The sequence below is a fragment of the Cervus elaphus genome, chromosome 20 (assembly GCF_910594005.1).
Source record: "Cervus elaphus chromosome 20, mCerEla1.1, whole genome shotgun sequence".
NCBI lineage: Eukaryota > Metazoa > Chordata > Mammalia > Artiodactyla > Cervidae > Cervus > Cervus elaphus.
The window spans coordinates 81,327,565-81,471,743 of record NC_057834.1 but is presented as its reverse complement, the minus strand read 5'-3'; the positions used below and the strand labels follow the sequence as shown (position 1 = coordinate 81,471,743).

Below are 144,179 nucleotides of genomic sequence, written 5' to 3'. Positions count from 1 at the left end.
GGAGTTCGTAGAGCTACGGTTTTGGCAGGCTCTAATCCCAGCAATGGAGACCTCTGGCCAACGCCCCCAGAATTTCACCTCAGCTGGATATCCTAGATTGTATCCACCTCTCCAGGTGAGTACTGATGGAAAGGGGGAAGAAAACATAGGAATTAGACAGAGGTTGCGCTCCGCCAAGGAACAGGGGGAAAGAACCCCACTACAGATGCCCCTCAGAGAGCTACAACAACATCTGGTTCAGGAGGCATGTGGGCACTACCATCAGCCCCCTGTAGCCTATTGTTACCAGCCATTTTCCTCTACGGATATATTAAGCTGGCAGAGACACACTCCACCATACTCGGGGGAGCCACAAGCCATTATTAGGCTAATGGAGACTATTTTTCGAACCCACCGCCCTACATGTGACATAATCCAACTACTAGTCTCTCTCTTCAGCACTGAGGAAAGACCAGGATCCTAACTGAGGCCAGAAAATGGCTCAGAGAAATGGCACCCGAGGGCACTGCAGACCCGCAGCAGTGGGCAGAATGAGCCACCCCCAATGAGAGCCCCGATTGGGACTGTAACATAGAGGAAGGGCGGGGCCATCTGGAGAGATATCCAGCGGCTATTTTACAAGGCCTCAAGAGGAGGCCCTAAAACCTATGAGTATGACAAAACCCTCTGAAGTGATTCAAATGGTAAGCAAATCACCCTCTGAATTCTATGAAAACCTGTGCGAGGCCTGTAGACTTTATACACCAGTAGATCCAGAGGCTGCTGGGTCTCAGATGGTGATAAATGCAGACTTTGTGTCTCAAGCCTATCCTGAAAATGTCAGATGGAGGGACACAAAGTGACTCATGAATTTTTATACATCCCTGAATGCCCAGCACCTTTGTTGGGAAGAGACTTGCTGTCTAAATTGGGGGCACAAGTGACCTTTCCCCCCCACGAAAGACCCACTCTTCGAGTGGGCTCAACCACCTATTTACTCTTCCTCTCAGTAACCCCTCAAGATGAACGGAGGTTGCATGATCTCCCGGAAGGGAAATCGAACGGGCTAAACAGTCAGAGAATCGTTAACTCAACAATTCCCTGAAGTCTGGGCGGAAGACAACCCCTCTCCCCCCACCCCCCACCCCGCAGGGTTGCAAAACAAGTCCCACTGGTAATCGAAGTCAAACCCAGTACAATTACATCAGCACCCGCCTTGGGCCTGCCAGACCTTGCTAAGCCACTTACTCTTTATGTGACTGGAAAGGACAAGGTGGCTATGGGAGTGTTGTCCCAGACTCTGGGGACATGGGACAGACCCGTGGCTTATCTCCCGAAACCGCTGGACAATGTTGCCACTGGGTGGCTGGGCTGCTTATGGGCAGTTGCTGCAGCTTGCCTTACTGGTCCAGGAGGCAATCAGGCTGACTTTGGGCCAAGGTTTGATGGTAAAAGTCCCACATGAGGTCAACAGTCTCCTGCAAGGGAACCTTCATAAATGGCTGTTGACATCCCGGATTACTCAATATCAGGGACTGTTATGTGAGAACCCCCATGTTACTATTGAGCCTTGTCAAGCCCTGAATCCGGCCACTCTCCTTCCTGTGGGAGAAGGTGGGCCCTCACATCATTGCAAGGAAATATGCCAGCAGACCTGACTTGAAAGACCAGCCAATCCTGGACCCAGATTTGGTCCTGTACGCCAATGGCACCAGCCTGGTGAAACAAGGACAACGACTGTTGGGACATGCAGTAGTCATGGAAGAAACCATCGTTGAAGCTAGTTCTCTGCCATCACACTGGTCCGCTCAATGGGCCGAACTATGTGCTCTAATCCAGGACCTCCAGCTGTCAAAAGGTAAGAAGACAAACATTTACACGACTCCAGGTATGCTTTTGCCACACTACAGGGCTCTGGATAAGGAGAGAGACCTTTCACAGCTAGTGAAAAAGATACTAAAAATAAGGAAGAAATTAAGACCCTATTAGATGCTGCCTGGGAACCAGAAAGGGTTGCAGTCACACACTGCTGAGGTCTTCAAAAAGAGGATACCCCCCCCGGGCTCAGGGAACAGACTGGCAGATAAGACCACTAAACAAGCAGCCGAGGGCTTGGGGACAAGTGAGGCCCCTATTAAAGCTCTTGTATTGGCGGAGCTGCCTGAGCTAGCTCTGGACTCTCCAAATTACACTGAAGCCCAAAACCAACTAGCCAAAGTGGAAGGGGCCATCAAGACTGAAAAGGGATGGTGGGGATTGCCAAGTGGCAAATTATTGGTACCAGAGGAGCTGGCACCCACTCTGGTAAGCCAAACACACCAAGCGACCCACCTAGGCCATGATAAACTGGAAGAGTTAATTCGTAAATATTTCTTGGTTCCCCGCCTCTCTTCCCTATGCAGGACAAAATCTCAGAACTGCACTGCCTGCTCACAGGTCAACGCTGCCTCTTGGCACAGACAGAAATCTCCAGGGATTCAGCTAAAAGGCACGCTGCCCTTTGAACACCTGGAAGTGGACTTCACTGAAATGAAACCTCACTGACACTACTGTTACCTGCTGGTCATGGTATGTACATTTTCAGGATGGGTAGAAGCTTTTCCTACCCGGACTGAAAGAGCATCAGAAGTACCCAGGTGCCTGCTTAGGGAGATAGTTTCCAGATTTGGATTTCCTATCAGCATTGGATCAGACAATGGCCCAGCTTTCGTAGCTGATTTAGTACAACAAGTAAGCAAAACTTTAAACATCGAGTGGAAATTACATACAGCATATAGACCCCAGAGTTCTGGGATGGTGGAAGGAACCAACCTTCTACTCTCCAAGTGGATCCTAGAGACTGACTGCTCCTGAGTGGACTTGCCTCTGATGGTTCTGCTTAGACTCAGGATGACCCTACGGTGCCATGGCTATTCTCCATACAAGATTGTGTATGGGAGGCTCCCTCCTATAATAAACCAGGTGTCAACAAATTTGCCTCAGGTAAGGGGAGATGATATATCACAGCAGATGTAACAACTGGGTAAGGTAATAAATCAGGTAACTAAGTCTGTACAAGAAAGGGTGCCATTCCCCCTTGGGGAACAGATTCATGGATTTGTGCCTGGGGATCAGGTGTGGGTCAAGGACTGGAAACACAACTCCTTGGCCCCACATTGGAAGGGTCCATATACTGTTGTTCTAACCATCCCTACAGCAGTTGGGACTTCCCTGGTGGCTCAGAGGGTAAAGCATCTACCTACAATGTGGGAGACCTGGGTTCAATCCCTGGGTTGGGAAGATCCCCTGGAGAAGGAAATGGCAGAATACTCCATTATTCTTGGATTATTCTTGGATACTTGGAAAATCCCATGGACGGAGGAGCCTGGTAGGCTACAGTCCATGGGGTCGCAAAGAGTTGGAGACATCTGAGCCACTTCACTCACTTCACTCACAGCAATTAAAGTTGCAGGTGTCACTCCCTGGATCCGCCACATGAGAACATACCATGCAGACCCAGAAAACGCTGAGTGGACTGCGCAGAGGGACCCCACTGATCCTCAAGAGACTAAGATCATCCTTAGAAGAAGGAAAAGAAGATCCTGGATGAGCCCCTTCAGGATGAAGCCACATAATCAACTCCTGCTGCATGGCCTCATCAACGTGATTTTGAATTTTACTTCTGTTTCAACTCAGGACAATGTTTTCATCTCACAGGTACATTCCTACGTGGACTTCCACAACACCTCCAGCTGCTGGGTATGTGGGGCTATGCCTCTGTGATGGATGGACTTCCTTGGTGTTCTTTTCTGGGACGACAAAAAGAGACTTTCCTTTCTCTTGTCAATCATAATCTCTCCCTGCTCTCTTGGTATAAGCCAGACCTACAGTCAATAGACTCAGGTCATGGGGTTACATTTGCTGTAAACACCAGTTTCATAGGAGTAATAAAAGCCTATACCTCATATTTAAAGGACAAAGGAAAAAAGCTCCCTGACAGGCAAGAGAGGACAGGCCTCTAGGTATGTTGAACAATTCTACCAAGTCTGGGATGAATATTTCTGGATGACCCCAGAAAGGGGTCAATTAATTACTCCCACTGCTATATGCTGGGAACAAAAAGAACAAAGGATAGGGTTCGGTGACCTCCATTAGACCCAAAAGAACTAAAATATATGGGGTACCTATCCCCTAAACAATGTAAATGAACATTCGAGGTCACATACCACCCCAACCAGTCCATCCGTTGGCCAGGCTCTGATTGGAAATATAACCCTGGAATCCATTGGATGGTGCCCAATGGGACCCAATGGCTTTGTGGGCCTAACCTTTGGCCTTGGTTACCAATCGGCTGAGTAGGCCGCTGCACACTGGGATTCACTTTTGTCCGTGGCAGCATAAAGCCTAACCTATAACAAGCCCTGGTAAATCTACCTTATTTACATGCTAGGTGGACAAGGTCTGTGTTTCAACTGTATGAATATATTGCTGCCTTATTCGTATCTTCTATAGGGACAATAGATATTATGATTAAAGTAGAGGCCTTGACTAATTTCCTAAAACAGGCCCTCCTAGATGGTGATAAAGCCATCTAAGCCTTAAATGAGGAACAAATCCAAATGAGAAAAGCAGTAATTCAAAACAGAATGGGTTTGGACATGCTCACAGCTGCTCAGGAGGGACCTGTGTTATAATTAAGGTTAAATGTTGTGTATATATTCCTGATTTATCTGGCAATGTATCAGATGCTTTAGATGACATGAAAAGCCAGGTAAAAGCAATGTCAAATGAAAACATTCCTTTCTGGACTTTGTATTTACCATTGTTACAGTTGCCTTGATAATTCTGCTTTGTGGACCCTGCACTTTACAATGTATTATGAACTTTGTAACCCAAAGTTTGGTGTCGTTCTCCCAAATTGGTGGTCGGAGAGCCAGGGTACAATATATCCCTATGAGTGATGCTCATACTATGAGTTAAGAGCATCAAGAGGGGGGAATGAAGGAGGAAACAGACAGAACAGGCTCCATCTTGAAGGCAGGACTCCACCTTGGGCCGCACTGTGGATTTTGAGCTACATGCCCAGTATCTGTGGAAACAACAAACCAACTGGAAAACCAGACCCCCTTGGATGGAAGAGCCCCGGGGCTCACACCTAGACTCTCCATCGCCTAAAAGTATACCCTAATTATCTGTGTAACTGAATAGAATCATAAATTCTGTTATGCTTATTGGGGTATGACCACAGGCCTATTGATAATTGTCCACTGTTAACTACCTAGGTTTAAGGCATAGGAATCATGGGTTGACTTTGATTGTATCTTTCTTTTCCTTTGTTCAGACTAGTTTCAGAGAATTGGGGGGGGGGCGGTGGGTTTGAGCACGTACACTTAGGGTATATAAGGTATACACAAATACTGGTCGGGGTCCTTGGCTAAGAGGAGACTCTGCCTTGGGCCGCCAGTATAATAAACTGCACTCCACGATCTGCATTGTCCTTCTGAGTGAGTGTGTCTCCCGGAATGCGTGGCTACAACATTGGCAGGCAGACTCACCACTTGGGGAGCTCCAGTGCACCAGTAACTGATCAGAAGTCTACAAACAGCTCCAGGTGCGAGTCTGGCTCTCCAGGTGCCCTGCTCCCCGCTCCACTTCTTAGACCCTTGTCCTTCACCTTCCTGCCCCCACCCCCTACCCCCCACACACATAGGATCTCACGCTTCTTCCAGAGAATGGGTTTGGACCACGTGTATGATGATCTGGATGGGCATGTCTCCTCAGTCACAAAATCGCATCTTCTCCCCCAGCCTCTCTCCTCCCCCGCCCCTACTGCCCTGTTTCACAGTTAGCATTCAGCTCAGAGTGAAACGAGCTGGCACCCAGGAGATGGCTGCGGGCAGCACCTTTGCACAACCTGGACGCCCACTCCTCAGCAGAAGGAACCCAGCAGTGCCGTATGTCGGGGCTGCTAGCATTGCCAGCAGAAGAGGAGCTTTGTTCTTTTGTTGGGTTTGTTCTGAAAGGGAACATGAATAACCCACACCCACTACTCCTTTCCCAGCAGTCTGGGCAGAGCTTGCTGGCAGGCCTTGTGGTGGTTCCGAGTGGCCTGAATTGCTCCCCCAACATGGCTAGGGACGAGAGCTGGCCTTGTCCACCAGATGGATGAAGTCCGATGAATTGCCAACAGTAACTAGTTCTCCTCTTGCTTTTCTCATATTTAATCACCAGATGAGGTTTGTTTGTTTGTTTCAGAAACAATCCTGTTTCCCTGTAAAAATTCAGGATCTTTGTTTTCACACAGCCCAGAAAGCTTTTCACAAAGTCGACAGGAGCAATGGGTGTTCCTACCTTCTGGGCCAACTGTGTGTGTTGGGGAGGGGAGAAGGAGGGGGGAGTCCATGGGGATGGCGGAGGGCCACGGTCTGAATGTACTCAGGGTGCTTCTGGAAATAGTGTCAAATGAGGGGCCCCACGGGTCTGTAGGTTTGTTTCTCCTACAGAAATTCTGCATGCTTCTCAAAGTCACTCATTTCAAGCTGTGAAAAGCATCTGAAAGCTTGGAAAAGCAGCCCGGCCTTGCTCAATACCTCATCCAGCCTTAGTAATGCCAGCACATTGTCAATTCTCAACAATTTCTGTTGGATGAGTGAGTGAGTGAGTGATTAGATGAATGACTGCTATTTGGGTTAAATTTTGATAGCTTACAATGTGTTTTGGAAACATTTATGTGTGTGTGTGAGAGAGAGAGAGAGCAAGCTTGTGCATATGTAGCCATAAAGGATCTAAGATAATCTAGCCAGGGTATTAAAAGTGCTTAATATTTATTGCTAGTCTCTATTTTATGCTTTTTATATATTACTTTGGTTATTAGAAAAAGATTGGCTTCATTTTGAAAAGGAAACATGCATCACTAAATAAACAAAAATAATATCAATCATCATCATTATAGTAATTACAATTTACCAAGAAACTTTGCGTGTCAGACACTGTTCTGAGCATCTTCCATGCATGACCATGCTATTAAGTAGGAATTATTATTAACCTTTTTTACCGAAAGGAAACCTATGAATGCAAATGATCTGTGTTCCTAAAGAGTGTGCATAATGCAAAGATAAATGAACACAACATCCATTTTATAGCAAAGTTGTAGCTATAAAAGACCCCGTGGACTGCAGCCCGCCAACCTCCTCTGTCCATGGGATTGTCCAAACAAGAATACTGGAGTGGCTTGCCATTTCCTATTCCAGCATTTCCTGGCAGCAGTGTGTAACTGACAGCTAGGCTCTGAGACGCTGTATGCGAAGTAATGCGGTCTACGTAAATGGCGATGTCTGCTCTGCTGGGTGTGAAAGGAATCAAACAGATACGGGAGTTTCTGGCACTGGTCCTGGCCTTGGGCTGGATTTAATAAATGCTAATTCTCTCCTTCAGCCTTCAGTACAGCCCCACCCCTGCCCCCAGCTTTCTCCTGGATCCTTCATGGGTGAATGGTAACATCCAGGCTTGAGCTGTAGCATCCAGAAACATCATCATCATCAACAATAAAATAACCAATTTGAGAGGGAGTAAGGACTTGCCCTGTGATGGATGTTTTGTAACTCTTCTCTCCTTCTGTCAGTCTGACTACTAACTCTGTCCCCTAGTTGTAGCCTGTATGGACTCCATCTGCCAGTATAGGACATCAACTGGATTTATGCAAACAACACGAGACAAGACTGTCCAGTCTTCTAGAGCTCTTGACATCATCCCCTAAAAATCATGTTCCATGCCACTGTAGTGTAAAATGGATTTTGTCTGGAAAAAAAAAAAAATGTTGTTCCTTTCAAAGTCAGTAATCTATATATGGCTGTCATCTCCATTAACAACTCTTTGCAGCGAGTTCATGGATCATGCACCCAGTGAATAGGAGGGGCAGCTGTGACATTTTGTGGAAGATGGAAAGGTCAGGAGACCAAGTTAATCCTGACTCTGCCTCTCAGAAGCTGTGTGAAAGAGGACTTCGGCTGCTCACTGTAACACGACGAGGTTGGCTCTGTCCGGTTGCTTCCAGCTATAAAATTTCAGGAGTCTGAGCTAACAAAGCCCCTGGAGACAAAAGGACAGCAGACTTTTCCCTTCAAGCAGGGGCATATGGTGAGTGTACTCCCCATAGACTTGTTAAGCCCAAGTTCTGAAACCATGGACAGATCTGCATATTATTGACAATGGCCTTCTTTGAAGGGATGAGAGTGAAGTGGGTTTTGTGGGAATGGAGGAGAGAAGGCTTTCTCTTGAAGTGTAAGGAGATTAGAGAAAGGCGTCTGGAAAAAAGCTTTCCTGCTTAGAAAATATTGAAATCTGCTCACCAGGGCAGGACATGCAGCGCATGTATGCTCAGTCACTCAGCGTGACCAACTCTTTGTGACCCCGTGGACTGCAGCCCGCCAACCTTCTCTGTCCATAGCATTCTCCAAACAAGAATACTGGAGTGGCTTGCCATTTCCTATTCCAGGAGATCTTCCCAACCCAGGGATCAAACCTGTGTCTCTTTCGTCTCCTGCATTGGCAGGTGGGTTATTTACTACTAGTGCCACCTGGGAAGCCTAGAACATACAGTTCAGTTCACTTCAGTCACTCAGTCAGGTCCGACTCTGCGACCCCGTGGACTGCAGCATGCCAGACTTCCCTGTCCATCACCAATTCCCGGAGCTTGCTCAAACTCATGTCCATTGAGTCGGTGATGCCATCCAACCATCTCAACCTCTGTCATCCCCTTCTCCTGCCTTCAATCTTTCCCAGCATCAGGGTCTTTTCCAATGAGTCAGTTCTTTGAATCAGGTGGCCAAGTATTGGAGTTTCAGTTTCAGCATCAGTCCTTCCAACGGACATTCAGGACTGGAGAAGGGAATGGCAAACCACTTCAGTATTCTTGCCTTGAGAACCCCATGAATAGTAAGAAAAAGAACATGCAGTAGCCATATATTTAATAATAATAAAAAAAAGGAACAGCATGCAATGAGTTAGTTAGTTCAATGAACATTTGTGGGTAGCTGCTGTGGGTCAGGAATAAACTGGTACTGGAATATCAAGCGGGCTTCTCTTTGGTCCCTGCCCTCGGAGAGTTTCCAATCTAGTGATCAAGCCTCGAGCAGGGCAGGTCACTGGAGACCCCCAGACATTTGGAAGAATGGCAGCAGTGCAGAGACTCACATATTCAGCAAGTGTCATCTAGATCAGCAGTCCCTGACCTTTTTGGCACCAGGAACCAGTTTTGTGGAAGACAATTTTTCCATGTCCCCAAGGGATGCGAGCAGTGCAGAGCAGCTGTAAATATAGGTGAAGCTTCGCTTGCTGCTGTGTGGGCCAATTCCTAACAGGCCATGGACTGGCAGCGGTATGTGGCCCAGTGGTTAGGGACCCCAATCGATATCAATATAAGATCTTCAATCTAGCAATGAGCCAACCATAAGACTTTGACAGCCATCAGACTTTGACATGGCAGAGAAGAAGGGAGAGGAAGGGACAACATCCTTCCCTAGAAGACGATTGACTCCTTTCTCTGGGCTCACGCCTGTGCAAACCTCCTGCCTGCTGCTAAAAAGGAAATCCTCCTAAAACATGGAGAGCCTTGGGTCACTCTTCACAAGCTGTCATTACCTCTCCATTTGCTGCAGAAAACTCCTAGTGTGGCACTCAAGGCCCTTCACAGAATGACTGTCTTCCTGACCTCACCGCCCACATTCTGTTTCCTGGGGGTGTGCCAGGAGTGCACTCGTTTCCTCGTGGCTCTTCATGATCTTGCCCCTTTCTGATGACCATCTACTCCCTCTTTTCCTTAGGGAGCCAACTCAAATATTATCTTTCCTGGGAAGATTTCCCCATCTTGCAAATTCACTCCATTTAGCGCAACAAAACCTCCATTGTATCCCTTTTCTCCCAGTGCCAAACACATTGCTCTAGATACATAGGCATTCTTGTGAGCAAAATCCTCAGAAACTGAAGGGTTTTGAATGAAATTGCTAATAGGGACACTAATTTGCAGACTGGATTTTCATCTTGCATGCCAAACCCTGTCCTCTGATGATGCAGAGAAGGATTTTAATGCAGCATTCTGATCTAGCAGGAAAAGTATGGTGGTTGATTAATGAAATCTGCCACTGTCACAGGAAGGGGCGGCAGCCAGCTTGCCATTTCCCCAGCATTTCACTGGAAGCTTCCAGAAGGCACATACTTTGTGTTGTTGTTAATATAATATAGTCCTGGCTGTTGATTTTTTTTTTTGTCAGTATAATATGTTCTCAGTCATTACGAGCTAGTTTTTCAGCTGTCCATAGCCCTTCCAGTTGACTGTATCTGCATATGGCCCGTAGATTCCTGGAGGCTATCACGTGTATTATCCATTGCTCTGGTTAAATAATGAGAAAAAGATCTGTAAAACAAAATGCAGCTGGATTAAAATGCCTCCCACTGATATTTTATAGCATTGAGGCATTATGATTATGTAGACTCTTAGTTTTCAATGCTCTGAGCCTCAAATGCTGCCGCTTGTCTGCATAGCCAATCCTGCATCATACTGTCTTCTGCATTCAGTAAATAACGTGTTCTGGATGCTTAACAGTGAAGCACGATCTGGTCTTCATCCAGCAGTTTGGAGAAAAAAATGCTCTTGCAAAAGACAAAATATACTTCTTCCGGTCCTTATTTGACTTGCATGCCCACAGCGAGGTGGTTTACATCTGAAGCTCAAGACAGGCTCCCAGTCTTTGTGCAAACACTCCCTTGTGAGGTTTCTAACACAAATCAGTGGCCCACGAAGTGCCCTGTGATCACAGTCAACTCAGGTAAAACGAGGATATCTCCTGAGTTAATGCTGAAAGCAGTTTTATTCACTCATGTATTTTTTCACTTTCTCCATAGACTCTGAAAGTGATGATCTTCCCAATCAAGGACCATCTATTACCGCAAAGGAATGCAATCCGTGTAACACCCAAGGGCACACGGTTTCTCTCGCTAAACATGAAAAATATGTCGCAGCTGCAGAGAGGCTGCCTGGGTTGCCATCACTGCCAGGGGACAGGGGAGGGGACCGGAACGGAGCCAGGATGCTCTGCTGGAAGAGAGGTGGCTGCCTGTCTGAACCGATGCTTTTGAAAAGCTCCTGCTGGGAACGCCCTGGGAAGTGCTAATGGATGTAATGAACCAAGACTCCCAGGGAAGCCAGAGAGAGCAGTCCCATCAGCCAGAGCATTTAAAATTAGAGCAAGGAAAACACTTTGGAGGAGAAACACAGTGGAGCCCTTCAGTGTGGCCCTGGAAATGGGCCAGAGCCCCTGAAATCAAGGGCTTAGTCATCAGCCCTTTAGCCCTGAAAGGAGATACGTGGTGTGTTTCCAGCACAGAGATAGAGGGTAGGGAATCAGCTCCAAACAGGAGTCTCCCACCTGCTTTGGGGAGGTCTCTAGGCCGGTGAGGATAGTTTTCCAAGGTAGAACGCAGTGGAGGGGGAAGCACAGGGCGCCTGAAGCTGGGTGCTCCCACAGACCCCTCCCCCTTCTTGGCCCCTGTCCGCCTCACCTTGACCATCTCATCCTTGTCTGCACATATTCAAGTGAGTGCCTGCTTCCACTTCTGCCCCTGTACTTGTTCCAACTTCTGCTGTAACGAAATACCACAAACTGGGCGGCGTCAAACACCACGTGCTTATTCTCTGACAGTTCTGAAGTTGTGGAGTCTAAATGGGTTGGGCATGTGTGCTGCATGCTCAGTAGCTTAAGTTGTTTCCGACTCTCTGCAACCCCATGGACATAGCCCACTAGTCTCCTCTGTCCAAGGGACTCTCCAGGCAAGAATACTGGAGTGGGTTGACACGCCCTCCTCCAGGGGAATCTTCTGGACCCAGGGATTGAACCCACATCTCCTGTGGCTCCTGCATTGCAGGCAGATTCTTTACTGCTGAGCCACTGGGGAAGCCCAAAATGGGTTGTATTTGGCTAAAATGAAGGTGTTGGCAGGGCGCATCTTTCCTGGAGGCTCCAAGGGAGAACCCATTTCCCCGTTTTTTCCAGTTCCCAGGAAAGCCTAAAATTTCATAAGCTTACACTTTTCTGGCTCATGCTCTTTCCTCCATCTTCAGAGTCAGCAGTTTGGTGTTTTCAAATTTCTCCCTGAGCTTCTCCCCCTGCCCCGCACCCTTTTTTTTTTTTTGCCATGGAATGATCTCAGCAATTACATTGGGCCCACTTGAATAATCCAGGATAATCCCCTCAGCTTGAGATCCTTAACTTAATCACATCTGCAGAGTCCTCTTTGTCACGTAGGGAACATATTCACAGGTTCTTGGGGTTAGGACTGGCCCTCTTCGGAGAGCCACTATTTTGCCTACAGGGCTTCCCTGGTGACACAGAAGTGAAAAATCCACCTGCAATGCAGGAGACCTGGGTTTGATCTTTGGGTCGGGAAGATCCCCTGGAGTAGAAAATGGCCACCCGCTCCAGTACACTTGCCTGGAGAATCCCATGGACAGAGAAGCCTGGCAGGCTACAGTCCAGGGGGTCACAAAGAGTTGGACACGACTGTTGGGACCACGCACATTCTGCCTACAACATCTCCGACCTCGGCAGCCAGAGAGGCGGAAGTGCTGTCCCAGGAGCTGCAGCTCAGGAGCCAAATGGCCCTGGGAGAGGGTGCGGCTAGCGTTCTTTACCAGCTGGGTCGTGGAGCTAGGGTGCCTTTCCTCTCCTCGATGCACCCAGCACCTGGTGCACTGCCATCGTGACCCCTGGCACTTCTAGCACCCTGCGGCTAGACGGCTTGCCTGGAGCTTGAACCCCCTCTGCCCATACCCATGTGGGTGCCTGCGAAGTCGCATCAGTCATGTATGACTGTTTGCGACTCCATGGGCTGTACCTCACCAGGCTCCTCTGTCCATGGGATTCTCCAGGCAAGAATACTGCAGTGGGTTGCCGTGCCCTTCTCCATATGGTCAGGTGTAACTCTTTGGCGCTTCAGGTTTGGAGCTCACTTGTACTTGACAACCATAGTCTTAAAAAATACATATTTATGTATTTTATTTTTGCTGTGATAGGTCTTCATTGCTATGCACAGGCTTTATCCATTTCCTGCTAGTGGGAGCTACTCTCCAGTTGCATTTCACGGGCTTTTCATTGCTATGGCTTCTCTTCTTGTAGAGTACAGGCTCTAGAGTGAAAGCTTCGGTAGTTGTGACACACAGGCTTAGTTGATCTGCCGCATGTGGAATCTTCCCAGACCAGGGACTGAGTCCATCTGCATTGGCAGATGGATTCTTAACTACTGGACCACTAGGGAAGTTAGACAAATGTAGGCTTAATAAGTCATTTTCCCCACCCCCTGCTCCTTATCCACTTATTAGAAGAAGCCCTTGAATCACCACATGACACAAAGGGTCATTTGAGTTTTGGCACAGCCCAGCAGAAACTAAAGTGCATTTTCCAATGAAAGCAGTGTTAATAATCATGGAGAGAAATCACTGAAATGGTGCTATGTTCAACATACATTATGTGTTAAGACTGTTGGGTGGCTGACACCTGCCGTTCACCTTGAACTTTACTTCTGTGGTGCAAATGTTGCTGGGCCAGCAAGCGCTCATCTGCCATCCCAGTGTGAAGGATAGTTTTCCAGCTTCTGTGCTGAGCTTAGGATTTTGCCAAGTCCAGATACATGCCTCCATCACCACTCTGTTAAATGGCTCCCTTCCTGGGAGTTTTTATTGTTTCACTGGTAACTTCAGTTCCCTCACGATGCTGGGGAGACACTGCATGTGCCTCTTCACCTTAAAGAAAGAATTGGCAACCTTGGACCTCAATGTAAGGTTAATAGGAAAAGCAGAGAAATACAATGAATGCGAAAGTTGTTAAATTTGCCACAGTCTTGTACAGCTGATGAGGGAATTATCCAGTGATTGAGTCTGGGCCCAAGATCATACCTTCCTGAATTTTAATCTGAATTCTGCCATTTTAGTCTCACCTTCCTTGTGTGTTTGTGTGTGTATAATATATATATTTATATTATATATAATAACTATAGAACATGCCCAACCCTGTCTTCCTCACCTGCTTCACACTAGAAGTGGAGAATAACAGACACATGCCTTCCCATTCTCCTTTGCTGACTAGAGGTGACCTGGTCCTGGCCATGGGCTGCTGGAGAATTGGGAGAAATAGTTTCCTTTATAATAGAAGGCAGGGGAAGAGATTCTTCTTTCTTTTACATTCCTCTCTTTCTGCTGTGGATGCTGCCTTGTGAGAATGTGGTGTTTGCAACTGCCATCACCATGTCACCGTGAAAGGGAGGCCAAGAGAATGCAGAGATGCTCCCCCTGTGCCCGGACATCACCGAGCTGCTGAACGTCCCTGGAACTGCTCATCCTTCTGTCCAGTGAGACGATTAAATGACTTCAGTCTAGACCACCGTCCACTGGGTGTTTGGATTCTTACAACTTGAAGCATTCCACCCGATACAAATTCCTATCTCAGGGAATCATGGTAAAGATGAACTGAGATAGTGCGTGTCAAGTGCCGGGCACAAACTAATCATTCTATAAACGGTAATCTAGAATAATTATTAGTAATACATGGGGTTTAACTTGCTACTTTCCAATACTGCTGACTCACCAATTTATATTTATGCTGGGAAATGAGTGAAGTTTCATAGACTCAACTCCATGTGTTGAGTATATATCCCTATATGGACTCCTGGGACAGGAGCTCCTCAAGGTCAAGAGTTGTGTCTCATTTATCAGTAAGCTCCATGCCTGGCACAGAGTGTCCTGAGTAGATGTTCTTGCGTGGATGGATGCCTGGATATGGATGGCTAAATGTATGGATATGGTTGGATATGAATTGGGGTGGGGGTTGGATGGTTGGATAAGGAAGGGTAGATGGATTGATGGTTAGGTAGATAGTTGGATTGTATGGATGGATAAATGGATATGGATGGATATAGATGGATGGGTACATGGTTGGATGGATGAATATGAATGCATGGGTGAGCTGATAGCTGGACTGATAAACAGATGGGATAAATGGCTGAACAAGTGACCTAACCCCAGAGCCTATGCAGAGTCCCTTCTTACATGGCATCAGGCCTAGTGTTTCTTGTTCTGCACAATGCCAAAAAATGAAAATAAAAATTACACTGTCATAGGAATTTGGCACTTCTGATTAAGACACTAACTAATGATATTTTACAGTCTACCCAGGGATGTTTCTACCTGAGCTAAGAATAGGTCAAGGTCACCAAATGGATTTATCCTTCTCACTGTGATGATCAACATCAATCATCAAATTTTATTTTATTTCCTATATGCCTGTATCAGCTAGGAATTTCTATTGGCTGGTACTAACAGGCTGGAAATAATGCATAATAAACATGAAGTTTGGAGATAAGTAGGGCTCCCCAGGTGACTTAGTGGTAAAGAATCCACCTGCCACCAGATGCAGGAGACTTGGGTTCGATCTCTGGGTCAGGAAGATCCCCTGGAGGAGGAACTGGCAACCCACTCCAACATTCTTGCCTGGAAAATTCCATGGACAGAGGAGCCTGGTGGGCTACAGTCCATGGGGTTGCAAAGAGTAAGACATGACTGAGCAGCTAACACACTTGGAGGTAGGTGGTCCAGGCCTGGTTGGTGATTCTTTATGTCATCAAGAACTTAGGGTTTCATCTCACACTTTTAGTTGTGGTTTCCACCTCAAGGCTGCCTCTTGCTTCAAGCATGGTCACAATAACTCCAGTCATTAAACCTCACATCCAAGTAGGAAGCAAAAGGAACCGAACAAGAATACTTCTCAACCATTTTCCTCTTTAAGGAGCCTTCCTGGAAGTTCTACCAAACAGCATCCATTTATATTTCAGTGGCCAGAAATTTGTCAAGTGGACACAACTCTCTGCAAGGGAAGCTGGAAAATATAATATCAAAATTTTGGCTGGTAAGTGGCCACCACGCATACAACTCAAGTTCATTACTAAGGAAGTCTAGGAGGGTGGATATTGAATAGGAACAATCAGTTTGCCCCATCTTTACTCTGCCTTTCCTCTTTCACTCCCAAGAGTCCATCTAAGTTTTGACCTCTGATTTATTTGGGTTTTGGTTTTTCTTTAAATCAGTGTTTAACTTTTAATGTTTATTAGCTAGTCTCTGTGGAGTAGGAACTGGCAACCCACTCCAGTATTCTTGCCTAAAAAATTCCATGGACAAGGAGCCTGGTGGGCTACAGTCCACAGGGTCCCAAGGAGCTGGACACAGCTCGGGGACTGAGCATGCAGGAACACGCCCACATCCAGCCTCTGTGTGAAAGGGCCGTTTGTGGCGTTGTTAGGGATGCCTTTCCACCACAACAGACTGAACAATTTAACTCAGCCAGGCTGCCTCTCACTTTAGACAGAAGCCTAATGCCTCCAAGTAGCCTGCCATTAATTTGTCAACACCACCAAAGATACAGGTGTAGAAAGAGGAAAACAACCTAAGACTGAGTCTTTACTATGTCTCATTTAATCCTTCCAACCAACACTTAATGCTAAGCACCACTATTAATCCACATGGATGGACGAGGAAACCAGGATCAGAGAGGTTAAGCAAGTTACTCTAGGTCAAACAGCCGTAAGTGGGATTCTAAGCTCAGATGTGTTTTATCCCAGAGCTTTTCTTAGTACACTAGATGTTTTAGTCAGTTCTGAGCTGTCTCCTGAAGATAAAACCAGGCCCAAACTGGAGCCCACAAGTGTGAGGGTCTGCCCAGAACACACCAACCCCAGCCTGGTTGGGGTCACTGATTTCAGAGACTGCCCTTGGCCGTCTGCCAGTCTGCAAGATGGAAGCAGGAGGGTTAATGGAAAGATTCGCCAATGGTCTAGTCTTCAGCCTCTGTGCTGCTTCTACTTCTATCCCACCATGGCACACATAGAAAATGACAATATTTGTAAGCAGGAGGGGAACAAAAGTGGATCCTGGTGCCCTCCTGCCAGATGATGAGGGCTTCATGCCCCTTGCCTTCTCCTCTTTCAGAAGCAATGATGCCCTTGTCCTCTTCCAGGCTGCAATCCAGGACTCCACATTCCCTCTGCTTGGCATTTCTCTTCAGTCTCCTCTAATCTCTGAAAACTCCTCTGGCTTTCCTAGTCTTTCAACACCTTGATGCTTTGGGAGCACTCTTGTCAGTTATTTTTTATAGCATATCTCTCAAACTTGCTTTGTTTGATGTTTTCTTATGGTTAGATCAAATATTTTACCAAGAGTGCATATAAGTGATATGTCCATCTCAGTCTATGAAACCCAGAGGTCCGTGATGCCAGTGTGTCTTATAATTGGTGATGTTGACCATGAACATTTGGTTAAGGAGGTGTTTGCTGGGTTTTCCCACTGTCAAGTTACTATGGCCCCATTGTAATTAACAAGTGTCTTGGGGAAGATACTTTCAACCTATTCAAATAATCTGTTTCCTGTCAAACTTCTGTCGACTAATTTTAGCATCCATCTGTGAATCCTACTCATGCTGTTCTGAAGGTGATTGTTATATGTACCTCGTTCCCTCATTTATTAATTTTAATTTTCCTGTAAAGGTGAGTTGTCCCTTACCTGCGTTTATTTATTCATTTGACATTTATTTAAATCAATATTGACTCAGGAATATTTTATTCTATGAACTATAATACTGTTTTGAGTTTTTTGCTACTCAAGTTGCTTTAGCTCTGGCCATTGGGAGCTCTTTCAGATTAGCTCATGTGCTTTTTCAATGAGCTATTGTCCTTTTGGGGATAATTTCTTACCTTTCAGAAACACCAAGATATTTCAGATTTATACTGGGTTTTAAGGCAATAAGATAGGAAACTGAAAAATGAACTCCCCAGATCAGTAGGTGCCCAATATGCTACTGGAGATTGGTGGAGAAATAACTCCAGAAAGAATGAAGAAATGGACCCAAAGCAAAAACAATACCCAGTTGTGGATATGACTGGTGATGGAAGTAAAGTCTGATGCTGTAAAGAGCAATATTGCATAGGAACCTGGAATGTTAGGTCCATGAATCAAGGCAAATTGGAAGTGGTCAAACAGGAGATGGTGAGGGTGAACATCGACATTTTAGGAATCAGTGAACTAAAATGGACTGGAAGGGGTGAATTTAACTCAGATGACCATTATATCTACTACTGTGGGTAGGAATCCCTTAGAAGAAATGGAATAGCTATCATAGTCAACAAAAGAGTCCAAAATGCAGTACTTGGATGAAATCTCAAAAATGACAGAATGATCTCTGTACATTTCTAAGGCAAACCATTCATTATCAAGTCTATGCCCTGACCAGTAACACTGAAGAAGCTGAAGTTGAATGGTTCTGTGAAGACCTACAAGACCTTCTAGAACTAACACCAAAAAGAGATGTCCTCTTCATTATAGGGGACTGGAATGCAAAAGTAGGAAGTCAAGAAATACCTGGAGTAACAGGCACATTTGACCTTGGAGTACAGAATGAAGCATGGCAAAGGCTAACAGAGTTTTGCCAAGAGAACACACTGGTCATAGCAAACACCCTCTTGCAACAACACAAGGGAGGATTATGCACAGGGACATCACCAAATGGTCAATACCGAAATAGGATTGATTATATTCTTTGCAGCCAAAGATGGAGAAGCTCTATAGAGTCAGCAAAAACAAGACCGGGAGCTGACTGTGGCTCAGATCATGAACTCCTTATTGTCAAATTCAGATTGAAATTAAAGAAAGTGGGGAAAACCACTATACCATACAGGTATGACCTAAATCAAATCCCTTATGATTATACAGTGGAAGTGACAAATAGATTCAAGGGATTAGATCTGATAGAGAGTGCCTGAAGAACTATGGACGGAAGTTCATGACAGTGTACAGGAGGCAGTGATCAAGAAAAAGAAGTGCAAAAAGGCAAAATGGTTGTCTTAGGAGGTCTTACAAATAGCTGAGAAAAGAAAAGATGTGAAAGGCAAAGGAGAAAAGGAAAGATACACCCATTTGAATGCAGAGTTTCAAAGAAGAGCAAGGAGAAATAAGAAAACCTTCCTCAGTGATCCATGCAAAGAAATAGAGAAAAACAATAGGATTGGAAAGACTAGAGATCTCTTCAAGAAAATTAGAGATATCATGGGAATACTTTAGGCAAAGATGGGCTCAATAAAGGACAGAAATGGGATGGACCTAACAGAAGCAAACAGTATTAAGAACACATGGCAAGAACACACAGAACTATACAAAAAAGATCTTCATGACCCAGATAACCATGATGGCGTGATCACTCACCTAGAGCCAGATATCCTGGAATGCAAAGTGGGCCTTAGGAAGCATCACTACGAACAAAGCAAGTGGAAGTGATAGAGTCCCAGTTGAACTATTTCAAATCCTAAAAGATGACTCTGTGAAAGTGATGCACTCAATATGCTAGCAAATTTGCAAAACTCAGCAGTGGCCATAGGGCTGGAAAAGTTTTTTCATTCCAATCCCAAAGAAAGGCAATGCCAAAGAATGCTCAAACTACCACACAATTGCACTCATCTCACACACTAGTAAAGTAATGCTCAAAATTCTCCAAGCCAGGCTTCAGAAATACGTGAACCGTGAACTTCCAGATGTTCAAGCTGGATTTAGAAAAGGCAGAGGAACCAGAGATCAAATTGCCAACATCCGTTGGATCATCAAAAAGGCAAGAGTGCTCCAGAAAAACATCTACTTCTGCTTTTATTGACTACACCAAAGTCTTTGACTATGTGGATCACAATTAACTGTGGAAAATTCTTCAAGACATGGGAATACCAGACCACCTGACCTGCCTCCTGAGAAATCTGTATGCAGGTCAGGAAGCAACAGTTAGAACTGGACATGGAACAACAAACTGGTTCCAAATAGGAAAAAGAGTATGTCAAGGCTGTATATTGACACTCTGATTATTTAACTTATATGCAGAATACATCATGAGAAATGCCGGGCTGAATGAAGCACAAGCTGGAATCAAGATTGCTGGGAGAAATATCAATAAACTCAGACATGCAGATTACACCACCCTTATGGCAGAAAGCAAAGAAGAACTAAAGAGCCTCTTGATGAAAAGTTGGTTTAAAACTCAACATACAGAAAACTAAGATCATGGCATCTTGTCCCATCACTTCATGGCAAATAGATGGGGAAACAATGGAAACAGTGAGAGACTTTATTTTCTTGGGCTCCAAAATCATTGCAGATGGTGACTGCAGCCATGAAATTAAAAGATGCTTGCTCCTTGGAAGAAAAGTTATTACCAACCTAGACAGCATATTAAAAAGCAGAGACATTACTTTGCCAACAAAGGTCCATCTAGTCAAGGCTATGGTTTTTGCAGTAGTCACGTATGGGTGTGAGAGTTGGACTATAAAGAAAGCTGAGCACCGAAGAATTGATGCTTTTGAACTGTGGTGTTGGAGAAGACTCTTGAGAGTCCCTTGGACTGCAAGGAGATCCAACCAGTCCATCCTAAAGGAGATCAGTCCTGAATATTCATTTGAAGGACTGATGTTGAAGCTGAAACTCCAATACTTTGGCTACCTGATGCGAAGAACTGACTCATTTGAAACGACCCTGATGTTGGGAAAGATTGAAGGCAGGAGGAGAAGGGGACGACAGAGGATGAGATGGTTGGATGGCATCACCGACTCTATGGACATGAGTTTGAGTAAACTCCAGGAGCTGGTGATGGACAGGGAGGCCTGACGTGCTGCAGTCCACGGGTTGCAAAGAGTTGGACATGACTGAGTGACTGAACTGAACTGAACTTCCCTCTCAGTCCTATAGTCAGCCACTTTTCCAAAGGAGCCCTGGTTTCTTTTGATGGAGAACAGTATTTAGAAAACAAGATCTGGATACGAGGTGGCATTACCTATCATTGTAAGATAATTTTTGAATCAAAGCTTGACGCCAGTTTTAGAGATGAGAAGTATAAGAATTCGTGAGGTTACACGAATGCCCAATGTTACACAGGACAGAAGGCTGAAAAGTTCAAACCAGAACAGATCCTGCACACTGAAGCTCTCCAGTAGTGTAAAGGCCTTTCTTGCTATAAATATGAATCGATACTTGGCAGAAAAAGTGAAGATGTGCTAGTGTACCTATGTGTAGAAATGTGATTTCTGGTTGATGGAGTGTCAAATAAAGTAGACACATGTAAAAAAAGACTTGGCATCTAATAAATATTTTTGGATAGATTCTGTTGAATGAATCATCATCACCATCAAATATTTCTAGGTCTCTGTGAAATATTCCTACTATTCAGCTTTACTTTAGTTCCTTTCTGGAACATATGCAAAAGAATAAAGAACACAGAAAAATAAAAACATAACAGGTTCACTTTCTGGGTCCCCATGGTCTTTGGATGCAATTTTAATGGCAGAGTTTACCCTCCCTTTGCCATATTACCCTAGTAAGACAAAACTAAAGTCTTGGATAGTATCTTGGGTTTGGCAAATGGGGAGCAGAATGGACCTAGTATTGCTGTCTTCAGGCTGGGTTCCAACTGCCTTTGAGCCTCATGATATGATTAATTACAGCCCAGGGAAGAACAGCAGCTGGTAACTGAGCTTGCTTTGGCAGGACCAAAGTTGAATTCTCTGTACCTTGTGACCCAAGCACTTGGGTCAGGTCAGAGGCCAGTCCACACTGCTGGGGGAGACCTAACAACTCCAGTCCCTTCTTGTCCCTTCCTATGCTTAATCTTCAATACCAAAGCCACTTCAGCTTTAGTCGTGGCCAAAAATCCAATATACACATTAAGAAGAGAAAGCAAATATGGTGGCTTGACGGAATCAGCCTAACCCAGAGGGAGGAGACCTGCTTTCCAAGTCCAGCTTTGCACTAACTAGTTGTTTATACGAGGAGAGATCTTTAATCTCTCTGAGCTCCACAAATCTGGCCTCAGAATGATAGGGTTGAACTAGATGATCTCTGAGGTCCAATGTTGGTTTGAAATTCTAGGATGCTTCAAATTAATCTCAAGAAATTTCCCTAAAAGGGCCATAGGCCAACTGTGGTCTCACTGGTAGAGCTCTGGCTCCACCTAGTGGCCACTTTGCAGCATTTTTCCCTCGAAAACGCCTTCTGCTCATAGGTCTCCATTGAAGTAAGAGAACACAGCCAGTTCATCAATTCCTTTGCAAAAGTACAGCAAACTGCCAGACCTGGGAGAAACACATGTTTAATTAACGCCTTAGAAAGATTTTTTTTTTGTGAACACACAGCCACTTCCTATGGCAAAGGCCTTGGTGTGGAGGGCATGTGGTTCCAGAGCCAGGCTCCTGATGTCAGGAGTACCAAGGTGCCCTGGCACATGCAGTGGGGAGATGTGTCTGGGTTACTGCCTGAGCGCTGCTCTGTTACACACTGGTCCTTAATTCTTTCAGCTGCTCCACAGTTAACACTTATTAAGCATACATGCAGTGCTTCCATCCCGGGCCTTACACTGCAGTCAGGACCTCCGGCCAGACATCTGACTCAGAAAGAGGAGGGAAGGACCCCTGGGGTTGCCTGCCAACCTAGACCAATCCTTCATCGTTGGAAGATCCCTCTGGGTTTATTTTTTTCCTGACGTGTGTACTCAGTTGTGTCTGACTTTTTGTGACCCCATGGCCTGTAGCCTGCCAAGCTCCTCTGTCCATAGGATTTCCCAGGCTAGAATACTGGAGTGAGTTGCCATATCCTACTCTAGGGAATCTTCCCAACCCAGGGATTGAACCCACATCTCCTGCATTGGCAGGTGAATTTTTTACCGCTGAGTCACCTGGAAAGTCCCTTTTTTTCCCTGACATTCCCATCTAAGTAAAGACTATTTCTTTCTTTCTAAATAAAGACTATGTTATTTTATTTATATTCTGAAGCCTGTGTGGTCCTGCTTTGAAGTATCCGGGTCATCCTTGGGCTGCAGTGGGTCTATCCCACACATTTGTCCATGCTGCTGCTAATCCTGGAATGACAGACACTGCCTGCTGGCTCATCACCCCCTCATGGTGACTGCTGTTTTCCTGGAGCCAGAAGTTCCATGTCGTTTGCTTTCTGTTTCTATATTCTGGCGAGGCAAGTACGTATAGGCAGCAGTATTGATGTCCATTGTACAGGCAACAAAACCGAGGTAAAAAAAACGGGTAGGTGACTCTCCCCACATATCCAAAGAGGGAGAAGTGGAGTACCCCAGAGTGAAGGCGTTTTGACCCTCTGTTCAATTAACCCCCAATGTTTGGGGCTTTGTTTTCTATGGTATCAGTGAGGGGCCATTGATTTGTTATTTTTTTACTACAAACACTATCAAAAACTATTAATTGCCAGTACCTTAAATAGCTGTGTTCTTTTGCTGCCATTCCAGAGTTTTTTCATGCCAAGCAAGACAGTGGGTGGAGGGGGCACTGGGATGGGACCCAGAAAGCCTGGGTTCTTTCCTGACATGGCCTCTGCCAAGCTCAGGGCAGAGGAGTCACAGTCCCTGAGGCTTTTATTCCCTCACCTGTGAAGAGGCTGCATTAAAGTTCCTTCCTTTCCAGAACGCCATATATATAAGGAAGGAGCATGTCTGCTTTGGGGCGTGTTCCAGTACCTCTCTGACTCTGGATCTGTTCAAATAAAATGATTCAGTGCAGATATCTTTGCCTAATAACTAAGGATCATTCATTTGGACCATCCAGATTGTTCAGGTGAATTTATTTATTGATTTTTAAGCTTTTCCTTTCCTTTTCTTTCTCCCTCTTTCTGTTTTGTTGTTATTGTTTGATTGGTTGTTTAGTTGGTTGTTTTTTGTGTGTGTTTGTGTGTCCTGGCCTGTTCTTGGTACAAAATTCCAATTCCAGGTTTCATCCTGAATGCCCTTCACTTCAGTGGGCATTGGCCATCAGGAGCTCTGTGTTAAAGAGTCCACGTTCTAAGGCTGTGGGGAAGAGAGACTGATTAGCCATGTCTGCCATGGGTGTGGGCTGGGGAACTTTGGAGGTCAAGGGCTTTGTCTACAACAGGAATTCCCCAATGGCTCAGACGGTAAAGAAACTGCCTGCAAGGCAGGAGACCTGGGTTTGATCCCTGGGTCAGGAAGATCCCCTGGAGAAGGAAATGGCAACCCACTCCAGTATTGCCTGGAGAATTCCATGGACAGAGGAGCCTGGCAGGCCCCATTCCATGGGGTCGCAGAGTGTTGGACACGACTAAATGACTAACACAGGCCACGCTCAGAGGCACAGAGCCAGAAGAGAGATTGGAATCCAGGCCCCCTCCCTTCAGGACTCCTCCCTTCAAGTTCCGCCACCCCCCACCCAATTCTCTCTTCTACTTGGATGTCACAGGCAATCAGATGTCTTTGGATGATGATGATGATGAAGAAATTGATGGTGCTGCAGCAGCAGGCTGCCTGCCTAGTCTTCTCTGAGCAGTTTTGTGTCCACCCCACAGATGTGTTTCTTCCTTTCTGAGGGACAGAGAGCCTTAACACTTGATGGAAGTTTGACCAGATGACTTTAATAAATGCCCCCAAAGGCTCACGTCTGCGTTAAAACATGCCCTTCTCCTCCCCACCCGTCTGGAGAGAGACTTCTCAAAGGCAGCCGGGGAGAGCATCAGGGCTGCAGGTGGGGGCGGCGGGGCGGTGGGCAGGGGAGGACGGAGGGGAGGGGTGGGCGAGGGGACAAAGGCACCAGCCTCCTTGCCTCGCAGAGGGGCACCTGAGTGAACACCGATGGCTTGCGGCCTCCGCATGGCAGAGGCCCCGTCGCAGAGAGGCTGGCTGTGGAGAGGCTGCCCACCCAGAAGGACTCGCTGTCCTTCGAAGGAATGTGCTGTGCTCCTGGCTGGCAGCCAGCACCCGGCCCATCACCTCCCCTGAGGCCCCGCCGGCTTTCTCACGGGCACCCAGAGCTCCGGCCCTGAGCAGAGGCCTGGGCTTTGTCTTCCCACACAGCAAGTGGCCTGCGGCGATCCATCCATCTTCCGCGCCTTCATTGGGGAGACAGCGCAGCGGCCCCGAGCAGCCCGTGCAGGGAACCTCTGGCCAGGTGGTGAGGGAGGGTGCCATCTGGGTGGACAAGGCAGCCTGGACCCTGGGCATGGGGGATTCTGGGGCACGTCCAGGGCCCTGGAGGCTGAAGGCCATTCTGTTTGCAATGGGATGAACCCACTCTTTAAAAAAGCATCCACGTTGCCGGAGCCCCAGGAAAAGTGGGTGCAGCTGACAAGCTGCCAGGAAGGGATTCCTCAGGCTCTGTGCTCCACCAAGCCTCTTCAGGGATGCCTGGGCCTGGCTCTCCGTGTGCACGGGATTCCCTCGAAACATGCCCTCTGTTCACAGGTGGGCAGCTCCACGGGGAGGAAGGCCCAAATGTCATTTCAGAGCTGCAGAGAAGGGCCTCTGGATCTCCTTATAGATCTGCAAGAGGCCTGTGTTCTCCGAGCAGTGAGCCTTCCAGCTGGCTTCTCAGGACAAGCTTTCCCATCCTCTTCTCTCAGTTCAGACACAGGGCCCAACAAGCTCCCACCGGACTCCAATCCAACCAAGTGGGTTCATCCTTTCTTTGCCACCATCAGCTCACATGCCTCAATCAAACAACCCCCAGGATGCCAAACGTCTGCATCACAAGGACGTATTGTTGATTTTCACAACATGATGCTCACCAGAGGGTGAATATGATTTGGGTCCTCAGAGACATTCAGTCACTATCAAAGGTGACCTTGTTGTCAATCAGCTGAGACCTGGGGCTAAGTTTCTATCTCCTGGGAGTCCAGGGCAGACCCTGCAGGGGAGGCGGGAACAGTCTGAATCCACCTACTGGGGCAATCCTTGCCCTTGGTTTCAGACCAGGACATTTGAGTAAGCATTCCTGACCCAAACTATCTCGTTGGGACCTTGTTGTCAATCAGCTGAGACCTGGGGCTAAGTTTCTGTCTCCTGGGAGTCCAGGGCAGACCCTGCAAGGGAGGCGGGAACAGTCTGAATCCACCTACTGGGGCAATCCTTGCCCTTGGTTTCAGACCAGGACATTTGAGTAAGCATTCCTGACCCAAACTATCTCGTTGGGACCTTGTTGTCAATCAGCTGAGACCTGGGGCTAAGTTTCTGTCTCCTGGGAGTCCAGGGCAGACCCTGCAAGGGAGGCGGGAACAGTCTGAATCCACCTACTGGGGCAATCCTTGCCCTTGGTTTCAGACCAGGACATTTGAGTAAGCATTCCTGACCCAAACTATCTCGTTGGGTTTCTTTAACACCTGGCCCCATTTCATGCTCAGATTCGTCATGCTTTCCTCTGCATTTGAATGTAAGGAAGAGGCTGCTCCCGTGCATAGATGCACTCCCTGCCAGGCAGAAATGTCCTCAGAGAAATAAGTGAGCAAACATTTATATCTGGTATGTTCCAGGCCTTGCGCCAAGCTCAGGCTCCCTCATGGGTCCTCACTGCGCTTTCAAATATGGGGAGGGAACCAGTACAAAATGTTACAGGTGCCACATTAGAATAGAGGATTGGGTTTTGTGGGGGCATAGAGTGGATGCTGCAGGGGAGAGGAAAGGGTGGGAAAGCTCCCCACCACCTGGAGTTGTTTTGTGGATGAAATTCACAACATAGAGCTTTTTTTTATAGACTCTTAGATCTGTTTGCCAGCCTTCAGTCCTGATGGTCACAGGCTATCTGCCTGCCCTGTCTGGTGGGGACCAGCATGTAGGGTGTGGGTCGAGTCCTCCAGCCTCCCAGGAAGTGGTTAGGACCTCAGATTGTCAGCATCCTGATTTTCCACAATGGGAACGGTGATGTCCATGAGAGAGCATCCTTGCCTGGAAGGAGGCCACTCCTTCTCTGGCACAACCTTGCCTAGGGAATCCCAAATAGATGTTCTCTTCAATAAGAGCTGTGTGTATCTAAGAGACACTCCAAGCCAGGGAGAAAATAAATAAATAAAAGAAACAACCCAGGAGTTCCCTGGTGGCACAATAGAAAAGAATCCACCTGCCAATGGAAGAGACTCAGGTTCAATCCCTCGTCCGGGAAGATTCCACGTGCTACAGAGCAACTAAGTCTGAGCACCACAACTACTGAGCCTGTGCTCCAGAGCCCATGAACAACTGAGCGGTGTATTACCACTACTGACGCCTGGGCCTAGAGCCCATGCCTGTAACACGAGGAGCCACTGCAACGAGAAGCTCACACACTGCGATGAAAAGGGGCCCCCACTAGATGCAACTAGAGAAAGTCCTCAGGCAGCACCCAGTACAACCAACACTAAATAAATAAAATCTAAAAAAAAAGAAAGAAAGAAACTACCCATCCCCGGCCAGAGAACTTGAACACTGCTCAGGAAATCCAGCTAGGTTTGTCCAGAGAGCCGTACACTTGTGATTTGATGTGACATGACTAAGCAGAAACACACTCCCAGCACACTTCTAGACTATAACGTCAGGACAGTTCGGGTTCTCCCTGCTCCCAGATCCATTCAGGATATCGTAGCCTTTCATGACTGCATCAGTCCATGGGCCTCATGCAGTAGAGTTACTGTCACAGTGATGCGGCATCACAGGTGTACCACCATGGAAATGCTGCCTACAGCATGGACAATGGTTCACAGCCAAGGACCAAAGGTGGCTTCTTCCTTACCTTGCCAATCTCACTACCCAGCATGAAATGAAATTTGAACATGAATTATCTAAATTAACTAAATTCTAGCAAGAATTGCTAGGTCATGCTAAAGTTCATGGAGCATGTTCTCCTTTTTGCTATGGTTACCTTATTTAATTAATTTCCTCCTCTTGCTTGATTTCTCTGCTCTATGCAGGCTTGGGGAAGGCACACATCTGCTTATTACAACTTCTGAAAGTGCTTGGAGTTTACAAGCACTTGGTCCTATGGAAAAAACCCATGCCATTAGAGGCACCTCTAAGTCAACCTCCAGGAAATCTCCGAGGCACATTATTGTATTCAGTTCACCCTCTATCTGGTCTTTATGGGGTGTGTGAAGCCTGGAGGCTGGGTGAGGTGGGGCCAGGATGCTGAATGCTCCCTCTGGCCTCTCCCCGGAGAAACAGCAGGAGCAGGCAGCCCTTCCCACCTCCCTCCCAGAGGCCAGGGTGTGACGAACACAGGTTGCTGCAAAATCAGTAGCAGCCAGGCAGAACCAAGAGCAAAACTCACTTTTGCTTTTACTTATTGAAAATCAAGACCTGTGCTGTGTGCCGCAGTTAAAAAATCATTCCTGAGTTTAAAAGCAGTAAACCACCCATTGCCAGGGGTTACTTTTAAGATATGCTTTTGGTCCTGGAAGAAGTAAGGATACTTGGAGGGAGAGAGGAGGTGGGCTGTGGGGAGGGGGGAGGCAGGAGAGCTTCCGGGAGTCCCTTCAGTCTATAACTTTCCAGCCGGGCAGGGGCTCAGATCCCCTGTGCGTTTGGGGGCTGTAGGGCTCCCCAGAGCACAGCTCAGCGCCTTAATGGGCACTCTGTTGTCACTCTGAAACCCAAGGATTGTCCCGGGTACACAAGTGCTCCTGTGCCCGACATCTACTTTTAGGCCGTGTCACTGTATGGAATCGAAATCTACTCAGAAGAGATGCCTTGTACTCACGTGTCTTTAGGAAGCACTGATTTGGTACCTCCCCCCGCCGCACCTCCCACATGGCAGACACTGGTCTAGCCACCAAAAGTCCAAGAGTGAACCCAACACAGCTGCTGTCATCATGGTGCTAACGTTCTTGGGGAAGGCAATAGACCATCACCAAATAAAACACATGACTCTATAACTTAGCATCTGAGAGTGATCCACACCAGGAAAAGCATAAAGCAAGCTGGGAGGCCACGAGCATCCCTGGGTGGGGTGGTCTGGGAAGGTCTGGGGATGAGCTGAGCTTGGAGCAGAGTCCTGAGTGGAAAGCATTTCAGAGGGATCAGTGGGTGCTTAGACTCTCCCTTAGAAGAAGAGATTCTTCCTTAGAAGAAAGGAGAATCTGGCAAAGAGCACTGTGGACACTAAGAACAGCTACTACTATCAAGTGTTTATTGTGTATGTTACATCTTGCACGAGTGCTTATTGTGTATGTTCTCCTTACACAGTGGTGGTTTAGTCACTAAGTCGTGTCCGACTCTTTGCAACCCCATGGACTGTAGTCTGCTGGGCTGCTCTGTGCACGGAATTCTCCAGGCAAGAATACTGGAGTGGGTTGCTATTTCCTTCTCCAGGCAATCTTCCTGACCCAGGAATTGAACTTGAGTCTCCTGAGTCTCCTGCATCGGCAGGCAGATTCTTTACCCCTGAGCCACCTGGGAAGTCAGCTCCTTACATATGCCATCTTATTTAATTGTCACAACAGTCCTGGGTCACTGGTACCATCACTCTCCCATCTTAGAGATGATGAAGCAGAGGCTGAAAGACAACCTAGTTCCTCCCAGATCTCATAGTTAGGACACGGCCGCGCTGAGGCTCAGCCCGTGTGTCTAGGCTGAATTCTCGTTCCCAGCCTCTCAGCTGCAGTGTTCCGTGTTGCTACAGCACAGGCCACTCCCAGGCCCACGGGGCTTCGTGTGGAAGAAAGAGTGTTTCTGAGACTGTGTGTTTCCTGGAAGATGCTTTGCTCTCGGGCAAATCGCTTTCTTTTACGATTGCTTTCTTCCTCTTACCTGGACACACTGTTCAGCCAAAGCTACTTCTGGGGGTGCCTTGCCAAATCTTTACATCTTCACGGTTTTTATGAGGTAAATGTGGTTGCTCCCAAGATGCCCATGAATGCTACTCTGGTCCTCAGCTCTATTTCAGGGCTTCCTGGGGGTGCCAAAAAGGTGTGAGGTTCTTTTAAGAACCTGGCATTGGGGATTCACATTTGTCAGGCTGATTCATTCTTACATTAGCCCCGAGATCAGAAATAAGTATAAGGAACAGTCAGTGAATGCACCATCAGCAGAACCACGCAGACACAGCGAGGTGTGGTAAAAAGAACAGCAATTTGGAATCAGCCAGTTTGTAGTTTTGCAGAGTCAGACCAAAAACAGACAAAAAACAAACAAACAAAAACACACAAAAACAGCACAACATAAAACAACCTGCATAACCCTGAGCGGGTAAGTCAATAGTCTTCCCTGAGCCTCATCTAAAAAATGTCAACCTCTCTCTACCCTCTTCAGTGTGAGAATATGCTTCTTGTGAAGAATCTCCTTCAACCTTCTCCAAAAGAGAAGAAAAAAAAAAAAAAGAACAAAATTTCAGGTGCAGAGCCCGACTCCTATCTCCTGGATGAGAAATGCCTGGATGCTATACAATCACCTTGGTGTTTATCCGTGCAGACAGTGGCGTTGTGTGTTGACTCTCCTACTGGCTTTCAGAGGCAGAGCAAGGTCACTGAAGGATGTTCCTTTAGGCAGAAGCAGCACAGAAAGCACCCCGAATCAAGATAAATAAGAAAACATCTCAATAAATACATTTTGGAATTTAAAAACTTGACCGAAAATACAATGTGTAGGTAGCTGTAGAGGTGATTCACCGTTCAGGCATGGATTCTGAGCCAGTTTCTTAAGTTCAGACTGTGGTCCTGCCACTTTCTAGCTGTGTGACCTTAAGTGACTTAATTGACATCTCTGTTCCTTGGTTTCACTCTCTGTAAAACAATAATAATAGCACCGACCCCAGAGTTCAGGAACTTCCCTGTAGTTTATATGGTAAAGAACCTACATGCAATGCAGGAGACCTGGGTTCGATCCCTGGGTCAGGAAGATCCTCTGGAGAAGGGAATGGCAACCCACTCCAGTATTCTTGCCTGGGGAATCCCATGGACGGAGGAGCCTGGCGGGCTGCAGTCCATGGGCTCGCAAAGAGTCAGACATGACTGAGCGACTACCACACACACACACCCCAGTTTTCTTGTGAGACTGAATAAGTAAATGTATACACACGTACACAGAGACCCTGACTAGTGAAGCACTATTAAGTGTGGGTTATTTTATAAGGGTAGGACCCGGGAAGTACTGGTGCTTGATACCAGTTTTTAATAACAGACAAACAAAAAATAAATAAATAAAAAACAAGAAGGGAAAGGAGACAGACTAAAGTCTCTTCCAGTTAAAAACACCTCACCTGGGGGAAAACTCCAGCTCATGAGAAAGACACTGTCACTTAAATATCCAGGGAATAGCATTCTCTAGGAAAAGCAAAATGCATCTAGGAAAAGTGGCTCCTTGGGTGAAGGAGGTGTGTGGAGGCGGCTCTTGGCTGGGGCTGGATGTGGATAAAAGCCCCGCTCCTCGGCTCTCCATTTCATCTCCGGGAGCAGGAGGAATGTTAAGTGCATGCTGCATTGTCGTTAATTAATTTCTCAAGGGCTGCGGTAATCAGGATGCTCATTAATGTGTTTGAGCCTGGCTTTCATTTAGAGAATGAGTAGCAAATGTAAATGCAGTGCACTTAGGAGCCTTGAAAACCATTCAGTGCTGTAGTAGGAGGAGAGACACCCTGGTATGTCTCAAAGGAAAAGAAAAAACCCACGAGGGCTTCTTTAATCACATGAAAGAAGAGCAATTCTAACTCGACAGCAGCGGAGGCTCCCTGTGGCTTTTCAAATATTATCATTTGGAGCCCGCTGCCCCTCTGCTCTGTATGACGATGTTTGAAGATGCCATGCTCCATTCAAATTTATATTCCTCCCAGCAGGGAGCCTGATCCTGATAGGTAGGCTCTGGGGGTCCAGGACTGGGCGTGCATGTGTGCTAAGCGGCTTAGTCACTCAGTCGAGTCTGACTCTTTGCTAACCCATGAACTGTAGCCCGCCAGGCTCCCCTGTCCATGGGGTTCTTCAGGCAAGAATACTGGAATGGGTTGCCATGCCCTCCTTCAGGGATCTTCCAACCCAGGGATGGAACCCATGTTTCTTACGTCTCCTGCATTGGCAGGTGGGTTCTTTACCACTAGTGCCAGCTGCCACTGTAAAGGGGTGGCCCTGAGCCTGCCAGGATGTGCAAGAGGAATCAGGTCCCCAAAGGCCCCCCCACCGGAGGCTTGTCTCCTGGGCCAGGTTGGGGGCACAGGCTGGTGGTTTCTATAAATCTTCAAGGCCAACCTCGGGATTACCAGCATTCTTCCTCACTCTGATCTTGGCCTCCTTTGAGGAGGTGCTCAAAACCACACCAATTTCTTCTTCTCTGTGAAATCAGCATGTCTCGGAGGACCCTTTCATAGACCTGGACCCCTTCTTCCTTGGTTAGTCCTGATCCATGACCACAGAAAGGGTTTAGCACAGTGCCTCGCTGCTCGTAGGCCCTCCGTGTTTACTATTCTTGCTGCGTTACTGTCAGCCACTGGCAGACAGTGACCACCGGATCTGGGGTCTGTCGCTCCAGGGTTCCTCACTGGGCTTTCTGACCACAGTCACTGTACAAGTCATCACATAACCAGTCACAGCATCTTGGACTATGATCAAACTTTCATCCGTCCAACTTCCCTATCTTTATCTTTGACTCTCTTAGGTCAGTTCAACACCTAATCTCAATTTTACCCTCCCCTAATGGCTCAGAGGTTAAAGCGTCTGCCTCCAGTGCGGGAGACCCGGGTTTGATACCTGGGTCGGGAAGATGCCCTGGAGAAGGAAATGGTAACCCACTCTAGTATTCTTGCCTGGAGAATCCCATGGACGGAGGAGCCTGGTAGGCTACAGTCCACAGAGTCGCAAAGTGAAGTGAGCGACTTCACTTTCACTTTCCATCACTTTCAGTGTAGAGGGCAGAGGGCTGGGCCGAGGTCTACACTCTCCCTCTAGAGTAGGACATGCCTCCAGGGGAGATGGTGATCAGCCCACAGAGAGCAGAGGATCCCCCGGACAGAAAAGGAACACCAAGGAATCTGAGCACATTTCTCCTCCCCAGGGAAAAGAACCGTTCAGTCACCTAACATGTGCACTGCCCCGTTTCACCCTACCTCTGCCTCGCGCGATGGCCTTGATGGATGTTCTGCACATGTGTCTCCAGGCTTTCCTTGTTAAGTTCAGTTCAACAAGCATCTATTGAGCAGCAATTGTGTGGCAAGCTCGATGACAAGTGCTGGGGAATATAAAATGAATGAGCCTCTACTCTGACGGATTAAGTCACACCTGGAAACACAACTCCAATAAATGGGGGAACAGAGAAAAGTATGTCACCTAGCGTAGGCTCTCCAGGGTGATGTGACCTAGGCTTGGTTGTCAAGGATACCTAGCAGGCCCCAGCACTGGGGAGTGGGTGGGCATTCCAGAACCAGGCAGGGAACGTGATGGCATTTACTTTCAAGGAGTGCACAGTATGTACCACCCAGTAGGTGCCCAGCTCACCCACCGAGAGGCTGATGGGTGGCAAGCTGAAATGCTGCCAGAGTGTGGACTCCAGGCTGTCCTGGGAGATGGCACTAAAGAGGGGCTGAAACCCTGAACCTGAGCAGGATGTTGAATGTCAGGCCCTTATCTCTAAGACATTATCTTACAAGAGTTTGAAGCAAAAGGGGCTGACATGGTCGGTATAACATTTTACTCGCTCAGCATTCCACTACTCCAGGGAAGTCCCCTGAGAACACTGAAGAGGAAAGCCTTAAAGATCACAATTTTATACTCTGCTAATGAAAGGAGAGAGCTTCCCTGGTGGCTCGGTAAAGAATTTGCCTGCAATGCAGGAGACACCGGAGACATGGGTTCGATCCCTAAGTGGGGAAGATTCCCTGGAGGAGGGAATGGCAACCCACTCCAGTATTCTTGCCTGGAGAATTCCATGGAGAGAGGAGCCTGGTGAGCTACAGTCCATAGGGTTGCAAAGAGTCGGACACGACTGAGTGACTGAGCATGCATGCACGCATTGTAAGGAGATGTTCACCAGCCCTAAGAGAACGAAGCTGCTCCTTTGTTAAAGTTTGATAGCTAGATATCTGATCTTGAGGTGTTTAGTTGAAAGTTTATAGGTCGAAACTTTCAGTCTCTACCTTAGTTCCTAAACTGTAAATAGACCTTTTGACTTCTATTGAAATACTTTCTCCTCCATAAAGCTGTCCTATTAATCAAGGTGTGTTCCTGTCTCCTGCTCTTAACCCTTGTGATTCCGTGTCACAGGGCTATTTGTACATTTATGGGTCTATATCACAATATTACAGCCTGGACCTGGATCAACTTCTCCAATGCAACATGCTACAGCATAAAGAACTTAATTCCAGGCTTTGACACAAATCAGGCCAAGGCTGAAATTCAAAGGAGTGGTTATTTATTGCAGTCTTAGTTTTAAACCTGAATCATGCCTCACTCTTTTGAGATTTTTTGTTACATTTTAGTGATTTTTCTGAAGATTAAATAAAATAATGGGTAAAGAGCTTACAAATGCTTTACTATAGTAAAACCTCAAGAATGCTGCCTCTATTCATTTTTATTCACACAGGTATTTCTGCTAAAGATTCAAAGTCATTTGCCTCAAGAAGTTGAAATTTATCTACTGTGAGAAATGAGTTTGGCATTTAACTTCTGTATTGTTTTTAATGTTTTGTATTCAGGTCTTGGGTCCCTAATCAGACTATAAGGAGTTTGAGGGCAGAGATCCTACTGGACTTCTGTTTTTATATCCCTCACAGAACTTAGTACCATTTGGTACTAAGATGGTATAATAGATGTGTGTATAATAGATGCTCAAGAAACACATGTAGAAGGACTGGATGCATACAGGGCTCTATCAGTGAATATTAGAGTGTTCATCATCACAAAACTTGGCAAGTGATTGTCTGCTCCACAGCCCTTTACCTGGCCATTACTTCTCAGCTCAGAAAAATGAGTTAAATGAGGGTCCTGAGGTGGAGTAAAGAACCCCAAATACTATTAATATAAACTGTGCCAGCTGCCTGGTTTGCATAACTTGTCTCATCCCTGAGTCTCCTTCCCGAATTGTACACTGACCCAGCAGAATTGATGACCTTCTCTGCCCTCTAGCTTCCCAGGTCGTAAAGAACTTTTCTGCCAATGCAGGAGATATAAGAGACATGAATTCGAGTTCTGGGCTGGGGAGATCCCCTGGAGGAGGGCATGGCAACGCACTCCGGTATTCTTGCCTGGGAAATCCTATGGACAGAGGAACCTGGCGGGCTACAGTCCATGGGTCGCAAAGAGTCAGACATGACCGAAGCGACTTAGCATACACACAGTCTGCCCTCTAGGCTCCAGGGAACCAGCTCCTCAGGCTGTTTCTTGTGCTAAGATGCAAATGACTTCTTCAGAGTTCAACAGCGGCACTGGAGAGGCGGCTCCCTCCTAGGTCACCTGCAGCAAGTTGGGGCAAACTGGGTTGGCTCCATCATGCCTTCCAGATAATAGGCCATTCAGTCTTAGGGAGAGAAATGACTCAGCAACCCCAGGGCCATCCTGGTGGCTGAAGCAGCTGCCAGCCAGGGAGCCCATTTCAAACACCTAATTAGTGTGAGAACCATAAGCGGATCTGAGCAGACCCAGGCACCTCTCTGCATACACATGTGCAGGGAAAGTGAAGTCATTTCACTTTTCGCGGCGTTGTTCCACTCCAAGGAACAAGATTCATTTGTCTCAGAACTTGGCTCTCCTTGACTTGCCAGATGAAAAATGATGTGAAGTTCCTGAAATCATCTGCTATGGGAAATGAATCCAAGCTCAGTAGAAGTTTGTTGCTTTTCCAAAGCACATTCGTCAGACTGTCTTATAAGCAAAATAGAACCTTACTACCAGGTAAAGACAGTAATTATTTCAATTAGCAATTGTATTAGATGTAGAAGGTAATGAAGAATAAAGATGCTGGACCCAGCCCAACCATTCAGTACCCACGCTTCTCTTACTGTTCTGGCTAAAACAGCAGATAAGCACAGAGTGAACTCAGCTGAGGGATGGATGATGGAGGCTTTCCCCTTAGTGGACTGAATCAGAGTTCGTCCTTCGCTGCCTGACAAGAGGCAGCACGATGCTGGAGGCCACGTGGCCATGAGATGCCAACAGTGCTTGGGCCGCCCTCAGTCCCTGCAGAAAATGAAAAAGTACAAGGTTGTGGGGCAGTTAGGGAAGCAATACTTTTAAATATATTTTCAGCTGTATTGCTGAAATGAAATAAAGAACTCCCTTATGGGACAGCTGCATATCTAATCTTGAGATACTTGGTCTAGAGTATTTTTTTTTTAATTTTTTTTTTTTGGTCTAGAGTATTTTTATTCCACATTTTCTTAGATCATTCTTTTGATTTTAAATACATGTATTTCTGGAATGGGAGGAAGAAGAAGAGAAGAGGCAGAAGATAGAGAAAGGGCCATCTTGTTCTGGAAAGACTTTGACTAAATGGGGTTAATATGGCAGAAAAGACTGAGACAGCTGATAATCTTTTTTGCAAATATAGCACATTTGAAGTTTCTGCTTTGATTAGTGCCTCTCTGTGTTAGCTGAAAAAGTCTATCACTTAAGCCAAAACTGACAGTTCTTCAAGGAGTAATTGACAAATCTGTGATCAGAGTGGGAGATTTAATGCTTTTTTCTTAGTAATTGATAGATCAAACAGCCAAAAATATTCAGTCAAGTTATAAAGATTTTGAACAACATGATTAACAAGTTTGATGTAAAGGACTTCAGAGCATGGCCCTCAACCACTGGAATGTACATGCTCTTTCCAAAAATCACATATTACATTTACAAAAACCGATGATGAATTAAGCCTTGAAATAAGTCTCAACAAATTTCAAAGAATCAGTTTTATAAGATTATACCATATTAAGTTAGAAATCAGAAAAAAAATTACAACTTAAAACCTCCATACATTTAGACATTTAAAAGCACATTACTTAAAAATCTAAAGGGAGAAAGCAGATAGCAGTTGCACGGCCTGGGAGGAGGACTAGGGAGTGGCTGCTTAATGGGGATGGGGCTGTCTTTGAAGTAATGAATATGCGTTGGAACTAGACTGACTAGTGTTTGCACAACACTGTCAATGTACGAAATTGTACACTTCAACATGGCTAACATTATGTTATGTGAATTTCCACCTCAGTAAAGAAATGTTCATTACCTCTGTTTAAATCCTAAATCTGTGAGTACATAGGTGTGTACAGTTCTTGAAATTTTTTCAAGTTATTATACGTGCACTTTTCTGTGTAATATGAATATATATTTATATATATATTCTGCATTATGCTTCAAGAGAGAGTTTTTTAAAAGCAAAAAACACATTACATAATAACCCGGGAGTCAATAAGAAATCGTAAAACATAAAGAGAATCATGTGACACTGCTCTCAACATTTACAGTATGCAGTGAGTTCACTCAGATCATGGAAAAGCAACCATGACAGAGGAGAATAACGAGTTCTCCAACACAAAAGAAAGTAGGTAGCTTTAAAAGTTTATTAGGTTAAAAAAAAAAGAAAGACTTAAAATTAATAAGCTGAGCATCAACCATATGAAGCGAGAAATGAAACAACAGAATATTTCCAAAGAAAGTAGAAAGAAGGAAACAATCTTAATCAAAATAAACAGATAACAGATACAATAAAGATGATCCACAAAGCCAAAGACTGGCTCTTTGAAGAGACTAAACCCTGGAAAGACTGATAAAGGAAATTTAAATATATATACACAGAAAGAGAAGGTGCAAATAATATTAGGAATGAAAAAGGAGAATATACAAAGATCAAAAGGATAATAGAAATATAAGATAGAAAAACCTTAAGCTGGTAAACTTGAAAATGTGTGTTTTAAATGGAAAAAAAAGTCTTATAAACATATAACTTATCAATGTTGACTTAATAAGAACTAGAAAGCAAAATCAGTAGTAAAACATCTTCCCACAAAAGAAATGCTAGCCTTCCAGAATTTCATTTGTGAGTTCTAGGAGACATTTTAATTATAACCTCAGATTATGATCTGTAGGTTAAATAAGCAGGATACATGGGATGTAATTGAGAAAGTGATCACATTGTTGCCTCATACGGTCCCTTTGGACTTTCCAGGTGGTTCAGTGGTAAAGAATCCACCTGTCAATGCAGGAGATGTAGATTTGATCTCCGGGTTGAGAAGATCCCCTGGAGGAGGACATAGCAACTCACCAGTATTCTGCCTGGAGAATCCCAAGGACAGAAGAGCCTGGTGGGATCCCTGGGGTCACACAGTAGGTTGCGACTGAGCACGGTCCTTTTAAATCTTCTCCCTCTGCCATTGGCCCAGACTTTTATGATTATTATTGAATAAAAGAAATGCTTATGTTTACTTTTAGACATAGACTCTAACCCAAGTTAGTAACTTAAAATGTCCAGCACAATATAATAAGCTACGCTTTCAATTTAAAAGTTAAGACTTCATTCCACCTTCTTTTCCCCCAATGAAAGGCTGTGGCAGGCTGACCACCTATCTGGGGGACAGGAGATGGAATCAGATTCTTCACTTCCTCTCTTCTACCTTCTCCCTCCCTAATCAATCAGGGTCCAATGAAGAAGACAGAAGACACAGCAGTTATTTGAGAAAGAATTTAATATAAAGAATTATCAATTAAATATAAAGTTACTAACCAGGTGACTGAAGAGACAAGAAGAGGATTCTAAGGTGTCATAAACATAAAAATTTCAAGAAGCAGTTACCATCTCCAGGGCTCGAGGAATAAAAGGATGAAGTTAAAAGTCTTAAAGCTTCAAAGCTGAGACAAGGGACCCTGAAGAGTTGAAACTCAGCTTTGTTTCTGATCCTGTTCAGGTTTGGAAGAGGGGAAGGAAAGGGAAGAGCAAGTCCTTACTGAATCAGTACTGTTATTAGAGTATTTGGCTCCCTCTGGACCTGCTGATATTTGAAGCTGGTTCTTTCTCTCATCGAGTGCTTTCCTGTGAAAAATCCATTTTCTTACCTCCTTGCTGCTAATTTCCTTAGATCTGAATGAATGCGTTGCATTCTATAAGTTGCTTATTAATCCTCGTTTAATAACCAAAAAAAAAAAAGAAGAAGAAGAGACCAGCATCCACCTCTAGCTTCCCCTGGAATGGAACCTATTCACCTTCCAGCTGACCTGACTCTATTTGAAACAATCTAGGAGGACCCTGAGCCAGCTCTGTGTATAAGCCAAGGAGATACTCACACATTCTTTGGCCAGGCAAACCTGGGGGATACAAGCTTATTCAAGCCCAGCAACACCTTTCTTTTACTCTGGCCAGCCCTGGTCTTGCCCTCTGTGTTCCAGATAGGAGCCAGACATGGGTCCACTGGACCTGCTTAGCTGCAGAAGATTCATAGGGAGTTCTCCAAGGGGGAATTATTGAATCCCTTCTCAATTAGCTCAATTCATACCAGTAACACTTTCCAAAGGAAAAAAAATTGAAAAATCTTATTGAACAAAATCTCCATCAAACTTCATTCTCTCAAGCCATTTACATGTTCAAGAGAATGAGGAACTGATGTCAATGAACTAATTCCTGATTCCTTCCTTTGAAAAGGCTATCTTGGCCTATCACCTCACTTTGGAAGTTTATATCTTTTGAATCTTAGTTCCTCAATTGAAACTTAATTGAGCATCCTCTTGCATCAATCTTAAATTCTTCCAGTTTATCCTGTGAGAATAGCATAACATTGATCTTAAAATCAAATAAAATATGACTAGAAAGGAAGCTTTATAGGTCAATCTTACTTATAACCAAAGTAGCAAAAGCAAACTATTCTCAGTTCAGTTCAGTTCAGTTGCTCAGTCATGTCCAACTCTTTGCAACCCCATTGGACTGCAGCATGCCAGGCTTCCCTTTCCATCACCAACTCCCGGAGCCTACCCAGTCCCACGTCCATTGAGTTGGTGATGCCATCCAACCATCTCATCCTCTGTTGTCCCCTTCTCCTCCTGCCTTCAATCTTTCCCAGCATCAGGGTCTTTTCAAATGAGTCAGTTTTTTGTATCAGATGGCCAATGTATTGGAGTTTCAGGTTCAGCATCAGTCCTTCCAGTGAATATTCAGGATTGATTTCCTTTAGGATGGACTTGTTGGATTTCCTTGCAGTCCAAGGAGCTCTCAAGAGTCTTCTCCAACACCACAGTTCAAAAGCATCAATTCTTCAGCACTCAGCTTTCTTTATAGTCCAACTCTCACATCCATACATGACTACTGAAAAAATCACAGCTTTGACTAGACAGAACTTTGTTGGCAAAGTAATGTCTCTGCTTTTTAATATGCTGTCTAGATTGATCATAACTTTGAATTTAAGCAATGAATAATGTTTTCAGTATAAGTATATCCCAGATACTGCATGGGGTATACTTATACTAAAAATTATTTGTTGCTTATCTGTAATTTAAAATTAATTGTGTGTCCTTTTTCATTTCTGTTGCTTGTTTTCAGCTAAATCTGGCAACCCTACTCACAAGGAACTTCCATGATATTTATAACATTCTTTTTCCACCAGCCCAGGTTGGATGCATGAGACAAGTGCTCAGGGCTGGTACACTGGGAAGACCCAGAGGGATCGGATGGGGAGGGAGGCGGGAGCGGGGATTGGGATGGGGAACACATGTAAATCCATGGCTGATTCATGTCAATGTATGGCAAAAACCACTACAATATTGTAAAGTAATTAGCCTCCAACTAATAAAAATTAATGAAAAACAAACAAACCAAAAAAAACATTCTTTTTCTTAAGTTGGGTGGTAGGTTCATAATTGCTCATTTTATGCTTTCAATTTTTAAAAAACAAGCAAATAAACTTTAAAGCAAGTCTAATTATTTATAATTCTACCTGGTGGACTCAACACTTTTGCTAAGAAATCAGCAATAAGTGTAGGCTGGGCTCCAGTGTCAGATGCTGGTCCTCCCAGACCCCCCTGGGATGCATCAAACTGCTTGTGGCTAGACTTTCTCCTTGATGTTCTCTCTGTGCTTCTGTTGGTGTTTACTGCAGCCCACCCCACAACTAAATAGCAACTGTTAGAGCCCCTTCTTGAAGCAAGTGCATAAGCAATGGGTAAAGACTACAAAAAATACTGAGAACCTTAAAACAAGAGTAGAACCTTCCAGCATAGCACAAACAGCAAGGAGGTAGTTTGGGGACCGCCAGGACATAGAGAAGAGATTCCAACCTGATGTGCCTCTAATGAGCCCCAGGACCATGAGAAGCTCTGTGTATTCCCAGCACTTAACCCATCGACTGGCATAGAGTTGTCCTCAGTAAACCTTTGTGTGTGGAATGCATAAATACATAACAAATGAAAGAAGCAGCAAAGGGAGGATTGAAGGCTGTTACCAGGTCCTTAGAAAGGAGAAATTAAAAAGTCACATCACAATCTGCTGATTCTCTTACATACTGCTTTGTGTATGTAAACAATTTTTCTCAATACAAAATGTGGGTTCATAAAGCCTGCATTAAAAAGAACCCCTGGGTGAAACCAACATATTTATTTCAGTCAAGAACCAGGTGTCCAGAGTGGGCAGCACCAAGGAAGCAGCTTCTGATAGATGCCGCTGTAACTGGGCCTGTTCCTGCCTGGGTTTGCTTAGTCATCCTGGCACAATTGTTGACTTAGCTTCCTCTGTCAGACCTTGAGGGATGATGACCAAATTCTGACACTTTTCCTTTTGCCATAAGGTTGGTATACATTGGACTTCTCCATCAATTCTTGCATTTGACCATTTATTCAATAAATATTTATAATGCACGTGTCAAGTACTGTGTTAAGCCCTGAATATTTAGAAGAAGTACTTAATGAGCACTTACTAAGTCAGGCACAGTGAAAAGCAGCTCCTTGTGGGCTTGAGAGCCTTAGTTTCTTGCTGCCTGCCAGCTGCCTCAGCTCTTGGCCATGTTGCCCTCTCCATAGGGAAGCTCATAACCAGCAGCCTGCTTCCTCAAAACCAGTCAAGGAGAGGGTCTTCTAGCAAGAGAGGTGTTATAGTTTGTGTAACAAAGTACAGAAGCAACATCCTATCACCTTGGCCATGTTAGTTAAAATGAAGTCACAGATCCGGGGGAAGAGGTGACAGAAGGTTGTGAATACAGTGGATTGAAAGCACAGGAACCACTTTAGAATTTAGCATCTTTGCTCTTCTTCATCTGCCCAGACTAACTGTTCCTCCTATTCACCTCCAGAGAGACCCAGGTTGCTACATGTGGCTGTGCAATATGAAAGCCACCTTGCCCCCCACCCGGATTTGTGTAGCAGACAACTTATATAACCGTACACAGCAGCCCTGCCACTTCCATCAAAGTGTTTCCTTTTTTTTTTTTAACTTTAATTAATTTTTTTATCAAAATAGAGTGGATTTACAAAGTCGTGTTGATTTCTGCTCTACAGCAAAGTTACTCAGCTACACATGTATAAACATTATTTTTTAATATTCTTTTCCATCATGGTTTGTCACAAGATATTGAATATAGTTCCCCTGCTATACAGTAGGACCTTGTTACCTATTCTATGTACTGTTGTTGCTATTGCTCAGTTGCTCAGTTGTGTCTGACTCTTTGCAACCCCATAGACTGCAGACTGCCAGGCTCCTCTGTCCATGGATTTCTCTAGGCAAGAATACTGGAGTGGGTTGCCATTTCCTTCTCCAGGAGATCTTCCTGGATCAGGGATTGAACCCCCGTCTCCTGCATTGGCAGGCAGATTCTTTACCACTAAGCCACCAGGGAAGCCCTATTCTACTTATAACAGTTTGCATTTGCTAATCCCACACTCCCAACTCTATCCCTCCCTCACCGTTCCCATCCCTTGAAACCACAAGTCTTTCTACCTCATAGTGTTTCTAACACTTCGTTGTGAGTATCTGTTTCCTTTTCTTTCTCTTCACTGTACTGTAGGCTCCTTGAAGTCAGAGACTACTAGATGCCCCACATAGCAAGTGCCAAACAAATATTCATCAAATAAAATGGAAGATGGCAGAGCAGGGGGCTCATGTAGGGTAGCCTGGGCAAGACTGCTCAGAGAAGGCCCCTGGCTACTCTTCCTTGTCTCTCAGCTACAGCTGGATGCTCAGCTTCCTTGAAGAGACTTCTGGACACTCAACTACATTAAAGAGACTTCAGGAACAATTTCTAAATAGATAAAATAAAAATCTTGGATTACTGTGCTTTGGTTTCCTACCAAATAATCTCCATGGAGATAAACACCAAAACACTCCATTGATTCAATCTGGTAAAAACCAGTGTTCTTTTTCTCTCATGGAGTAGGAAATGGCAACCCACTCCAGTATGCTTACCTGGAGAATTCCATGGACAGAGGGGCTGGGCGGGCTACAGTCCATGGGGTTGCAAAGAGTCAGACACGACTGAGTGACTAATGCTTTCTTAATGAGGTACTGTAGTGGGAAGTAGCAAGTGGGATGTTGCCTATTTTTCTAGACCTGGCAAATCGGGCCCAGAGTGGAGAAAGAACGCTGAGCTCTGGGCAGTCCAAGTTGGGAATGCATGTAACTCTGGGGCCACATCTCTGCCAATGCAGCCTCAAGCTCCCCACTCACCTCGCTTCTCCCCCTGCTCCTTTCCCAGCCCTGGAGCATGCTGAGAGCTTTAAAATAAATAGAGATCTAGACAGAACTAACGGCAGTCTTACAACTGGTTACACATTTTAAGATCATTATCAACTCTCTTTTCAGGTTTTTCTTGATATGAAATCATTTCTATTTCCTTAGAGCTTTCTTTTTTTTTTTTTTTTTAATAGTTGCCATGATACAGCTTTAAGTCATTTGCTGTGGTTCTTCAAAGAAATGATAATGGTAAAGTTAAGATCAACATTCTATATCCCAGGTCATGGCAGCATCTGCCCAGGGCTCTCTCACTGGGACCCGACCAATGGGCCAACAAAATTGAAAATTTTAGGACCAGCAGCCACTCACGAGAAACCAATGATAAGGGCAGCAGTGACGGGAATTAAAGGACTAAAGCCAGAAAGGGTCGTTCTGTGGCTTTCTCTGTAGTGACATAGTTTTGTTGTTGTTTGGTTGCTAAGTCACGAGTGACTCTTTGCAACCCCACAGACAGCCGCGTACCAGGCTTCCCTGCCCTTCACTGTCTCCTGGAGTTTGCTCAAACTCACGTTCATTGAGTCAGTGATGCCATCCAACCATCACTGACTCAGGGGACATAAGTTTGAGGGACAGAGTTGGTTCCTTTTAACAGAAAATCACACAATAAACTGAATGCCATCCTCACCATGCTCTCATGGGGAGGAGAGGCAGGGATGAGCGGAGCTGAACGTGGATGGTGCTCACATTATCTGTTCAGTCACTAGAGGCCTTTGGACCTGACATTCCTCCGCCTTTGGAGAAACGCTTTGAATCAGAACAGAGGGCTCCACCAGCTAAGTTCACGGCTGTCTGCTGCTCCCCAGATCACCTTTGCACTGTCCAGACACTGATTCACCTCTGCTGACCACCTCCCAGCGCCCTGCTCCTGAATGATGGCATAGTTAGAAAGTTTCTTTCATGTTGCTTCTATTAAATGTGGGCCTTTTGGTGCCCTCGAGTGGTTTTGAGGCAGTAAAAATGACTCAGAGGTTAACGTTGCTTTTAAAAATAAACATTCAATTTATTTAAAGTTAGAGATTTAAAAAACTATTTTTTTCTGAAGTTTTAAGTTCTGCATCAAATATTATTGCTCACTGTATTAATATATATATCCTGTCATATTTTTTAAAACTATGCCTTTGGATAATATATGATCCTATTTCTAAGCTTAGCTAAATCAACACCTTCAAGAATTTTAAATTGCATTTATAAATCAATGTATTCTATTTCTTTCTTTAATTATTATTTCCATGCTTTGATTGAACTAACACAGTTTTCCTGAGTACTCAAATAACAAGTGTGTGTTTAGTCACTGAGTCGTGTCTGACTCTTTGCAACCCCATGGACTGTAGCCTGTCAGGCTCTTCTGTCCATAGGGATTTTCCAGCAAGAATACTGGAATGGGTAGCCATGCCCTCTTCCAGGGGATCTCCCCAACCCAAGGATTGAACCCAGGTCTACTGCATTGCAAGCAAATTCTTTACCATCTGAGCCACTGCTCATAATTCAAACTTATAAATAGGGTCAACCTTAACTTCTTTTAAATGTTTCAATGTTGTATATAAATTTAGTAAAATTATAACAAAAACTGAAAGCAATTATTCACATATTATAAATTGGAGCTGAAAATCTGTTAATTTTAATATTAGGCCAAATCATGTTAAACATTACAGGCACATGAAATACCAAATATATGATTCTCCTTCACACAAAATATTATTATACAAGAGGTTGATTTCCTTAAACACATACATACATAAATCTAAGCCAGACTGGGATGGAGTGATGTTTAAGCTCTGTATCACAATCTTAGCGCTGCTGTTACAAACTTGTCACAAGCTGAGTGGTTTAAAACAACAGATATTTTATTCTCTCCCAGGTCTGAAAGCTCAAAGTCTGAAATCAAGGTGTCAGTGGGACCCTGCTGTCTCTGGAGGCTGGAGAGGAGCATCTTTCCATATCTTCTGCACCTTTGGTGACTCCAGGCTTCCCTGGCTTCCTCGACTTGTGGCCACATCACTCCAATGTGTGCCTCCATCTTCACATCACCTTCTCTGTGTGTCTCCTTTTCTGTGTTTCTTTAAAAAAAAAAAAAACTTACTAGTTATATCTATTTATTTATTTTTGGCCACACTGGGTCTTCTTTGCTGCACTCGGGCTTTCTCTATTTGCAGCGAGGGGACTACTGTTTGTGGTGCATGGGCCTCTCGTGTGGTGACTTCTCTTGTGGCAAAAAATGGGCTCTATGTGGCACATGGGCTTAGTTGTTCCATGGCATGTGGGATCTTCCCAGACCAGGGATCTTCCCTATCCCCTTCACTGGCAGGTAGATTTTTAACCAATGGACCACCAAGGAAGTCCTCCTCTTCTGTCTTTTATAAGGACTTTTACCTTGGATTTAGGGCTCACTCTGGTAATCCAGCCAGAATGATCTCATTTTAAGATACTTAATTTTACTACATCTGCAAAGAGCCTTTTCTCATATAAGGTTCCAGGGATTTGGACATGGACACGTCTTTCTGGGGGCCACCATTCAATCCATCATCCCCACAAAATGACTGTCATTCCAATGAATCACGGTAATGCTCAGATGTGGTAACTGGGTGCCTTTCTGCTGGCAACACTGCTGGGACATACTAGTGCTATTTATAGCATAGCTACCAATGCCCTTCAGGTGAGCTTGTTTCACAGTCCAGCCTTGAATTTATATTCTATTGTATTAACTGTCTTTAACTCCTCATGGAATTTGGACCAACCCTCCTCCTAACTGGACCACACAATTCACTTGATTAAGTTTTGTGTTTATTAACACAACATATAAAAATATTTTTTCTGATTATCTCTAAAGACATCTGAACTTCAGAATCCTGGTTCCATGTCTTTTCAATCTGTTAGGCTCATTAACTCTCAGAGTTAGAGATTAAATGGAACCCAACAGAAGTCTGTCATTCTTGTTATGGTTTTGCCTGACTAGTTGGTTACACTCCTAAGGTCTTTCCACTGCCAGTTTCAAACAACTGGGTAGGACTCTTAAGACACTGAGCAAATCATTGAGCAATGAATCTCAAAGAACCAATACTGATAGTAAGTTCTTACTTAAAGGAGATGGATTTGTAGCGTGGTTAAGAAACTATTCTATATGTATAAGCTGTATGACCTGAGAAAATTACCTAGTCTTTCTGAGATGATGGACCCCTATCTATAAAGTGGAAGCGACATCATTTCAAGTTACTTCATTGGGTTCAGTTCGATTCAGTTCAGTCACTCAGTCGTGTCCGACTCTTTGTGACCCCATGCATCGCAGCACACCAGGCCTCCCTGTCCATCACCAACTCCCAGAGTTTACTCAAACTCATGTCCATCGAGTCGGTGATGCCATCCAGCCATCTCATCCTCTGTCGTCCCCTTCTCCTCCTGCCCCCAATCCCTTGCAGCATCATTGGGTAGTGAGGATTAAAAGAGAAGTGCCTGTATAGTACTTCTCACAGTGCAAAAAGCATTTTTTAAAAAAAGCGCTAGTGTTTAGAATATTAGAATTTATATATCTAGCCACTGTTCAGAAGAGTGTTCCTACATTCCTTTAGGGACTATTAACACAAATTTGGTAGATAGAGGACTATAGTCCTTAAAAGGAGGTTTTCTTCTCCATAAAATGCATTCATTCATTTTGATTTATATTCAAATATTTATTGAGCATCTACTATTTGCAGTCCACTGTTCTATGTGTTTGGGATGGATCACTGAACAAAACAAGCACCAATCTCTGCCTTATGGAGCTTAAGTTCTAGTGGAAGGAGCCTTATTGAAGGGGAAAGTATGACCCAATAAATGGAGCAGGGGAAGGGGGAAAGGCAGTGCCAAGAGGGCAGACCCCATAATGAAGGAGACATTTGAGTAAGGACTTGAAGGAGGTGAGGGGTATGCAGATAGATGGGGATACAGCATTTCAGGCAGTTCAGGAACCAACAGTGCAAAGGCCCTGAGGTGGGAGCATTCCTGACATGTTCAAGGACAAACAAGAGGTGATTTAACTGGAATGGTATGAGCAAGAAGGAAAGTAGAAGGGAAAGAGATAGAGAGGTGACAAGGCTAGATCTTGAAGGTCATTAGCATCCCTTTAATAAGATGGGAGGTCACTGCAAGATTAAGAGCAGAGGGATGACATGATTTAACTTGAATTTGAAAAGGATCACTTTGGATACAGTGCGGATATTAGATGGTTGGAAGAGAAGGGTAAAAGCAGGGAGACCAGTCAGAGGGTATACAGGAATCTAGGCAGGAGACAAAGGTAGCTCAGACCAGGAGGTAGCACTGAACCTGGTGAAAAGTGGACAGATTCTGCTTTGATGATAAAAAAAAGCTAAGGCAATTTGTTGACATACTGGCTCTGGGACCTTTGGGGAAAAGTAAAGGAAGGCACTAAGATTGTTGGCCTGAGCAACCTGAAGAATAGTGCTGCCATCAATGGAGACGGGGAGAACTGTGAGTAGGTCATGTTTCGGGGGGGTGGGGGTGGACAGTGAATGACAAGATGGGCTTCCCTTGTGGCTCAGTGGTAAAGAATCTCCCTGCCAATACAGGGGATGTGGGTTCAATCCTTGGGTCAAGAAGATCCCTGGAGGAGGAAATAGCAACCTACTCCAGTACTCTAGCCTGGAAAATACCATGGACAGAGGAACCTGGTGGATTACAGTCCATAGGCTCACAAAGAGTTGGACACGACTAAGTATGCACGCATGAATAACTACACATTCAAAGAGGAATTTTCTTTCTTTTTCTCCTCCTAATTTAAAAAATTGAAGCATAGTTGATTTAAAACGTTGTACTAGTTTCAAGTGTACACCAAAGTGATTCAGTTGTACATATTATATATATATATATATATTAATATATATTCTTTTTAGATTCTTTTCTATTATGGGTTATTACAAGATATTGTTCTGTTGATGGGCGGGGCTGTGTTCTCTCCTGTTGCTTGACCTGAGGCCAAACTAAGGTGGAGGTAATGAAGATAATGGCGACCTCCTTCTAAAGGTCCCCTGCATGCACTGCTGCAGTCAGTGTCCCCAACCCTGCATCAGGCCACTGCCAATTCACACCTCCGCTGGAGACTCCTGGACACTCATGGGCATGTCTGGATCAGTCTCCTGTGGGGTCACTGCTCCTTTCTCCTGGGTCCTGGTGTGCACAAGATTTGGTTTGTGCCCTCCAAGAGTCTGTTTCCCCAGTCCTGTGTGAGTTCTGGCAGTTCTATGGTGGGGTTAATGGCAACCCCCTTGAAGAGGCCTTATGCCATACCGAGATCTGTTGCACCCAGAGTCCCTGCCCCTGAGGCAGGTCACTACTGACCTGTACCTCCACAGGAGATACTCAGACACAGTTCTGGCTCAGTCTCTGTGGGTTAGGCCATTCAATATCACAGTTATCTAAGTCTATGCCCTGACCAATAATGCTGAAGAAGCTGAATTTGAATGGTTCTAAGAAGACCTACAAGACCTTCTAGAACTAACACCCAAAAGAGATGCCCTCTTCATTATAGGGGACTGGAATGCAAAAGTAGGAAGTTAAGAGACACCTGGAGTAACAGGCAAATTTGGCCTTGGAGTACAGAATGAAGCAGGGCAAAGTCGATAGAGTTTTGCCAAGAGAACGTACTGGTCATAGCAAACACCATCTTCCAACAACACAAGAGATGACTCTACACATGGACATCACCAGATGGTCAATACTGAAATCAGACTGATTATATATTTTCAGCCAAAGATGGAGAAGCTATATACAGCCAGCAAAAACAAGTCTGGGAGCTGACTGTGGCTCAGATCATGAACTCCTTATTGCCAAATTCAGACTGAAATTGAAGAAAGTAGGGAAAACCACTAGACCATTCAGGTATGACCTAAATCAAATCCCTTACAACTATACAGTGGAAGTGACAAATAGATTCAAGGGATTAGATCTGATAGATGGAGTGCCTGAAGAACTATGGTTGGAGGTTCCTGACATTGTACAGGAGGCAGTGATCAAGACCATCCCCAAGAAAAAGAAATGCAAGAAGACAAAATGGCTTTCTGAGGAGGCCTTACAAATAGCTGAGAAAAAAAAAAGAGAAGCTAAAGGCAAAGGAAAGAAAGGAAAGATATACCCATTTGAATGCAGAGTTCCAAAGAATAGCATGGAGAGATAAGAAAGCTTTCCTCAGCAATCAATGCAAAGAAATAAAGGAAAACAACAGAACGAGAAAGACTAAAGATCTCTTCAAGAAAATTAGAGATACCAAGGGAACATTTCATGCAAAGATGAGCACAATAAAGGACAGAAATGGTATGGACCTAACAGAAGCAGAAGATATTAAGAAGAGGTGACAAGAATACACAGAAGAACTGTACAAAAAAGATCTTCAAGACCCAGATAACCACGATAGTGTGGTCACTCACCTAGAGCCAGATATCCTGGAATGCAAAGTCAAATGGGCCTTAGGAAGCATCACTATGAACAAAGCTAGTGGAGGTGATGGAATTCCAGTTGAGCTACTTCAAATCCTAAAAGATAATGCTGTGAAAGTGCCGCACTCAATATGCCAGCAAATTTGGAAGACTCAGCAGTGGCCACAGGACTGGAAAAGGTCAGTTTTCATTCCAATCCCAAAGAAAGGCAATGCCAAAGAATGCTCAAACTACTGCACAATTGCACTCATCTCACATGCTAGCAAAATAATGTTCAAAATTCTCCAAGCCAGGCTTCAACAGTATGTGAACCATGAACTTCCAGATGTTCAAGCTGGTTTTAGAAAAGGCAGAGGAACCAGAGATCAAATTGCCAACATCCACTGGATCATCAAAAAGGCAAGAGAATTCCAGAAAAACATCTACTATGTCAAAGCCTTTGACTGTGTGAATCACAACAAAGTGTGGAAAATTCTGAAAATGATGGGAATGCCAGACCATCTGACCTGCCTCCTGAGAAATCTGTATGCAAGTCAGGAAGCAACAGTTAGAACTGGACATGGACCAACAGACTGGTTTCAAATAGGAAAAGGAGTACGTCAAGGCTGTATATTGTCACCCTGCTTATTTTCTTATATGCAGAGTACATCATGCAAAATGCCGGGCTGGATGAAGCACAAGCTAGAATCAAGATTGCCAGGAGAAATATCAATAACCTCAGATATGCAGATGACACCACCCTTATGGCAGAAAGCAAAGAATTAAAGAGCCTCTTAATGAAAGTGAAAGAGGAGAGTGAAAAAGTTGGCTTAAAACTCAATATTCAGAAAACTAAGATCATGGCATCCAGTCCCATCACTTCATGGCAAATAGATGGGGAAGCCATGGAAACAGTGAAAGACTTGATTTTCTTGGGCTCCAAAATCACTGCAGATGGTGATTGCAGCCATGAAATTAAAAGATGCTTGCTCCTTGGAAGAAAAGCTATGACCAACCTAGATAACATATTAAAAAGCAGAGACATTATTTTGCCAACAAAGGTCCATCTAGTCAAAGCTATGGTTTTTCCAATAGTCATGTATGAATGTGAGAGTTGGACCATAAAGAAAGTTGAGAGCTGAAGAATTGATGCTTTTGAACTGTGGTGTTGGAGAAGACTCTTGAGAGTCCCTTGGACTGCAAGGAGATCCAACCAGTCCATCCTAAAGGCAATCAGTCCTGAATACTCAGCATCAGTAATGCTGAAACTGAAACTCCAATACTTTGGCCACCTGATGCGAAGAAACAACTCATTGGAAAAGACCGGATGCTGGGAAAGATTGAAGACTGGAGGAGAAGGGGATGACAGAGGATGAGATGGTTGGATGGCATCACCGATGCAACAGACATGAATTTGAGCAAGCTCCAGGAATTGGTGATGGACAGGGAAGCCTGGTGTGTTTCAATCCATGTGGTGGCAAACAGTGGGACATGACTGAGCGACTGAACTGAACAAGATATTAAGTATAGTTCCCTATGCTATACAATAGGTCCTTGTTGTTTATCTATGTTATATACAGTAGTGTTTGTATGTTAATACTAAAGTCCTAATTTAGCTCTCCCTCAAGGGGGGGGTTTTCTATGAGTTTAAAGTTTGAGAGAGAAACAGAGCAGTCTTGGTTATAGATAAAAATTTCAGAACTGTCAGCATATATATACTCAGAGCCACATGACTAGATGAGATGACCATGATAGTGGAGGTGAACAGAAAAGAGAACTGGACTGATAGTAGAGTCCAGCAGCACTGAGATGCCAGGGAGAAGAGTGACCCAGGCAAAAGAGACTGCGAAGGGGCAACTGAAAAATGTGGTGTGTCCTGGAAGCAAGGGTCCGATCCTCAATGGCACTAGAGTCTGTTTTTAACTGGAAATGTCTTCCACACGAAGTCAGTGAGCCCCTTAACCATCCAGCTTATTTATATCTGTTGTAGCCCTCTCAGTTTCCCCTAACTCTTCCTCTCTAGTTAAACATCTTTTGACTTTCTGCATAGACTTCGGTAGTGGAATTCAGATGGATTTTAAGTGTTAAAAAGTAATAAAGGAAATAAAAATCAAGAAATATACCTTGGGATAGCAATAATAATTTTTTAAGTAGGCTTATAAAACTCATTCATATAACCTACGTAAAACATGCACATTAACATGCAAATACTCTTGCAGTCATTGGTTCTTAGGAAAATTCCAGTTGGTTCCGTAACAACAGTGAATTTTATGCCATAGTCTGTAAATTTTGCAAAGGCTGTGCATCTTGGACAGTGTGGGCAGCCACTGATTTTAGCCCCTTTCTTGTTCCGTGAATATCTACTCGAAGAGGCTCAGTCACTAATGTAAGCTCTTTATGGGCTTAGAGTCAATTTCATTTTCCTTGGTATTTATTTCACAATGCTTTATGATAGGTATTCTGAAAGTATGCTCAGAAAATGAATGAATAGTGAGTGCATGATGCATTAATGAATGACTTGAAATAAAAACACTTTCTTGGTCAGAAACTGAAAGTCTGATAGGCATAACAAGTATACTTAATCATTGTCTTTTATGCTGAATTTATTGCATACTTTTTTTTTGGACCATTTATACTTTTTTTTTTCTATAATGTAAAGCCTCAGAAGTGTAGGTTTTCCATCACAGGGCAGGTAAAACACTTTCAACCTTATTTGAACCACATATATTTCCAAAAGTAATAACTAGACAAAGAGAGGAGAAATTCAGCTTTGTAATCACCACTGTGATTGCGGACAGGCTATTTTATTTTTCATTTCTCTCTCTTTTTTTTTTTAATTTGCTACCACTTCAGGAATTATGATTTTCCATAGCCTCAAAATAAAAAAAAAAAAATCTCTGTGAGAAGGCAAGCAAAGCAATGTCATGACTGAGCATACCACACAGGTGCCTATGAGAAGCTGTATTATGGGTGAAAGGGGCAGAAAACAGAGTTATTCTGCAAACCAATCAAAGGGACCATTTCCATGAGCAGCCACCTTATTAGATGCATAATCAACAGTCTATCTAGGGCCTCTTTCTGTGGGGGAAGCGGGGGAGATAAAAAGATTTTTTTGTCAGCATGTTCTAGTTTTTCATATGATTCTTTGCTGTCTCCAGAATTTTTTTTTTTTCAGCTCTCAAGCAGACAGCTATAAAATGGATTGGCTTGAAAGCCAAATAAAATAAAACACAGTAGCCTACTTTATCATTTACTACTAGCTATTTATTATGAGCAGTGCTGTGTTGGGATATTGACCCTGAGATTAAAGCTGGAGAAATATAGATTCTAAGATTCTGCAGACACATAAAACTCCCAAGCCAGGGTGACAGATGATAATGAGATTATACTTAGAGGCCATCTTTTATCTCAATGGACCCCAACAGCTAACATTTCTTAAAAATAATGAATTGTACAAACAATATGGAGAACGTTTGCTTAGCAGTTCTGCAGTGCAACTTCCTGGAGCCCTAAATCCCCTGGCAGGCTGCCCGGCTGTCTGGCCACTGAGAGAAGACACTCACTCTGTTTGTTAGTTGGTTGGCTGAATCATTCGTTCCTTCATTTACTTCAACCTACCAAGCCACAAGAGGCACCCTTCTCCCTGAATTTTCCTTGTGTTCATCATGTTCTTTCTTGCTGCCATTCCTTTTTTTTTTTTTCCTTACAGCATCCCTCCAGCTGGGAAGCCTTCTTGCCTCTCCAAAATCAAAACCTCACTCCACCCTTGACACACAGCTCAAGTCTCACATTTACCACAAAATCTTATGCAAAAATTTAGAGTTAACTGGTTCTGGATCTAAATCCTGGCTTGACTACATATTAGTACTGGCAACTCACATCACTTGTCTAAATCTCAATGCTATGAAGTAGAGATTAAAATTCTTATCTCCAAGGTTCTTATCTAATTCTTATCTTATGGGGGGAATATGTATATAGTGCACAACACAACTCCTAGCCTATAATGGGCACTCAATCAATGTTAGTTTCTCCTATTTTGCCTTCTTTTCTCAGTTAAAATTTCAGCCCACAATTAGGTTATCAAACATACTGATTTTTTTTTCACAGCAGGATGTCCAGGATCTTAGGCTCTTCTGTGACCCCACTTCCCTCACCTTCTTGCTTTAATCCATGGTTTTGAAATCTGCCTACACATGGCAATCACTTTGGATGTACCCCTGGGATCAGAGATCCTGATCTAATTTGTTGGGATGGAGCCCAGACATTACTTGACAGACATTTCAACTTTGTTTTCACCATGACTGCAGCCAGTCAACTAGTCAGATTCGAGGGAAACACATGAACTTTCTGGTCTTAAGTCTCACTGGGTGGACCTTTGTCAGAAGCACTACTAAATGCATTCACTGGCCTACTCCTTGAACAGTGATTTCTCACCTCGCCTTCTCTACTCAAACCTCCAACTCCTCTTTGTTGTTTACTCAGTAAGTCCTGTCTGACTCTTTTGCGACCCCATGGACTGTAGCCCGCCAGGATCCTCTCTGCATGGGATTTCCCAGGCAAGAATATTGGAATGGGTTCCCATTTCCTTCTCGAGGGTATCTTCCTGACCCAGGGATTGAACCTGCGTCTCCCGCATTGACAGGAAGATTCTTTACCACTGAACCACCTGGGAAGGCTCCAACACCTCTTGCCTTATCATTATTCTCTGCTAAGGATTTGAAGCCCTCACCTACTGATAAGATGGGGAAGAATGTACATACACACACCCATCAGATTTACTTCCAGGTCCATGCCTGCATACCTTTCCTCCCTCCCACCCCCCAAATAGGAATGGAAAGTCCCCACTACTCTCAAAGGTCAAACCTTCCTCTTGTATCTCAGAGCCCATTCCTTTCAGCAGTTATCACCATGACTCTCCTGAATCATCACGTATTCCCCCTTTACTGGAGCATTCCCACCAGCAACTAATAAACTGCAATGATTCCCATCTTAAAATAAATCCCAACCCCTGCCCCCAGACCTCGTGTATCTCTTCAACTACTGCCCCATTTCTTTTATGTCTTTTTAGGAAAATAAAAACAATAATTTAAAAATAGCTAGTCCTGGGACTTCTCTAGCCATTCAGTGGTTAAGATTCTGTACTTCCATTGCAGGGGGCAGGGTTCTATCCCTGATCCAGGAACTAAGATCCCACATGCCACTTGGCACATCCCAAATAAACAAAAACTAGTCCTCACTTGACTCCTATCCTCTCCTCACAATCTCTCTTGAATGCCCTATAATCATTCAGTTATGCTTTCACCACCAATAATTCAGTGGGTAAAGAATCCACCTGCAATGCAGGACACTCCAGTTCAATTCCTGGGTCAGGAAGATCTGCTGGAGAAGAGATAGGCTACCCACTCCAGTATTCTTGGGCTTCCCTTGTGGCTTAGCTGGTAAAGAATCCACCTGCAATTTGGGAGACCTGGATTGTACCCCTGGGTTGGGAAGATCTCCTGTAGAAGGGAAAGGCTACCTACTCCAGTTTTGTGGCCTGCAGAATTCCATAGACTGTATAGTCCAACTGTATAGTTGCAAAGAGTTGGACATGACTGAGTGACTTTAACTCACTCAGCTTTGTCAAGATCACAAACACCTCCATGGCCAAATCAGCAGTCAATTCTTGAGACTCCCAGGTCTCAAGTTGATGACTCCCAGTTCTCGTTGACTCTTGGTTTTCTCCCTATGCCACTGGTTGCTCCTCCTCAGTGTCCTCAACTGATTCCTCATTTTTCTGACCTCCAACATTGCAAATGCCCAGGGGTCAATTCTGGAATCTGTTAATCCATCTATACTTACTGTCCCTGGGACTTAGCCCAGCCTTGTGGCTATAAATACCATTCATATACTGGTGATTCCAAGATTAGTATCTCCAGCCTGGACCTTTCCCCGAGTGGGACTTTTGTTTCTGCAGCTGACTTTTCAACATCTCCACTTACATGTATCTCTACAACATTAAGTGAAAGTGAAAGTGAAGTCGCTCACTCATGTCCGACTCTTTGCAACCCCGTGGACTCTAGACTACCAGGCTCCTCCGTCCATGGGATTTTCCAGGCAAGAATACTGGAGTGGATTGCCATCTCCTTCTCCACGGGATCTTCATTAAGTACCACACTAAAACTAAATTCTTGATTCCTACCCATCCCCAAATCTGTTGTTACTACCACCTCTCCATCATTAAAAGAAAACTCACTTTTGCAGTGGTTTGGATCAAAACACTTAAAGTTGTCTTAACACACCTCTCTTGCTGCCATATCCAATTCACTGGCAAATCCTACATCATCACATGCTTTTCCTTATATGATTATCCCTACCCATAACTTAAAATCACCAAATAGTATTCTATCAATATTAATAAATACACTTTCACAGTGCCCAGCATTGTTCTAAGTGCTTGACTTTTAATCTACAACAACCCTATGAGGGAGATAGAATTGTGATCCCATTTTGTAGATGAAAAGCTGATGCACAGAGGAATTGCCCAAAGTCACAGAACTAGTAAGTGAAATGGCTGATTGTAAATGCAGGGAAATTGATTTGAGTTCACAGGCTTGACTACAATGCTTTACCTTTAACCTTGAATATTTACATTGTTTAGAAGTTTCCAGTGTTATAAATCATGTTATTTTGATCACCTTTGTGTAATAAACCTTTTCTTAATTTAGAATCATTTCTTTAGCATACATTCTTAGAAGCTGAATTGTTCAGAGTATAAACATTCTCAATCCCTAAAATAGCTAACCTATTTTTTATTAGTAAATGTTGGCTCTTTGAAATGTGAAGTTATATGTATAGCTGTAGGAAACTTTTTCTTAATAAAGAAGAACCTCTGAAGAACTTAGCTGAGTTTGCCCCTGATTTAGTCACTTAAGTACTCATTCAATCTTGTGGTCTTCAGTTTCCTCACTTGTAAAATCAAGACAATCCCTACATTACAACTTCCTCACAATAATGCCTAAATCAGACCCTTATTTCTATCAAAAGAAGAAACTTTAGCGCTACTCCTCCCTGCCCCCAAACAAACCACAAACTCTGAAACTTAGATCTATTCCATTCAGCTCTACAAAAGAATTGATCCATTGCATCTTTTAAGACTGTGGAACACTCAGTTCTGACTTTTTTGCACACCTATATTTAACACCTCATTTTACCTTGGCTCACTCATTGTTGTTTCAAGGTTCTCTTCTCACCATCTTAAAATCTAAAAGAAAGGTTGTTGTTGTTGTTGTTTAGCCTATCAGTCATGTCTGACTCTTTGCAACACCATGGTCTGTAGCCCACCAGGCTCCTCTGTCCATGGGATTCTCCAGGCAAGAATACTGGAGTAGGTTGCCATTTCCTTCCCCAGGGGATCTTCCCAACCCAGGGATCAAACCCCCATCTCCTATGTCTCTTGCAATAACAAGCAGATTCTTTACCACTGAGCCACCAGGGACAATTAAGCAGTACTAAATTTGCCGTGACTATATATCAACTGTAACCATACATTTTATTTCTCATGCTCAAATCTCGTTTGAGATCACAGATTTGGATAATAAATAGCCAATAAGTAAACTATGTTCTTACATTCTTTTTTTGTCTTATTTACCCATTCAGCCTTCAGAAGATCCATATACTGTAAGATGGAACTCAAAAGCTACACATAACAACACTAGTTTTTACAGAATTTTCATCTCTTACTCTAGAACTGGACTGCCCTTGTGGCTCAGCTGGTAAAAGAATCTACCTGCAATGCGGGAGACCTGGGTTCAATCCCTGGGTTGGGAAGATCCCCTGGCAAAGGGAAAAATTATCCACTCCAGTATTCTGGCCTACAGAATATGGTCCATGGGGTCGACAAAGAGCTGGACATGACTGAGCAACTTTCACACTTCACTCACTCTAGAACTAGTTATATTGTCTTCTATCCACAGTCAAGAAAAACTAATGGGACCCATATCTCAGAAAGGCAGAGTCTCAAAAGCCAAGAAGACCCCACCCCCTTCCTTTTTTCTTTTTCCACCTGCTGTATTGTCTGTCAGCAGTCTGCTGGCTTGCTTATCCTTTCTCTGCTCGCCCCTGAATCCGAAAAGTTGGAAGCCTGGGAATTATATTTCCCAGAGTACGAAGCCAGCAAATTTCCCATTTTAGATTCTGGAAGTGCCACATACAAGCGAGGAGGCAGGCAGAAGGCAGACAGAGGCCATATTCTCCCCAGCAATAGCTGTGAGATTTTGTGGTGACCCCTCCACTGCAATTTTGCGTGTGTATCCCTCCACGAATCACCTGCCTCACTGGGTGGCTTCCACAATTTCCTGAGCTGTGTGGCAAGAATTCCTCCAAGGTTAGCCACAAGCTAACAATAGGTTTCTTTCACCTCTGCTCCTCTAGCTTTTCCAACTCTCTTATCAGCATCTAATTACATATTTTAAATGCCTTCCTGCTTCAAGTGTCCAGAGTGGTTTCTGTTTTTCAATGGAAAGACTGAAATCTCCAATCTCCTAATTTATATAAACATGTAGTCAAGTGTCCTCTTAAAGACAAGTCTAGTTTAGATGATCAGTACCAGACCCAACCCATTAATTGTATGTAAACTGATTTTAACCACTAAAGTAGCCCCTTTTGTGATTTCTTTTTCTTCCCCCAGCTTTTGGAGAATTCTGTATCAATAATTTTATTACAGAAGCTGGATCAAAAAAATACACCAACATCAAACAACACTCCAAGTGATACTAGGTGGACAACTACCTTGCCATAGTCCATCCTTAATATTTTCAGCTTCCTTTCTCTTTATTTCTGTCCAATTACTTGTGTGTATGATTTTGTCCATTCTTTTAAGGGCAGGGATTTTTTGCTTGTTTGTTCCGTAGCACCTAGGAAATGTTCAAAGATGTTGGTTAAATGCAATGTAAAAATAAGTGTGTGGGTTTCCGTTTGCCTGGATGGAGTAAACAACAATTCACACATTTTTAACTTAAGTTCACTTTAGCACCCATAAGCAAATCATCAAATCTTTTAGGTTCTCCATTTTGATTAGCAGTTCCATTTTATTCCAGAAATTTCTTCTTCCCTGTGTTGATGATGGGTTTACACTTATACATTTCACACCTGCCTGCTAGATTTCAAATGGTCTCCCTAGGTGATCTTTACATACACTAAATCTTCAGAACCACTGCAAGGAATCAGCTCCTTTTAGTTGAAATTCCTAATGCAAGGAATAAAATCCAAAGAATCCAAGGCTTGGGGTTCTTTTTATGATTCACATCCTGGAGGTGATGTATAGGATGACAGAATTTTGGAGCTGGAAATGTTCTCACAGATCATTTAAGTCTGTTATTTAGATCAGCGATCATATCTGGAATTTCATAGATAGTTTAGGACAGAACAGAACTCAGAATTTTGGTATTCTGAATTTCAGCCTAGTGATTTCTTTAAGATCAAAACATTTGTGTGAGTGGTGAAGTGAACAACCCCCCTATGTGTGCCAATCATACTGTAAATATGCTTATGTGTTAATATAGTTATCTGACAAGTGGTGGTAAACTTCTAACAAAATTAATATATCAGATGATTTCCAATAGATGCAAGTGAAGTGTCTTGAGGAAGGGATAGCATTTTTGAATATGCACAAAGATGTAACATGGACTTGTGGCGGGCACCACCCTCGTTTTTCTTCAATATAGCCTTGTGATTACCATAGAATGTGTAGGTGTTAATTGCAGTAATAAACACAATACAGATGAAGTTTATGGAAATCTGAATTATGTAAACTTGAAGTTTGTAATCTAGAAAAAAATTTATAAAGTTTGCTGTATAAAATAGCAGCTCTCTAAAAAGCTGGCAAGAATGGTAAATTCCAAAATCCAGTAAATTGCAAACCATGTTCGTGGGTTGACATGCAGAGGTGCTGCATTATATATATAGCATAACATGGCCCGCCCTCTTATTCACGTGTACTGGAATCTCCCCATGTGATTTTAGTGACCATTGTACTAGTGTTTGCACCATAAATCTTTAGCTCAGAAATTACATGTGACAAAATACTCTGAATCCTTAGACACTTGACCATCTGTTAATTTAGGAGGGAGCACACTCTAAGACACTGGAGAGAATGATGTGAAAATAAGCACACCATTAAGGCGAAATAAAAATCCCTACAATCCTAATGCTATTCCCCATCTGTTAATTTAGGAGGGAGCACACTCTAAGACACTGGAGAGAATGATGTGAAAATAAGCACACCATTAAGGCGAAATAAAAATCCCTACAATCCTAATGCTATTCCTCTGTAAAAACTGGTCTTACATGATGAGTATCTTAAATTATGTGATGTGTTCAGGGGAACATTCCTCACAAAACGCAGCTTTTCCTAAAGCTCCTTCATGCCTTTAAGTGTTTCTAACCCTAACCCCTATGCCTGAAAGACAAAGAGCAATGTTAAAAGGAGCCCTAGGAGTTTCCAATTTAATCTCACATTTAGCGACCCACCAAGGGCATAGAATTCTCTGGTAAGCATCCCATAAGTCAGATATGTGTGTGTGTTAAATTCTTGTTAGTATGCAGTGAGATGAACCATTGTGCAGAATAACACTTTGATTATTTTCACTCCAGGTTCTAACAGGGCTTGAGTCTGTCTCTAAGTCAATTTCATGAGTGTCATCACAGGGCTTGCCTGCATTATGCCTAGTCAATTAGTTAAGAGGGCCAAGCATTCTGATTGCCTCCGCTCCCACTCACAGAATGACTAGAGGATCAATGAGCTAATAAAAACAAAATACTCTTAATCTCCTGCAATTAGCCTAGGAACACAGGGCACTGCATGCCTTGTCATCTACGTGGGGCAGCCCCAGCAGATGAACAGAGCTGTACCCCCCACACTTTTCCTGTACCCATCCCACCCCCTCGCATCCTGCCTTCTGCTGCTGCTGCTGCTGAGATCCCCCAATCCCTGATCCTGGGCCATCCAAACATGGGCTCAGGGTGCCAATGAAGCAGAGGCATTGAGATTTCCAAACTTTGATTGCAAATATTTATAAAAAGCATGAAAGTGCTGACTGTGAAGGAAATTAGAGTTTTGTTTGAGGCTTACAGAAGTCTACCACTCAAAAAAATTTTCACCAAGAAATTTCAATTTATTTCCAAAAAACTTCTTTCTTTCCAAGAGACAGTCTTCATGAAGAACTAAATTCTCTCATCAGTACAGGTTTAGCAGAACACCTTGGGCAGTGCTACAAAGCTAAGCAGAAAATGAGTCTTGTTTGGCTTGGGTGTAGCCCCTGCTTTGAGTCAAGGGCCTGTCTGAAAAGGTTAGGTCAGAGTTTTAGAACTATCATCTCAATGACTTGCAGATAAACTTGGGGGTCCTAGGATTTGAATAGGAGCATTCTTTCTTTATATTTTTCCAACTAAGAGATGGCTTTTATGTGTTCCTGGTGAGCCCTGAGATGGCTGGCGCTTGTCATCTGCAAATATACATGACTCCTCTACTCTTGGACCCGCGCTGAGATATGTGTGCGCATAAAAACAAAAGCTATCTATTTCCACCCTGAGGTTCCACACTTGGATCCCCTCCAGACGCTATTCTGAACATGACATTCTGCTGAAGGGTACTAAAAATGGTGCTTTCCTCAAAATAAAACCTTTAAAGGTCCCTTAGTAGCTATTCAGGGACTGGTTTTCAATTTCAATTCTCCACCTCTTGCCCAGCTGTAGATTCAAAATGCTTACATAAAACACTGAGAGTATGTACTTCAAAGCAAATCTGATTTTTTCTTCTGTAATAGAAATGAGAGCTATAGTTACCACAAACTATACTTTTACTTAGAAAATACACAAAGTAATAATACACCTCCAACAAGAGAAAACAGATTCTCTTTTTATTTTATTTTATAGATAGCTTTGGTATAAGCTTCAGATAGATCCACTTACTACACAGTTTGTGAAATCTATACCTTCAAATCATACTACTCTCTATTTTAGGTCATTATATCTAAAAGCATGACTTCTCAAATTCTTTTATTACAAGTAGTTCTTGCACAAAAATGTTACATCACAATAGCAAAAAAAAAAAATGTAAACTTCTTTTGCAAACTACATAAATACTATAATATCTGCTTTGAAGTTATTCTTATGTTAAAATCAGAATATAATCTACATGCTTTACATAGAAAACTCTGGCCAGTAGCCTACATGCATAAAGCTTTTCTTACTGACTTGCCTTTCATGTTACTTAGGTCTTGGAAGGAGAAAAATTTTAAATAGAACCCAAATAAAAATGCAGTCCATAAGTAAAACAAGTACTGGAAATATGTCAATAATTGTAGGTAAAATATGAGATGTGAAAATGACTCTATATATTAAATCTGACAACTTACCAGGGTATGGAGGAAACTGGATAGACTGACTCAATTGAGCTCATATTCGATCCTACATGCAAGGAACTCAGCCCGAATGCTAATAGACTTTTCACCCTGCTGAATGTCTGTTTTCAAATAAATCACCCCTTGCTATTAGAGAGCATAAGAGGTCATTTCTACAGCTATTAGTCCTAGACTGAAAAGTCTAGGTGGCCAGTGAATTTATTTCACCATCACTACCTGTGATGTCTTTCAATACAAATTTGAAGTGTGTCAATATGCAGGTGTGGATACACAAGCATGCACACTGAGAGGACGATATCAAGGCCTCTTTTTTCGCTGCAAGTAGAGCTTTTCGTGTTTACCTTTTTTGTTATTGAAGTAAATCTTTTTTTCCTCAGACTGTCCTTTCAGTTAAAGATCAAGTTAATTAATCTGGAGCCCTGACTGACGTCTTACTTTGAGATTTCTATTGAACACCTAGCTACTGGCCATGGTTTGCTTGAGGAGAAAAATATCACTGCTGAAGCATTTTTTAAAATTTCAAATGCATGCAGAAAGAACTACATACGCTTTCCAAGCAGCTACGGATAGTGGCTCAAGTAACGTTTTTATTTATTTTGGCCTAAGCCCTTTAACAACATCCTTTGAAAACAAGAGAGAATGCCTACAAGATGGCGGCAGAGACCAGAACGCACAGCCTGGTGGGCGGTGGCGGTGCTCCGAGAAGGCCACGGGGCCTCAGGTGGGGATCCATTGTGCTGCCGTCCCTCTTTCTGTGCATTCTCTCTAAATGCACGTGTCCTCTCTCTTCTGCCCGTGCTTTTACTTGACGTAAAACAATTTTTAAAACAAACTTCCCAATGATTCATTAAGCGCTCAAATAACACTGTACGCAGGCTTTGTTGGAGGCAGGTAACCATTCCGAATACCTCTTCTCCCCTAGGAGGCCGGGGTGGGCGGAGGGGCGTCGCAGCCTACGAGCTGCTTTTGTTGCAGACGGGGCCTCGGTTGTTATCCTCCATATACTGGCTGCCCCCCGTGTCGCTCCGGCTGAGGACCATGGAAGGGAGGCGGGAAGGCCGCCTCTCCGGGTTCTTCTCTTGCGAGAAGCAGCAGAGCATCCTCTTCATGGTGCTGTACATGTCCTCATCCTTGTAGGAGTAGATGATGGGGTTCATGACGGAGTTGAGCAGCGCCAGCAGCAGGAACCACCTTTTCACGTGCTGCACGTTGCACCGCGTGCAGTTCAAGCCGTCGAGCAGCAGAACCACCAGGCCGGGCGTCCAGCACACGACGAAGGCCCCTGGAGGGAGAGAGGGAGGAAGCAACAGGCTCTCAGGCGTCAGGTTAATTATTTAGGTTTCTTCTCGCCCAGTCTTCCGTCAGTGGCATCAAGGGACTTGGAGGATTTGTTTTGACAACTGCAAAGCAAACTTCCAGACTTCCTCTAAGCATTTGAGGCCTGCGCTTGTTAGAAGCAGACAGACTATAAACCACATGCCATTTCACCTTCCCATCTGCTTACCCAGGTACCTTAACTAGAGGCTTACACTTCTCTCTTACATATTGAACACAACACAGCCTTATTTCCTTGTGCTCTCCGAATCACACTAGAAGGCTGTGCGGTCATTATCCACATTCTGCAGGTGAGAAAATTGAGGCCCAGTTCTAGAGTCTATGTGGGGGGAGCCTCACACACATAGTGTATGTGGGGAACCCTGCACTCTGCTGTTCTCCAACTCAGACTTTCCAAGTGCTGTCCTAAATAAGACACACTGCATACATAGGTGTCTCCTAGTCTTTTAATCAAGTCAGTTGCTCAAAAACTATATTCTTAACAAAACGACGTTTAAGCTGAGTAGGCACGAAATTCTTTTTGACATTCACTGGCCATCTGCTTAATTAACTGCTCTAAGTTGAGATATTTTTGTCAGAAATAAGTCTTTCTCTTTCACCATAAGATAGAGATGTGCTTTTATTAGCACATTTATTTAGCATAATTTTAGCCCCAACTGCACATGAAGGAGGGTCTCTTCTGAGTCTCTATCCATCTGACCATATTTAGCTTACTTTAGAACTTTCTGATATATTCTTCCTGAGATATGAGACACAGGTTCATTATTTCTCTACTTAGTCAGCATAACATCAGATAACAATGACAGCTAACACAGGAATGTTTCCCTTTATTAACTCATAGAACCACACTATGAAAGCAGACATCACTGTCATCCTCAGGAAACTGAGGTACAAGAGAAACTCAGTAACTTGCTTAAGAGAAAACAGCTTATAAGTGACACTGAATTTTGAACCTAGGCAATCTTCCTTCACAGGCTTCACACTTGGCCACTATGGGACCTGCCTCCATCTTGGGGTGTGATTTCTTTTTCCAAAAGTCCTTATCATTTTTTAATGCCCTTACTTATACAGTCAACAAATAGTCACTGTGAACTTTCAACGTGCCAAGAACTGTGCTAGAAGGTGAATGAGGTGAGGACTATGCGCTCTGGGAGCAAATGGGGGAGACAGAATGAACAAGCAAGTCTGTGAACTGTATCACTAACTAGTTACTCCTCTTGGTTAGATTCAGACCTGGACAGTATTCCTCTTAGTGCTTTATCTTTGTTCTGAGCAATAAGCAAGTCAAGTCAAGAATTATAAAGCAGCAGTGCAAGGCCATGAAACTCCATGAGTTTTGGGGTCAGAGAGCTAGGCCAAGATCCTCACCTTACGAGCTACTAGTAAGGCAAATCACCTCTCTGAGCCTTCTTCATTCCCTAATTTAATAAAGATAATGATCTTGACTTATAAGGTAATTGGGAAGGTCAGAGGTAATGAAAAGTGGAGTCTAACACTGTACTGGGTTCACTCAGCAGTGGTTATCATGAGATGCTTTGTCAGAGACATCTGACAAAAGATGTGCCGGAGTTCTCAGGGGGGTTCACTTCCCATTTCATAACTACACCTCTCCAGTGGCTCCCTTTTTTCTCCATTCTCTGTTATTTTGGGGTTGGCTGACATATGTGAATAAAGAAGTGACCTTGGAGTTAAAAAATCAGAGATTTGGGTCCAAATTCTTCACTTACTGTACAACTCTGGGAGATCCATGTTATCAGTCTGGGCTTCATCTTCCTAAACTGTGAATTAAGGATCTGTGGCAAGTTGTGGGTTTTTCAATCTGTGAGCTGGGGTACGTTAGTGGGTATGCAATCAAATTAATGAGTTTGGACATTTTTTTTTTCAATGAATAGAAATGCAATGGAATGAAACAGCTCAGAGTATATTACACAGACCAAGGGAAATAGTATTTCATGCAATTTTTGTTTCAGTTTTATATATTATATTTATGCGTGCATTGGGCATAAAGTAATATATTTCTGACTGTTGGGATTAGTCAGAAAGTTTGAAAAAAGCCCCGTCTAGCTCCAATGGTCTGTATTTCCTAGAACAATAAAACTTCTGCTCTCTCTGCTGTTTCTGAGACAGGATTACTGTGTTGCCGACAGGGAAGAACTAAACAAAGCAGACATCAAAAGCTGTAGCTACCAACTTTTATTTGACGTGTCCTTTCTGTGTGAAACTGCAGAATTCCAAAGAAATTCCAGAGGGAGTTTCCAACGGTTCTGTGTTAATGGGTAGGAGGAGGAAATATTGGTGAACTTCATGCTTAGTTAAATATACGTATGAAAGTTTTTTTAATTTTTACTTATTTTTTATTTTTGACTGTGCTAGATGTTTGTTGCTGTGAGGGCTTTACTCTAGTTGCAGTGAGTAGGGGCTCCTCTCTAGTTGTGGTGCTTGGGTTTCTCATTGTGGCAGCTTCTCTTGTGCAGCACAGGCTCTAGGACAAAAGGGCTTCTGCAGTTTCGGCTCCTGGGCTCTAGAGACAGACTCAGTAGTTGTGGCACATGGGCTTAGTTGCTCCACAGCATGTAGGATCTTCCTGGATCAGCGATTGAACTTGTGTCTCCTGCATTGATAGGCAGATTCTTTACCACTTAGCCACCAGAGAAGCCCCTTGTCAAACTTTAATAGTGTATATAACTTTCAAACTAATGGAAGGGGAAGCATGCAAGCAAAGGAAAAAAAGGTCTCAGTACAAAAGAAAGGTGGCAAACAGAAAAGTGGGATAAAGAAAAAAATAAGGTACTGGAAATGAATCCAAGTATGCTGACCCTTGAACAACATGGGGGTTAGGGGCACAGTTGAAAATCCATATATAACTACATTTGGCCCTTGCATCTATGATTCCACATCTGTAGATACAACCTCAGATCGGATCATGTAGTACTGTAGAATGTATTTCCTGAAAAAAATCTTCACATAAATGAACCTACTCAGTTCAAACACCTTTTGTTCAAGGGTCAATGGTATCCTAATAATCAAAATCAATGTTAACTGTATATTTTAAAAAGTCAATTGAAATAATTTGATGTCTAACATTACAACCATATGTGGTAAAACCCATGAAGAAAGCCAAGACGATTAACATGGGATTTATGATATGGTCATGTATGGATGTGACAGTTGGACTGTGAAGAAAGCTGAGTGCCGAAAAATTGATGCTTTTGAACTGTGGTGTTGGAGAAGACTCTTGAGAGTCCCTTGGACAGCAAGGAGATCCACCCAGTCCATCCTAAAGGAGATCACTCCTGGGTGTTCATTGGAAGGACTGATGCTGAAGCTGAAACTCCAATATTTTGGCCACTTCATGCAAAGAGTTGACTCATTGGAAAAGACCCTGATGCTGGGAGGGATTGGGGGCAGGAGGAGAAGGGGATGACAGAGGATGAGATGGCTGGATGGCAGCACCAACTCGATGGACATGAGTTTGAGCAAGCTTCGGGAGTTGGTGATGGACAGGGAGGCCTGGCGTGCCGCGATTCATGGGGTCACCAAGAGTTGGACACAACTGAGCGACGAACTGAACTGAACTGAACTACTTCTACAGGAGCTAGGGGCCCACCAGGATAGGGTACAAAGGAGGTTCTAAAGACATTGATAACGATCTACTACATTGGGTAGCAAGTACACAGGTGTTTTAATTTTTAAAATTCTTTTAAGTATTATTCTTTAAACTGTACGTATATCATATAATTTTGCTTGAATGATCTATTTCATACACACATATCAAAAAATGGATAAAAGTAAATTGCCAATATGTTTTTCTAAAGATTGTTTTTAAAATGTAATTTTTTAAATTCATTAATCTTTTTTCCTCAGCATAAAACTCTAGTTTGGATTAACCAGGGGACTTTAACACTCTAAATAAATCTTCAGATCTGTTTGTCATAATGTGGTAATTCATACACATTTTTCTTTTGCATTGAACTTCATAAAATATTTCATTCAGTCAACACTGAAACACTTTTCTTCAGGCAATGTTTATATACCAGGCACTGTTGTAACCATTTTATATGAATTAACCATTTAATCCTCAGCAACCCTTGGAAATAGGTACTATTACACACACACACACACACACACACACACACACACAGTGCTGTGTGCTGTGCTTAGTCACTCAGTCATGTCCGACTCTTTGTGACCCCATGGACTGTAGCCCACCAGGGTCCTCTGTCCATGGGGATTCTCCAGGCAAGAATATGAGAGTGGGTTGCCATGCCCTCCTCCAGGGCATCTTCCCAAGCCAGGGATCCAATCTAGGTCTCCCTCGTTGCCAGGCGGATTCTTTACCATCTGAGTCACAGTACCCTCATTTTAAATCTGAGAAAAATGAACCACGGATAAGTTGGTAATCTGCTCAAAGCCATGCAGCTGATAAGTGGAAGGGCCAGGATTTGAACTCAGGCAGCCTGGCCCCAGAGCCTGTGCTACTGTTCACGTGCTCGGCTCAGAAGTGAGTGCAAAGGATCTTATTTCTAAAGTAAGTGATGGGGAAGGGGAGAGAGTACTTTTGGCCTTTAAAGTCCTATTCATAGAATGTCATATCTAAAACTGCATATATCATAACTATGTCATTCTTTGGTTTGCTAACAGAAAGATTTTCTGGCAAAGGCAGGAAGGAAAGAAGGAAGGAAAGAAGAAAGATGAAGAAGGAAAGAAAGAAGGGGAAGGGGAGGGAGGAAAGGAGAAAGAATTTCAGCAAAATTATAGGCTGGCCATTGGGGTATGAAGAGAAAAAAAAAAATCTGCTGACCTTTTTATTACACTGTTTCCAAGAACAACAAAAGGCAAGGCTCTGACAGAACAGCCCAAACACACTGGGCTGCTGAACCAGAGATGGCGCTTCAGTGGTGCCATCTGAGGTGACGATTACACTCCAAGCAGGGACCCTGGGAAACCACAGCTCCGTGACTCCTCCACCCAGAGGCCAGGCTCTCCTTCTAAACATACCAGTGTGGAGGCACAGCTTATCTTAACAGTTCATTTGTTAGGGGTTTTTTACTGTGTGTCAGCAGCAGCAGATATGAGGTCCCCAAAAAATATTTAAAAGGAGAAGAAAATGCCAGGAATGGTTCTGGCCTTGGGAATCTGTCCTCTTGGATAATTCTTGAAGAACGTGGGAGATGGCAGAAACATACAAATGGGCAACTGTCCCAGTTCTTAAAAGAGGGCCAGATGGTGCATCCTAGCAAATATATATCAGTCAGCCCCTTATGAATTTCCAATAAATTCTAGAAGAAAAAACTAAGATGAATCTTTTTTGAGTATTTAAACTCAATGCTCAGGAAAAACAGCTAGGAAAAAGCAAGGCTTACCAAGAGACATATATCAAGACCGGATTTTTTTTTCCCCTTAACTTAGGCATTAACAAATAGGAGCAGATCTAAAGGTATCTATCTGGGAAATGGAAGAAATCAGGTACATTTTTCTTGGAGAAGAAAAGGGAAAAGAAAACAAGATTATGTTAACTGCCCCCAAATACCTAAAGGGTCATTACATAAAAAGAAGCACAACTTACCTTGAAGGTCACCCTGAACCAAATGGAAAAGTATCAAAAAGCAGAATTTGAACATAAATTTTTTTAAAACAAAAAGAAAGCTATTTTGTAAAGGAATTTGTTGTCCAGCAGACAGAGAGCCTCCCTTGGCCTGAGTATTTTCTTTGCCCAGATCGTCCTGAGATGTACAAAGGGAAGGGATTTTCCCCAAATGAGACAGACAGAGGGTTAAGTGGCTTCTGAACTGTTTTCCAAGTAGAAAACTGCTATCTACAAACTATGAGTTTCAACTCCCCACGCAATCCAAAGAAATTCAACTTGTTGGTTTCCCAGACACCATTATCAGACAGTATGGCTAAAAACTGATTAAGACAAATTCTCCAAGATAGCAATTCCCAAAGCTGGTTGTCCATCAAATTCCCAAGGGAGCTTTTTACTAATGCATATCCTCTAGTCCTATATCAGACCCAATGGCCAAACTGTCTGTGGTAGGACGGGGAAATCTGTAGAAAAAGTTTCCTGGGTAATTACAATGCATGACCAGTTTCACAAATCACTTCTGTATGCTGACCAATATGGTTTCATCAAGCTGACCTTGTCAGCAAAATTGTAGACTCTATATAGATTTGGCCAAAAGACATGGAAAACAGAAAGGGGGCAGAATTCTTTAAAATAAAAAAAATCACCTTTAGATCAATACCTTCAGCTTCTATTTGGAAAAATGTTTGAACAGATCTTATGCATAAATGAAATGTATAAAAACAGGGAAACTAGTCTACAGGCAAGGCATATACCATCTTCCGCTGGCCTTAGCTCTCTGGTTCACCCTGCCAAGAATGCCTTCCTGGCTCCTAATCTAAAGTCTACTTTTCATTGCAAGCTTAGCTCCTATTCTGCCTCCTCCACTGGACCTTTCCCATTTGTCCAACCCACAGTGACCATTCTCTTCTCTCAATTCCTGTGACACTTCACACCTACAACATCCACATGGCACTGGGCGTATCACCTGCTTTGTTCCACTCTAACATCTCCCAAGACCTCTGGGCCAGACAGTGTGCTTAAAGCTTTATGTACACCCATTATTTAAATCTCATGGCCCTGTGAGGTTGCTACTCTTATTTTCAGCCTCATACTTGATGAATCTGAACTTCAGAATGGCTCAACAGTTAGTTCAGAAGCCAATGAATAGAAGAGTCAGAATTTGAACCCCAGCCTGATTCCTCCATGCAAATTCTTGAGCATTGCGCTATACTGAAGTAGTTTTTAATACATAGGTCCCATTGCTCAGGTCCATTATAAACTTCCTAAGCATGCAGGCTGTGCCTCATACCTGTCTGTGTCCTCAGAGTGAAGTATAGAGCCCCACATTCAAGTAACAGAGAAGACATGTCCATTGAATGTAACTGAAGTTTATTAACAACCACAGGCCAGGTAATGAATAAGCACTAGCATTTCTGATGCAAGCAGTATAATGCCCTGCCCTTCAGGGACTGACAGGCAGGGACCAGGATGGGATGGTTCTGACCACTGTCAAGGGAGGTGTCAGGTGAAATGACACTCAGCTGAGCAGAGTACTGAAGGTCAAGAATGACTGTGCAGGGGTGAGGAATAGTGTGATACACTTGGGGAATTCCAAACAGGTTTGGATGGTTTTAACCCAGGAAGGTGACTAGGGAAGTAAGATGAAGTCTGAGAGGTGAACTTGGGTAAGACCTGGAAGGGCCCTGTGGGAAGTTCTCAAGAGTTCGGATTTATTGTGTAAATCACATCCCATAAGCATTTTTCAATCAGGAGTTCATCAGGAGAATTAAGTCTGAATGCCCTCAGGTATGCACTGGATTAACACTGAATTAAACCTCTCTTCCAAGCACCTAGAATGGTATGAGTCATAGACTATCATGGGAGGATTAAGAAAATATTTCTATGTTCCACGGTTCATAAAGAAAACCTATTGAGAAAGGTTAGAGCTGAGGTTTTTCTGGCTCAGTTGCAAGTCATCCGTGGCTTGTGAAATCATTTAATAGGCTGAAACCAGCAATTTTCTAAAAAAATAGAACAGAAAAACTTCAGGACATATCAAATATAGTAAGGGTATGTCTCATGAAACTTGTTTCAGTTACACAGAAAAATATATGTATGTTTTGAGTCCTGATAGAGAATGTACATTATTTCTCACTGTGAGGGCCTGATTTTTTTTTTTTAATTGAAATCTACTTCATTATTTTTTTAAAACGTAGAGGGTTACTTCCCAAAGGAAATCTCTTGTTAAACTTCAAAATGAGAGCTGCTGTGACTAAGGAAAGAGATGGGGTGGGGGTAGTTGAATAAGGATCTTCATAGAGAATTTATCCTTCACCAAACAGTGTGCCCCCCACCACCATGCCTTACACATACACACATTGAGGAACCCTTGAGAAACCCCTGGAAACCTCAATGACCACAGCTTGAAAACCACTGCTGTAGAATGGTAGTTCTTCAAATATTTTTAATCAGTAGCGTGGATAAGTCTTATATTTTAGAGCAAAGCTGTATCTGAGTGCTCAGGATGGAATGGTGCTACACATCAGAATCACCTGGGCTGCTGGCTTGAAATTCAGACTTCTGGGTCCCTCTCATACCTACCAAATGAGAACCTGACGAAGGTATGATCTGGGCATTTCCAGTTTTAAACAGCTCCCTGGGAAATGCTTTCGTATTGTAAAGTATAAGAACCACTGATTTGGCAGGAAGACACCCCTGAAGACCAGCTGAAATTCAGGTGAAAAGTTTAAGGATTTGAAAAAACATTGGTGATGGAGATGGAGAGATGTAACCAGGTTAGGAGGTGGTAAGAAGAAAAACCTGTAAGATTTGATGTATAAATAACTAGATCTAGGAAGTGAGGGACAGGAAAGAATCCAGGGTGCTTGGGCAGCATGTGATTCTGATAACCAAGAGGGAGAGAGAGGAAGGACAGGTTTAGAAGGAAGAGATGGTGGTTCAGTTTTAGGTATTGGGAACTTGGACTGTCTGTGGCTCCTCCAGGTATAGAGGAGAAGAAAGCAGCCAGAAACATGGGTCAGAATAATAAGCACTCCCAATTTTAATGTTGACTTGGGAGTCATCAGCAGTAGGTGGAATTGAAGCTGTATGTTCTTTCATTAATAAATACTCACTAGGCAACTGCATGCCATGTGCCAGCTACTAAGAGTGAATGGCTTCCAGGTGATTACATTTGGATAACAAATATAACCTACTTCTAGTGCCACATGACAGGTCAGTTATGTTGATGAGAAGCATTTGTTTATTTTTTATGGCTGCTCTGGGTCTTCATCAGCTTGCAGGCTTACCCCACTGGCATGTGAGACCATAGTTCCCCGACCAGGAATCAAACCTATGTCCCCTGCACTGGAAGGAAGATTCTGAGCCACTGGATCACCAGGGCAGCTCCTGCAATTATTTTTTTATTTTAATGATGTTCTCTTTTCTTTCGGTACCTGTTTAATAAGAGACTCACTAACAGTCCAATTAGACTACAAATGAGCCTTCCTCTAGTAATTCAACTAGTTTCAGTGCTATACTAAGAAACTAGTATCATGAGTTTCATGTAACTTTCTAAAGTATAGTCAATCAGATACTAGAATATTCAATTACATACTGAAATGATATCTAATGACTGCAATTTAAGGTAATCAGAAACATCAAATTAAGGAATGTTTAACACTTTTGAAAATAAAATTACAACTGAAAATATTGGTGGCAAGTGAAATCAAAGATCTTTCCAATTCTCTAGTCAATATTATCTTGAAATAATCTACAACCACCACCTACCTTATTTGGAAGGTTTCAAAATATCTCAAACAATACTCTGGTTAATACCTCATCGCTTCATTACAGGAAAGAAGAGATACACATTATAGGAAAGAATACCAGTCCATCTGGGAGAAAGGCCCCTCACTGGAATGTACTGAAGATAGTTCTTGGGGTCTGGGTGACAGACAAGATATGTAGAGGATTCAGACTTCCCTCAAGTTTTTTTTAATCCTGTTCTTTAGTACTCAGAGTTTTCTGTTCTGTCTAGTTAGCCGTATTTTCATCTGTTTAAAAATTCACACATACAGTTAAAAAGAAACCTTCACATGTGAGTGGCATACAAATAAAACATCCATAACAATAAATCACTCACACAGAATAGTTTCACTTTGGCACATGGGCTACTCATTTCATCAAATAAGAGGATATATTTTAGATATGTTCACTCTGTTATTCTTTGTTTTTAGTCCAGGAAAAAAAACAGAAGAGTACTAGCAATAATGCTAACCTACTAAGCCACAGGACTGCCTGATTTACTAAAATAGAAAATTACAACTCTACATAAAAATCAGGTTGGGAGCCTCATCCACAGGAAGCTCTCTTCTTATTTGAGAAGAATTTTAAAAGTAAAAATTTTTAAATAAATAGATGTTCTTGGTTAGAAGTATCACAATGCGTAAGTTACATGTTAATGGGATATTCAAATGAAAATGCTCTTATGACACTAAGGAATTTATTTAATAATTTAAAAGTAACACCTCCAGATATGGTTTGCATTCAAATTCATACTTGTTTACCCACAGTGTTTTAGAACTCCAATAATTCAGAAAATAGATTGTCACATATGTGAAAGGAATGAAAATATATACCTTTAGTAAACCTGACTTATTTTTACTGCAGAAAACAAGAAAGCACGGAGACACTTCAAACAGATGATGAGCAGTTGAGCATTCCACAAATGATTCATTTAACACGATTGTTACTACTGCTGGGTCTTTTGACTCTAACAACTGGTTTTAGACACTTGTTTCAAATTTGTGGCCAGCTTTGGAAAATTGAAATTCTTTGGTGCCAAGGGGTTAGGAGATAAAATTTAAAGCAGAGGCATACCAGCTAGAACCACAGCCTAAACCTAATTCTAGTGTCTAACTCAGAGAGACAGCTGGAAATTATAAACTGCAACAGTAAGAGAACACCACCTCCACCTACAGATTCCTCCTTAAGCATCATATGCAGGGGCCTGCATACCTCGGCACCTTGGTAACTACTATAACAAGGGCTCCCCAGCATCTAAGAAAAGGTGTGAGGTCAAGTGTGTGTACTGCCAGCAGCTGTTTGCCTGGTGTAATCTTAAACCCTGACACATCCCAGCTAGCCTGCCCCAGGATCTGAACTTCTCTCTGCTGCAGTCACGCCTTTGAATTAGGAAGGCCTGCCATTACACCTATACATACAAACATACAAAACTGTGGGCATGTAATAATTTATATAACACAGAAGCTGTCATTAGCACACAGCAAGGTTCTGGGGCACTGCAAAAGGGATATCTTTGGTGGGGCTGAAAATTTTGAAGAGTTACTGCCAATGCAGGAGATACAAGAGACATAAGTTTGATCCCTGGTTTGAGAAGATTCCTTGGAGGAGGAAATGGCAACCCGCTCCAGTATTCTTGCCTGGAAAATTACATGGACAGAGGAGCCTGGTGGGCTACAGTCCATGGGGTTGCAAAGAGACACACACACACACACACACACACACACACACACACACCATGGGGGGACATGGGGTTGCAAAGAGCTGGCCATACTGAGTGCGCACACACACACACACACACACACACACACACACACCATGGGACACCATACAGGGGAGCTGACCTGATTAGGAGACAAGATTCTAGACACCTCAATGGCACAAAATACTATCCTGAGCTCAGAGGAAGGGGACAGGACGTGGTAGGAGCTGGAAGATGTGACTCAGAGTTGGGCCTGGAACAGTGAGAGCATGCTACAGCTCAGGAAGTACCAAGTCCTGACTCAGGACTACCCTTTCCATCCTACACCCATGAGTGCTAAGTCACTACAGTCATGTCCAGACTCTTTGCGACCCTATGGACTATAGCCCGCCAAGCTCCTCTGTCAATGGAATCCTCTAGCAAAGAATACTGGAGTGGGTTGCCATGGCCTCCTCCAGGGGATCTTCACAACCGAGGGATCAAACTCCCATTTCTTACGTCTTCTGCACTGGCAGGTGGATTCTTTACCACTAGCACCATCTGGGAAGCCCAGTGGCCGCCATCATTAACCCATCACACCATGTGCTTCTGAACCTGGATACTGCCTGGACTCCTTCTCGGCATAGGGCTCAGCCTCTAGCAATCAGCTGGAATTTGCCCTTGAGAGGAGTCTACTTACCCCTATTACAGTAAAAAGGGCTTAAGATCAAGCAGTCCCAGAGCTGAAATCCTGGTTTATGCCCACAGGGACATCAGTTCATTTTCCTGAGCCTCCCTGCACTTCTTAGCTATGGAATGAGCATGAAAGATACTGACCGGGGCTGGGGGGTGGGGGCGGCGGGGACAGGATTTTTGTGAGATTTAACGAGATAATGGGCAGAGAGTGTCTAACACAGAAAACACTCCAAAAATGTTCATTCTGACTGCCCGGATGGGGTCAGATACTTCCCCTGCTGAGTTTTCTCAGTTTATAAACACATCTGGTAGAGAGCTTCAGTTGCTATTGTACACTCACACCTGCGTGCATACACACACACACTTTATTACACTGTCCTATTTTGGCTGCCCTGCTAGAATGACATCCTCAGGGGATATCCTGTTTGTATCTTCTTCAGCTTGTGATACCCAGTGCTTTGCGATGCATGGTACACACAATAGGTACTTAATAGAAGCTTGTTAAATGAAGAAGTAAGGGATCTTGATTCAAATCCAGGCCCTGGACTGGAGTATGCTTTGAAAAAGGTCATTCTATGTCTCTCCCCCTCAAGGTTCTTCCTCTGTATATTCAAGGAGCTGGACTAGAAAGACCTGGAGGTTTCCTTCTGGTTCTTACATTGGATAATTCTGGGTTTCACCTACAGCTTCCTTCTCCACACACCGATGTGGAGGGAGTCTGCTGTAAATACACCCTGCTAGTTCTTAAGTAGCTAGCTTCTCCAATAACTCATTTTGCATTTGCTATGCTTTCTGTGACCAAGCGGGTAAAAATAAATCCAAGTGACAAACCTCTATAGTTTTAACTTGGCAGATATATGAATTTGAGTGCCATTCAGATTCTGTCGAAATATTTTCTACCTACTACTTCTGATCAAATCTAACTTGTCCTAAGCTAGCTGGAATTGGTGTTTTTCATAATTTGCTTTAGTGACTAAACCACCACCATAATGTGACACCATCTTTGTTTTCCAAAGGTTTTTTTTTAATTTTACTTTGCAAAATAGAAAGCAATGCTATGCTAGTCAAAGCACGCTGCTCAAATCCCAAGAAGATGGCCATAATTACTGATCAGCCTATTAACTAGCAGTATAGTGATGCCAGAAGTGCAAAGGATGGCCTTCTTTTCTAATTTTCTTTAGGAGCTTCCCTGGTGGACAGCAGTACAGTGATGCCAGGGGTGCAAAGATAGCCTTCTTTTCTCGTTTATTTCCTTTTTTCCCTCAACTCCTTGGCTGCTCTACAGTCATCCCCCCCACCCCCGAAACCATGTCCTATTCATCCCAGATGCTCTCCTTTATCCACTTTTCTTCATTTTCTCTACTTCTTCAGGAATTCTGCTTGTATCCTACTTGTAATAATAACCCCACATTAAGTTCCTATAAGCCTATACAGTTCACCATTATCAAACTACATATCATAGGAGACTACACAGTATATTCAAATAGAAGGTTTTTCCTTTTCTGTGGGAAGATCCCTAAGTGGGATGTAAGCAGATTTGGTCATCAAACTTTAAGACCCAGGTTTGTCCAGCACTTTGCACATTTACCCTGAGCATGAGATTCCCTCGGGACATTTGTTAAACATTCAGGTTCTAAATGTTCTAAACCTGACTTAGAGATCCCTGCAGACTTAAACAGCATTTATTTGATTCCATTGTTCAGAATCTGGGTATAAGCACTGCTATTTCAGGACTGCATGCATTATCTAACAAAAATTCACTGAGCCACAAGAGATGCCAACAATAGTGCTAACCACTTTATAGCTAAGTAAAGTGAGACATATAAGCTCTTTCCCAGTTCCTGATTTCACTGGCTCCTTCTCAGAGTTCAGCTCCAAGTGAACCCTTTGGAGAGCTCTTCCTTTGTGCCATATAAAGTAGCACCCAGCCCAGTCATTTCCTCAAATATTATTCTGTTGGATTTCCTTGTGTCACTCTCTGCAATTATCTTGTTTATTTGTTGACTGGTTGGTTAACTCATTTACTGATTGCAAATTATCCCAATTTGACAGAATCTGAATGTTTAACCAATGTCCCAAGGGAGTCTCATGCTCAGGGTAAATGTGCAAAGTGCTGGACAAACCCACGTCTTAAAGTTTGATGACCAAATCTGCTTACATCCCACTTAGGGATCTTCCCACAGGAAAGGAAAAATCTTCAATTCGAATATACTCTGTAGAGGCCGGTGATACGTAGTTTGATAACAGTGAACTGTATAGGCTTACAGGAACTTACAAAAGCCATTTTCAGTCAGATTCATATTTAAGAAAAAGAAAATTACTGGTAAAGCACAATCTGGTTAATACCCTAGTGAACATACTATGCAATCAGAAAAAGAGAAAAAAAAAACCAACATAATTTGGAAATACGTTCTTAGTTTGCATTGAACAAACTTCCAAAGCCTGACAAAAGGAATATGAGGGAGTATGTAGTTAAGTATACAGTGAGGATGAAAGGAGAAGAAAGCAAAGTAAGGTTGGAGGACATAAATAGAATACATGTAACAGATAAGAGTGAAAGAAACAATGGACACTGCAAGAGGTACAAGGAGATGACAATAAAACATTCTGTAAGAACCTGGAAACGAGAGGAAAGAGGTTGTTCTTTCAGTTAAGTCCTAAAGAGATATTATAGTCCCCAGACCTGCAACATCTTTCCTGAAATCTGACTGAAGACAAATAACATCTCAGAAGAAAGAATGTCATCAGAGCCAGGGAGGTCTAGAATGACCATATACAATTTCAAGGGAGAAAGTTCTTGGTCAACGTCAGCCTTTTTCATGGCTGGGATGTCGCTTCTGTTCTGATTCTGTGCAAAAAGCAACCTCTGATGGTAACTGGATTTGCCAGGTACTGATGGTGTGATCACCCACCTAGAGCCAGACATCCTGGAATGTGAAGTCAGGTGGGCCTTAGAAAGTATCACTATGAGCAAAGCTAGTGGAGGTGATGGAACTCCAGTTGAGCTATTTCAAATCCTCAAAGATGATGCTGTGAAAGTGCTGCACTCAATATGCCAGCAAATTTGGAAAACTCAGCAGTGGCCACAGGACTGGAAAAGGTCAGTTTTCATTCCAATCCCAAAGAAAGGCAATCCCAAAGAATGCACAAACTACCGCACAATTGCACTCATCTCACATGCTAGTAAAGTAATGCTCAAAATTCTCCAAGCAAGGCTTCAGCAATACGTGAACTGCGAACTTCCAGATGTTCAAGCTGGTTTTAAAAAAGGCAAAGGAACCAGAGATCAAATTGCCAACATCTGCTGGATCATCAAAAAAGCAAGAGAATTCCAGAAAAACATCTATTTCTGCTTTATTGACTAGGCCAAAGCCTTTGACTGTGTGGATCACAATAAACTGTGGAAAATTCTGAAAGAGATGGGAATACCAGACCACCTGACCCACCTCTTGAGAAACCTATATGCAGGTCAGGAAGCAACAGTTAGAACTGGACATGGACCAACAGACTGGTTCCAAATAGGAAAAGGAGTACGTCAAGGCTGTATATTGTCACCCTGCTTATTTAACTTATATGCAGAGTACATCATGAGAAATGCTGGGCTGGAAGAAGCACAAGCTGGAACCAAGATTGCCGGGAGAAATATCAATAATCTCAGATATGCAGATGACACCACCCTTATGGCAGAAAGTGAAGAGGAACTAAAAAGCCTCTTGATGAAAGTGAAAGAGGAGAGTGAAAAAGTTGGCTTAAAGCTTAACATTCAGAAAACTAAGATCATGGCATCTGGTCCCATCACTTCATGGCAAATAGATGAGGAAACAGTGGAAACAGTGGCTGAGTTTATTTTTGAGCTCCAAAATCACTGCAGACGGTGATTTCAGCTGTGGAATTAAAAGACGCTTACTCCTTGGAAGGAAAGTTATGACCAACCCAGATAGTATATTAAAAAGCAGAGACATTACTTTGCCAACAAAGGTCCGTCTAGTCAAGGTTATGGTTTTTCCAGTGGTCATGTATGGATGTGAGAGCTGGACTGTGAAGAAAGCTGAGTGTCGAAAAATTGATGCTTTTGAACTGTGGTGTTGGAGAAGACTCTTGAGAGTCCCTTGGACTGCAAGGAGATCCAACCAGTCCATCCTAAAGGAGATCACTCCTAGGTGTTCATTGGAAGGACTGATGCTGAAGCTGAAACTCCAATACTTTGGCCACCTCATGCAAAGAGTTGACTCATTGGAAAAAACCCTGATGCTGGGAGGGATTGGGGGCAGGAGGAGAAGGGGATGACAGAGGATGAGATGGCTGGATGGCATCACCGACTCAATAGTTTTGAGTAAACTCTGGGAGTTGGTGATGGACAGGGAGGCCTGGCGTGCTGCGATTCATGGGGTCACAAAGAGTCGGACACGACTGAGTGACTGAACTGAACTGAACTGAGTATCCAAACGTCTTGGTAATTTTATTTTCTCAACCCAAATAAATATGATGGCATTCTAGTTAATTACAAACACACACACACACAGTCCAGACAGAGGGTAGGCCAGAGGGAGGCAGGAAGGAGGGAAATCAGTTTTGGTGCCATGCTTCATTCACATTCTTCTGTGTGCTAACTTTATAGCCTTGGGTTCTTCTTACTCTTTCAAAGCTGATTCTTTTTTTTCCTCCTGTGTGCAGCTCTCCCCAGACACTCCTCCCAGGCTGGGTCAAATGATCCCCATCCCATCTTCCCATAGGCTCTCCACATATGTATCATCGAATCAGACACTGTTAGTGGATTATCCCTTCATCTGGCCAGCTGGATTGAGAGCACCTGAAGGGCAGAGATGCTGCCATATTCACCTTGGATTCCTGACACCTGATGGGGGGTGGGGGCTGGATGTTTAGTAGTTATTATTTTCAAGGAAGTGGGAACGGAAAGCTGAAATGCTCCTAACCCACTGACCACACATATGACATGTAAATATACCAAACACCTTTGAGATGAGGCACTGTCCCTTGGTGCAATAATAGCAGCAAAATGGTAGAGCTCCCAGTGCATTCTTCTCCCATGTTATAAGCCATGTTATCATAGGCACCTGGGAGGCCAAGGACTCCTTTTCTCATTTGAGATGATTTATTATAATCTAGAGCAGAGGAGTCTGAGGCTTATCTTGTAGTCCATGTGTTTCCACATTTGGGTTGTGTGCTTAGCTGCTCAGTCATGTCCGATTCTTTGCAACTCCATGGACTGTAGCCTGTCAGGCTCCTCTGTCCATGGGGATTCTCCAGGCAAGAATACTGGAGTGGGTTGCCATGCCCTCCTCCAGGGGGTCTTCCCAACCAGTTCTCCTGCTTTGCAGGTGGATTCTTTACCATCTGACCCACCAGGGAAGCTATATTTGGGTTAACCAAACACATTTAAGTCACATTACATCATAGTTTGGAAGAACCCTCTGTTCAAAACATTAGCTTTACTATTCTAGTAATCAAATAAGATTAGTAAGTCAAATACATAAACAACAATAAATAACTTGTAAATTGTTAATCAGGGAAGAAGAAACAGTCAAATCACATTGATGTGATGCTGAGAAAGGTCATTCAAAGTTTAAGGAGTCTGTCTTTGAACTAGAGACTATCTATCTACCCTGGTACAGGATACTGGGTACATACTGGGTACACACCCTAAGTTCAATAAAGGGCGAATAAATAAAGTCTGAGATACTGTCTCACTCAAACTGTGAAACTAAAGACATCGTGATACTCAAATAACAGAAAGCTTATCTTCTTATCCTTTAGCCCCCACCCACTGGAAAATATTAAACACTTCCTCTTTCAACATATACCTTTTTATTTGGTTGGCCAAAAAGTTTGTTTGGGTTCTAGAAGATATGGAAAAACCCAAATGAACTTTTTTGACCAACCCAACATTTTCCTGAAGCACATGTGTGTGTGTTTATTACTGGGTACAATGACTAATTTGATCTTTTTACCTAACGATATTCATATACTGAAGGATTTACTAGTTAGGTAAACGAGTAATTTTCTTAAACTTGCTAAACTTTGTTTTTTCATTTGCAAAATAGACAATAAAATTCCCCTTGTGGGGTTGGTAAGGCCCAACTGGAAGAACGGACTAAAGTTTCTTCAGTACAGCATGGAGCACAAAGTCATCATCATGATCAGCATCTCTTATTCCTTCTCCAGGAAAACCTTTTGTGATCTGATATTTGAAAAACCTATTAATACAACAGCATTGGTCAGAGGAGCAACATGGCATGGAATTATAATAGCTTGTCTACTAAGGCCAAACTACTGGGTTCAAACCCCTAATCTACACTTGCTTTGGGGTACCCTTGGGCTATTTTTATTTTACCTGTTTAACCTACCTGTACCTCAGTTATACCTGATCTATAACATGGAGATAACAAGGATGCCCACCTCCTGGGGTTGCTTAAGGGTTACATGACTGATCATACATAAAGTATCCAGATCAATGCTCAGCACTGAGTTAGGCATGATGTGTTAGCCATTCTTGCTGCTGACCCTGCTCTCCAGGTTTAAAGATGCTCAGAATCAGACTCCAGAGTGGGAAGAGGTGGGGAAATACTAAGAAACCAGTTACTTGAGATGCAAAAATTTGTTGTTATTTCCTAAGTCATCCCATTGGGATAATGATTTTTATCAAGATATTTAGTCTTTAATTTTTTCATTATGTTTTTTAACAGCCTTTTAGAACATAGGAATAACTAAGTGAGAAGACCTGAGGGGCAGAAGTAGCCTGCAGAGCCCTATCCATTTAGCACATCTCTATTACAGTAGTGATGCTGCAGATATTTTTCACCTTCATGCCTGTTTTCTCTACTAGACCGTACATACCTCAAGGGATGACGACTACACTCAGCCAATTTACTTTTGCAGTCCCAGTTCTTAGCAGAGTGCCTGACATAAAGCAGGCACTTAATATTTATTAATGAGACAGTGATCAAATGAGTGAATTAAAATCCCCTAAGGGAGGAAATGGCAACCTACTCCAGTATTCTTGCCTGGAGAATTCCATGGACAGAGGAAGGAGCCTGGCGGGCTACGGTCCACAGAGTCACAGAATCAGACACGACTGAGCAACTAACATTCTCATTTCACTGTCTAAGATACATGGAGACATTTGTTCAAGTACAAGCATATCACGCAGATGTTTTTATACTATATGTGCAGAATTTGACTCTTTGGTCACCAGGTAGGAGCCAATAGCAAATGAGAAGAAAGATGAACAAGAATGATGTCCCTATAGCCTGGAACCTCAATTTCACAGTCCCTAGTTTTTACCATAGAGAGATTTTATTATGAATCCTCTTGGCAATTCCAGTTAGCCTAGCCAGAGCTGATGCACTGCATGGGGCCTTTGGCAAGATTGTTTTTGCTTTATGCGGATGATACACATCCAACCCAACTAAAGTATTTAATGCTTGCACCCAGCTCAAATAAGATCAAGTCATCTTCCCATACTTGCACAAAAATGTTATCAATAAATCTAATAAAACATTTTTTTATAGAGTCATAGACTCTGAGACTCACAAGCCTTCGTACAGTTTGTCCATCCATCCTCCCACACTGTGTAAGAATCCCTGGATAGTACCATACACGAAGAGTCATCTCTCAGTTACCCAGCACCTCCAGCAAGAGGAAGCTCCCTCATATCACTCGGCAGCTTGGCTCCCCTGGAGAACAGCTCTCATTTTTAGAAAATTCATCTGATAATGAGTTAAAATATTCCTTCTATAATTTCTACCCCTTGATCCTATCTTAACTTTCAAACTTCTAAACTATAATTTCTTTTCCAGGTAACAACTTATAAAATGTTTTAAAATAATTGTTGTGTCCTCATTTCTTATCTTCTTTGGTGACAATTCCAATTCCTTCATCTGTTCTGGATCCTTCCAAACCCCAGTCACCCTCCAGAAGGTGCTGACTACACTGACAATATTCATCTCAAAATGTGAGCTCCAGATCTGGCTTTGTGGTGTCACTGTGGATGTCCTTGTGTCCACAGAATACAGGACAATTTCCTAAGTCTGGATCCTTCACATTCAATGAACACGTCTATGACTACACTCCCGTTTGGGACAATTACACAACATGATGTCCTCGACACAACTGCACTTCTGGTCCATAAAAACCCTTTCTTCCTCTTTCCCCCCTAACCCCCACATATGTTGTTTTAAGATGTTCCTAATCTCTTTGATTGTATAACTGCAGCGTGTGTGTGTTTCGTTTAAACCTAATGACTACATCTGTTCTTATAAAGTGCTGTTCTTGTTCGCTTTGGCAGATCTATTCTGTTGATAGCTGTATGAGTCTGGAACCTCCTACCTAACCATATTAGCAATTCTTCTTTTGGCTACCTGCATATCTTGACATCTGCAAGTAATGTCTTTTTCCATCTTCCTTAGTCGTTGTTACTTTGCTGGGGAAATACAGACCAAGCACAGAGTCCTCTGGCAATCCTGAGATTCTTGCTAGGTTGATATCAAGCCTGTACCTAATCACCAAGGCGCAGGTGAAACATTCAGTTACTGGTGAATCTCCTGACTATTCTATAATCCTGCCCACAGTTCCTCTTGATGATCAGAATACAATGTCCAATTATCAAAGGTCTTCCTGACATCCACAGATACATACTGTCTGTAGCATTCTCTTAGCTACTCTCCTAGCAACATTATCACAAATTATAAACTGAATTAATTTGTTATTTAATATATGTGGGTCTTATGAGCACCATTTCTTATTTCTTTACTTAAAAATCCATTCTACAGTTTTGCTGAGCATATGTTTCTTTATCAAATATTAAAATAGTTTTGCAATATAAATTCATGACATATCTTCTGACTTCATATAAAAATGTTCATATTTATAAAATACTCAGAGATCTTGTAAAGGTGATCAGACAATGACATTTAAATTTCTAAAGTCCAAAACTATTATTTTTTTCCACATATTGTGGACACATTGTGTCCCAGGAAAGAATAAGACTATTTCATTTATAATCAACCATAACTACTCATTTGGGACTTTATTTAGAAAATTAGAACAAAATCTTAAAACCACAAGTCTCAAAATAAACAATCACTTCTGTGCTAACTGCTTCATTTCATAGGTGTGGGAACTGAGACACAAAGGGGTTAGTAAATCTTATCAGCAAATAATACAATTAAGGCTGATCTCTTTAGCAAATTAAAAGCCCTGCAGTCTTAAAAAAAATTCTATCACTGAGAAAAACACTTACTTTATCAATTATTAATTATAAAACTCCCTTGATATGAACATAGCACTTCATTTTAAAAAAGACAGAAACTTCCTCCAGCTTGATTCTAGGCAGCAGATATGCCTCCCCGCAGGTTATGAGCCAGTTAGGGGCCAGTTCAGAGAATGTTGGGGTCCTTTCCTATTCTAGGAAAAAAAAACAACTCTAATGGAATCTACAAAGGGTACATGAAATGTCAAACTTAGGCAGGAGTTTCTCATCATAAAACATGGAAATATGATACATATATTAATATATGGCTTCCCTGGTGGCTCAGATGGTAAAGAATCTGTCTGTAATGCAGGAGACCAGGGTTCAATCCCTGGGTTGGGAAGATCCCTGGGAGAGGGAAATGGCAACCCACTCCAGTATTCTTGCCTGGAGAATCCCTGTGGACAGAGGAGCTGGGCAGGCTACAGTCCATGGGGTCACAAAGAGTCAGACACGACTGAGCAACTAACACACACACAGGAACATATTAATATATAATATATATACACATATATATGTAAAACATACACATAGCCCCACATAATATATATGTAAAACATATAATATATACACACATATTTCTAAAACACACATATCATATATATACACATTTATACGCAAAACATATACACATACACACATATATATGTAAAACAACACATGTATATGTAAAACACACACAAATAATATTCTTATCAGTTTGTTGCCACTGAAAAAAAATGCTGAAATCTAATGGAAGTAACAAGATACAGAAACAGGAGGGTAGTGAGGCTGGGGAGAGTTATGTTCTTATTGACACAAAAACTAGGGTGAAAACAATCTTACTTGGAGCTGGAAGCAAAAATGATGTGAGTCAGAAATGGTGTCCTTACATTACACATAATTCAGTATTATCACATCTACTTGTGAAATATGCTCCGTGAATGGCCGAACTAGATGGCATCTGAAGTCCCTCCTGATATAACAGGCTGTGATTTTAAAACTCCCTAGAATAGCAGAGCTCCATAAAACACAGGTGCATCATGTATTGGGGCATAAAGAGCATCAGGCCAACTCCTTGAGAAACAAGGTGCACTCCCCTCCTGCCAGGGTGGGCCCTGGAGGCTAAGGGGCCAGCAGGTATTCTCAGAACGAAAGAAATCTGAGGGTGAGGACCATTTTTCCCTACAACCCTGTACTAATATAGTCTGATTACGAGCCTCTCTGCACAAATGTTGAGAAATTTGTGCCACCTAGTATTGATTGTGCTGGCTCCATGGTGGATTCTTTCATAGGTCAACCTCTTTCACTGTGTACTCTACCATCTCTCATGTTCCTCAACGCTGCTAGAACCTACACTCTTAGATATGGGTTACATGCTATGAGTTCAAGGAAATAGGATCACTGTCCACTCAGTTGTCCAGGCCAAAAATTGGGATATCATCCTTGACTTGTCCCTTCTCCCACCTTCACATGGAAACAATCGCCAAGGACTTTCAAGTATCTCTTTAGTATCTCTTTAATCCATTTGCTTCTTTCCAACTACCCTATGTTTCCCATAGACTGAATTACCATCATCCCTCAGTTCAGTTCAGTCGCTCAGTCGTGTCCGACTCTTTGCAACCCCATGGACTGCAGCACGCCAGGCTTCCCTGTCCATCACCAACTCCCAGAGCTTGTTCAAACTCATGTCCATAGAGTCGGTGATGCCATCCAACCATCTCATCCTCTGTCATCCCCTTCTCCTCCTGCCCTCAATCTTTCCCAGCATCAGGGTCTTTTCCAATGAGTCAGTTCTTCACATCAGGTGCGCAAAGTATTGGAGCTTCAGCTTCAGCATCCGTCCTTCCAACGAATATTCAGGACTGATTTCCTTTAGGATGGACTGGTTGGATCTCCCTGCAGTCCAAGGGACTCTCAAGAGTCTTCTCCAACACCACAGTTCAAAAGCATCAATTCTTCAGTGCTCAGTTTTCTTTATAGTCCACTCTCACACCCACACATGACTACTGGAAAAACCATAGCTTTGACTAGACAGACCTTTGTTGGCAAAGTAATGTCTCTGCTTTTTAATATACTGTCTAGGTTGGTCATAGCTTTTCTTTCAAGGAGCAAGCGTCTTTTAATTTCATGGCTGCAGTCACCATCTGCAGTGATTTTTGGAGCCCAAGAAAATAGTCTCTCACTGTTTCCACTGTTTCCACTCTTTCCCCATCTATTTGCCATGAAGTAATGGGACTGGATGCCATGATCTTAGTTTTCTGAACGTTGAGTTTTAAGCCAGCTTCTCTACTCTACTCTTTCACTTTCATCAAGAGGGTCTTCAGTTCCTCTTTGCTTTCTGCCATAAGGGTGGTGACATCTGCATATCTGAGGTTACTGATATTTCTCCCAGAAATCTTGATTCAAGCTTGTGCTTCATCCAGCCTGGCATTTTGCATGATGGACTCTGCATAGAAGTTAAATAATCAGGGTGACAAGATACAGCCTTGACATACTCCTTTCCCAATTTGGAACCAGTCCATTGTTTCATGTCCAGTGCTAACTGTTGCTTCTTGACCTGCACATGGATTTCTCAGGAGGTAGGTAAGGTGTCTGTTATTCTCATCTCTTTAAGAATTTTCCACAGTTTGTTGTGATCCACACAGTCAAAGGCGTTGGCATAGTCAATACAGCAGAAGTAGATGTTTTTCTGGAACTCTCTAGCTAGTGTGTGAGATGAGTGAAATTGTGTGGTAGATCATTGCTAGGCCTGGGTTAATTTAATAACTCTCCAAATGGTCTTTCTGCCCTAATATTCTGCAAAGAGTGGTCAGCAGTCTCTATATGTGTCAAGACTGACAAACCTACCTCGTGGCTTAGAAGTCTTCAGGATGAGCCCAGAGTCTGCACCCTGACCAGCAGGTCCTTCACGACCTCACCCCGACTGACCCACCAGTCTCCTTGTCCCTTCAGCCCTTGTCTCCACCTGCTGGCTCATTTGCAGCACCCTGAACAGGCCAGGCCATCTTCTGTTCCCAGGTTTTTGTCCCTGCAGCTCCGTCTCCAACACACTTTAAAGAACCACAATCCAGTTCCTCACACCACTCCACAGCTTCCAATATTGAGTTTAATAAAAAGAATAGCTTTCACTTAACGTGAGTGGTTCTGTCAGGGCATTTTTATGCATCCAGTCACTGAATCCCCTCATCAACTCTCTGAGGAAGGGATTATCACGTTCCTCTTTTATAGATGAGCTCACACAATCTCTCAAAGCTGGATTATGTGCCACTTCTAAAGTCCTCCCAGAGGCTCCTGTCTTTACCATAAAACTTACAGTTATCTATTTTCCCAATCTTCTGCACAGAGTGCTGTCTTGAAGGGAAAATACATGTCTGATTTTTGGTGGTCTCTGAGATGAAGCTCAATAAATGTCTGTAAATTAATAACTGATGGCAATGACAGCAATGCTTGGCAATACGGTAGAAAGGGTGGCAAACGGTATTAAGGTGAGTAGCACATTCTTGGGCTTCCCAGGTGGTGCTAGTGGTAAAGAACCTGCCTGCCAATGCAGGAGACGTAAGAGACGAGGGTTTGATCCCTGGGTCGGGAAGATTCCCTGGAGGAGGGCATGGCAACCCACTCCAGTGTTCTTGCCTGGGCTGGGGAATCCCATGGACGGAGGAGCCTGGTGGGCTGCAGTCCACGGGGTCACACAGAGTCAGGCAGGACTGAAGCGACTCGCACAGCTCAGACGGAACACAGCGCATTCTAGGAGCTTTCCGCATTCAGATCTCAGATCGCCCCATGACTGTGTAACCATGAGCAATTTATCTCTCTGCCTAGAATGGGGATAATGATAATACATATTTCATGTAAGAGCTAAATAAGTTGATATCTGTGCGTGCTTAGATGAATTCCTGGCACAAGTAAGGACTATACAAGTGTTTGCTATTATTAGCATTCCTGTTAACAAAGAAATTAAAAGCACTTGTAAAATGGAATAAGTATCATTAGTTCAATTTTACAGGCAAGAGAAACTAAGATAAAGTGACAATCCTCAAACATCTGCTGTTCCTAGAATTAAACATCATTGCCCAAATACTTGTTACAAAGCATCAAAGAAACAGCTTAAGGATGGATTCCTTACAAAATATCCTGTCAGCAGATTTTTTTAAAGAACAGCGAAAACAACAAACTAACAAAAACAGCAGATGAGTGAGTCAGCTCTAACCAACTCTAAAGAGGAAAAGGTCTGGAAGTTTCAGAGCACACCACTTACTCATATAAAAAATAAACTCCTGCATGCTCCTGTGCTGTGTTTAGTCATGTTCAACCTTTGCAACCCCAAGGACTGTAGCCCATCAGGATCCTCCGTCATTTGGCTTTTCCAGGCAGATTCTCCAGGCAAGAATACTGGAGGGGGTTGCCAGTGGGATCTTCCCGACTCGGGAACGAACCCATGTCACCCAGGTGACTGCATCACCTGAGAAGCCCTATACAAGGACCAAATTAAATAAGAAAGCTATCAAGAAATGTTTCCTATGACTAACTAACAGGACAAGCTCAGATTTGTGAGAATGGTTAGGACCAAAGAAGTTCCATTTGATGGGGAAAAATTTATGGTGAAAATCCCCTGAACAACTTACTCACTGACAGTGAAAAAACTTGCATTCTCAGACCTTGACAGGGATTTAGTTGTGTGCTCTAAAAAACACGGCAGATGACTTATTAAAACAATAATTTAGAAAGAATATAACCAAACGAACAGACACTCTGCCAAGATTTTGTGGAGTCACTTGAGTATTGCATCCCTTGTTAGGGACACTCTCTGGAGAATACTGGAATGGAGACACTATTTGTTGAAAACAATGGCTGGTTTTCACCAAAAGAGACATAGAAATACAGGAAAGTTTCATTCAGAGTAGACCCTCTGCCAAGCAGTCCAAAGTCTTGGTCCTCTCGTCTGTGACCCATTTAAATGCTCACAGGAATTTCCCCGTGAAGAAACAGCAACCAGAACTTTTACTATAAATATTATCCTTCAGTTTTCAACAATGATCCATTCTTTGGCAATGCTTGGCAAAGAAAATAAAACAGTATTCATTGAGGTGCTGTGGCTGTCTATTCTTTCTGGATCTCAGGTCAAAAATGAATTCCTGAAACTCCATTTCCCATTTCTGTGATGGAGATTAAATCCTCCTTAAAATGTAGCATAATCATGAAATTCTTTATTTGCTTGAGAAGTTTGGAAGGACAACTAATGGTCCCTTATGACAAATAATGTTTGTTTTATTCATGAATTTAATAAATTTTTTTGAAACAACAAAACCCCAACTAAAAATCTGGAGACTTTTTAGATTTCTCTGAAGTGGAGTTTGTTCTTCAGTGGGAAAGATAAGTGGATGAGGCCCCCCCATGAGATCCTAGGAAATTCTCAGGGGCTCCTCTGTCATTTGTCAGTACCCACCATTGTACTAGTAAATTATGCAGTGTGTAGGGCATCATGTTTGGAGGTTAAAACGGACACCTACAAGTCAAAGATTCCCTCTTCTCTGGTGGTTGCATACCCCTCAATTAATCTCTCTGTGTCTTAGCTTTGTAAAAATTAAGTATCACATCCCTCATCCTTCTATCTCTCTCTCACTCTCTGTCTCTCTCTCCCTCACACATACAGACACTCCATCCACGTGGTTACACAGGTAAGGCTCCTGGCACACCTGATACTACTCCTCACCAAAACTGGTTCCTCTGAAACACCTGACCCAAACTGGACCAATCAAAATCCCATCCTTAGACCCCAGCTTCTGGCCAGATGTGAATGTTCTAAGGTTTGGTCTGATTTCAGGCTGGGCCAGGTAAGACTCATCCCAGAGAATATGTAAATGGGAGAGACAGACCTTGATACATACACACAGGAGCTACTGGCTGCACATTTTGCACAATCTAGATAGAAGTAGCTGGAAAATAAAAGGGCTTCCCTGGTGGCTAAGATGGTAAAGAATATGCCTGCAATGTGAGAGATCCCAGTGTAATCCCTGGGTTGGGAAGATCCCCTGGAGAAGGAAATGGCTACCCACTCCAGTATTCATGCCTGGAAAATTCCATGGACAGAGGAGCCTGGCAGGCTAATAAAAAGCAGTTTGCAGAGGGAGATAAGAAGAAAATAAGGACATAGGAGAAATTCAGATGAAAAGGGAGTAGAATTTCCGGGAGAACACAGGACTTTCCCCACCCTGCTTCCAGGCCACTCCTTAGGTCTGGTGATCTATACACTCTTGGTTCTTCAACTTTTTCACTTAAGCTGACAGACGTGGCTGGTCCCTGTTTTTGCAATTAAAAGTACAGTTAACAAATGAATGGAACTCTAAATGTAAGCATAGATTTCCATATATTTCAGAAACTGAAATATATCGTTTCTTCCAGATGTCTTATAACCACTGCAGTCAGATCAATCATTTGCTATAAATTTAGAGTCTCAGACAAAAGAAGTTGAGTCATTCATCGGTCAAAAGCCAAAAAGTTCCCAAAGAGTTTGGGGGGAAAGGTTGGCATAGAACATAATGTATGGCCACACAAGTGGCTTTAATGATGTAAATAAGCTTTTAGAAATTATTTTCCTTCCATTTCCCTTAGCTTCATAAGTCAGAGATTTGAAGAGATGTATTAAAGAGGTGCACTTAAATAGATTAGTTTTCATTTTGATAAAATGCAAAGTGTTCAGATTTTAAGCCTCATCCATCTGTTTATTCATAGCACTCTTATAAACTTGTCACCTAAAAAAAAATCATCTGTTAAAGCACTTCTAAGTAGGCACATTTCTTCCTTATGTAGGTAAAGGGGGTAGACTCAAGAGCTCCTTTCAGAAGCAGAAGATAATAACAGTCCTATGTTTGAATTTCAAGTTCAATATCATACTTGGCATGAATATCAAAGTCTTCCAGGGGTACTGTTTGGTTCACAGGGAGGTTTTTCTTGTTTGAGCCTTCTTACATAAGACTTTTGGAGAAGAAAAAAAAGACTTGCCACATGTTGAGACATGAAGGAGCTGGTGTGCAAGCAGCATAAACCACCCAGTACGCAATGCTTTGGCCTCTATAATCCTCATAGCCAGGCAATTTCATCTTTTCCTTAAAAGATGAGCTCTACAAGGAGGGGACCAAGCACTGAAGGGAAAGTAAAGTCCTGTCTCACTCTTCACATCATTAAAAGGGACTCAAGTCTGGGGTGTTTGTCAGGGGTGAGCCAGAAGTTCAATGCCTATGAAGGCTCTGACCCACAGAAAATTCTAACTCCTACCTTCATCCTCACATTTGAAGCTGCCTTTTTGCTTTCAGTGTGTCCTCTTTCAAGCTCCACTCAGCTACCCTTCAATCTCCTGGCTGCTGCCCTCAGCCTCCTCCTGAGTCCCCAAGTCAGAGATGAGGGGACAGGTGATCCATCTATGGACACAGGAGTAACTTCCCAGATCTGGAGAGTGGAAGCTGCTTTCTGTGACCACCTTCCACACAAACTTGGTTTTCAACTGTGACTTCTCTCTGGTGGTTTTTAAAACACTTCAATAAAGAACTGCATTCTTATGAAGCAAAGAAGCAGGGGGAAGGACATGTCAGTCATAAGAGTATGCTGGTCTAACCTGCAGGCTGGAGGAGCGGTGGGAATGGCTTTACACCTTCACGTTTCTACGCAGGGAGCTGTATTGCTGGTGAGAAAGACAATGTTAGAACGCCACCTCTGCGGGACCCTGGCTGGGGCTAGCTGAGGGATTTTAGAGGTTAAAAGTCCTACTTTACTCTAAGAGCATCACTTAATTTATTTCCACGTTCACTCACCTGCACATGGCCCTCTATAAAGAAAGGAAGTAGCCCCATTATCCTCTTCAGACAGATCAAGTCAGTGACGCCTTGGGGCTACTTCTGGAACCCGCCAAACTGCTCCTTTCTCAGGCTTTTGTTCTTGCTCCTGCCAGCTCTGGGGGGACCCCTTCTGAACAGCACTGGGCTCTGCCCTCACTGCACCTGGGGTTCTACTCAGGTATCAAGTCTGCAGAGAAAATCCCAGGACCACCCCCTCTCCTCCCGCCTCTACCCTGCCACACTCTTTATCTCTTCCTCTGCTTTATGTTTTCATCAAAGAACACCACACTACTTGAGATGATATTATAATTTATTTAAGGTTCATGCCCACTAGAATGTAAGCTCACGAAGGCAGGGACTTTGTGTTTGCATCACTCTATTCCTGGGGCCTAAGTTGGGCCTGGCCTATATGGGCCCTCAGTGACTGCTAAATGAATGAATAGGAACAGAAGCCAGATCTCTCATTTCTAACTCCCCGTCAGCTCTGATTTACTCCTCTATGCTTTTTGCCCTTGGTTTGCTGACAGGAGTCGGGAGATGGATAGCTCTCACCCTTTTGCACGTCTTGTGCTAAAGCAGAAACACTTCATTTAAAGGTCTGTGAATTATATAAACCTGGTATTGATGGAAAGCATGAGAAGAAAGAATACTGCACTGCTTGTGGGAGAGGGGTTTGATAAAAATCAGCTGGAGGACAGTTTAGAAATACCTAACAAAATTTTAAACAGGGATTTTCTTGAACTACTAATTCTCAAGTAATATAGTGCACAAAATAGTCCCAGAAATCCTTGGAGATGTCTATACAAGGCTGCTCACTGCAGCATTATTGATAACGGTGAAAAATCAGAAGTACTCCACAGGTGCATGCATGCTCAGTCGTGCCCAGCTCTGTGTAACCCTCTGTGTAGCTCCAGGCTCCTCTGTCTATAGGATTCTCCAAGCAAGAATATTGGAGTGGATTCCCATTTCCTCCTCCAGGGGATCTTCCCAAGCCAGGTTTCAAACCCACGTCTCCTGCATCTCCTATATTGGCAGGTGGATACTTTACCACTGAGCCACCTAGGAAGCCCAAGTAATCCATAAAATATCAATAATTCAGTGTGGAATACAATATAATCATATACAGTCACTGAAGAAAATAAGATATGTATGTTGATACTGATGTGACAAAAAATCCAACATATTATGGTGAAGGGAACAAAGCAAGGCAGAGAACTATTACGGCTATTAAGAATACCTCTCTGTTCAAAAATCATCACTGTGTGTGTGTAGCACACATTTTATTTGCAGGGAAAATGTCTCCAAGATGACACATGAAACTGTTAACAGTGGCGCTGACGGCTCTAAAGAGAGGGCTGAGGGGGACGTCCACTTTCTGAATAATACATTTCTGTCATGTGTACATTTTAGCAACAAGCAAATGCCATGTTCACAATAATAAAAAAACAATCAAGGTTTTAAACATCATTTAAATTCTGGAGTCAGAGAACTTTAATATTTATAAAATTATTATATACATTTTGAGCTCTTGTCGTGACATTCAGATTAACAAATTCTATCAACTCTAGGTTTTATTTACTCCTGACTCATAAAATGAGGCTAGGAATTCTTGTCCTGTCTACTGCTCAGGGTTATTGGGTAGCGAAATCAAATTCATGGGATGAGTTTTAAAAACATTTTAAATTCCAAGAAGCCATTATGTATATTGTTTAAGTTTCTTGTTCGCATTATATTTCATTTATTCCTAAGAATAGACTCTAGAAAGGATGTGTGTTATGATTTTTACAGGTGAGGAAATTTGGGCAGAGAGAAATTAAGTTTCTCCCTTGGATAGCAGAACTAGAATCAAATGCTTTGACGTTAAACTCCCATTTCATCCCATACATTACCCAGAGAAAAGGGAGGTGAATAGACTCAGGAAACTATGAAAGCCTCTAAGATGTAAGGGATTGGATATAGTCAGGAGCAGTAATAAGCACCTTAGGAACTATAAAATAAAATATGACTGCAGCAAAAAAAAAAAAAAAACCTGTACATTTCTTTTCCTGCAAAGTGTGTTGGTTCATCTTTACCAAGGCCAATTAATCTTTTTAATTATGCTCAAATAAATGCACTTAAAATCAGAACAGTTTAGGAAAACTTCTTCAGAATAAATATTCAGGATTTTACTTAAGAAGAGAAAATGTACACTTTGATAAGACAAACATGCATTTACCGGAAGGAAAAATGAGACTTAAAAAGAGAGGGGCACTAATTCCACCAAAGTGCATAAAGGGATACTCTGTTATTGTTGCTTAGTTGTTAAGCCGTGTCTGACTCTTTGCGACCCCATGCACTGCAGCACACCAGGCTTCCCTGTCCTTCACCATCTCCAGGAGTTTGCTCAAATTCATGTCCATTGAGTCAATGATGCCATCCAACCATCTCATCCTCTGTTACCCCCTTCTCCTCTGCCCTCAATCTTTCCCAGCATCAGGGTCTTTTCCAATGAGTCGGCTTTTCACATCAGGTGGCCAAAGTACTGGAGCTTCAGCTTCAGCATCAATCCTTCCAATGAATATTCAAGGTTGACTTCTTTTATGATTGACTGGTTTGAACTCTCCACTATGACCCGTCCATCGTGGGTGGCCCTGCACAGCATGGCTCTTATTAATAGCATCACTGCGTTATATAAGACCTTTTGCCACCATAAGGCTGTGATCTATGAAGGGGCAGACGTTTTAGTCACTGGGAAGTTTATGAAGGAAGTTTTGTTCATTGGGTCACAGCTACCATTATATACAAGCAGGGTGTACAAACGAGGGCATGACATGTCCTACTTGTTTCAAGTAGTCAAAACCCTGGAAGTTCTCACTTTTGACATGACTTCAAATAAGAGGGCACATTCCCAGATAAGGTGGGTATGTTCCAATTCTTTCAGCTTCAAGCAAGTTTTAATCAATATTACAAAGTTCTATCAATTTCCCAGCACTACGGATCTAAAAACCAAATTCAAGATAGCATGTTTATTGATCATCGTGCATGTTAAGTCGCTTCAGTGGGGTCCAACTTCTTGCAACACTATGGACCATAGCCCACCAGGCTCCTCCATCCATGGGATTCTCCAGGCAAGAATACTGGAGTGGGTTGCCATGCCCTCCTCCAGGGGATTGTCCCAGCCCAGGGATCGAACCCAAGTCTCTTATGTTTCCTGCATTAGCAGGTGGGTTCTTTACCACAAGCCCTTTATTGATCATAAAAGACTAAAAATAACTTCCCAGATAAATTTTTCCTCTATGTTAAAACAGGCATTTTAAAGATGTCCCAGTTATATAACTGAAACAGTAGACATTAATTTTAAATAATAATCATTATTCTCTCTTCCTTGGGGGTGTCATCTATACTTCAAGGCATGAAAAGGTTGTCTTCTTAAAGATTTCCTTGCTTGGATAATTCAATTCCTGTGTGTAATTCACAGTACAATATAAAGACAAACCAGTCTCTGCCTCAAAGGGCTTCACCCGACACTCAGAATTAAGGCTAGAAATGCTAGGCCTAATTTGCATTTCCTTGAAAGTTTCAGTCCTATTAGAGAATCTCAAAACACAATATTGCAGAACCCTATGCAATTTTTATCTTCAAGATGCTATAGCAACAGGCTCCTGTGCCCAATTCAGACAGACTGATGTTCGAGACATGCTGCTCAAAATGAGTCAACCTTGTCATCAGGTTAATTTTAGAAGTCCCTTCTCCCTTTCTCTGCCTTTATGACTTTTCCACATGAAGCATTCTCTAAAATATTTTGGGGCAAGCTTCCACTCCCTGTTTTCTCAAGAGTGCAGTAATACTGCAAGCACAGTCTGCAGGGCATCTTGAGAGGTCAGCAAGAAGTCCCCTGATGTCAATAGTTTGAGTAACATTGTTTTCTCCTTCAAACCATACCCGTAAATTGTTTTCATTACCCATCAAGGGATTATTTGTGTCAGAGCAAATGAGATCTGATACAAATTCACACTGGCTAATTTCAACCTACCAAAATAGTTTATTCCTATGATGAAAAATGTGTTAAGTCTCTATAATAGAGAGGCAGAAGAGAAGATATGTATTGAATAGGAAGGTCTATCAGAGCAAATGATACAGCTTCGATGTGCTACCTTGAAGTTGTGAGGATCTAGCCTGTAGGTTAATAACCTACAGGCTGAAGTGAAAAAGTGACTGAGTGACTTCACTTTCACTTTTTCACTTCAGCCTGTAGGTTATTCTCCTAGAGACTGGAGTTGAGGAAGCAGGTATTTTCCAAAGGCCTTAAAAGAAATGATATTTTATGTTTTCTAGGAATATCAGAGATTTTGGTTTGAGTATCTCTATTTCACTGAACTTTTCCATTTCTAAACCACCACTTTCTTTGTTCTGTCAGTCACCCAAATTTAAAATTCGGAAGTTGGAGTCGTCCTTTGGCTGCTCCCCTCATGTCTGATATGTCTCCACCTTCTGAGGCATCTATCACTTTAATGTCTTTTAATTCTATCTTTCCTTTTCTTTTCTGAGTGCCACCAGAGGAACTCTTGCTTCTGAAGCATGTATGCATGGAATGAGGGCATTCAGAACACCTCGGTAGTTTTTTCAAAATATGCTCATCAGGGCTGTGCCAGCAGACCACTGAAGTAGAACCTGGTATGTGTGTGTAGGAGGGGAAGGAGAGCTCTGAGTATGTGCAAAACACCCGGGCGACCTTGATGCAAAGCATCACCATACCACCCTGAAACCACATTCTAAAATTAACTGTCTGCACCCCTCCTTTCTCAACCCTCCAAACCAAGCACTTGGAGCCACTTAGAGCCCATCTTTTGATCAGGAGGAATCTTAGGAGCCTGAAGCCTCAGTTCCACCTTATATTCCAGTCCCACTAATAAGGTCTCCGTGGTAACCTGATACTCAAGGTACACTAGGGCTGGGCCTCTCCTGGACTCTCAGAGACCTGTCTCAGGGACTCTCAGAGACTGTCAGTCTCTCAGGGACCTTCCAGCCCTCCAGAAATTCATCCCCCCATTTTGATCCCAGCCTGGCTAGGGTTGATGACCAGTTCCCAGTACCCACAGTCAGGCTTCCCTGACCCTCACTTCCAACTACCGCTCCCAGTGGGGCTGCCTGCGCCCGGCTGTTGCAAGAAGTGGCATCTGTTGTCCAGCTTTTCCACCTGGATCCCAACCCTTCCTTGGAGGCTCCTGGGCATTAATCTTGGGCCCCTACTGTCAACGAGGACCCGCCACTTTCGCTGATCTGTCCGCGGCACTCCCTCAGCGCCACCTCTGACAGCAGGCACAGGCATCTGTGAGCCTGCCTGGAGCCAGCTTGTTCCCTCCACAGTGGTCCCACAACCCGGCCCCCTCCTCTCAGCTGACCCAGCCTTCACCTGCAGCAGAGACCAGACAGTGGCCGCTTGAAGGGGACAGCGTTCTCCACCTGAATGTGGCCAGCCCCCATCTGTACGACCGTTTTAACCCCACAGGGGGTCCTGCCATCACCCTGTGACCTGATCCTGGTCTAGATGTGTGGGAAAAGCTCCACGTAGGTGGCCACCAGACTCCAGAGGGCCATTTGTCCTACCAGATCTCCAGGCATCCATTTCCCATGCCACATAAATGTCCAGAGAGCTGCCTAGGAAACTCCAGAGGAGCCTACAGCTGCTAGAGAACTTCATCTCCCATGGGTGCAGTGAGCTTTGCATCTGATCTTTCTTGTTCAGCATAGGAAGGGTCGTCTCATCCAATGCCCCTGACTGACAAATGTGGGACAGGCATCAGTGTCCTCCAGTAAGCCTCCAAGGGACCTTAAGAGAATATGGCATCTCCTAGAGAGCCCTTGGACCCTAGTCCACTCTCTTTTCCATTGTCCAAGGCTGCCTCCAGCTAATGAACCCTGGCTCGGCTGTGTTCTCTGGAAGACCAGTGCCTAGTTTAAGTTAGTCGCTCAGTCACGTCTGACTCTTTGCAACCCCATGGACTACAGCCTGCCAAACTCCTCTGTCCACGGAATTCTCCAAGCAAGAATACTGGAGTGGGTTGCCATTCCCTTCTGCAGGGGATCTTCCCAATCCAGGGATCTAACCTTGGTCTCCTGCATTGCAGGCAGATTCTTTACCGCCTGAGCTACCAGAATCTGCCTACCAGTGCCAAGGTAAGCCAGTCTCTTAATGACTCAAGACGGCACTCTCTCTTGAGGCCCTGATGCCTCTTAAGGCTGCCCTGATTCCACATTCCCAGAGCCTAGCCCTGGGGAGTGCAGAGAAGCTGCAGAGCCAGGTGCCAGGGAACTCCACAGTTTAGAGATCCCCATTCTTCTTGGCCAGATCTGAAGGCCACAGTTCTTCCAGTCTACAATCGCTGAGGCCCCCCAAGCTGAACCCAAGCATCAGTTTTCCCTGTGGGGCAGACCTAGGCCTGACTCTCTCACCCAGGAGTGAAGTTGCCTGTATTATCTCATCCCTGAGTTTGAGGGCCCTCATGAAAGCCCTCAACTTAAGAATGTCCAGACTTCCCTGAAGGCCCCCCAGGCCTGCCAATGTCTCTCCCGAATGGCAGAAATCCAGAATCCAGGGGCTGGTTCTTGCCCTTGCCCCTGGGGACCACATTCGGAGAGACTCCCTGTGCCAGAAGGTTCTATACAGTCACTTATTATATAGAGGCCCCAAGGAAGAATCAGGACCCCTAAAGATCCTCCAGGCCCTGAACTGTGAGTTGCCTTAAAGCAGGGGAACAATATTTCCCCTCAAAGTCAGAACAAATGAAGAAAGTCCAGTTATCACCCCAGAAATTAACATTCCCCTCTTGTAGGACCACCTCTGTGTCCTTCTGAGGGTCCATTCTGTGCTACCAAAGAGACACCATTTTAGCTTCTAAGCTGCAGAGAGATCCAATGGAGCACCCAGCACCACTCAGGCCTGCTGTGAGACCTCGATATCCTTAGACTCCCCAGGCCCAGTGAGAGCACTGAACCCCACCCCGAGATGACATTCAAAAGTCTGCTACGTGGTGGATAGAAAAAAGGCCACATGAAGACGCATCAAGAAGACATCCATCCATCTACAGGACGATGAGACAGGGCTCAGATGAATCCAACCCTGCTTGATCTTGGCCTTAAACTAAACTAGCCTCTAAATTATGAGAAAAGAAATGTGTGTTTGTAAGCCTTCAAAGGAGAAGGAAACGGCAACCCACTCCAGTGTTCTTGCCTGGAGAATCCCAGGGACGGGGAGCCTGGTGGGCTTCCCTCTATGGGGTTGCACAGAGTCGGACACGACTGAAGCGACTTAGCAGCAGCAGCAAGCCTTCAAAAAAACAAAAAACAAAAAAGGCTTGCCATGTGTCTCTAGAGTAACAATAAGATATCAAAGGGGCCATGCGGGTCCTAGGAACTTGGCTACATGCTTTCTAGCATCCAGACCCTCAGGAACAAACTCACGACAACTCCTCTGGAGACCAGAGCTGCCCGCAGAATGACAGACCTAGCGATGAGGAGCCCCAGGACTGAGAAGCTTGGAACGTGTCCTCAGGAGGAAAACACGGACCTCCCAAGGGAGGGATTGTTCAAGTCACGTGCAAAATCCTGACCTTTTGTACAAAGCCCATCTGCAGTGTTCTCATGGTGACCCAGTCATGAGGGGGACTGTTCTGGATACAACCCTTATCTCATAAGCCTTGTCCTGAACCCAGAGAGGCAGCTCAGAGCAGATACAGAGCAGGAACAGGCTGTTCCCTGACTCATCGGTGAATCCAGTTCTGAAACCTCAGCAACACATGAGCTCTGAGCTGGAGCCCCGGGTCTGTCTCAGCCACATAGCCCCACTCCACCTCCCACCAGTACTCAAAACTGGTGATGAGGAGACTCGCCCTGGAAATAGGCACAGGCCCTGGCGAAGACAAGGAAGCCTCTAAGAAAACACCTCTCATAGTCAAGAAGACTGATCATAAGACAACGCACATGGCTGGTCCTCATAAAACTGATGGCACAAATTCAGTGAGACTTAAGTCATTCAAAGTGCCCTGAATCATAGTAGCTGGGTTCTGGGTGACTTAAGGCCAAGGGGTCAAACTGAGCAGCCAGGGGCAACCTTGTGGGCGTGAAGACTGCAGTCACAAGTCGCTCACAAGGGCTCTGTGCTTGGCTTACAGCTCTGCTTGAAACCCTAAGTGTATCTTTGAACTTAACTTTTGTCAGTGTCAGTGAAGTTTGACAGGATAGTGAGTATCAGTGTGAGCAGAGGAGATGTGCAGAAGAAAGGAAAGAGCTTTATATCTTACAACCTTTAGTGGTACTTCTTTTCCCTGTAATTATGTAATTAAAAATTTTTTTTATTTAAGTATAGTTGATTCACAGTGTATAGTGTTGTGTTAAATCTGCTGTATAGCAAAGTTATATACATATATATATATATATATATATATATATATATTCTTATGTTCTTTTCCATTATGGTTTATCACAGGATATTGAATATAGTTCTCTATGCTATGCAGTGGGGCTTTCCAGGTGGCACAGTGGTAAAGAACCTGCCTGCCAATGCAGGAGACGCAAGAGACATGGGTTTGATCCCTGGGTCAGAAAGATCCCCTGGAGTAGGAAATGGCAACCTGTTCCAGTATTCTTGCCTGGAAAATTCCATGGACAGAGGAGCCTGGTGGGCTACAGTTCATGGGGCTGCAAAGAGTCAGATATGACTGAGCCACTGAGCATGTGCATGGACACACATGTGCATGTGTGCACACACACACACACACAGAGGCTATACAGTAGGACCATGTTGTTTATCCAGTCTGTATATAATAGTCTGCATCAGTTAACCCCAAACTCTCAATCCTCCCCCTTTCCTGCCTTCTTTTAAAAGAGGTCCACAAATTAGGCGGCTGATCCTGTCAGCAGCCCTGACATAACTGCTTCCTAAGCAACATAATAGAACTCCAGGTATTCTTGGAGCTCCCTCAGCCTTTAGTCCCATGCCTCCCAAAGAAATCTCCTTTGAAGGAGATTAGGGTCATTCCTCACACAAGTTAGTTCCCATTCCAGCTTTACTTTCCACCCTCTTCAAAACTTCCCCAGCTCAAAAAAAGAAGGCCACTGGTGAAAAGCAGGACATAGGGGACCTGCATTCGAGAAAGCAATCAGATTAAGATAGCCTAGAGTTAGTAAGAAGGATCCTGAGTGGCAGTAGGACCATCTCTGTGGTTATGACAAGGACAAGGGTAGAGGCTAGGGCAGCTGCCTCCCACTGACCCACCCAGTAAATATATTTGTTAGTTCATTTTATAAACATCTGTGCAGAATGAAGATATTCTTTGTTATTCCTGTCCTTGACAAGTTCACAATCTAGTAAGAGATATAGAAATTTTGCAAATGAATTACAATGAAATGGGCTAAATACTTTTATGCATATAAACAGTGTGCTATAGAAGCACTGGATAATTAACTCTGCCTGAGAGTCAGAAAATATCACAGGGAAAGATCTTGAAAGACGGATAGGAATTGGCCCTTTTAAGAATTACCACAAGGAGCATTAAACCATCCTTGCATTCCTGCAAGGTGACAGTGAGAGGCCTGACCCACAGAAGCATGGACTGGGATGGGGGGCAGGAGGCATTTGGGAAAGAAGACTGGAAAACGGAGAGGTGAAAAGAGCCTTGCAATTCCAGCAAAGGAATCTGAGTTTTATCTAGTAAGTAGGAGGAATGAGAAAAGATTGGACAGAGTTAACTGTGTTTTTAGGAAGATGCCTCAGCTGGTGGTATGGAGAAAGGCCTGGGGCAGAGAAGACTGGGAAAAAGGAATCCAGACAGATAAAATGTTAAGCAACAAAATGGTGATGGTGGCTTCATCAGTGCAGTCTCAGTAGAATGGCAAGGGTAGCATGGCCTGAGGTATTAAGAAAACAGTATAATAAATGGTAGGAGATAACGCAGTAGTTAGAAAAGGGAGCCTAAGATCAAGGGTTATATTTTTTAATGGCCAAAAATAGAGCACCTGAGAGCAAGAGTAAGGATGAGGCCCCTGGGGAGATGAGAAATCACTCTCACAGAAAAGCTAGAAGGGGGCCTTTCCAGTTGACTAAGCTGGTTAAGGGAAAGAAATTAGGGAAATTCATGCCAGGTAACTTACGTCTTCTTGGTTAGAAGGAAGGAGAGGTCAGCTGGGAGGGGAAAAGGGAAAAGCTCAAAAGCCTAAAGGAAAGTGGGCAAACTTTGAGTAGGTCCAATCTTGTTCTTACCAGCCCCCTGCCCCCAAATCCTAGTCCCCGTGATAGATCCCTGCTTCCTGCCTCCAGGTCTCTCTGACCTTGGCCACTTGCTTATTCCAGCTCCCTCTCCTGCCAGATTTCCACCAGCTCTTGCTCCACTGGCCTGCTTCTCTTCTGCTCCCCTGCAGCCCCCTGGGCCTCTCTGGCTGCTCTTGCCTCCCCGTGTAGACTGGGACTGCTGGTGACAGACGTGCTTTTCTGCAGCACCCACTAGGACAAGCCAGCTCTGTGTTTCTCTGGTGTCTGAGCTATCTACCGCCCACAGAGTCCTGGCCAGTACCAGCAGTCTCCTAAGGGATCTCGCCCTCTCCAGCCCATCTTGCAGTTCCCATCTTCTCAAGCCATCAATACCCCAAGATCCTACAGGGGCTCTCCATTGCAGGTGAGGCAGCTTAGCTGCGGGCTGAAAACTGGCCACGGACCTATTTGCCTTGGCCTGCAGGGGGGCTTTTAACAAAAGGTGAACTGTCAGGTCAGCCACAGGTGCCACCCCTCCCTAGGGCCTGATCCCCACCCCAGGCCCAATTCACACACCAAGGTGTTCTACTCGGTCTCTGTGGACAATAAAGTCCACGCAGTCTTAGGATGCAAGGCTTTTCAATCTCTGGTCCAGTCACTTCTCAAACCAAACTGTCACCACCATGCAAAGCCCTTATTCCAGAGACCCGCCTGCCCTGTCCTTGTCCTCCCCCTCTTGACCTTGGCATGTCTCTAGATGTCTACATGCCTGCCTCCCACCCTACCTTTCCCCCATCAGTGAGGCCTTGCCCTCTCCTCTGCATGCATCACACAGACCCTCTCACCTCCCCTTTCTCTTCAAGGAGGACTCCACAGATCATCTAAACCCACGGTACTTTTGGCCTGGACCCTATACTTGCTCTTGTGTATATTTCTTTGTTCCTTTAGTTATCTTTTTAATAAGCTTATTTCCTCAGATAAGCCTACAAGTAGGATTCCCTATAAGTCACTCACACAATCTATCTCACACACCACCCAACCATTGTCTCAAACCATGGCCATGCCCCGACAACCATAAAACTTTAGAGCAGCACAGATCTGTCGCCTTCAGAAGAGAAGCCATGTCTTAACGTTAGAATACCATCTAAAATCAAGAAGGTACTCAATAGACATTTACGATGGGGAAGTATAAAAAGCAGAAATTTCTTCCTGTTAAGAAAACATAAAGGATAAAACAGGCCCACTGTTTTATCTGTTTTATTGTTTATGTAAACTCTCTGACTTGATGGAAATAGACAAATCTTATTGTTCATCACTGCCCTGCAGGCACTCAAGGACAGGTGTATTTCACCAAGGCAAGAAGTGAGACCTGCAGGAAGCATCAGGGACTAGGAAACCCAAAGCTCTGGCCCCCACACGAGCAATGCTTTACAAGATGAACCTGAATAAATCTCTCAACCGATATTGATTTTTCTAGGTAATAGGATCTTTCTTTCTCACACTCTGCAGAGCTATGATATCAACCTGGTGGAGAGGGAAGGAGAGGTACCTGGACTAGAGGGACAATCAGGGCAGGTGGAGGGCTGCCCATGCGGTGTCCCCTCCCCACCAGTATTGCCTGGTTTCCCTTTATCCCAGCTTCCACGCTGGCCCCTAGGTCTCTGAGAGCCTGTGATTCTACCCTTTATTCCCAATTCCCTCCCATAAAATGTGTGCTTCAGCTACACACTGAGTGCAGTCCCCAGTGGAAATTTTATTTTTTTAATTAATTTTTATTGGAGTCTAGTTGCTTTACAATGTTGTGCTAGTTTCTATTGCACAGCAAAGTGAATTAACTACAGGTTTACATATGTCCCCTCTTTGGATTTCCTTCCCATTTAAGTCACCACAGAGCACTGATTCCCTGTGCTATACACTAGCTTCTTATTAGTTATTTATTTTATACATACTATCATTAGTGTATATATGGAAAGCAACTATACCCCAATAAAAAATAAAAGGTAATATCTGAATACTTAACAAAAAATAGTATGTGTGTGTGTGTATATATATATATATATAAATATATATTTAAATATATATGTCAATCCCAATCTCCCAATTTATCCCACTCCCCTCCTTTTCCCGCTTGGAGCCAGTGGAAATTTTAAAAGTACAAACATGGTTAACACAGATTTGATATAAATTCTACCATGGATCAACATATACCATGCTATTCCAGGGGTTAAGCTACTCAGCTGGTGTGACAGGACATAAGCACATTCTCCTTTGGCAGATGTCAAGGCCCTAAGAGAGGGCATCGCTGAGTTCTGCAACCTACCAGGAGGCTAGGTGCTGGCAGGAGAGTGGGATGCAGTCGAGTAATGAGACTTCTCTGCTAAATGAAATGAGCCAGACAGAGAAAAACAAATGCTGCGCACACCATGTATATGTGGACTCTTAAAAAAAAAAAAAAAAAAGGCTGACTTCTCAGAGAAAAGAGAATGGTGGTTGCCAGAGGGAGGGGAGGAGGAATGGGAGATGTAGATCAAAGGACACAAATTTTCAGTTACAGCAAGTGTAAGTTATGAGGATCTAATATACAGTATGATGACTGGAGTTGATAACTATTTACTTGAAAGTTTCTGAGAGTGTATCTTTTTGTTCTCACCACAAAAAAAGGGAACAGAGTTAACTACATGAAGTGATGAATGTGTTCATTATCTTGATCTCGGTCATCAATTCCACAATGTATATGTCTATCAAATCATCATGCTGTGTACTTTACACACATACAATTCTATTTAACAAATATTCCTTAATAAAGTTGGGGGGGAAAGCAAAGAGGCAGAATTTGAGAAGTGTTCTTGTACCTTATACTCAGGACATATTCAATCATTGTTCCAGCTGAAGAGAAAGGTTTCAGGTTTCTGAAAAGATGAAAAACCAGAAAAAACAGTTCTGAAGGAGGGAGTGTGATCGGGAAATGAAAGCAGCTGAATGAATTTAGATGAACAGAACTCAAGGGGCACATAGAGGAAACAGAAGCAGGAAGAAGGCAGAGAAGTGATTACCCTGGAAATAAGGACAAAGATTTGGAAAAATGACTTTTGAACTGACTTGCAAAGGAAGGTATCTAAAACATGAAAGCAGGGGAAAAAAAAAGAACCAAAAGCCAGAGGTGATAAAACAAAGGACTACATACAGCAGAGGCAGAAGCGGGGAGACAGACTCCTAAAAATGTGGGATAAAAAGAAGTATCAAAAAGTGCAGACAATTTGAAAAGGTGGGATACAGTGGCAAACGATGATGCTTTTTAAAAAATTTAGAGCGAAATCCAGATGCTGAGGTTTTTCTCAATCTACACATTTCCCCCCAGAATGGAAGGGTCTGTGACACCATGTTGCTCGGGGCAGCATTTGGGAAGTGACTTCATATTTACCCTTATTCATTTACAGCTGGCCTGGAAGCCAGGCCCCTCTCCTGAAGGCCCCTGGTACAGTGACAAGAAGCCCATGGGAGAAGCGTCTGCCATGAAGGTGCTCCTTTAATTAGCTGTTTCCAAGACAAAAGTACAAACACCCTTGGACCAAACGTACTGAGGACTGGTGCCTGGAAGGCTTGACTTTGAAAAGCATTAGTCATTCTGAAACAACTGCCCAGCAACAAGAGAGCTCTTGAGTGCCAAAAATCTGATCATTTCACTCAGCATTTCTTAAGGCAAAGCTTTAACTTTTTTTTCTTTTAACAGATATTTGATTATGAAGGCATGCAAGGCAGCAAACACTGAAAGCAGGCTTTTATGATGCAGAAGCTACTACAAGGTCACAAAAGCTAGAAAGAAACATTTCACATTTCCTGGGGACCCACAGCTAGTTTTTCTTGAGTCCTGATTTCTGTGTGTGTGTGTGTGTGTGTGTGTGTGTGTGTGTGTGTGTGTGTTCCCAATTCTTTTCAAAGGGCAAATCTCCCAATCCTAGTAAAGCTGGTAATAGTACGTGGCTAACTAGGAATCCTGGTAGCATTCATTAGAAGATGAGGACAGTTTCTTATGAGAAATATCTTACAGATCCACATATAAGATGTTGGTACTATATTACAGGATTCCTCTTAAGCTAACACTTGATAGTCAGGGTCTCACTTAGCATGTTTGATTCATAAATGATGCAAAATCAAAATGAATTATTAATGCAAAGATCATTTGTTAGAAATAGGAACCATTGATAGGATTTTACTAGGGCTGACGGGGCGGCAGAGGGTGGTTTATAGGGACTACTATAGGCACTTTATGTGCATTGTCTCACTGCATCCTCAAAACCTTGCCATGCCAGGGGTACTGATATTATCTCTGTTTTACAGATGGGGAAACTAAGTCACAGAGAGGTCAGGTTAATTGCTCAAGGTCATGCAGTTTAGAAGCAGCAAAGCCATATTTTAAATCTGGTTCCCTCCCTATTTCAAAGCCCCTACTCTTGCCATTGACTTTAAAGAACATAAAGTCTGAAGAGTGTGGCGCGGTCATTCCCTGGGAGATGCTGTCATCACTGTCACCATGCTGTGGAATCTTTAAGACAAAGAGCAAGGTAAACGTCAGATATCAAGGACCTTTACTGAGATAAACTGAACTAGAAGTGAAGGGAGATACCAAGCATAAACTTTAGTAGTCTTAGTTGCTCAGTTGTGTGAACTCTTTGTGACCCCGTGGACTGTAGCCCGCCAGGCTCCTCTCCATGGGGTTTTCCAGGCAAGAATACTGGAGTGGGTTGCCATTCTCTTCTCCAGAGGATCTTCCCAATCCAGGGATTGAACCTGTGTCTCCTGCATTGCATGCAGATTCCTTAACATCTGAGCTACCAGGGAAGCCCATAAACCTCATTATGTGCATCAATGCTATTCTAGCCCTACCACTTACCAGTGGCTGCTAACTAACCTTGAAAAACTGGGTCTTGGAGCCAATCTGCTCAGATTTGAATGTCAGCTCTGTTATTAATACTCATCTCAGGCAAGACATCGAACCTCTCAGGGCCTTAGCTGCCTGGTTAGAATAACAGAACCTCCCTCACAGGGTTGTCATGGAGATTAAATGAAGTAAAATGTGTCTCAGAACCATGTATAGCACACAGCGAGTATTAACTACTATTATTTTTACCAGTATGGGCCTGTGGGCAAGATGCTTAAGTCCATCTGAGTTTCCTCATCTATTAAACAGATTAACAGAGAGTCGTCATGAGGGTTAAGTGAAATAAAATCCTAAAAGCGTGTAGGATGCAGACCTCAGAGTAAGCACTCAAGAAACATTCATTTGTTTTCCTCTTCCCAAGAGACCACTGTCACTGGCCCTTCTGAGACCTCAGTCTCCCACAGTAAGACAGGGGACAGCCCCCACCCGTTCCCCTGCCATCGCTTACCTCACAGGCAAGTCACAGCCAGAGCCTGCCGAAGGTCGGGCTGCATGTGAAGAAACCTGGGTTCTACTTTTAGTTCTAGCTTTTGAAAAGCCACTTCTCTAAACCTCAGTTTCCTCACTTATTCCTTCTATTGTAACCTCAGCACATGTACTCCAGACAGCATGCTGCATGTGAGATATGCAAAGGCAGACAAACAAGTACAGGTCCCAACTTCCAAAAGTGGACACCCTAGTTCAAACTAAAGGCATGTAAACAAACGAAGTGTGTGATGGAGGTATAGATAAGTCAGAGAGTGGCCCAAAGGAGATAGGAGCCAGATGTATCCAGGCAGGGCAAGATTCGGAGAAGAGAGGCCCTTGGGTTGAGCCTTACAAACTGAATAGGAGTTTCCCAGGAGGAACAAGAAGAAAGGTGTTCTAGTCTGAGCAAAGGCTCAATGATGCCAACTGAGGAACTCAACAATGACTTATAACTGAGTAACAGGGAGCAATCAGGGGAGTGGCAGGAAAGAAGGATAATAGTATCTTATCCATTTACCCTACAGAATTTCCACACGAGAACAATTAAAACACTGAAAAAGACACTGTGTCGCAGAAATGTTGTGCATGATTACTAGCAGTACTCTAGCAAGGCTCATATGGCGCTAACTTTTCACCCGTTTCCTCGCATGAGAACTCCAGGTACTGCTTCTTCTCTTACCACCACTTTGCCACCCTTCCCTCCCCACTGAGAGAAGGTAAGGAGGATTCAGCATTGATCTAAGTGGAGAGGTGGAAGGCAGAAATAAGAAAAACGTTCAGCTCTTTGTTTCAATGACCACAAACTGAAAAGTCCCTTTACTTCATGCTGCTCATATTTTTAAAAACCTCAGTCTGTATTGGCCAAAAAATACCCTTGACCCTAAGACCATGGCTTTTCAAATGTTCTTCTCCATGCATGCATGCATGTCTGTGTGCTAAGTTGCCTCAGTCGTGTCTGACTCTTTGTGACCCTATGGACTGTAGGCCACCAGGCTCCTCTAGCCATGGGATTCTCCAGGCACAAATACTGGAATGGGTTGCCATGCACCCCTTCAGGGGATCTTCCTGACCCCAGGATCAAAACCACGTCTCTGCATATCTAGCATCTCCTGCATTGGCAGGTGGGTTCTTTAACACTAGCACCACCTGGGAAGCCCATTCTTCTCCATAAACCATAGAAAAAAAAAAATTATACCATAAACCAGTCTCTCCCTCTCTCTCACACAGACATACACACTATGAAACAATGCACTTAAACCTACTATATGTAATTCACTCTGATACTTCCTCTTCTATTCCACTGTGTGTCATTAAAAAAAAGTGTCCTAATTGATTTCATTACTTGCTAGTAGGTCACACTTGCAACATGAAAACACCATCCTAAGAGACAGGAGGGCTTATGAAAAATTTCAAAAGAATGGTTCACAAATCCTTTGAATCTTTCTTTTCTTTTGCATTTCCAGATATTGCAAAATAAAAGAAATTCCAGGCCATTTCCTAGGAAATAAGACATCCCTGGGTGCACAGTTCACACAGCGTGCTGCTGACAAAAATAAGCATGATGACAATAAGTTAGAGGTTTCCACACAGGGTATTCTGTGTGTTTGGTTGCCATAGGCTTGCTGACCAGTAAGATTTCAAAATACAGGAGTCTCTCTTAGGCAGGGCCTTTGTGCCCTGTGGAAGGTAGGATCATATGTCTCCAATGTCTTTTCAATGAGAACATTCAACAAGCAACTTCTTCCATGTAAAGGGATCATCACACATCATAACCCAGATGTGAGCAGCATTCCGCCTCAGGGTAGCTGAAATAGGAACACACTGCCTAGATGCCTTTCCAGTTACGCACAGACTTAAAATTCATACTGCCATCGTCACTACCACCGTCTATCTCCTCAAGCCTAAAGAGTGCTACCCATCCAGTTCTGTATGCTTTTTGTGTTCAACCAAAATCCTAAACCTGGAAAGAAACACAAAGGTCATCTGGATCTACCCTTTTCCTTCCAAAGAGAATAGCCAACTAAACTTTTCTTCTTCATAGTCACTTCCCCTTGTACCTCAACACGCATCTGTGTTTCACAGGGCATTCCTTGTGCTACTGCACAAGCTTGAGATGTTTCTACCATCACACTTCTGATTATACTCTTTCTCCTGCTTAGAATTCCTTCCCTCCTGCCAATACAAATCCCAGCCGCCATTACAGATCCCTAAGAAGCCTTCCCCAAATTCTATGGGCCCTGTTATCCCTTCTTCCTTCTTTGAAATGAGATTAAGTTCACTGAATTCATACAGCCTTTGGCCTCTTTGATGCTATTTAACAGACAGTTGGTATGTATTTATTAATTTTCTAATACTTAGAAGAATTTATGTTTATAAGAAACTTTAATTTTAAATTAACATTTTCTACAAAATATACATCAAGGAGTAAACATAAGGGTTTAGTATTTTATCATGAATTTATTTAAATCAGGTAATCATTAAAGAAATAAGTATTAAGCTGTTAATTTCAACATACTCAGAACCCATGACTATAGTGGTGGTAGGTGCCAGTCCTTTGATTTTTCTAATATATATACTATCATATGACAGATACCTGTATTAGACAACTGAATTCTTACATGCATCAGACAGAGCAACTGAGGGGTTTCCTCCCTAAGGAACATAGAAGATGCTCTCATGGAAGGAGACTTTGTGCTTTGATACTCAGTGAATCCATGAACTTTGAGAGGCTTTGGTTATTTATTGTCATGGTAGACTACTGAATTTCAGAGCTTGAAAATAATTTAAAGATTACCTATTGAACCTCTGATAAGGAAATTTAACCAGGAAAAGGTGAGCTTCATATCATCTCTGTAGAAAATCATAGAAGTGGGGCTAAAAACCTAAATCTGTTATCCAAAGAAGTCAGGAGCTGTAAGTCTAAAAACCTCATACCACCGAGCTCTTCAGTTTCATTTCCTCTGTCCCCACACTTCCCGTCTTCCACCAGATGCCTCTGTCTCACCACTGAGGAACTTCCCCAGGTCCTCCACACCAAGCTATTTTCCTACCGTTAACCAATTCCTCAATGCTGTTTCATCTTGATGCCATGACTTCTCCTATCCTGCCCGGCAATTTCACTGTTTCTTCTGGTCTGGCCCTTATCCAACACCACACCTGCCCAAACTACACTTTAACTACTTTAATTTTAACCCTTCCAGAAAAACTTGCTATATGTTCCAGACAAAAGTTACATATGACACTGAAGCTGGTGATCATGATGACCATTTTCACAAAGAGTCCTATTCTAGGACAGAACAGGATGACAGAGTTCTTTTCCATCTCATGCTGTGTATAATATAGAACATGCTGAAAAAAGTTTCTTTTTAATCAGGCAAGTAGTTTCTGAAGGTATATAGCCAAGCAAATGCCCAATGTGCTACTGAAGAAAGAGCAGAGAAATAGCTCCGGAAGGAAGGAAGAGGCTGAGCCAAAGTGGAAATAAAGCCCAATTGTGGGTGTGTCTGGTGGTGAAAGTAAAGTTTGATGCTGTAAAGAACAATATTGTGTAGGAAGCAGGAATGTTAGGTCCGGGTCAATTTACCTGAATCAAGGTAAATTGGAAGTGGTCAAACAGGAGACAGCAAGTAGTCAAACATCAACATTTTAGGAATTAGTAAAATAAAATGCACGGGAATAGGTGAATTTAATTCATATGACCATTATACCTACTACAATGGGCAATAATACCTTAGAAAAAATGGAGTAGCCCTCATAGTCAACAAGAGAGTCCAAAATGCAGTACTTGGATGCAATCTCAAAAATGACAGAATGATCTCGGTTCATTGCTAAGGCAAACCTTCAAATCACAGTAATCCAAATCTATGCCCCAACCACGAATGCCATAGAAGCTGAAGTCAAACGGGGTTCTATGAAGATCTACAAGACCTTCTAGCACTAACACCAAAAAAAGATGTCCTTTTCATCATAGAGGACTGGAATGCAAAAGTAGGAAGTCAAGGGATACCAGGAGTAACAGGGAAGTTTGGCCTTGGAGAAAAAAATGAAGCAGGTCAAAGGCTAACAGAGTTTTGCCAAGAGAATACATTGGTCATAGTAAACACCCTCTTCTAAAAACACAAGAGACAACTCTACACATGGATATCACCAGATGGTCAACACCGAAATCAGACTGACATATTCCTTGCAGCCAAAGACGGAGAAGCTCTATATAGTCAGCAAAAACGTGACTGGGAGTTTACTATGGCTCAGATCATGAACTCCTTATTGCAAAATCCAGACTTAAATTGAAAAAAGTAGGAAAAACCATTAGGCCATTCATGAGTGACCTAAATCAAATCCGTTATGATTATATAGTGGAAGTGACAAATAGATTCAAGGGATTAGATTTGATAGACAGACTGCCTGAAGAACTAAGGACAGCGGTTCAAACATTGTACAGAAGGCAGTAGTCAAAACCATCCCCCCCCAAAAGAAACAAAAGAGGAAAATGGTTGTCTGAGGAAGCCTTACAAATAGCTGAGAGAAAAGAAGTGAAAAACAAAGGAGAAAAGGAAAGATATACCCATTTGAATGCAGAGTTCCAAAGAACAGCAAGGAGAGATGAGAAAGACTTTCTAAGTGAACAATGCAAGAAACAGAGGAAAACAATAGAATGGGAAAGACTAGAGATATCTTCAAGAAAATTAGAGATACCAAGGGAAAATTTCATGCAAAGATGGCACAATAAACGACAGAAACGGTATGGACCTAACAGAAGCAGAAGATATTAAGAAGAGGTGGCAAGAATACACAAAAGAACTGTACAAAAGAGATCTTAATGACCCAGATAACCATGATGGTGTGATCACTCACCTACAGCCAGACATCCTGGAGTGTGAAGTCAAATGGACCTTAGGAGGCATCACTACGAACAAAGCTAGTGGGGGTGATGGAATTCCAGCTGAACTATTTCAAATCTTAGAAGATGATGCTGTAAAAATGTTGCCCTCAATATGCCAGCAAATTTGGAAAACAGCAGTGGCCACAGGACTGGAAAAGGTCAATTTTCATTCCAATCCCAAAGAAAGGCAATCCCAAATAATGTTTGAACTACTGTCCAAATGCACTCATTTCACATGTTAGCAAGGTCATGTTCAAAATTCTCCAAGCTAAGCTTCAACAGTATATGATCTGAGAACCTTCAGATGTACAAGCTGAATTTAGAAAAGGCAGGGGAATCAGAGATCAAATTGCCAACATCCATTGGATCACAGAAAAAGCAAGAGAGTTCCAGAAAAACATCTACTTCTGCTTCACTGACTATGCTAAAGCCTTTGACTGTGTGGATCACAACAAACTCTGGAAAATTCTTAAAGAGATGGTCTGGTAAAAATACCAGATCATCTTACATGCCTCCTGAGAAAACTACACAGTTAAAGAAGCAATAGTTAGAAACGGACATGGAAAAATGGACTGGTTCCAAACTGGGAAAGGAGTATCTCAAGGCTGTATATTGTCACCCTGCTTATTTAACTTATATGCAAAGTACATCATGTGAAATGCCACGCTGGATGAAGCACAAGCTGGAATCAAGATTGCCAGGAGAAATAACAATAACCACAGATATGCAGATGACACCACCCTCATGGTAGAAAGTGAAGAGGAACTAAAGAGCTTTTTGATGAAGGTGAAAGAGGACAGTGAAAAAGCTGGCTTAAAACTCAACATTTAAAAAACTAAGACCATGGCATCTGGTCTCGTCACTTCATGGCAAATAGATGGGGAAACAGTGGAAACTATGACAGACTTTATTTTCTTGGCCTCCAAAATCACTGCAGACAGTGACTGCAGCCATGAAAGTAAAAGATGCTTACTCCTTGGAAGTAAAGCTACGGCAAACTTAGATAGTGTATTAAAAAACAGAGACATTACTTTACCAACAAAGGTTTATATAGTCAAACAATGGTTTTCTTATATGTGTGGATGTGAGTGTTGGACCATAAAGAAGGCTAAGCACCAAAGAATTGATTCTTTCAAACTGTGGTGTTTGAGAAGACTCTTGAGAATCCCTTGGATAGCAAGGAGATCAAACCAGTCAATCCTAAAGGAAATCAACCCTGAGTATTCATTGGAAGGACTGATGCTGAAGCTGAAGCTCTAATACTTTGGCCACCTAATGTGAAGAGCCAACTAATTGGAAAAGATCCCGAGGCTGGGAAAGATTGTTGGCAAAAGAAGGGGATGACAGATGATGATATTTTTGGATGGTATCACCAACTCAATGGACATGAGTTTCAGCAAGCTCTGGGAGATAGTGAAGGACAGGGAAGCCTGCGTGCTGCAGTCCATGGGGTTGCAAAGAGCTGAACACGACTTAGCAGCTGAACAACAGCATCAAAGCAAATGGTTATGCTCGCAAGTAGGAAAAGTAGTTTATTGACACTAGGAATAAAGACCAAAAACATCAATAGCTCTAGCTCAAGAGTAGAAAAATGGATCAATATGACTCCACCTTTTCTTATTGTTATCTACATTCTTGTCAAGGCACTACAAGGAGAATGAGGTGTTCAAACTTGAAGACAGAACAAAGAAGAAGCTAGTACAAAGTCCAAATAAAGCAAAACTAGTTACAGAATCTGGTAATAAACATGTGGACTTCAATGGCCAACTGGTCAGTGTTGGTTCCACCATTAACAATGAATGACTTTGGCCATACTGCTTAAACTCTCCACTCAGTTTCTTCATCTGATACAGGGATAACAGTAGCTGACCTCACAGGGTTGCCAAGGGGATTAAATAAGCTAATATCTATAAAATCCTTAGGACAATGCTTGACACATATTAAACCCTATATAAATATTTGTTATCTAAAATAAATCCTCAGTTTGAAATTATTTTAACAATTATAGTACGTGTCTGCTGACTTCCAAACCACACTAGCAGTTTCAGGACCTACTGATATCCTGATGATTCCCATTCCAGACCACATATCCCCTGCATTTTCCATTATGAATTGCTCCCTAAGAATTCACTTTATAGTTCCTTCACATTGGGAATTAAAAGGACTATACTCCTGAATCTCTCTCAACAATGGGCCCCACAGCTGCAGCCACCACACAGGGTGAGAAATGGCCTCTCTAATGTAGAAGTCAAGGCCTGCAAAACCATCAAAGTTTTTGTTTGTCCACCCATCACAAAGTCTACCTGTCACCTGGACACAGGACTAAAATTGGCACACAACTGGCTACCTGCCACAGAGAATACAAAACAAAGGTAAAATTCTTCACCCAAATGAGTCTTCTTGGTCCAAGAATCCAATGGAAAGCAAAACTCCTGAGAGCTGCTGAAACCCATTGTCTTAAAGGTTCTCCTTTGTCCCTTTCTTCATTTCCTTTGGATCAGACTCTTGGCTATGTTAGTTTTGATCTTTCCAAGGTCACCAAACAACTATGCTAGTTTTGACCTTTCCAAGGTCACCAAACAACTACCACTCTGCTAAACCCAGTGAGACCTTGTCTGACTCTACCTCTCAGGAGTATGAACATTGCTGATACACCCTATCCTTTTCACAGTTTCCAGGCCACTATATTCCCCTGGGTTTTCTGGCTACTCCTTTTCTTGGTTTTATGCTGGTTGCTCCTGCCTTTCCACCTTCCCTGCATTGGAATGTCCCGGGGCTCGTTCCTTGGTCCTCTTCTTTTCTCCATCCACACTCCCTTTCACAGTGGGCTCATCCAGTTTTGTGGTTTAAAATACCACTCCCCCTCCCCCCACCCAGTGACTCTCAAATGTAGATCTCCAGTCCACCCCTAAATCCTGAAAGCTTCATTCAATAACTCCCTGAGATGTCTTAAAAAAAATCCTAAACTTAGCTAGACCAAAGCCAAACTCCCCACCTTCTCCACAAATCTCCTCTTCTGTCTTCCCCATCTCCATCTTCCCCTAGCCCTCCCATCTTCCTTTGTCCCTTACCCATCAGCAAATCCTACTGATGCTATCATCTAAAAAATTCAGAAACCAGCCACGTGACATCACCTCCAGACTGCTCTCTGGTCCTAGTCATTACCATCTCTCTTGGGCACCGAAATGCCCTCTTAAGCAATTCTCTGCTTTTGCCTTTGCCCCACTATAGTATTTCCTCAAAACAGCAGCCAGAGAGATGCCACTAAAATGTAAGCGAGATCATGCCACTCCCTCATTCAAAACCTTCCAATGGCTTCTCCTCTCATTCAGAAAAGCCAAAGCCTTTACGGTAACTGCACAGCCCCATGGAATCTGAGTCTCCCCACCCCACCCCCTCAGCTCTCTGACCTCATCGCCCCCTCGCTCACTCCACCCCAGCCACACTGGCCTCCTTGCTGTTCAGCCTCCAAAACTCATTGCATCTTTTACCTGAAACACCCATCCCCCCATACCCACGTGATTCGCTCCCTCACCACTTTCCTATCTCGGCTACAAAGTCATCTTCTAGGTGAAGCTGTCCCTCACAACACTCTTTTTAAATTGCAAACTGTACCAGTTTAGCACACTCCTTATCTTCCCTGCTCTATTTTTTCCCATTAGACTCCTCAACATCTTATTTTACAAAATTCATAATAAAATTTACCATAAAATTATTTTGTTTGTCCCATTAGAGTACTTACGTTGTCTTCCCCTATTAGAGTATAAGCTCCAGGCAGGTGGGGGTTTATGTCTGTTCATGTTCACTGCTGCATTCCTACTACCTAGTAAATGCCTTGTTTTACAACAGGTACTCAATAAATATTTGCTGAATGAAGGGGAATAATGGCTGACTTGGTTCCTCTTACCTAAGACAGTCATCACCGTCTTCATTAGCTTCATGGGTGTCCTCCGGCGGCTGATGGACCCACTCGTATGCGGAGACAAGACGTTGGTTTTCCTCTTTACGTACATGTAGATCCGCAGGTATACCACAACCATAATGAAGAAGGCCATGAGGTTGGACACAGTCCAGAAAATGAGGTAACTCCTGCTATAAATGGGGGCCAGGGAAGAGCAGGCAGAGATGTCACAGAGGCAATTCCAGCCCAGCGTGGGGACAGCCCCCATAAAGATGGCGATGGCCCAGACGAACAAGATGAGCAGAGTCACCCTCTTTTTGGTCAGGTTGCTGTGGACCCGCATCCTCATGATTGACATGTGCCTTTCCACGGCAATAACCAACAAATTGGTCAGGGAGGCTGTTAAGCTAGCGTCCAGAAGTCCCTGGCGGAGAAACCACCGGTTGACAGTCAGAGTTTTTGAAACTGGGCCAGTGTTAAACATCAGGTACACATAGGCAATTCCAGCAAAGAAGTCTGCAGCAGCTAGGTTAGCCAACAGGTAGTAGAAGGGGAAATGAAACTTTCTGTTTTTGATCACTGCTGCGATGACTAGAGAATTAGAAAAAAAGATAAACAGGCAGAAAAATGTTCCAACACACAAAACAATTACAAGCTTCGTTCCTGTCCACTCATCAGCAGTGTCAGTGTTGCTCCTATTATAAAAAAAGTCCATCCGCTTATCATAGTAACACTCATTCATTGTGGAGAAGAACTGAACATCCTAGAAAGAAATTTAAAGAAGAAACAAATATCACTCTTTGCAAAAATCAGTCACTAAACCACCAGTTGCCATTGCTAAGCCCCTTATTCTAGTCAACTCCTGTTAATCCTTTAGATTTCAGTGTACATGTCCCTTGCTCCAGGACCCTGGTCCTTGACCTCCTATTATAGCATTTATTTCACATCAGTCACTGTTGTCTGTTTCTCAGGTTATGTGCAAGCTTAGTGAGAGAGGGTCTGTATCTATTTTGTTCATCATGACAACCCCAGGACCCACCTGCCCTGGCTGTCTCAAGACCAATATTTACTGAATGGTTGGCTGGTTGGCTGAAAGAATGAATGAGCAGAAGGCAAAACTAGGTCAAATATTCTGAGTCTTGCATTAATCCATTCTATACTGGTAACAATTACAGCATAGCATGTTAACACTCTTTCTGGTAGTTTCCAGCTCATTTCTTATACATAGGTTCTGTTCATTAATCAAGGGCAAGTTGGTAATGCCAGGCACATTCTTGCCAAGATATCAGGTGTTGAGTTTCTCTTCATGTGACTGTATGGCTTTCCCAAGACTTCTGGTCCACCTTTCGCCATGTTTTAGTTTCAAGCCACGGCAACACTGGTTAAGCATGCGGTACAGGACTGGAGACTTTGTCCTCAATCCGCTTTTTTTACCTTCTTGTTCACTTCTTTTTTATTCTCCTAAGCCAAACTGCGCCAATGTGAATTTGCATGTTGGATTATCCACCTCAATCACTTCAAGTCAGTCCCCTTCCCTGGGCTGTTTAACAGAGGTAGCAGAAGACCAGTCCTTCATGGGTAAGACTAGGATCTGGAGCCCGATGGTATGAGAATGCATTTGCCAAGTAAGGGCAAGTTGTCCAGACACATGTCTGAAAGGAGAGCCCACACTGGGGTACCAGGCAGACAAGTAAGACACTAGTCTCAGGATGCGGTCTCTTGCAGTCCAAAAGTGAGGGGTTCCGACCAAGGAGGGGCTGGGCAGGGGCTCAAACGATGCCCATGCATCTGTGCTTGTTCGGAAGACCAGTTGTTCTTGCCTCAGAGTGGTTCGGCCATTGCTATGAAGGGTCCAATCAATGGAGACTGGGGTTGACAACCAGGAAACCTAGCTTCTGGGGAAAATGACCAGGGCTCTCTTTCAAGAAACGAGGCTACAATATTTCTGCTGGAAAATTGGATTTCTGGTAGACACATGCACTGAGCAGGCCACTGGTGGGAATGAAGTGGCTCTAACAGTGAAAACTTGGTGGAAATCCCAGCTTTTAAGGCTCTTATAAATTCTAAAGGTGCGTATAAAATCCAACATCATATCCAGAATCAGAATAAGTACGTTAAATATCAGTCTAAAGTAGCACAAAATAGAAAATTATTGTAGACAGTCTTCTTTTTAATTTACAATGGTATAATGATATTTTTACTGAATTAGATATATGTGTCTCTGCCATAAACAATGAAAGGTAAAATATCATGTTATATGCTTCAGACAAACAAATGAGAATGATCTCAAGATACAAATGGGTCTAAGTGCCTTTTACTCTGACAAAACAAAAACTACTCTCTTTGGAAGATATTCATCAACCACTAACTGCCAATATCAGATGACTTCATAAAACAGGTCAATATATCTACATTATATCATGATAATTTTCCCAAATTAAAACCATGTGTCTATATGATAATTTTAATAGCTTCACAATATTCCAGTATGAATATACCACAATTTATTTAACTAATCCCTAACTGTTGGATATTTAAGTTGTTTCTAATATCTTACTTTGACAAGAAAGACTACATTCTTATGCATTAATCTTTACATACTTGGCCAATTATTTCCTTAGGATTAATCCATAGATTTTAGTTGATGAAGTAGTGAAAATAAACTTATTTAAAGGTTTCTTGTATATGTTGTTGAACTGCCCTTGAGACAGATATTTCTAATCCCACCAGCAGCAGCAGATGAGAGTTGAATGGAAGATACTAATCGAGTAAAATTCAATTTTAATATCCAAACAGAAAATGTAGCTTTCAACAGTACTGAAAGTATACTGAAATTCAAGACAAAAAAATCCAAAAACCACATGAGAAATTTTAATGATTATGTGTCTTTTTAGTATGCAATTGCTATGTGTCCTTCTACTAATGAAAAATATTTCATGTATTTTATTTTGCTATATGTTCTAGATAGCTTCCCTGGTGGCTCAGATATTAAAGCGTCTGCCTACAATGCAGGAAACCAGGGCTCGATCCCTCAGTCGGGAGGATCCCCTGGAGAAGGAAATGGCAACCCACTCCAGTACTCTTGCCTGGAAAATCCCACGGATGGAGGATCCTAGTAGGCTACAGTCCACCGGGTCGCAAAGCGTCAGACACGACTGAATGACTTCACTTTCACTTTCACTTGATAGCTAAGAGAAACACAGTTCTGACTTTAAAATTATATTTATTGCTGTTTAGTTGCTAAGTCATGTCTGACTTTTTTGTGACCCCATGGACTGTAGCCCACCAGGTTCCTCCTGTCCATTGGATTTCCCAGGCAAGAATACTGGAGTGGGTTGCCATTTCCTTCTCTAGGGGATCTTCCCAACTCAGGTATCAAACCTGAGTCTCTTGCATTGGCAAGTGGATTCTTTACCACTGAACCTCTTGGGAAGTCCTAAAATTATATTATCTTTAACTCATCAGTTTATCAAGATTAATGTCAGAAAGATATAGGAATTAACACACTAGCAAAAGGCCAAATTTTTCCTAATTTCCTTTAAAAGGGGTTTTAACATTTATTGTGGTTCATAAACTTGCTTGAATTTCTAATGACATCATGCCCTAAAACCTTAACGATTCTTAAAAACTTTAAAAATCTTCAAATTCAACGTTCCCTCATCAAAACCAAAATGGCACATGCTTTGACATATTTTAGCAAAATTTGTCCTCAGAATGAGAAGCAGTTTTATCTTACAAAGTTGAAAACCATAGGAAAACCATGATTAACCAGAACTCCCACCACACAATTTCCTACCTCCCAGACTTTAATTCTACTTTTGGGAGAACTAAACAATAAGAATATAAAAAAGTTAATATACGAAATTAGTGAAAAAGATTCCACAAGATGGAATATTATGCAGCCATTGAAAATCATGTTTACTATGAAGCTGTAATAATATGAAGAAAAGCATCTGCCATTGTTTTAATTAAAATAAAGTATATGTATGTATACATATGTATGTACACATATATTTATATATATATACACACACACACATATAAACACACACAAATGTGTGTTTGTGTCATCTTGACTACTTTTAAAAGACAGAAAAAAGAAGAGGGGAAAAAACTCAAAGTGCAAATACTTTATGAAGAATGGTAGACTTGTGGGTTTTTATTTTTTAATTCTTTACAGTTTTTTCTACAGTCCATATTTATTGTAATAAATAAAAAGACTCTTAAATGCTGGTTTACAAATTCTGTCTTAGGAGAACACATTCTACTTACCTTTCTTTGAAAACTATGACATTGAAAAATAAAAATTAATCCTCAAAGGAAAAACCTCAAGGATTCACTTATGTTCATTATTATTACTCTTATCAGCACGGCACACTTTAGAGTTTTCCAATGGTAATGAGAATAAAATGGTTTTCTACTTAAAACTTCATGAAACAACAAAACCTTATAATGCTGACAACTGGCCAAATCAAGAGGTCGGTTTTCCCAACTCTTATAAAACATTCCCAACACAATCATCCCAGAGTCCCAAAAATGAATAATGGAAGTTTGTGAATTAGTACTTCTGATTTTTTTTTCCTCCGGCATAAGCTGTCAAACTGTTGACAGTCCCCAATACATATTAACAACAGATCACCATATTCTCTTAGCTGGAAATTACCAAAAACTTAGTGCTCTTATAACAAATGATTGACTTATCATTTCTTGACCTCTCTCAAACTTCAAAACATAATTCTATTATAAATTCTAAACATCCCCTCCACAGAGATACCCCCTCTAACCAATCCAAAGTAACCCTCAGTTCCCGCTATCAGAAAGCCTTGCTTTCTCTACCAGTTACGACATACTTTTTGTGTGTGTTTTGTTTTTATTATCCTTCCCTCTCTGCTAGACCTCTCTGCTCCATGAGACCAGGGACCTAGCCTTTTAGGCTCACATCTACAGCATCAGCATGTGTGGAGGGGGCAAATGAATCTCCATTTAACACTCTCTTCCCCTCTAAAAGGAAGAGGTTCAGTTAAATGCCTTTGATGACTTACACATCACCCACCAACTACGCCAATTGGAGAATTTCACTGATTAACTATGTGTTCTTGGGTTAGTTACTTAATATCTTGACTTTACTATTACTATTTTTAATTGCTAATATTTGAGTGATTACTCTGTGCCTGATGCTGGACTAAGCATTTAATCCTACCCACAGTGATGCAGATACTATTACATGATCCATTATGCAGGTGAGGAAACTGAAGTATCCTCGCCTAAGGTCACACAGCTAGTAACTGGAAGACCTTGGCTTCTCTTGAGGCAGCTGTGCTCCCAGGCTTGCAAGCTTCTCTACAACACTACATTTTTCTCTCCACAGACAAATGAAATACCAGACAGACCAAGAACTATAGTCATACTCACAATAACCATGGAATTACCAAAATAGAATGATCCCATCAAATCACATTCAAAGTCTGTCTTGTGTTAAATGCATATTAAAAAAAAAATTGGGACACCCTAAATACCCTTTGGATGTTTTATTTTGTTTCTAAAGCCCTGAGAAATATAGGAAAAGGCATTTTTTTTCTGAAAATACGCTTTCAAATTTCATAGTAAGCAGGCCACACAATACAATTTTAAGACTAATGTTTTTCATCTTGAATTCTGCCAAATCTCCAGCTGGGCTTTTTTTTCTTTTTCTTTCTTTCTTTTTCTTTTTCTTTTTTTTTCTATACTAAAGGTTTAGAGGGTTTGAATAGTTTCGACCCAGAAACAAAAGATGTTAAACTCTGGAGGTATTACCACAACTTTAAACTTCAGTAATTTAAGACTTCAGAAAATGATGGTTTAGAAAGTCTATATGTGGAATCCAAATGAAAACTTCAGGAGCAAAGCTTTCATTTAGACTCTCCCAAACTTGATTCTCTAAAACACGGTCCAGCCAGCCCATAATGTGGAAACAATTATGAAAATTAAGACATGTGAAAACCACTCAAGCAGCTTATTTCAAACTACATCTTGGGAGACAAGTTGCTGCTGGCCTTTTAGTTGGCTTTCAACAACACTTTCTTTTTCCCCTTAGGATGAAACAGGGTACCTCCAAAATGAGATCTGTTGGTGCTGTGCACATTTTCATTTCCTGTGGTCCACAAGTGTAGAACTCTCCTCTCCTCTCTGGAAGCCCCAGCCAGACGGGAGCTGGAGATCAGGTAAGTTTGTATACTAACAACCAGAATAGAGACCAGTCCTGCCAATCAACCACATTCGTGCACTGAATTCTTCTTACTAATTCATGTGAATGGCAAAATTAGGATAGCATGGGATATTTTAACTCCACATATGATCCCTGAGGTTCATTTCAGCCATGAATTTCAAGGCCCTTAAACTGCTGCCCCTCTGCCCAGAAGCCTCTTCCCCTAGGTATTCTCAGGGCTCACTCTGCCACCTCATTTCTGTCCAAACATCACTTCATCAGAGAGTCCCTTCCCTGCCACTTTGTAAAAGAGCCCCTCTCCAAACTCCCACCCCACCCCTTGCCAACTGCTGTCACCCTTTCCCCTGCTTTATTATTCTTTACAGCATTTTTCAGCACCCGACACCGTCTCCTTGGGGTTATGGTCTGTCTCCCCATGCGCTTAGGAAGCTGGGGCCTTTGTGCTATCGTGGCATGTCCCCAGCACGCGGAACAATGCCCAGCACATAGTAGGCACTCCGTAGACACTAGTTCAATGCAGAATTAACTGAAGCACACATGTGCCCACACACACCCTACCTGTTTACCCAAACTGAGCATTATTACTTTCCGCTGCTGCTTCTGCTGCTGCATACTCTCTAATTAGGGTCTCAGAACTCTTTCACTTTCCTCTGTAGACTTGGCTTCCGGCCATGCTAGCTGAGAGGTGTGAGGAGTGGTGTTTGCCACCTTGGAACAAAAGCTTCACCAGAGCAGACAAATCAGGGTGGTCTGAAGGGTAGTTCCATGGTAGAGACCTCTCCCTGGTCTGTATGAACATCAGAAATTGTGACTTCTCTTTGAGCATGACTTCCAAAGAAAAGGAGGACTCAATGGTGGCCAAAGCTAGGCCAATTGAGCAACAAAGTAAAGTAGGCTTGGACTATCACCCAGCATTAAAAAAAAAAGATCTATTAGTCATACTGATAGAAATAAAAGACTGAAAAATATAATAAATGCAAAAGAAGAGATGAATCTCCCATGCAGAAGAATTCGAAATATATTATGTTCCCCTCCTTTAGAGGGGAATATCTCTGCCAGGCCTTACATGGGGACTGTGCATGGTGACTTCTTCCCAAAGAGGAGAGCGTGACAGGGTGTGGGCCTCTTTTCATTGCAGAAACCTGACAAAGATGACTTCGGCCAGGTAATCATGGTCAACATCAACAGTGACCAGTCACATTGCTAGCCTGTAACCTTGATCAGATGCGTTAAGAATGACACTTTACTCTGCAATCTTCTTTCCCAAAACCATGCTGCTGCCGCTTAGTCACTCAGTCATGTCCAGTCTACGACCCCATGGACTGGAGCCTGCCGGGCTCCTCTGTCCATGGGGATTCTCCAGGCCAGAATCCTGGAATGGGTTGACATGCCTTTCTCCAGGGGATTTTTCCAACCCAGGAATTGAACTCAGGTCTGCAGGCAGATTCTTTACCATCTGAGCCCCCAGGGAAGCCCAAGAATACTGAAGTGGGTAGCCTACCCCTTCTCCGGGGGATCTTCCCGACCCAGGAATCAAACCAGGGTCTCCTGCCTTGAAAGCAGATTCTTTACCAACTGTGCTACCAAGGAAGCCCCGCAAAACCCATAATCCCAGCCTGATCTGAGAAAAACCTCAGACAAATCCCAACAGGAAGACATTCTCAAAAATCATCAAAGTAATCAAAAACAAAGAAAATCTGAGAAACTGTTCCAGCTAAGAGGAACCTAAGGAGACATGACATCTAAATATAATGTATATCTCAGATCCTTGAACAGAAAAGGAATGTTATGAAAAAGTGAGACTATTTGAATGAATATTATGTTTATTAATATATAACATATATAATTATAATATAAACATTATATTTATATATTTATAAATATGTAATTTATAAATTTAAATATACCAAGTACATAATTATATGATTATATATAATAATTATATTCAATTATTATAATTATATAATATTATCTGAGAATAAATAAATAAACAAATATTTAGTTGATAATAATGTTTCCATATCAGTTCATTAAGTGTAACAAATGCACCATATTAATGGGAGACGTTAGTAATAGGAATAGGGGTATAACATGGGAACTCTCTATACTATCTGCTCAATTTTTCTGTAAATATGAAACTGTCCTATAAGCAAATAATATTTAAAATAGATTTTAAAAACAGAGGGGAGAGGACATCAGCTCTGCTATACTGCAACAATTTCAAAATAAATAAAGCCTGCAGGTTTCATAAGCAGTAACTTTACTCTTTGCTGTAGCAAAATAACACAGAGGCGCAGCCATCTGTTGGAGATTCAACTTAAATGGATACTGTCCATGACAGAAGACTGGGATCCTCGATATTCTCAGGTAAAGCTCATACATTTATATTAGGGCTACCTGCTAAGTGTAGGGCTACTACAAATCTGCTACCCTCTCTGAATACACTGGACTTTAAGCAAGTTAAACTCAATTCTGTTAAAAAGTTTCATTACTCTGTTTCTTAGGAACAAATGGTAAACTCAGGCAAAGTTGTCCTGATCTCGACCCCCGGTTCTCCACCTCGCCTCCAGGTCCCGCAGTACACCGAGAGACACTCCTGATAGTGTTCCCCAAACAGCGGACACACGGGAGGGGCAGGCACAACCGTGCACTCGGGAAACGAGAAGCTTCCGTGCCTCGAGCCATCTTCAGCTCAGAGTGGCGACACACAGGGGGACCTGCAGCGGGAGCTCAGCAAAATAAACAGATTACTGTGTCAGGGCTCGCTTCCAAGCCCTGTAGGTAGGGAGGCCTGCCTGTTGCATGTCAGCTGATTCGATCACTGCTTTCTCTCTCCATCAGGTGGGTGGATTTATGAAAGCGCAGGCTGTAAACACACAGTTTCTACCCAAGGACTTGTTTAATAAACAACTAGAGTCAAACGTATTGTTCCCCAGATGTCACTGATGACCGACTGAGGACTGTCTTAAACCTCTTGGTTAAACAGGAAAGCAAACTTGAAAACATACTGAACTAAACCAAATAAAAGAGGTGAGACATGGATTTTATGTGATCAGCAAATTCTCTGACTCAGCTTATCCAAGTGTAATATAAATCTTTAACTGTGTTTACTCTGTCAATTGTACACAATTTTAATCTCCTCTATTTCATTAGACTGGACAGATGACATACATTTTGGCCATCTTAAAAGTAATGATGCTAATCAGAATGCTTAAAATGAATAATATTTACATATAATATAACTCCATATGTTCTACTATATAGCAAATGATCCTTAGATCGTCATGTAATCACGTTTGAAGGAGGAGAGAATGCCAAAATTTAAAATGTGGACATTCATCCCTGAAAGAGATATTTTTTGTATAAAGAACTTTGTCACTCTGTGAAGATATATTTTGAGAAATTTCAAAGTTCCTACTTATAGCCAGTGACTTCTCAGAAGAATATCAGATTTCTTTTCGTTATAAAATTCACAACAGAGAAAATTTTGGTCCAAACGGCTTGTCTTAACGTAACCACATACTGCATTCATTCCCTGGCTCGATCCATTTCATGACTAAATCTGTCTCTGGTACTGAGAAGGATGTTCAAGAATCTCCTACTCTACATGGTGTGTTCCAAATAGTCCCCCACTGTTCCCAGTAACAGGTGAATAGTGACCTGCAGTGACCCCTCCTTGCTTCTGGAGAGCATGTCCACCCAGGTTAGTGCCTGCTTGAACCCTGAAATTCGATACAGAAAGGAAAATCACACTTTCAAAGCAGGTGGCTAGAGAGGGAAACGGTTGTTTTAATGAAAGCTTCAGAGGCTCTAAAGGAGAGCACCGAGGTTTGGTCACCAAAGCAGGAGTCTCACAGTCATCCCCATCCCATCCCCCTCTCCCACCCTATGCGTGTCGAGAAGTAAAACAGCACACCTGTATGAAGGTAATCAGGTCTCAGAAGTGCATATAAAAGACAAGAGAATGCGGTGCCTGATTTCAACCATCCACCCATTCAGCTCCCTTTCCAACCCTCTCCACGTGCTCTTTTCCCGGTTGGGACCACATCGGCTTCCTTGCCCTCCAGTGCCTACTCTGAGAGGTACAGTAAAAGATGAAGAGGAGGGGTGGGGCAGAGCTGAGACACTGACTTCCCCTGCTCACTCCCTGGCATATGTCTCTGGGTTGGCCGGGTTAGTACCTGGCAGGCAGCCTCTTGTTACTGGCAGCCTCCCCTTCCCCCTCTCCTTGGCTTTCAGTTTGAGGGGTGTTAACAGCTCCTTGCTGTTTCCAGCTCTGGGTCATTGCACCATCTCTTGATTTTCATGAACTCTGCCCTCCCCCAGTTACCAAGTGATCATCCCCCTCCTCCAGATACCAAACTCTCACGTAGTAAAACAGATATCATCTTCAAGTACATTATAATACAACAGTGTTATTTGAAAGGTGTTAATATGCTATAGATTTTCTTTAATCTTTTAGTATGATCAAGCACACGTAATATTTCCTAGCTACAAATGTAGCAACTCTCAGAGAAGGAAAGAGGAATAAACAGTATTCTCAAAGGCATGGCCAGTATTACGATTCTTTAGATGTTCCCTATGTCCCCTTAGACATGCCAGAACCCTAGCAAATTTCCCTACACACACTAAGTGATTCAGTCGATGAGTGATTTGCCCACAGTTAGGGGTTATATGCAGGCTTTGCTAGTGGTTCTGTGGTAAAGAATCTGCCTGCCAATACAGGAGATGCAGAAGACAATGGGTTCAATCCCAGGGTCAGGAAGATCCCCTGCAGTAGGAAATGGCAACCCACTCCAGTCTTCTTGCGTGAGAAATCCCATGGACAGAAGAGCCTGGCAGACTATAGTCCATGGGGTTGGAAACAGTCAGACGTGGCTGAGCACACACGTGTCTGCATCAGGGGTTATATACAAAAAGATGACTGCACGACAGATCCCCGCATGCCGGAGTCTACCTCATGGATGTCCTCCAGTGTAATCCAGCATCAGTCTCAGCTCTGAGTTCCTGGTCTTGTATGCCATGGAAATAAATGACATGGGTTGTGGTGTTCATTTGGGCCTCAGGTTAGCCAGGTCTGAAACTAGAACTGGAAAGCAGCAGCAGACTTTTCCTTAAGGTGCTGTGAAGGGGGTGAGGCAAAGAGGGGCAGGGTAGTGACAACCTCAACCAAGGGGGCACCTGCCACCTGATATGAGGCCAGGCAGACATTGCCACAGGGGCTGCCTTTTGGTGGCACCACTGATCCATCCTCCGCAGTGGCATTTCCAGGGGCAGGGCCAGCCAGGGGGGCTGGTGGATGAGAGCTGCTCTCCCAGAAGCTCTGCAGGCTGGAGATGCTAAAATGGTGGAGATACTACAACGGTGGTGATGCTGTAATGGCAGATGGTTTTCAGGCCCTGCGGACATGAACTGGACTCAGTCCCTAAGTAGACAAAGAGCGTGGGGGCTTACGGCACTGAGGGCGAGGGAGGGGCTCAGGAATCAGCTCATCTCCACTCCATCAGCAGTCTCATCTTATTCCAGCATTCCTCCCCTCTACTCTTCCAAAATGAATACAAACACACTTGGGGGAGCTCAGAGGCGGTCCTTAACTCTGGAACCTATACACAGGTATACACCTGGAACTTTCAGACATATATACATTCATTCTCCTAAGGTGACTCTTTATTTACTAAATTCAGATTCTTTTAGCCACTGGAGGGAACTCCCCTGTTACTGCAGTGTAGAAGCAGCCTCTGTCTCAGTGTCAGCCTTTACCACCAGACTGCGAGCTTCTGAAAGGCCACCAGTTTTTTACTCACATTTGTGCACCTGATGCCCAATATAAGGTCATGGACAACACGCGTCTAGTTCATGTGTTGGTTAGTTTTAGTTTGCTGGTTGGGAGTAGAGCAGGCAAGAACTTGATCACCCTTTACTGAATGATGCCTGGGTGACACAGAAGTAGAAAGAAAGTATAGGCTATTCTTTCAAGAAATTCGGCTATGAAATACTTGGTACCTTTCCTATGGCATTCAACACACCGTATTAAATATTTGTCTTCACTTTACTTCCAAACCTGTTGGGCAGAGCTGGTATCCTTCTGTCCCACTGTTCTCTGAAGCACAAACACAGAATCTTGCTTGTAATCAGCACATAATAAATATATGCTCAATTTTACTGAATAATTCAATAACAAATCCTTTATTTCCAGTCTCTCTTTTTCTTTGGTTTCACTGTGGATATGGACAGAGAGTTACTCTCTTTTTGAAACTCCCCTCCCAAGCCTCTGTGACCCTGCTCTTTCCTGCTTCTCTTTCCACTGTCCTCAATATTTCTGTCATGCTTTCTTCCATCAGCCTTGGAGTGTACATATTCCTAGACTTGGCTCTCAGGTCTCTCTTCTTTTCCTTTTGATTGCTTAAGTTATTTCCTCTATATGGTGACTCTAGAACTAGCTTAAGCCCTGACACTGCTCATGTCCTCTCTCTCTCATGCTAAGCTCCCAAACTGCCTCCAAGATAAACAAGAAAGTCACCATGAGGGTAGCATCTGTGCAGGATGGGATGAAACCTCCTTCAGTTCAGCTGTTGGAATAGGAACAAAGTTTGAGGCTTAAGCACTAGGTTTTAATGCAGGGGTTAAAGCAAGGGTGGTCTTGGGTTTTATTAGTTGTTTGTAGCATAGCATTTGCAAGCTGGCAGAGAGGTTTGGGATTGGAGAGACTTCTCCCAGCTCACACTGGCCTGGACTTTTTGTCTTCCCTCTTTCAGGGCTTTGCTTGGATTCAGGATAGACTAGTAGAACCCCTTTCCCGGTGCTCCACCAGTCCTGATCACTGCAGCATCCCAGGCAATCAGATCCACTTCTGCCCCAGCACTTTGAACACAGCCTTGTGCATTCTAATGCCAAATCTGTGTATCTCATTTCTGGATTTCCTCCTGAGAATGGTTCTTGGGCCCTTCTTGCACAAACTTCCCCCTTGTTAACCTCACCACACTACCAGCCTGTGGCCCTCAGACTGCATAAAAGGACCAGCAGAATCCCAGACTCCACTTCCAAGAGGTCCTGTTCTGAGTGACAGGACCCTGAGCTTAGGACAATTCTTCCAACTCACTTGCCCATGGCTGTCTGCTGCCCTGTGACTTCTCTCATAATTATTTCTGTTGTCATTCTTGGCTTTATGGTCTATGGCACAGACTGTTAGATCATGTCTTCCTTTTCTTACAGAGTAATACACTCCATTCCCCAGCCTCCTTACAGCCAGGGTGGTCGTGTGGCTAACTCCTTGCTAATTGACTGTGAGCATGAATGAAGAGCACAGCTCCCGGGTTAGCCCTGGAACAGCCCAGACACCTTCATGCTCTTTCACCTTCCCGCATGCTGGAGCTCAGAGAGGCCTGTGATCTGGCACTGAACATCCAGACCAAGACAGAGCCCTAGAAGCACAGCTCAAAGTCATCTGGGGACAACTTTCCATTAATAAACAGATAAAAACACAGAAATTATGAATAAACACCTAGAAATGTCTGTCACAATTTGACGTTGTTATGAAATACAAATGCATGATCTCTGGAGTCCAAACCAAAATACTGGTCTTCAGCACACTGGATGTAAAGAAATCTATCTTTAAACAAAGGGAGTTTGAGAAACGTTACCCTGGTAGATGGTGGACAAACAAAAGAAAAGGAGCCCTTCAAATCCAAACCACTCACCTCAGGATTATTAACAAGAGAGAGAAAAAAAACAACTTCTGTCATCTTCAAATCACTGGATTCAGGGGCCTCTCTGCCAAAGAAGCCTGCAGCTCTAGGTGCAAGTGTTGGAAGGAAACATGCTCTGAGCGTGCATTGGCTGCTCCTCACAGTTTTTAGTGTGTGTGTGCGCGCACTCAGTCACTCAGTCGTGTCTGACTCTTTGTGACCCTATGGACTGCAGACCACCAGCATCCTCTGTCCATAGGATTATCCTGGCAAGAGTACTGGAGTGGATTGACATACCCTTCTCCAGGGGATCTTCCTGACCCAGGGATCAAACCAGCATCTCCTGCGTCTCTACATTGGCAGGCAGATTCTTTACCCCTGAGTCACCTGGGAAGCCCTAGCTTTTAGAAAGGCATTCCCAGAAAGAGAGGAGCTCAGGCAAAGATCATCTGTAAGCAAAAATGGGGGGAAATGGCCAGTACCTAGAAGCTGGAGGCCTTGGAGGATCAGAAAAGTTAACTGCCTCTACAACTGCAAAGCCTAGAAAATAGTATCATTGCTCACAGCCTTTCTCAAAGGACTCTCGGTAAAACATGGCATTGGAACAAAGAAGTCAGGCTGATAGGAAAGATCAGAGTAAGTGTGCACCCTCCTGCCCAAGTCTGTTTTTGAGGAAGTCAGAGTAGAGACCACTAAGGAGAGGAAGAGAGAGATGGGCCCAGACAGAAGCTGGGAAATAAGGAATGCTAGAGAACTTGATCCAGGATAGAACCTGGATATGGTAACTGGTGTGTGGAACTGACCAAAAGCAAACAGATCAGAAGACTGTAAACTTTTTTAAGGAACCATACTGCCATGGAAGCTACAGCGTGGCATGGAGCTCACACTTTCCAACATCCATTTCAGATATGGCCACAGAGGGTAATGGACAAGGAAGAACTTCCTAGGTGACAGAGTCAAAGTCAAGGCCAGTAGGAAGACTCTCCCAGAGAGCAGAAGCAGGGATTGAGGCGGGGAAACCTTAATCATTCCTGCCCAGCAGTGTTTCATCATTTTTACACACCTGCAGCTGCTGGGTGTCTTCCACTTTTCAGAATGGGAGTTTTATTTTGTTGTGGTCTGCTTGTTTCTATTCCTCCATTGTATAATGAATCAGTCGGTCAGAATAAGCAATGAAATGGACATTTTATCATGAGTATTTAAAACAGGGTTTAGAGAAGGGAAGGCCAGACCTGTGGAGTTCTGGTCACCTAAGTCCTTCCAAGGAAAGTATGGCAGGCTGTGACACACAGGAGGCTGGGGAGCAGGGAGAAAACAGCACAAGCTTTGGCGACAGCTGGCCCCGGGTCAGATGTGGCCTCATCACTGTCAGCAACACCTCTAACCTGGCACATCCCTGATCTGGGCAGACCCTTTTCCTTCATCTCTAAAAGTAACTGCAGCACAATAACTACAACAACTATATAGATTATTGAAAGAATAATGAAAGCAATGTTTATAAAGCACCTAGCAAGATGCTTAGCACATAGGGTGTACTCAATAAATGGTAGATAATACTTCCCAAGAAAGTTAGTTAACTCAAAATTTTCCCCAAATTCAATGGAATATACAACTGGCATTCTGGAATCACTGTTCACACTCTAACCCTTCAATTTAACAAGGACCAATAACTAAGGCATCCTATACCTACACCAAACTAACTACAGTCCAGGAAAGACTCTTCCCCTGCCTGAAAGTATGGGCCCAGCACTGCTGTGATGAGGCTTAGGGTGCTGCCACTTCCCTCTTCTGCTGCTTGAAACAAAACAGGGAAGCAGGAAGGGGCAGGTAGAAGGGGGTGAGGAAGCAGAGGAGAGGCAGCGTGGTGTGGTGGAAGAACACGGGTTTGGGGTCCTGGGTTCAAGTATTAGTAGTAAAGCAGGTGAGCAGAGTGGTTAAAGAGCAAGGCCCCGACAATGAACATCATACTCAACACTGAAAAACTGAAAGTTCTTCCTTTAAGATCAGGAGGGACAAGGCAAGGATACTCACTCTGACTACTTCGTTCAATAGAGTATTTCAAGTTCTTGCCAGAATCAGACAAGAGAAGGACATAAAAAGGTATTCACATCAGAAATGAAGGCGTAAACTTATATATCTGCAGATGACATGATCTCATATGAAGAAAACCCTAAAGATCCCACACACATTAAAAAAAAAAACCTGTTAGAACTAATGGATGAATTCAGTAAAGTTGTAGGACACAAAATCAACATAAAAAATCAGTTGCATTTCTAAACACTAATAACAAACAAACTGAAAAGGAAATTAAGAAAATCTGATTCACAATAGCATTATAATGAATAAAATACTTAAGAATTAATATAACCAAGGAAGCGAAATATTTGTATATTCAAAACCATAAAACAATGGTGGAAGAAACTGAAGAAGACATAAGTAAATGGAAAGACATTCTGTGCTCATGGATTAGAACCTAATATTGTTAAGATATTAGAGCAGAAAGTGAAGAACTAAAGAGTCTCTTGATGAAAGTGAAAGAGGAGAGTGAAAAAGCTGGCTTAAAACTCAACATTCAGAAAACTAAGATCATGGCATCTGGTCTCATCACTTCATGGCAAATAGATGGGGAAACCATGGAAACAGTGACAGACTTTATTTTCTTGGGCTTCAAAATCACTGTAGATGGTGACTTCAGCCATGAAATTAAAAGACGATTGCTCCTTGGAAGAAAAACTATGACCAACCTAGACAGCATATTAAAAAAACAGAGACATTACTTTGCCAACAAAAGTTCATCCAGTCAAAACTATGGTTTTTCCAGTAGTCATGTATGGATGTGAGAGTTGGACTATAAAGAAAGCTGAGTGCTGAAGAACTGATGCTTTTGAACTGTGGTGTTGGAGAAGACTCTTGAGAGTCCCTTGGACTGCAAGGAGATCCAACCAGTCCATCCTAAAGGAAATCAGTCCTGAATATTCATTGGAAGGACTGATGCTGAAGCTGAAGCTCCAATACTTTGGCCACGTGATGCGAAGAGCTGACTCGTTGGAAAAGACTGATGCTGGGAAAGATTGAAGGCAGGAGGAAAGTGGGATGACAGAGGATGAGATGGTTGGATGGCATCACCAACTCAATGGACATGAGTTTGAGTAAACTCCAGGAGTTGGTGATGGACAGGGAGGCGTGACGTGCTAAGGCCCATGGGATCGGAAAGAGTTGGACACGACCGAGCAACTGAACTGAACTTAAACGAACTGATTGTTAAGATGCCTACACAACAAATTCAGGGCAATTGCTATCAAAACCTCAGTGGCACTTTTTTTTTACATAAATAGAAAAAAATCTTACAATTCATATGAAAACACCAAGGATTCCAAATAGCCAATACAATCTTGAGAAAGAACAAATCTGGAGGCCTCATATTTCCTGGTTTCAAAACATACTACAAAGCAATACAAAGTTACAGTTATCAGAAAAAGTATGACATAAAGACAGACATATAGACAAATGGAGGCTTCACTCGTGGCTCACATGGTAAAAAATTTGCCTGCAATGTGGGAGACCTGGGTTTGATCCCTGGGTCAGGAAGATCCCCTAGAGAAAGCAATGGCTATCCACTGCAGTATTCTTGCCTGGAGAATTCCATGCACAGAGGATCCTGGTGTGCTACAGTCCATGGGGTCACAAAGTCGGACACGACCGAGTGACAGACACACACAGACAGATGGAACGGAATAGAGAGCCTAGGGATAAATTCATGTATATATGATCAACTGATCTTTGGCAAGGGTGCCAAGAATATGCGATGGGGAAAACAAATGGTGTTGGGGAAACTGGATATCAAAAGGCCAAAAAGAGCATGGCCTCTGGTGATAACTGGCCTGAGTATAACACCTTGCTTTTGTTGTTGTTGTTGTTTAGTCACTCAGCTCTATCAGTCTCTTGGTGACCCCATGGACTATAGCCTGACAGGCTCCTCTATCCATGGGATTTCCCAGGCAGGAATACTGGAGTGGGTTGCCATTTCCTTCCAGGGGATCTTCCTGGACCAGAGATCCAACCTGTGTCTCCTGCACTGGTGGGCAGATTCTTTACCACTGAGCCAACAGGTAAACCCAAAGCCTTGCTTACCAGGTTTAACCTCTCTGTGCCCTAATTTTGTCATCTATAAAATGGGAATAAAAACAGTACCCTCTTCCTAAGACTACTGGGAGATTTAATGAGGCATTCAGAATAGTCTCTGACACAGAGGCTGTATTGTTATTATCAGTGGGATCTGAAGACAGTTGGGCTTCCCAGGGGGCACTAGACCTTGGTTTCCATCCCTGGGTCAGAAAGATCCCCTGCAGAAGGAATGGCAACCCACTCCAGTATTCTTGCCTGGGAAATCCATGGACAGAGGAGCCTGGCAGGCTGCATTCCATGGGGTCACAGAGGGTTGGACACGACTGAGCACGCACACATGAGGACAGTTACTTAACCTCTTTGAGCCTCAATTTTCTCTGTTATGAAAGTGAGACAAGACTAACTTGTTAGGTTATTGGGTTACTGGGACAAAGTGAGTGAAATAGCCAGTGTAAAGTTCTCAACCCACTTCCAGGTCCAGAGGAGTCAGACAAGTCCAGTAAAGCAACAGGGCAAGTCTGTTCCCAAGAGGTGGGGGCAGGGGTCCCAAGAGACACGACCAGGGAGGGAAGATCAAAGGAGGAAATCCCTCCCTCAGGCTGGAGGGGGGGGGGGTCACTGGCATTACAACCTCAAGACGGCTCCCCTCTACCACCCTGTCCAGGGTCACTAACTGGTATTTCTCACGACCAGCTGGAAACATGCGGCCCCAGAGAAAAAGTACAAATGGAGTTTAGCAGCCGGGTGTTTAATCCTCACCCGATGAAATTAAACCTGATGTTTAATCTTCCGATAATTTTACTACACTTCCTCTAGAACGCTCTACCTGGATCTTGGAGTAACCCATCAAGATATATTCACTAAAAGACCAATGAACAGTTTTCGAGGTGACTTCATGTCTCTTTTCCCATTGAGCCCATGGTGAGATGGGCAGCATAGCTTTCTCTATCTCACAGACGAGAAAACTAAAACTAGGAAACACTGATTCACTCTGACCAGCTCTCAGCCTTCACGTCCAGGGCTCTTTTCACCACACTGACCACTGGAGCCTCTTTTTTTTTCAGTAGTTAATCCCCTAACCCCACAAGAAATAAAATATGCAGATTTGTTCTCCATAATGACATTAATGCCTTTTGCAAACATTTAGTGATTCTAGAAGTAATATAATATGATTGTGGTAAATGTCAATAAAAATTCATAAATGTATCTCTACTTAGAATTTTTGACAAGAGTTTATGGGGGAAAATCCATAATCAAATGAAAATGACTGGCTAAAACTCTAAATACAAGATAGAAAATAGCAACGATTAGTTAGTTTGCCTGCTTCAGAGAAAACTCAGAAGAGCAAGCAACGCAGTTTACTTCTAACATGTTGAATGATATAATTTAAGAAACAGTTTCTCCTAACGCATTTTACCTTCCCCATCAACTCAACAGAGTCTACCAGCTGAACTAGGCCACAGACATCAATTATCTGACTACAGAAGTTAGACTAGAACTTAACTAAGAAAGGCTAGTGATGACCTAGTATCAACCCATGGAAACTTTAAAAAATGTATATACTATTTCTCTTTTTGCTTTCTATCATTCTCATCTTCTCTCTTCCGCGGCCTTCTCTTTTCTTCCCCCCCCAGAACTGAGGGGCCAGCAGGTGGCTGAGAATGCAGTGTGATGAAAGGGAATGTGGGGAGTTGCAAGGAAGAATAGGCTATAGTTGGGGAACCACACAGTGAGCTGGAGGGATTGGAGGCTGATAATAAAGCTGCACGTATGCCTGAGCTAACAGGCCTGGAAGTCAAAGACAGGCAGCAGTGGGAAGAGCGGCGGACACAGAGGAAGCAGGATGGCCTTTGTGGCTGAGAGATGAGCTACTTTGAACAAATAAGTAAAAATACTTAAGGTAATGGGAGTCAAGTTTCTAACTGCCAGAGATGATATGTAGAAATATATAAACAGATAAGACTAGAAAGATCCTTGGGTGTTGAGTTGGAATTGGAGGTCTTAGTATGAACTCGTGATTTTATAATATACGGCCTTATGTAGACAATACATAAGTGTATATGTATATATACATCTATTTCCTAGTTTTGTCCTCTGAGAGATCCAAAGCAACAATACCCCAGTGACAACAGGCACACCAACCTTCCATATCTTGTTTTCCAAATACCATTCTCTACCAAAAGGGATGACTAACCAGGTCAGGGAAAGTACAAGATAAGCCTGGGATATCTTGTGATGACAGAAAACTTTAAAATGCTCAGTGAATGATTAGGATGCCAAAAGGACAAAGGAGCCAGTTCAGAGGGATTCTCAACTGGTCAAACGGAGAACAATTTGAGCATCAAAATAAATAATGATAGTAAGAGATCTCATATTGTATTCAAAAGGAATCCACGAATATGTCCTAATATAATGAAGAAATGCATGAAGGAGAAAAAGTTCTTCCTTATAATAGAATGCCAACTAACAAATGTGAAAGGAGTGATGGAAATAAAGAATCACCATTTGGCAACCTTCAGAGAGGTAGCTGATTCAGGCAGGAAGGCAGCAGGGAAGAATAAAGAGTCATGTCCAATGTTCATTGACCCTATGGACTGTACAGTCCATGGATTTCTCCAAGACAAAACAGTGGAGTGGGTAGCCTTTCCCTTCTCCAGGGGATCTTCCCAACCCAGGGATCAAACCAGGGTCTCCTGCATTGCAGGTGGATTCTTACCAACTGAGCTATCAGGGAATCCCAATAAGGCTTTAGGTAGAGGCTTAATGAGGAACAGGCTATTAGAATAACCTCAGAACACCTCTCCACAAACACCAATATGTTTCAAAGGGAAAAATGGTGAATTGAAGGTGGGTAGATGTGGCAGACACCAACATAATCAGGTGATTAGGGCCAAAATTCCAGTGGTGATTAGGCTGATATTGTGTACCTTCTGATGTGATGTGCTAAGAAGAGCAGAGCATCCTGCCAAGAACATATGCTCAAGTCTGGTTCGGAAGAAATGCCTGCCAGACCCAGGTTGAGAGTCATCTACTATATGCAAGACCTGTGTAACTGCAAGGGCTTTAGGAAAGGGAAAGTCTGAGGAACTATTCTAGAAAACAACATGACAAATTTAACATGAATCCCAAATCAGGCAGGAAAAGAAGAGACATCTGGGGGACTCTTGATGAAATACGGGTGGGCTTTGTGGATTGGATGGTACTGCTGTAACAATGGCAACTTCCTGGTTTGGTGGTACAAGGATTATTGTTTTGTGCAACTTGACTGGGTTAAGGGATGCCCAGGTAGCTGGTAAGTCATTATCTAAATGTGCTGTGAGGATGGTTCTAGGAGAGATTAGCATTTGGATCTGTAGACTGAGTAAAGAAGATGATCCTCAAGCAACGTGGCTGAGTATCATCCAGTCTGCTGAGAGACTGAATAGAGCAAAATGGAGGAGGAAGAGCCAATATTCCCTGTTGTCTGAGCTGGGATAACATCTCCTCCTGTCCTCAGACATCAGAGCTCCATTCCCAGGCCTTCAGACTCAGACTGAATTACACTACCTGCTTTGCTATTTCTTCAGCTTGCAGATGGCAAGACTGTGTGACTTCTCAGCCTCGATGACCCTAAGTCAATTCTTAAAACAAACACCCTCTTATAAATAGCTATCCCATTGGTTCCATTCTTTGGAGAACCCTGACTAATCCTAATTCCATGGGGATATAGAAAAAGATTATACTTATTTTCTCCTTGCCAGACCCATGTGACAGTTTAGTTCAGGGAAAGGGCTCCCATTCAAAGGATTGACCTATTAGAAATCAACCAGGGTAGGAGGCAAATCATTCAGGGATGTTCTATACCCGATGCCTTGCTTTGATTTTCAATAACTAGTTACTCTCAAGGGCGCTGAGCCTTAACATTGGATTCTAGCTCTCTTTGGGAAGTGAACGGCTGTGACCGACTCTACTGCCCACCTTTGATTTCCATGCTGTGAGTCCATCTGGGGACAGCTCAAGCCTTTCTGAAAAGGAGGGGTTTGGAGGCAGCAAGACTGAAAGGGGAGACCAGAGGACTTGCCTTAAAGGTGCATTTACAAAGCAAGCACACTGCTTTTATTCAGATTGCATATTTGTTTGGAGAGGCTTTGGGCAAACTAGTGGCACTTAGGGAGGAGATAAAATGCCCTCCAACCCACCTCTGCCACCTGCCAAGCCACCCTGATGATACCACATCAGGCTGCACAAGGCTGAATCAACCAGGGCTAGTAGGTCTTCCAGCAAAACATCCAGGGAACAATAAAGACACAGGATAGCTGATCAGTAATTTCAGGGGCTGACTAACATCGTTAGGAAGGGGTGGGGCAGGCTGTTTTCCAGAGTGACACTCAAGTCTGGCCCAGACTTGGCTGTATGAATAATTCACATCTGAGGATGGGAGGCAAGGTCCACGGGAGCAGGGAGGGGAACAGGCAATCGAGGAGTTCAAGGCAGTAGGCAGATGGGACAAGAGGCTAGGGGTCGGGGCCACAGAGGCCAGGCCAGGAGATGAAGAGCAATAAGAATGAAGACATCAGCCTGGAGAGGGAAGAGGGGATACAATCCAGGAAGTGAGACTTTCCTTTCATTGGGCTCTATTCTGGCTCACCAGGCAAGTCAGACAGAGAGCAACACACACCTTTCAGACTGAATGAAATAATAAGCTTAATTGTTCGGGGTAGGAGGGGGAATGCCTTGAGTCAGTTTAGTGCTTTGCAGAGTAAGCCTTGGAGACTCAAGTTACCAAGTAGGCACAGGCCAGTGAGGACAGCTCGCGCATGCGTGCTAAGTTGCTTCAGCAGTGTCCAACTCTGCGACCCCACGCACTATAGCCCACCAGGTTCCTCTGTCCATGGGATTCTCAAGGCAAGAACACTGGAGTGGGTTGCCATGCCCTCCTCCAGACAATCTTCCTGACCCAGGGGTCAACCCACGTCTCTTCTGTCTCCTTCATTGGCGGGCCGGTCCTTCACCACTAGTGCTACCTGGGAAGCCCAGGGACAGGAGAGGGCACCCCAATTTAATGTCTGATGATCACCAGTACCGCTCTGCTCTGACTCACTGGCTGGTTAGTTAACTCTATGTTTCTGTCTACCAAGAACTGAGATGAGCAGACAGCACAGGTAATTCTAAGATGGAATGAAAACTTCTTTGGACCTCTGCCCTGGGCCTTCGATCACACAATGTTAGGTAATCTTGGTCCTGACATTTCTCTTCCTCTCATACTTCCCATGGATCAATCTCTCAACCTTTGGCTGGATTTCCTCCTTGAGGAGGCAGCAAATTCAAAACGTCCAACACCCATGTGGAGGTCCTCCCACCCCTACAGCCTGTCTGCCCCACATCTGGAGGCCCTGCCTCTTTAATTCCAACATTTATGTGACCCTGGCCGGGCACAAAGCTCTTCTGCATACCTGACTTAATGGGACCTAACACAACCAATGCAGGTAGCTAGAAAAGGAATTATTACCCCCATTGTGCAAATGAGAAAACTAATTCAAAGACGATAACCTTTATTCAAGGTTACAAGAGCTCACACAAGTATGGCTGGGATTAGAACCCAGACCCCTGTACACCAGACTGCCTCTCTAACCCAGCACTGTAAGGGCACAAGCTCTTGGGGCTTTCACTCAGCTCTGCACCCCTCACCTCCACCTTTCCCAGCCACAGCAAGACTAAGTTCCAGGGGACTCCTCCACACACACACAGAATCCAGGATGAGGGTCAAAGGTCCGAGAGGGGGCAGCTCAATACCTTGAAGAGAAACGATGGACGGAAGAGCAAAAGGGCCATGGAGAGGAAGCAGGAAAATGAAGAAGGAAAGTGAGAAGAACATCTCTAAGTCACCCAGGACTTGGGAATCTCTCTTTGCACTCTCACCGGTACAATGTACATTTGCACCACGTTGATAGAAATGTCAGTATTTTAGGGTTTATCTAGGAGGGAAAGGGGGCAGCCAGCGTTTAAGGAGGACTTCCTGTTCATCAAGACCCAACTAAGTGCTTTCTCTCTTCATCTTGGGAGGTGGATATAATCTTCATTTTTACAGACAAGGAAATTAGAGAGGTGAAGCGAAGTATTCATAGTCGCAAAGCCTGGCCTGGAACAAAGGCTGATCTGACTGCAAAGCCCAGCTCTTCTCTTTACACCACAGTAATAACGCCCTGGGCCTGGGCTCTGCCATTTAGAACCTTGCAATCAGACTTAACCACTCTGTTGGGTATAATCACAGTCCAGAAAGCATTTTGAACTAATGTATACCCCACAGAGAATGGCTAATGGGTAATTTAAGTTATAGTAATTCCCATTCGAGTTACAGTGATTCCCCCAGCCACAGCCCGAAGAAATCAGACGCTAGGCTTAGATTATGGTGGATTTCTGCTCCAAGATGAAAAACTTGGGGGAGAGGCAGCCAGCCTCGGGCATGGGTGCACCACTTTGAGGGTGTGTGCCTTGATTGCTAACTGGCTATGGTGCTATGTGTGCAGGGGTTCCTTTGTGTCTATGCGTTTTGGAAAAATGAGAGAGGATTAGAGTGTAGATTTTCAAATAGGTTCTGATGAACATAAATGGAAAATTATCCCATTTTGAAATGTTTTCATTTTAGTCTTCATTTTTAGAAAATATACGTAGATCTGCTCAATAAAACATCTTGTACATCATCCAGATATGTAAATTGTTCTTTAGTCACTAGGTTGTGTTCAACTCTTTATGACCCCGTGGACTGTAGCCTGCCAGGCTCCTCTGTCCATAGCATTTCCCAGGCAAGAATACTGTAGTGGGTTGCCATTTCCTTCAGGATTATTGCCAATCCTTCAGGGATTATTCCTGACCCAGGGATCAAACCCAAGTCTCCTGTGTTGGCAGACAGACTCGACCCCTGAGCCACCAGGGAAAACTAGATATTTGACTAGATGTGACCTAATAATATAAAGAGGCTGGTAACTACTATTTATACATTTGTAAGGTTTAGAAAAGAAATGTGTTACTTAGAGTTAAAGCTACAGAGTTTTGAATTCTAAAGACAAAAATAGAAAACTTGAAAAATGTGTTCAAATAATCTGTTTTCCTAGGTACTTGTTACTTACATGGACTTCCCAGGTAGCGCTGGTGGTAAAGAACCCACCTGCCAATGCAGGAGGCGTAAGAGACATGGGTTCGATCCCTGGGTTGGGAGGAACCCCTGGGGAAGGAAATGGCAACCCACTCCAGTATTCTTGCCTAGAGAAACCCATGGATGGACAGAGGAACCTGGCAGGCAACAGTTCATGGAGCTGCAAAGAGTCGGACATGACTGAGCATGCATACACACACATGCACGCACTTGGTACTTAAATTGACATAACAATGAATATGTTATGTCCAGATGACTGAATATCACTGCATGCTACATACAGTCGCATGGTACAAGAGACACCTCCAGAAGCTTATCTCAAGTATAAAAACCTCACTGGCAGGGGTTGCTTGCTGTCTTTTTTAGAACAGCCCACTTTGTTTGGACAAGCATGGTGTTAATAGAGCAGAGGTGGTGTGTTTCTAACTGTATCACTTCTGTTCAAAAGGAAAATTCTACTCACTGGATCAGAACACACAAAATTGGATGCAATTCCTCATCGGAAGCAGGGTTAGCAACCCCTGATAAGTAGTTCACTGGGAAACCCAATAACTCTCCTTACCAATACAAAAGTTCATGCATTGATGACATGCTGTGCAGTGCATGAAATAATAACTCACTGGTGAAGAGGGATCGCCTGTGACTGGCATTTACTTTATTTTCTGACTTACAAAAGTAGGAACCGCCAGAAGCTAAAAGCAGCTCTTAACTTCTAAAATAATATCCCAAGGCCAGGTGATACCCAGAGCAGCAAAGAAGTGAGGGGGGCGAAATGCACCGCAGGGACAGTAATAAGTAACATTTCGTGGAAAATACCGTTTAAAAATGACCTATATGTTTTGGGGGCAGTTTTAATGATTCCCTTAATAAAACTAAACTGTTTCCAATACGCACAGTCACTCCTCAAAGTACTTGCTTGAGAAATTTCTAAGCAATTTTAGGTAGTTGTAACTTGTTGAAGGAAAGCAATAAAGTAACACTGCTACAGAACAAAGCACTTTTGTTTGCCGGTGGTGAGGGGGACCGCCAGGACCTTCACTTACTCTCAAAGCACAGCCCCTGACAGGGTTACCAGTGAATTCATAATAACCATTGCCCAAATCTTTGGATGCCTCGCATGGTTCGAACTGTTCCCTAACTAACACACCGCCAGCCCGGGAGGAGTTGATGGCTGGAAAATGTTATATCTGTGGGCTCTACGGGAGAACCTCAGTTCACCATCGACGGCTGGGAGACCGAGTTTGGAAAAGAAGCACCTGTGCAAGGTCAGAGCGGAACCTGAGCCCGGCTCTCCGCTCCTCTGCGCCCAGCCCACCAGCTCACAGCAGGGACCGACGCAGCGCGGATTCTGCATCCCGACGGCTTTTTACTCCTGGGGGGGGGGGGGGGGAAGGAAGGCGGAAAGGGCAAGATGTGCTCCACGTCGCCCAAAGAGGTCTGTCCAAGGTACGTGGAATAGGTATGGGGTCCGGGCTGGACGCCAGGCAACCCCAAAAAGCCGAGGGCTGGGCCCGGCAGAGATGCGCCCCGACCTCCCCACGCGGCCCGGCCGGCTGCAGCTCCGGGAACCCTCCCCGAGCTCCGCGCCCCACTCACCGCTCACGCTCGCCCGCACCGCCGAGCCCGGGAACCGGGACCGCTGCTGCTGCCGCATGCCCTCGGGGCCGAGCGCGACGGGCGACCGGGGGCCGGGCGCTAGCAGCGGCGGAGGACGCGGCGGGCGGGCGGGCGGGCGGCGGCGCGCCTCCTCTTCAGTGGCCGCTGAGACCCGCAGGGAAGTCAAAGTTTGGCAGAGCGAGGGGCGGCGCCCAGGGGGCGGAGGGTCCGCGTCCCGCCCTGCTCCGCCTCTTCCCGCTCCGCCCGGTCCGACTGTTCCCACGGAAGAGCGCCCCCCACCGGCGAGGCACGGATCGGCGCTCGGGGCTCTTCTGCAGATGCCCTTCTGCCTGGGACTGTCCCCGGCAGTGCGACCGGCCTCCAGGAGGAGATGGCACTCATTGAAGGACCCCTAGCACCCACAGGCCCTACAGAGCCATACCTGGGAGCCCTGTATTAAAGCACTGTCCCCCTGTACCTCTCCTCATTCTGCGGGGAGAGATTCCTTTGAAGTGGCTTCAGGAAGTACAGCCCACGTGGGAGGCAGCTGGCTGCGTGCTCTAAAACTTGAATCCCAAAGCCCTTTAAGGGAGCACGCAGCCCTCAGAGG

General features: G+C 43.4%; 1 protein-coding gene and 1 pseudogene across 1 annotated transcript; one reads left to right on the top strand and one right to left on the bottom strand.

The window, feature by feature from the left end:
* Positions 1–3,453: 3,453 nt before the first annotated feature.
* Positions 3,454–4,943, top strand: LOC122676773 (annotated as a pseudogene).
* Positions 4,944–61,719: 56,776 nt separating this feature from the next.
* LPAR3 (lysophosphatidic acid receptor 3) lies at positions 61,720–143,720 on the bottom strand. The gene is made up of 3 exons (XM_043877322.1): positions 143,570–143,720; positions 116,833–117,589; positions 61,720–63,529 (listed from the first exon to the last, which is right to left on the bottom strand). The coding sequence occupies exons 2-3, from the start codon at positions 117,566–117,568 to the stop codon at positions 63,201–63,203; spliced, it is 1,065 nt and encodes a 354-aa protein (XP_043733257.1). The 5' UTR covers positions 117,569–117,589; positions 143,570–143,720; the 3' UTR covers positions 61,720–63,200.
* Between the last annotated feature and the right edge of the window lie 459 nt (positions 143,721–144,179).

Bases quoted from the DNA above. Each gene is read 5' to 3' on its own strand.
- LPAR3 (XM_043877322.1), bottom strand. From the start codon at position 117,568: ATGAATGAGTGTTACTATGATAAGCGGATGGACTTTTTTTATAATAGG. The intron at 63,530-116,832 runs GTAAGAGGAACC...CTCTCCCTCCAG, and splicing joins GACGGTGATGACTGTCTTAG to GGGCCTTCGTCGTGTGCTGG.